The sequence below is a fragment of the Anguilla anguilla genome, chromosome 12, assembly GCF_013347855.1.
Source record: "Anguilla anguilla isolate fAngAng1 chromosome 12, fAngAng1.pri, whole genome shotgun sequence".
Taxonomy (NCBI): domain Eukaryota; kingdom Metazoa; phylum Chordata; class Actinopteri; order Anguilliformes; family Anguillidae; genus Anguilla; species Anguilla anguilla.
In genome coordinates, this window is record NC_049212.1 from 38,749,435 (window position 1) to 38,893,613 (window position 144,179).

The 144,179-nt window shown below is 42.1% G+C and overlaps 7 protein-coding genes across 7 annotated transcripts in view; 1 reads left to right on the forward strand and 6 right to left on the reverse strand.

Moving 5' to 3' along the window:
- Positions 1 to 10,484: 10,484 nt before the first annotated feature.
- Positions 10,485 to 16,846, forward strand: LOC118209825 (solute carrier family 25 member 36-A-like). Its single transcript, XM_035385510.1, has 7 exons — positions 10,485 to 10,934; positions 12,184 to 12,345; positions 13,213 to 13,290; positions 13,647 to 13,747; positions 14,220 to 14,286; positions 14,610 to 14,896; positions 15,046 to 16,846. Exons 1-7 carry the CDS (start codon positions 10,894 to 10,896, stop codon positions 15,237 to 15,239), a joined length of 930 nt encoding a protein of 309 aa, XP_035241401.1. The 5' UTR covers positions 10,485 to 10,893; the 3' UTR covers positions 15,240 to 16,846.
- Positions 16,847 to 18,143: 1,297 nt separating this feature from the next.
- On the reverse strand, positions 18,144 to 40,052 carry LOC118209823. The gene is made up of 26 exons (XM_035385504.1): positions 39,906 to 40,052; positions 37,481 to 37,569; positions 36,209 to 36,413; positions 35,895 to 36,008; positions 35,635 to 35,682; positions 34,847 to 34,935; positions 32,869 to 33,073; positions 32,133 to 32,243; positions 31,884 to 31,928; positions 31,204 to 31,295; positions 30,131 to 30,323; positions 29,657 to 29,770; positions 28,714 to 28,746; positions 27,512 to 27,556; positions 27,322 to 27,410; positions 26,151 to 26,343; positions 25,239 to 25,352; positions 24,629 to 24,673; positions 22,746 to 22,837; positions 22,048 to 22,237; positions 21,687 to 21,800; positions 21,061 to 21,117; positions 20,907 to 20,936; positions 20,608 to 20,696; positions 19,203 to 19,368; positions 18,144 to 18,570 (listed from the first exon to the last, which is right to left on the reverse strand). The coding sequence occupies exons 1-26, from the start codon at positions 39,948 to 39,950 to the stop codon at positions 18,424 to 18,426; spliced, it is 2,754 nt and encodes a 917-aa protein (XP_035241395.1). The 5' UTR covers positions 39,951 to 40,052; the 3' UTR covers positions 18,144 to 18,423.
- Positions 40,053 to 48,477: 8,425 nt separating this feature from the next.
- Positions 48,478 to 76,724, reverse strand: LOC118209822. The gene is made up of 31 exons (XM_035385503.1): positions 76,669 to 76,724; positions 71,447 to 71,500; positions 70,621 to 70,709; positions 68,498 to 68,699; positions 68,137 to 68,250; positions 67,871 to 67,918; positions 65,672 to 65,760; positions 64,377 to 64,581; positions 63,780 to 63,893; positions 63,539 to 63,586; positions 63,107 to 63,198; positions 62,031 to 62,223; positions 61,709 to 61,822; positions 61,315 to 61,350; positions 60,895 to 60,983; positions 59,821 to 60,013; positions 57,616 to 57,729; positions 56,448 to 56,486; positions 55,951 to 55,995; positions 55,557 to 55,645; positions 54,945 to 55,137; positions 54,354 to 54,467; positions 53,870 to 53,914; positions 53,186 to 53,274; positions 52,740 to 52,932; positions 52,406 to 52,519; positions 51,896 to 51,952; positions 51,747 to 51,776; positions 51,427 to 51,515; positions 49,340 to 49,505; positions 48,478 to 48,922 (listed from the first exon to the last, which is right to left on the reverse strand). Exons 2-31 carry the CDS (start codon positions 71,489 to 71,491, stop codon positions 48,776 to 48,778), a joined length of 3,195 nt encoding a protein of 1,064 aa, XP_035241394.1. The 5' UTR covers positions 71,492 to 71,500; positions 76,669 to 76,724; the 3' UTR covers positions 48,478 to 48,775.
- A 5,696-nt stretch (positions 76,725 to 82,420) lies between these two features.
- On the reverse strand, positions 82,421 to 99,417 carry LOC118208954. Its single transcript, XM_035383965.1, has 25 exons — positions 99,288 to 99,417; positions 98,163 to 98,367; positions 97,564 to 97,677; positions 97,310 to 97,357; positions 96,826 to 96,917; positions 95,752 to 95,944; positions 95,388 to 95,501; positions 94,988 to 95,023; positions 94,568 to 94,656; positions 93,487 to 93,679; positions 91,415 to 91,528; positions 90,236 to 90,274; positions 89,739 to 89,783; positions 89,358 to 89,446; positions 88,746 to 88,938; positions 88,150 to 88,263; positions 87,600 to 87,644; positions 86,910 to 86,998; positions 86,465 to 86,657; positions 86,131 to 86,244; positions 85,613 to 85,669; positions 85,464 to 85,493; positions 85,145 to 85,233; positions 83,312 to 83,477; positions 82,421 to 82,906 (listed from the first exon to the last, which is right to left on the reverse strand). Exons 1-25 carry the CDS (start codon positions 99,329 to 99,331, stop codon positions 82,760 to 82,762), a joined length of 2,652 nt encoding a protein of 883 aa, XP_035239856.1. The 5' UTR covers positions 99,332 to 99,417; the 3' UTR covers positions 82,421 to 82,759.
- A 15,162-nt stretch (positions 99,418 to 114,579) lies between these two features.
- Positions 114,580 to 129,283, reverse strand: LOC118208956. Its single transcript, XM_035383968.1, has 21 exons — positions 129,217 to 129,283; positions 127,388 to 127,592; positions 125,963 to 126,076; positions 125,712 to 125,759; positions 125,217 to 125,308; positions 124,134 to 124,326; positions 123,802 to 123,915; positions 123,395 to 123,433; positions 122,895 to 122,939; positions 122,519 to 122,607; positions 121,907 to 122,099; positions 121,332 to 121,445; positions 120,796 to 120,840; positions 120,422 to 120,510; positions 119,213 to 119,405; positions 118,588 to 118,701; positions 118,093 to 118,149; positions 117,949 to 117,978; positions 117,632 to 117,720; positions 115,421 to 115,586; positions 114,580 to 115,015 (listed from the first exon to the last, which is right to left on the reverse strand). Exons 1-21 carry the CDS (start codon positions 129,258 to 129,260, stop codon positions 114,869 to 114,871), a joined length of 2,220 nt encoding a protein of 739 aa, XP_035239859.1. The 5' UTR covers positions 129,261 to 129,283; the 3' UTR covers positions 114,580 to 114,868.
- A 617-nt stretch (positions 129,284 to 129,900) lies between these two features.
- Positions 129,901 to 133,902, reverse strand: LOC118209176 (galectin-4-like). The gene is made up of 5 exons (XM_035384336.1): positions 133,693 to 133,902; positions 132,582 to 132,670; positions 130,512 to 130,716; positions 130,212 to 130,268; positions 129,901 to 129,906 (listed from the first exon to the last, which is right to left on the reverse strand). Exons 1-5 carry the CDS (start codon positions 133,735 to 133,737, stop codon positions 129,901 to 129,903), a joined length of 402 nt encoding a protein of 133 aa, XP_035240227.1. The 5' UTR covers positions 133,738 to 133,902.
- Positions 133,903 to 140,432: 6,530 nt separating this feature from the next.
- The window catches only part of LOC118208955, a 16,772-nt gene continuing 13,025 nt past the window's right edge, over positions 140,433 to 144,179 (reverse strand). The window contains exons 18-22 of the mRNA XM_035383966.1: positions 143,993 to 144,049; positions 143,843 to 143,872; positions 143,524 to 143,612; positions 141,283 to 141,448; positions 140,433 to 140,865 (exon numbers count right to left, since the gene is read on the reverse strand). Coding sequence (XP_035239857.1) covers positions 140,719 to 140,865; positions 141,283 to 141,448; positions 143,524 to 143,612; positions 143,843 to 143,872; positions 143,993 to 144,049 — 489 coding nt within the window. The 3' untranslated portion in view covers positions 140,433 to 140,718. The remainder of the gene's footprint in view (positions 140,866 to 141,282; positions 141,449 to 143,523; positions 143,613 to 143,842; positions 143,873 to 143,992; positions 144,050 to 144,179) is intronic.

The window sequence follows — 144,179 nt, forward strand, 5'->3', positions numbered from 1 at the left end:
TTAATATGCTGAGTAGAAGAAAGGGAGGGGCAGGAAGTGACATCATAATTCTGTTAATTATGTGGACTAGGAGGTGTGTCATTTCCTACACACTCTTGTCTTTGGTGGTGCAAATCAGTTTAAGGAATTCTTGTCGGAACATTTCAAGTGGGTTTAGGCATGTTAAAACTTTTTTTTTTTTGGTTCCATACTCTCATGTTCATAAAATTACCTCTGAATTTTTATAGAAATTTTGATATAACAATGTTTATCTCTAGATCTGTCATAACAGGATTTTGAGCAAATTGTTAAAATAATTTGTGGTTTGGAAAAAAATGCAGCGATTATCTTGATCATGTGCTGACGATGACCCCAATATTACTGTACAGTGAGCAATACAAACCATCCCAGAGACAAGAAAGAAATTTGAATGGCTTAACTTGCTATTTTTTGTTTGAACCACTAATATTAAATACAAATACATAAAATGTTTTTTTTTTTGGTAACTGGCATCCTATATCGCTGTAATATTAGCATTTTCAAAAACTGTAATTACAATGGGAAAAAATGAAACTCTTACCATGTATGATTCAACCTGATGAGGATTAGATCCATATGCAATTAGTGTTGTTGGTGTTTTGGTGTGAGCCATAGATTACACTGAAAGTGTTGCGTTTTGATATATGTGTACCAGGGTGAGTTGCATAGGTTCCGTGCATGGCTGATCTGAGCTCACTATAACGTCTCAGTCACTGTTGTGCTTCTAATGAAATGATCACAATGAGGTTAGTGCAGTTTGGGGGGAAAAAAACATGCTCTGCTTTTCCCAACAACAACAACAACAACAAAAAATAAAAAACAGCAGATGGTGTTTTCCTCGTTTACGCGTCTCATCTTCACAAGCATCTGGCCACTGTTTCTTCTGAAGTGACACCCATCAAAAAAAAAGAAATAATGAAATCTTTCCATCTCAGTTTCCAGACCATTTCATCAGTCCTTCATTAGTATGCAGAGGTGCCTCTGACACAATGCTAATGCTAAACACTGTACTAGGGCGCATTACATTATGTGTTTGTTCATATGTGTGCCTGTGTTGTGTACTGTACCATCTTGATCAGAGGAGATGCAATGCAATATTCTTTTGGCCCCATCTGTGCACTGTGGGAAGTGTGCAACTTGGTCTTCAACCAAAATTCAGTTATATGTTTAGCATACAGGAAAGAAAACTGTAGGCTGGAAGTGATGTCGTGTGTCTCTGATATTTAGCTGGAATGAGCTAAATTGCATGTGATGGTTAGCTTTTCTCTGTTCCCATTTTACACCTAAGTACAGTAGCTTGGTTAGACACGGTGGGTTAATTCGACACTGTCATCTTTGCCCATGTTCAAGCCACTGCTGGAACTTGCTTTGAGTTCTAGTATGGATTCAAGATTCTCAAATTGGTAATGAAAATAATTCGCCACTACCCTGTTACACCACATAATGTGTCATCAAGACTTATTTCGAAGGGGAGAAATGCTACTGTGTGTATCGGAGGTGCAATATCACGTCTGTCCATCTTTGTGTTTTTCTTTTTTACACCTTAATGTGACCATTGTTTTCCCAGTCTTACCCGTTTTCTCACTTGTAGTGTACGCTATGCATGATGTGGACAGGCTGTTATGTGTCGGGATATTGGATCTTATTGTTTATACTCGGTAGTTTCATGCATTTGTCGATATCCCAGCCAGCTTCCCTGGTGTGTAAAGTGATTCAGTTTTCCTTATGAAGTTCTTCTAATGCATAACGTATACAGTAAACACTCATAAAAAGCAATTTCTGAATACAGTGTGGAAGCAGGATGAGAGGGTGCTTTATTTTATAACGCTTATTTATAATCGTACCTTTAGCCCGAATGGGAAAAAAAGGTTCAACTGCAAAATATACCATACTGAGCAAAAACATTGATGACTAGGAGTAAAGATATACAAAGCAGGTGACAAATAAACTTGATCATTTTAGTATTGCTGTTATTAATCAAGCTTTTATTTAACAGTGCGACTTGTGAATGTATAAGATTTTTTAAATTTTTTTTTAAAATGTTGGCCAGTTGTAAAGCAGTACCCTGGACGCTCTTATAAGTTGTCTTCACTTTGCATGATGCATCTGTTCTCCAAATGCAGCTGTTTCCGTGTAAATAAGTACTAACACACATACTATTTTTGCATGTTTTTATACTGTATATACTTCGAGGCAATAAACGTCAGCGTCCACAGAGAAATCCCACTGGCCTCTTTGTTTGGTATTGTAGAGGAAGCCACAGGACATTGCCAGGTGGTCTCTGCAGCTGTGGTTCCTGAGCTGTGGTTCACAGAGGAGATGTGCTGGATGGTGAGATGTCAAATAGAAGAAAAATAATAATACCCTGTTCTGCTGTATACAATAACCCTTTACCACTTCCGCTTTTGCATTCACATCAATCCAATTAACTATTGAGCCTGTTACTTGAATATACTAGCGTGGGTGAAAAATTCCATATTTGAGCCTATATCCGGCTACATTATTATAAGGGGTGGGGTCACAGAAAATGTTTTTGGGTGTTTTACGTGAGTCCTGGTCCTGGCCTCCTCAAGACCACAGCATTTCTGAGGTGAGGGACGGCTCCCTCCGTTTGAAAAGGTGCACGCAGGTTTGACGGAACCCACGGACTGAACAAAGTAAAGTAGAGATTAATAAAAAAAAAACGAACCAGCGCTGTCATCACAAATTCTACATCACCATGGCAACCGGAGGAGGTTCAAACCGTCGGTGCCGAATCCCAGTGGCCTTACTCTTTATATGGACTGACGGGAGTGTTGCGGGGGGGTGTCCACCCACACTGAGGATGTAGCTGCGTGTGTAACCATGCGCACAAAGTTGTGTTGTCATTATAGATTTCTATAGTTAGAAATCATGAAAAACAGACTTGGGTTGCCTTGAACTTGACAGTTGGCAAAGCTATTGTGAAGGCTGGGGTGCAGTAAAAGAGGAGCTAGTCGTTCTGCTCCTCCTCACCCATCTGTGTCTGAAACACTTATTCATGTTGACAGTATGCAACCATTTATTCATATTGTAGAAATAGCAATAGGAAAATGCATTACATGGCCAGTATGTGGACACCTGACATCAAACATCTCATCCAAAATTATAGGCATTAATATGCAGTTGGTTCACCCCTTGCTACTATAACAACCTCCACTACTAAGGCTTTATACTAGATGTTGGAGCGTTTCTTCATGGATTTGTTTTCATTCAGCCAGAAGAGCATTAGTGAGGTCGGGCACTGGTTGGGCGATTAGGCCTGGCTTGCAGTTAGCTTTCCAATTCATCCAAAAAGGTGTTGGATGGGGTTGAGGTCAGGACTCTGTGTGCCCGGGGGCATTGTTATGCTGAAACAGGAAAGGGCCTTCTCCAAACTGTTGGGGAAGTACAGAATCGTCTAAAATGTGATTGTATGCTGTAGCATTAAGATTTGCTTACACTGGAACTAAGGGGCCTAACCCAGATCACGAAGAACAGCCCCAGACTATGGTGTGTCCAGATACTTTTGGTCATATAGTGTGGGTATAATCTGTTGCACAATTCAGATTTTGTTTCCTCCTACAACTGAATTTACTTAGACAATGCTTATCTAGAAATGAATGCTTCACTATAAATTATGTAACAAAATTTTACATAATATACTGTATGTATTCATATATGTAATACAAATTTATGGTGACCTTCTATATGCTATTATGACTGTAGCTTCAACAGAAAACATGCGGAGTACATAGGGAATTTCTTACTCAACATGATTGGTTTCTATTTATTTTAATTTCATCTAAATAAATAAGATAATTTAGGATTCAGAAAGTGGGGTTTAAACTGTTAAATGCTATACAGCATGCCTCGGAAGTGCATTAAAACTTTAATTAATCAGTATCTGGGTTTCATTGCATTCTGTATCACTGCATCAATGTATCTCTCTGTCTTCATATCTGCACTGTAAATTACAGTCAAAGGGATTTTCCTGGGTGACTGATGCCCTCTTCTGTTTGGAGAAGAGCAGTGCATGTGAGTTTACATAAGCCTGAGAAAATAAATTCTGTACAATATCATGGAATACGATACACGTATATTAATATGTGACAGACACAACGTAATATGTTGCGAGTAAATTTCATTATGTATAATGTTATCATGGCTATCAATAGCCTAGTTATAATTTGATGTTAATACAATTATGATACAATTTGATGGATTCATATTTTCCCTTTTTAAAAAAAAATAAAGATTAATGAGGGGTTCACATCTACATACATCGATATTAAGGCGTCTGTACCGCGTTTTTGGACTTACTGCTGTTGCCTTTCCAGCATTATTGCTGTCAGAGGAATAAGGAAAAGAAATATGCAACAGCACCTCCCAGTGGGCAGAGGGTGGTGTTCGACATTGGGCATAGCAATTAATGTTATTGACACCATAGACATGCATTATTTTTTTTCGCCGTTGGTGTGTGAGTGTGTGTGCGAATGGGTGAATGGAGAGGCATCAATTGTAAAGCGCTTTGGATATATAAATATATAGATAAAAGCACTATATAAATGCAGTCCATTTACCATTTACCATATTTATCTAGACTGTCTAGTTTTTTCACTCTGTTCTCAGTGAAGTTCCCTTAAGTTCTCGCTGAGTCTCCCCCTTTTGTCTTTGACTCTGAGAGACCCTTAAATAGAATCTGCCTCAGAAAGCAGTCAACGTGAAATGCCGCCATTTTGTACTTGTTTATTTGCTGCCAGTGATATGCAGACTAATTTTCCGAAGCGCTTCTTTCTGTGGTTTGGTGTGGATGCTTTTAAGCCCAGAAAACCACATCACCGCCATGTTACACTTTGAAACCTCTGAGCTGGTTTATGTGTGATGGTGTTCTATTTGCACTTGTTGAAGGAGTTCGTAAAGAAGGTGTTAGGATAAGGAGCTGCAGAGGAGAGGCAAGGGGGTGAGGTTAAGTCCTTCCAGCCATCCCCAAATCACTCCTCTATTCATCTGATAGGTTACTAATACTGAAGAACACGGATCTAACATGGTCCATGTCCCCTTGAAATGGGACCATTTGTCCATGAAGTCCAGTAAGAAATTGATGTTTGTATAGTTGTACACTGTGAGCCACTTTCCTGGTTTTTACCTTTATAGATTTATTCCTCTGCTTGTACGTGTCTTTTTTGAGGTGGTAATAATCTTCCTAGTATTTCTGACATTCAGCAAACCAAACGTGAACCTCCCAGCTTTTTGTTTCATTAGGTACAATTATTAATTTTACAGAGCGCATTGAGAGTCTCGTCTGATCTACTTAGCAGAATTAGCTTAATTATTTATCTTCGCTCTTGACATTCGCTACAATTAACTGCATATTAAGGTGCCTTATCAAGGCTATGATTTACCTTGGTGTTGAAGCAGACATTTTCACCGCTTTGCAAATGCATAACTAATTACTTGGCCTCTTTGTCTGTGGAACACACAGTTCCCAGCTAAACACTCAGTTTTTAAATAGGTTTAGAATTTACAAGTGCTTGCCACAAAAGCATTGTAACATGGTGATCCTACACATTAGACAAAGCCAATCCTGGATTTTGCATAACCACTCCTACTTAATATGGCTGACGAAGGAGGTGCACTGAGAACTTGAAGGAACAGTGTGAATTGGGTTTACAGGGGGCCATTTCTGAATTTCCCTCCTTGGGTATTTACAGCTGAACCTGGGAGGAGTGGAGGTAGGTGAAACCATACAGTTCCTGTTGAGCAGGACATAAAACATGAACTGGTGGCCTAGGCAGATAGGGAGGTAACCCTGATCCTGGAGTGCCAGAGCCAGCTCTGGTCTTTGTTCCATCCAAACCCCTAGCTACATATTCAAATTAATTAGGATTATTGAACTGACTTGACTATTTAGGATTACCTTCCTGTCTGTGCTACCTCACCTTTGTGTATAGCTTCACCCTTGAGACAGCAGTGTCTTTGCCTAACCTTGGGAATGACTGCGACCCTCCACTGAGGAGCTGAATTAGTTTCAGTGTGATGCTAAAACTAGGTGTGCTGACCCAGCCAGAGACTTGTACATATTTTAATCTGTTTTCATTTTTCTTTGTTTTTGTAAAAAAAAAAAAAAACATTTTAATTAAATTTAAAAAAAACCCCTCTGATGCTATTGCTTGTGTGGTCCTGGCCTTCAAGTTGGTTATTACAGGTAGTTATACTGTCTGAAAAGTAGGCCCTAGTGATCACATTTGCACCTCTCAGGAGAGTTTTTTAAATGGGATATTTAAAGTGCATGGACTGGAACAGCCTCACTTAGAGTAGCAGTGCGGTGAGGGGGATAAAGAAGGTCCCATCTCGTGCCACTTCCTTTTACATTCCTGCTTCATGTTCATTTTGTAAGCTAGAAAAACAGGATGAAACAAATTGTGATGTTTTAACAAAAATAGCATTGGCAAGACTATGTAGCACAATTCGTAGAACACCCAATCTGTCTGAATAAAACAAAAATTATGGAAGGAGGACAGGACTGTCCTGATTAAAAAAATAAATGACTGGTTTCCTCAGACCAAGCTGACATGCCAAAAGCATGGTTTCATTCCTGCGAGTTCTTTCTCCAACATTGAAGGTGTTAATGAAAGCCATCTCTGGAAGAATTGCCCTCAGCTGTGGGAACCTCAGTCAAAATGGGAGGTGTGAGCAGCCTGTGATGTTCAGAATACAGCTGTAGAAGTGCAATCATTCATCGTAAGGCAGGTGAAACATTAGTAAAGAAAAGTATGATTTTCTAATGCTCCCTAAAAACCCACCAGTTCCTCCATCATATCATATATGCAGTCCATTGGTTCCACCAGGGGACAGTTTTCCCAGGGTTTTAACTGCAGTCACATTACATTATTTAATATGGTGTCTTCCACACTCTTCTACGTTATCTCCCAGAATGCAATCTGGCGAATTTGCTTTTTAAAAAAAAACATCTTCAGGAACATGAGCTACGGCACATGCATATGCAATCGATATGTGTAATGTTTGCAGCTCCAAAAGGAGGTCCACAAAGGAGTCAGACTGAAAGTCAGGTGCTGCAATGCCAAATATAGAAGTTCACCATCTGTACCACAAGACCTTCACCCTGGGAGCCAATTAACAGACTCCCAGGCAATTAGAGGAATACACTCATTACCTGCCGGAGGTCAGGCTGCCCCCTGACTACAAGTTTCCTTCTATAGATCCTGGTCTATAGGGAGACTCTTCGCAGGTGCTATTGATCAATGCCATGGGCCAGTTTCAGAAGGATGGTGGTGAAGGCCAAACCTTTGACCACACTGTTGGAAAGCAGCCAGGAATCATTACTGTGGGGACTGCATAAGAATGCCTGGAGATATGGACTGCCTGCAACCTGCTTATTGATATTTTACTGGATTGGCTGTTTATGTATTATAATTTATCTGTTTTCATGTAAGCCATTTCCTTAAAAAACCGGTGCCTGCCCGCGGAAGATGTGTTCCCCCTCTGAGTCCGGTTCTGCTCAGGGTTTCTCCCTGTTATCAGTCAGGGAGTTTTTCCTTGCCACTGTTGCCCTAGGCTTACTCTTTGGGGGGCCGGTTCTCTGTAAAGCTGCTGTTTAAAAGCACTATACAAATAATAATTGATTGAATTATTGATTTTACATCAAAAATGTGCCTCTCAGCATAACAATGGTACTACTCCAAGCTGTAGGTCATGTGACTCCAAGCCCCTCTTGATCTTCAGTAAATAACACTATAAACTAACTCTGCTAATTGGCAAAGTGACGTTATCTTGTGTCAAATTAAACGCTGGCGATTCCATTGGGAAATGGCTCGCTAACGCATTAAAACTAACAGGGTCTGTCAGTTATTTTTATGAAACTACCGTATTTCCTGACTGCAGAGTTTGCCATTGTTTTTTGCAATTAGCTAAGCAAAGGATGCAGAGCTGCTCGATATATTCTGCTGATTGGCCTTTAAAACAGTGACCTCACAATGCAAAGATTCATTAGCAGCTTAAGCAGCCAAGATGCACTTGTCCTCTGAAGAGCAGAAATCTGTTGCATCTTTAATTGTGCACATTACTGAATGAGTGCACTACTGGCTCATTAATTGTAAAATGATGAATGGGTGCATGATTACAGACTGCATGCTGGAAAGCTGAATCCTTAACAGCTAATAATATCTCAGTAGCAATTATCTCTAAAATTTTGAAAAACATTTCTAAAAATGAGTTTTTTTTTCTCGTTTTAGTCAAAGCTGTCTATAGAATGTTTAATTTCCGCAGTTCCCTCCCCCAGGATTGCAACCAGCTGGCTCTTGAGAGTTCATTCAGAATTAAAAAAAAAAAAAAAAAAGCAATTTCTTTTTTTATGTTTGATGACTGCATGTTGTCAGGTCAGTTCAAACATGACAATACATTCAAATGACAACCAGTATACAACTGTGTTGAATCATTAGGCCAATTAATACTAGCACATGAAATGTGTGATAAATCATACATAGATAATAAACCAGACAACATACTGTATTTAGCAAAAAATATTGTCCTTAATGTTTGAGTTATTTAATAATTGTTAATAAACCGTTAAATTCAATGATCAATGTCATGTTTATACAAATTTAGCCAAGCGGGTAATTGAGGTGGAGTGTTGGAGATGGTTTATGTCTGTGTCTATCCATGGGTAATTACAACCATGCTTATTCTGTGTGTCTCAGTGCTAACTGCCTGCACACTTCCTCCGCATTTTGCTGGCCTCTGGCTAGTACAGACTGTACTCTCGGTGACACTAATAAAAGCAATAAGGGTAAATACACAGCACCCATCTGCGAATGCAGTTATGCAAGCTTCCCAGTCATTTACCTAAATTACCTGTGCTATTTTATATTGCTCTCTGACTGAAGGGACAAACTCAAAGCTTCTGGAGTCCTTCCAGACATATGCAAACACATTTCTGTCATTTTCAAATCTGAATTAGGCTGTGGTTAGAGAAATACTTTTCTTCGGCCTCTTTTTTTAAATGCATCCATTATTTGGCTTTACCTCCTGAATGTCCTCTTTGATGTCCTCTTTGACTTCTCCTTAACCCTGACATAAATGAAGCATGGAGGCTTTGGTGCACCGCTCACAGTTCCAAGATTTCATAGCTGGTGCAATTGAAAACTAGCTGCTCTTTACCACTGTTATAAATCCTGAAGAGCTGCTGCTTAATATGACATAAACCAGTTGACAAAAGTGTTACGTCCATTGCCGTGCACCTGGTTATTGTAACGCAGGTGGATTTTGGGATGTAATATTACCGTTGGATTATGCTAATATAGGCAATTAGCTGTCTCAAGTTGTTCAAATACGTCATTTAAAATATACATGCATAAACGTGATTGTGGGTCCAGACAGCGGTTCCCTTGAGCAAGGTACCTTTCTCGATATCTTCTGAAGTTGATGTTACCTAGCTACAGGATGTCACCCTGGCAAGTCTGTGGAAGCAGGTACATGTCGCAGCAGATACCTTGTAAATGGGTTTGACCTTTAGTGCTGTTGCGTCGGCTATTAACACTGTGCCCCACTCTCGGGTTTTCCGTGAACAAGCCTTGTGCCAATACTGTATATGCATAAAAATAATGAGAAATTGTGATGGAACTGCCCTCAATGAAAAAGCTAACCTGTTTTGCAGGTATAGCTTTCTCGGAATGTCAGTTATTCACAGAATAAATTATGATCTTGTACTGCAGACAGGTTGATTGATTATAGGCTACCCATGGCTAGCCTATCTTGTAATCGCCTCAGTCGCAGCCTACCTTAAATGCAATTTTGACTGACACATGTTTTGCTGGTATAGCCTAACCCACACATTGCGACAATTTCGATTGAAATTGAAAAACTTATTTCACGAGGGAATGGTTTTGGCTTACCTATGTACATTTCCAATGATTGTTAACCACTCAAACCAGTTTATTATTAAATCACAGAAAGGAGAGCGGCCAACAATGATGCACTCTATTATAGCAGCCTTTATTGAAAATGCCGTTGAAAAACTGGAGAAATCAGCAGTGAATAGTAACTAAAATAACTATTTTAGTTAACAAGCTTAACAAAGCAGGCAGACTCCTTTTAAATGTTAACATTGTAAATGCACAAAACTGTCTAGGTCAGATTTGAATCGTATATCATTTACTTTTTTACACAAATTATGCAATGATTAATCGGTGGACTAGAGACTCCTAGAATAAGTGGCTTTATACTGGCTTTGCTCTTCCTTGTAGCTCAACGTTATTTTACCTGTTGCTGTTAAAGGGGACGAATTCATATGAACATTTTCTTAACATAGTATTTCTGAGCCAATGGTACCTTGTCTATGTTTACGTCGACTTGGATTTGCATCGGGACAACAGTATTCCCTACCTGTGCTGCAGGTATTTTAAATGTACAGAAGAGAGTAACTGGGCGGAGTCAAAATGACGTTTTTCCCTGTAGTGACCAATCGCTGCTAGAGTTTTCCGGCGTGTGATTTGACAGTAAACTCGCGGAGTCCCGTTCAGTTCAGCCAAGACCAGCATCTTTGGTTTGGAGGGTGAACAAATGTAGGATTGCAATCAAGTAATGATAACACATGGAGTAGGGTCAGAAATCAGAACAATAATTCAAAATTACACACAGAACTACAGACTGATACACAGGGATTCGATCGACGTGGAGCAAGCCGCAGTAAAATATAGCCCGAAGGCTACTGTCGTTACTAAGTTGGGTAGCAACACTAGCAACACTAACCGCATCGATCTACGTTAGCCTAGTAGTAAATTACGACAGGTGTAGCTCGCTATAGCAACACAACATTTCGTTTCATCCCCTGTTTACTGGTCCTGAGAATGATGAAGGATGCTTGAGAGAGATACCCTGGTTCATCTGTTTGCTGGAGGGTGAGTATGGAGTTTTAATATGTCACCGGCATAAGAACATATCCCGACAATCACTGATTCAGTGTTTATCGCTAATTTGTTGTAGTTTGTTTTAGTTGGAGTCCCTAACCAAACATAGGCTGCTGCTATGTGCTGCTAAGGTTCAGAAAGCCAGTCAGTAGCTCCGTAGTGCTGCATGGACTGCGAATTACAAGACATAAGAGTCATAAGAGTAGCTGTTAGCTGTCAACGCCTCTTGTGTGGCATAACTGTTGCGAGCTTTCAGTTTACGTTGGACAGAGATAGATGTAGCAGGTCATTTTACGTAGTGTTGCCAAGAAGTTAGATATAGCTATATGCAGTCAAGACACCTGCGCTAGGTTGTGACACTGAATCTGCAGTTGTTGGCGCAAGTTAACGAGTGCAACTAAAGGCGAACCTCGTGATCTGCTAGCTAGCTTTAACCATGCTCAATTGGCCGTTGAGCGTTTGTATGTATTACTAATTAGTCGCTGATGTTATATACATATTTAGCACTTGATACCAGATATTGAATAGATCATTAGCTGATTTAAAGTAGTGTAAATTATTTTATATAGGTTGCCAACAACAATGCAACAATTATCTAGCTGTTTACTAGTTGCAGTAGCCTAGCTATAATTAGTCAGTTTGCAGAGTTGTAATTCATTGTCCCACACAACTCTACACATTCAGCTGCTTTTTAGGTCAACAGTGACTGACAAGGTCTGAATTGTCATTCTTAACAGTTATGAATATTAATAATAATAACATATATATTTGATGATAATTGTTTAGTGCTGTTTCATGTGTTTATGAGCATTCACACTAGGTTATATTATAAGCACTGACACCTTTCTCCATCTCAGTGGCATCTGCTCCGTTTTTGGAGGATATCTTTGGAGATGACATTTTACTTGACAGGAATTAGGTGGATTGAATGAAAGACAAAATATAAATGGCTAAATTTAAACCAGAATAATTGGTTTGGCATAATAGGCGATAATTGAGGTCTTTTGCAGGCAACTGACAGAAAAAAATGACAGCTTTTCTTTGACTAGAAGAGACAGTGTGGCCAGTGTAGCCACTCTATATATCAATGTGGGCCCTGTATCAGACTCATTGCTCTGTTCAGCACTGTTACAGGCCTGTAAAGCGTGTGTGTGTGTGTGTGTGTGTTTGTGCGTGCGTGCACGCGCATGTGTGTGTTCTGATACAGACTGACCCGTTGTCTATTATTGATTTTTCCTAGGTGTGGGGGCACGATCGGGGCCACTCTGACCTGCCCGCTGGAGGTGGTGAAGACCAGACTGCAGTCTTCCTCGGCGTCTCTCTTCATCTCTGAAGTGCAGCAGGACCCTGCTCGTGGGACCAAAGTGAAATATGTGACCCCTGGACCCCTACGCTGCCTGAAGTGAGTGCCCGCTTGCCTTCATCACCGTCACTGTCTCAGCTTCATCATCCTCACATTCGGACCACTGGCACAGCACACAGTCCCGCGGCCCCCGTGGTGAGGGGGGCCCCTCCTGCACTGAGGGTCCTGTCCTAGACTTTTTTTTTTTTTAATTAATAAGATCTTTTTTTTTTTATATATGACTGAACAAGTGAGATTCGACTGTAGTTTTGTTAGATAAGCAGGGGCTGCTATCAGCTACAAGACTTGAAAACCTCCTTTTTTGCTTTAGTAGTAATGTTTGAGATTATTTGTCTTGCTGTAGGATGAAGCTTTCAGTGTGTTTGGAGATATTTGCTTGAACGTTAGCAGATAAGATGCCTCTGTACACTTGGGAATTAAATTCTGCTGCTGCTAGCAGCAGTTACATCATCAGTAAAAACAAGCGAGCTAGTACCTGAAGAATTTGTCTAAAAAGTACTGTCATTTCTACATGGTGAAACCAAAATGTGTTTTTAAAAAAACCCTGTATTAAAAGATGAGGATCTGCACTTTAACCTCACATGAATTGCTTGATTACAAATCTAAACATGTGGAGTACAGAGCCAATTCAAGAAAAAATATGTTCGTCCCAAACATAATGGATGGCACTGTATAGAAGGGTGAAAGTATTTATGAAAAACTGAAAAGTAAATTGAACAAATACATGTATTATTGTCTTTTTTTAATTTAACCTCTATTTTTACCAGGGTAGTCACATTGAGAATGACATCACTTTCTCAAGTGAGCACCTGGAGCCTATCTTTCTCTCCCTACCCGCTAGAACTAATATATGTCCTGTCTCTCTTTCTCTCTCTCTCTCTCCCCCCCCCCCCCCCCCCCATGCAGGTTAATCCTGGAAAAGGAAGGGCCACGTTCTTTGTTCAAGGGGTTAGGACCAAACCTGGTGGGCGTGGCTCCGTCCAGGTACGAAGTGGAGAAATTCAGTTACTGAGTAAATTGCTTCTTAATTTTACGAACATGTTTTTGTAAAACATTTGGCAGAATTCCTGCGGAGTACATAGAATATTATTTACAGTAGAATGTGGAATCCACGCTTTCGAGCCATGGAGTCTGGATGGGCCCTGTGGTCTGGTATCTGTTAAGGGACTGTTCCACTGTGTGGATCCACCCAATGATTTGGCATCTGTTAAGGGACTGTTAGCAAGATAAGAATAATCAGTTTCATTATATTTACTTATGTTCTGACATATATTTTGGTTGTGGATTTTTTTATTTCAGTTGATTGTCAGTTTTCCTTTCCTCTCTCCCCTCATTCCCAGAGCGATATACTTCGCTGCTTACTCCTACTCTAAAGAGAAGCTGAATATTGTGTTGGAACCTGACTCCTCACCGGTGCACATGGTCTCTGCAGCGCTGGCAGGTAAGGGTCATTCTGCACACAGGTAACATCCTTCTGCACACAGGTAAGGGTCATTCTGCACACAGGTAACATCCTTCTGCACACAGGTAAGGGTCATTCTGCACACAGGTAAGGGTCATTCTGCACACAGGTAAGGGTCATTCTGCACATAGGTAAGGGTCATTCTGCACACAGGTAAGGGTCATTCTGCACACAGGTAACATCCTTCTGCACACAGGTAAGGGGCATTCTGCACACAGGTAAGGCCCTTCTGCACACAGGTAAGGGTTATTCTGCACACACGTAAGGGCATTTGCAAAATGGTAAGGATTTTTTTTTTTCCAAAACCTACCACACATGCACTTGTGTGGTGTGCGCACACACACACACACACACACACACACACAGAGCCTGCTTACGTATTTTTGTTTTGGCAGATTTAATCTGTCTTTTCTGTTAGAATTGTCCACCTCTCTATGCTTTGCATTCCCAGGTTTCATCGCCATCACTGCGACCAATCCCATCTGGCTGCTAAAGACTCGCCTACAGCTGGATGCCAGGTAAACGAGAGGAGAGGCGTGTGTGTGTGTGTGTGTGTGTGCGCGTAGGTGCGTGCGTGCGTGTGTGTGTGTGTGCATGCGTGTGTGTGTGTGTGCGTAGGTGCGTGCGTGCGTGTGTGTGTGTGTGTGTGTGTGTGTGTGTGTGCGTGTGTGCGTGCGTGCGTGCGCGTGTGTGTGTGCGTGTGTGTGCGTGTGTGTGTGTGTGTGCATAGTCTCTCTTATGGATAATGTCTCATCACTCTGCTAATCCTGTGGCTTTCGGCCATGCTGTAAGTGGCTCGGGTGTAAATGTGCGCTGCGGTGGCTGTTCTATGTGACCGGAGCCGAGGGGAACAGCGGATGAGCGTCGCCGAGTGCGTCAGGCGAGTGTACCGGTGCGACGGCCCCCGCGGCTTCTACCGGGGCATGTCCGCCTCGTACGCCGGAGTATCGGAGACGGTCATGCACTTCGTCGTTTACGAGAACCTCAAGCACAGGCTGATGGAGGCCAAGGCCAGCGCCAGCACGGACAGCGACGACCAGGCGGTTAAGGACGCTTCGGACTTCGCCAGACTCATGCTGGCTGCTGCCACGTCCAAGACTTTCGCCACCACTGTGGCCTACCCCCACGGTGAGCCTTTTCGGGTGAGGGTGAGGGGGCCAGGATTGGCTCGGAGGACTGCTCTGTACATCCACGTGGATGCCTTGCGCAAAAAAAACGCGAAATTATTAATCTGTAAATGCTTTAAAGGGTGATTCTCCTCTTCGGTTCCCTTGCAGAAGTAATCCGCACAAGGCTCAGAGAGGAAGGAAGCAGATACCGCGCATTCTTCCAGACATTCTCCATGGTGACCAAGGAGGAGGGCTACCAAGCTCTGTACCGCGGCCTGACCACTCACCTCCTACGGCAGATCCCTAACACCGCCATTGTGATGTGCGCCTATGAGGTGGTGGTCTACCTGCTCAACGGCTAAATTTTCCCCTCAAGCCGATGATCTACCTGCTCAATGGCTGACACGCAGCTGCAAACGGGTGGTCACTCTGTGCACCTGTAAACAGGTGGTGTGCCAGCTCGAAGGTTAGCACGTGCAGTTCGCCCCTGCTTGCCCAGAGCGAGACAAGGATCATCTGCTGGAGAACAAAGGAGACAGAGCAGGACCAGGAGAAGATGACTACCCTGACTTTCTGAGAAAGAGGCCAGGAGTTTTTGGTCTGAATGACAGGGCACTGAGTGGGAGGAGAGGGCCAAGATTGGAACCATCTTATACCCAAAAACAAAGTTCAAAAAAGGAAGGACGATCTCTCCAGTCCTCTCAGGGGGTCTGTCTCTTCATCTCTCAGTGAGAAGGTGCTCCTAATGATAATTGGGGTAGAAGGATGAAAGCATGATTGGTCGTTGGATTTACGTTGGTGAGACCGATCACGTTTATCACCATGTGTATTCTTAATATGCCTGAATAGTCCGAGTTCTCTCTCACTGATGGAAAACGTATGTTTTGGGTCAGCTTTAAAGAGAACCTCCACTGGAAAGACATGAACTCAAAATGCACTGAAAGCAAAATTAAGAATACAAAGCTAGGTAATTAATATTTTATCCAAAAGGCAATCCCAAAGTGCATTGCCCTGTTTGTACTCTTTTTCAACATGAACAGTGAGAAAGGTAAGCAGGCTCCAAACTAATGATATTCTTAACTTGCCATTCTCTGCATTTTGACAAAAGTTCAGGTTCCTTTTCCGTCTGTCACTCTGTACAGCAATCTGCCATCCCTTCCACCCCGATTTTAGGCTATCAAATGTTCTTGTCTTGAATGCCACAAGTGTGGGGATAGGCCAAGCCAAAATCTCCCAGGACTAATAATGTGTCATGTGTTTTTAGTGCTGAATGGCCTGCAGTGGGATAATGGTTGTGGAAAGCTGTGTTGACGTTAAAAGTAGAAGTGGAGGGTTGTGACGGCACAAGGCTAGCCTATACCTATAGACAGGGTTAGCATATGGCTAACCTATACCTATAGACAGGGTTAGCGCGTGGCTAGCATATACAGTAGCTACAGAAAAGGCTAGTGCATGGCTGGCATATAGCTAGAGACAGGACTAGCATGTAGTAAGCACAGGGCTAGCACATGGTTAGCACGCACAGGACTGGCAACTACAGACAGGGCTAGTATATTGCTACAGTATACATCCAGACAGGGTTAGCACAAGGCTAGCGTTATAGGTACAGACAGCTAGTGCATGGCTGGCATATTGCTAGAGACAGGGCTAGCATATAGTAAGTACATGGCTAATACATGGTTAGCACATGGCTAACGCATGGTTCCCAGTTCCAAGTTATTCTGTTTTTTTAATATCTATTTTTATTTTATTTTTTGGTAGAGAAAAGAAAAAACTTCCCTTTGATAGGAAACAGCGTCTCTTTTGACCTCATGGTGCATCTGCACTGGGCATTTAACTCCATTCATTTTCTACTTGGCCTTTTTCTCATTTTCAAGGTAATTTTGTGATTGTACTGGTTTCCTATTCTTTGCATTTTGTTCTCATTTTTGTAACTTTTGTAAAAATTTAGTCAATAAAAGTTGAAGAATGCAACGGGCTGCTTGCACTGATTGTGGTTACCCAACAACTGCACTGCGTGCTGCATGGGCCTTCTTGGTGGGGGCGTTGGGTGAACAGCCTAGCACGCACCGTCATGCCCCCTGGTCATGTGGATCTTATATAGGCCTGGATACAATGGCAAAAAAAAACAAAACACGGTCTCTAATGGCAACATAGACCGATTGCACGCCTGCACTGTAGGCTATCTTGGTCAGCTGTTACAAACCTGATTCGCATATTTTCCACTCAGTTCAAAAATAAATAAATTAATAAATATGGAGGACTAAACGTGCCAAAATGAAAGAAATAATTTAATTAATATGGAATTATATAAATAAATTTATAGGTAAATAATTTAATACTTAATTTTATATTGAAATAATTGCCACCTCATAATTGTCATTTTCACAATAACATGATTATATTTAATTTCATAATAACGTAGTATTTCTGATTTGCTTTTTTTCATTTCATAATGACACTTTTTCCGAAGGACATATTTCCGAATGGTGTTTTTATTTCCGATTTCCCGTTCTCATTTCAAATTGATCCTTTTCAAAATGGTAAGACTTCCTGTCAATCAAAATCAGTGGGGCTGGACCTATGCACTGATTGGGTAATCTTTTGTGATCGATTACTTGGTCTAGTTCAGAGCAGTGCTTGGTGGAATCTGTGGCCTGATGTCAGTGAACTAACATTATAATATTCAGATGAGGAGGGGCAAGGTAATGTGTATACTGATTGTATGATTGTATGACATTTTCTGTACACAGGACAAGAACATTTTTTTCCACGGTTATTTTTTTAATCAGTGGGATGTTCCATTTTGCGCTACGTGGGTGAAAACAACAAAAGTAGTAATAAAAAAGTTTATCAAAAGCTTGCATGCTGGACCAAAGTAACAATGCTTCCAATTCCTAGTCACTAAACTACCTTTCTAGCTTTGTCAGTGTTCCGTGAGATAACCGTGAAGACCAAGTGCTAACCAGGAATTGCACGTGAGCGGGATGAAATCAGCCTGTCCTGGAACACGCAGACACAGGGCACATGCACCACTGAGCTGATTCTACGTGTGTTCTGTGGCACGCACACAAGCTACCAGCTCACTCTAAAACACACAACTGTGAGCCACATCTTTTGGACATTTCCCTGTTATGAACGTAATTGATGGTGTACTGAAAGAAAAAAAAAAATCAACATCATGAACCCAGTGTCTTTTTGATGGTTACTGCCATGGATACTATGAAACACTCTGAAATACTATGAAAAATGAGGCAGTCTTTAGAATGCGTGATAGTGTTTATTAACTGACTTTGTGAAACGCAGCTCCTAGCACCAGTAAACAAACAGCCTTAATGAGAGGAAGGCAGAGGAATGAGGATGGGAGCTGAAGACTCTGGAGCAGGCGTGCAGCACTTAAAAGCTGGGATAAGAGGGGGCTTCAAAGCAAGGGATCACAGCAGTGACATCATAACAGTGACATCAGAGCAGTGCCATCAGGTCAGGGGATCAGGGCAGTGACATCAGAGCAGGGTATCAGGAGCAGTGACATCAGAACAGCAAGCCTCACATAAGCATGTGGAACAGCTGCACGTCCCCACTGATGTGCAGGGTGTCGATCTTAGTGAACGGCTGGAACCGGTGGTAATAGTTGAACATGTGCTTCCCGTTCACAAAGACCATAAACTGCTGCTTCCCACAGCGAATCAAGATCTGGGGGGGGGGGGGGGGGGGGGGGGGGGGAGAGTGAAACAAAGAGAAAAAACAAGAGAAAATGAGAGAAATAGAGAGAGAGTTCAGTAAAACAGACATATGTGCTGAACCTGGGTACACGCTGCAGTACTGTGGCCACAGGTGATGGACAGATACAGAGGGGTAATAAGCACATACGTTTCAGTACATTACATGGAATGTTTCATACATTCGACAAAAAGTGCTCTTAACCCTCCTGTTCTGTTCATTTTTTAGGTACAGCAAAAATGTTCCCGGGTCAATCCCCATACAGGGGGGGTTTGCAAATACATGAAATGAACCATTTTCATTTAAAATGTTGATTACACTAATTAAGGCCAGTAGAAGAAGTTTCATACTGAAAAAATAATTTTAAGTATTTTTCCTAGATTTTCAAACTTTAAAAAGGGTCAATTTGACCCGCAACATAACAGGAGGGTTAAAATGCTGGGGATATACCCCATTTAATGGAATAGTAAGTGTTTGGGGGGTGTGATTAGGAAAATACTGTATATATAATGGCACACTTTGCTTTGGGCTACCACAGACACGCTTAGGACCGAGACATATAGACTCCTGTTTGAGTGAGAATGGCCTTAGTTCTGTCCACTCACCTGAAAGTACCGCCCCCTCTGGAAGGGGTTGAATTTGACATCTCTTTCCTCACTCCCCCAGTTTCCATGCAGGTAGCTGTTCCGCACCACTGACCCATCGTTCATCCGCGGGTTAAAATGGAAGGCGAGGTCCCCACTGCTGCTCACATTGAAGTTAATTGCAAACCTGTAGAAAACACACATTCACACACACATACACAATGTGTTATTTATTACACACTGTAATGTATAAAGAAAAGGTGTAGCACAGCTTAGGTTTATTGATTTAAAAAAAAAAAATTCAGCACTATGTCCATGGACATGTCCACCAATTCCCAGACAAATTAGGAACATGCAGCTCGTTCAGAAGAGTGAAGACATCTGCGATTCTCTGTCACCAACCAGCTTCCCGCTTCAGACTACAGTTAAGCTTGCATAGCGTAGAGTTGGAGGAAGACCTTTCATATGCAGCTTTAGAATGTCTCCACAGGCAAGTGATTGACCACACAGCAATGATATGCGGACCCCTCACAGACCCCTCACCGACTCAAACCCTCCTGTAATTTGGGCAACAATAAATAAATCTAGAAATTCAAGAGTGTTTTCCTATTAGAAGCTTAATGGTTTTTTTAAAAATCATTGTTGGATACTGCCGAGATATATGTATCGGTGCCATTTTGCTGCTAATATATTAAGGAGAACAATAGAAATAAATCTGTGACTTAATTGTGCTGTCCTGGACATTTAAGCTAAGACGTAATCTTGTGATTGCCTTTTGCTGTCAAATAAACTAAACTAAGCTAAACCGACCACAATCGGTGCTGGAATGGTCTGGAATCTAATTTTGAAATGATGCAGTTTGTGCACTGCTTTCATAACCAAATACTTTAGGCATCATCAGGGGCGTTGTAGTGGGGGGGGGGGGGGGGGGGGGAAGTGGGACTGACAACCCAGGGTCCGAATGGGGGGGGGGGGCCCTCGAAAAGCCTGGAATGATGCGTGAGAGACATGGATCAAGAGAGGAAGGGGGCCCACAGAGACTGCTTATGTACAGGGCCCAGAATTTTGTGCTACACCCCTGGGCATCATTGCAATTAAACCAAACCCCTGTAAGATCCCAGGTGTGTGTGTGTGTGTGTGTGTGTGTGCGTAGGAAAGATTAAACACGTAACATTTTCAAGGCACCTTAGACAAGGGCAAATACTGATTTAAAACACAATGTACTGGAATGGTGAATGAACTCTGTTGTGAACAACAGCAGCCTAAGTGGGGGAGAGAAAAAATCTTTTTTTAACCACAGGTTGTGAGATGGCGTGATGTGAGAGATGCAGTTACTGTACAGAGAGGGAGAGTGGTAGAGATGAGAGGAAGAAAGGAATGGCGAGATAAAAATGAAAGAGAAAGTTAGGAGAGGTACACAGGTTACCTGTCGGCATCAGGTAGCACTCTGCCACTTAAAGCAATGGTCTTCTTTGGAGTCAGTCCTCCTGGGATCATCCTGGTGTAGGGAATGGGCTGAACACAAAATATACACCGTGTCACACTCACACTCCTTCGTTACCTCATTCTCTTTACCTCATTTCATTTTCTCTTTCTCAAACACAAACATAGATGAATGTTGTTATGTAGAATTACTGTAAATAGAACAGGATAAATCACTGCTCTGTCATCATACACAGAGTTGCACATTCATTACATTACATTCATTTAGTACTGAGTACTCACTGGGTTGTAGATTGGTTGTGTGCCCATCATCTGAAATGTAGAAAAAAAAAACAGGATAGTTCTCATGAGATGGTGCGAAAATAAATAAAAAAGCAGTCATTTCATCATTCAGTCACTGTCCCGCTCCTTCACTCAGCCACACTCAGTGACTCACCGGCAGGAATCTCCAATTGTACCCCGATCCTCCACTTCCCTCACTGACCCCACTGCCCTGGAAGGGGGAGCAGAGTGGAGTGGGGAGAGAGAGAGAGAGAGAGAGAGAGAGAGAAGGTATTAGATATGTACAGGGCTCTTCCTCAAGTGATGGGAGCACACTCTGCACAGGCTAGCACAGTTAGAGTACAGCACCCACTCTGCTGCGCACACAGGCAAGGCAGCTAGCGCACATTCACGAAGGTAAACCAAGGTCAGAAAACGACGGACAGATTCAAAGTCAAATTCAGATTCAAATTTTAAATTTGAGTGAAAGAAATGACAGCATTGTATCCCCCGAAATTTCATCCATCCCTCCAGAAGGGTAGCTAGTCCTGCACGGGGGTTGAGAAGAAGCGAGAAGTTGAGAACGTGAGAGGGGGAGAGAAGACAGCTCTATGAACCCTGGGATCTGATTATAAAGGCATTATTGTGTTTATATGGGTTAAATATGCTTTACAGATACCAATAGAAAAGGTTGAATCGAAATTATGCTTACAACGCATTCCACAGTACGTGTGTGTGTGAGAGAGAGTGAGAGAGAGAGAGAGAGAGAGGGTGGTAGACGTGCACGGGGCTCCTCCTCACCCTGATTATGACGAGGGACTCAACAGAGACGTCTCCACCAATCGCCAGGGCGGTCACACGGTCGACCGGGATGCGGTGCTTGTACATGTGAAGCACGCAACCGTTAACGATCACCTGCAGGAACCGGAGGGGAAGGCAAGGAGTCAAAGAGGCCGCTACTCATTAAAACTTTTTGTTTAAGCCATTTTATCCCCCCATAGCATTTCAATCTGTCAATTCAATATCATGCCATACTTTAGCAAATAAAATCATATTCATCTGCAGTAAAGAGGCAGTAGATGTATGCACACAATACACACACACACACACACACACACACACACACACACACACACACAGACACAGTTCTTGTGTTTCTAACCTGGTAGCCCTTTAAGGTCACGTTGAAGATCAGGTCAAAGGCCCCCCCCACACTGAAGGGCATCTCAGAGGGCCTCTCTTCTGACTGCCATCCATTCTTGTAGGTGTTGAACACCACCATTTGCCAGCCACGGAATCGAGGGTTGAAGTGAAGGGGAAGGTCATCCCCAGCCACCAGGTTTATATGGAACCTGTGGAGGGCGAGAGAGAGAGCAAGAACACTCTATCACAGATTTTTTTCATTGGCTCAGACAGGGAGTGTTAATTAAATAAACACTCACACCAATCCCACAGTGCACACGCCTTTCCTGCAGAGCTCCATTCATTTAATGCAAGTCGAGGTTTGATTTAGATCTTCATAGCTGAGTCTCTTTCCCACCAGGACACTCCACTCCGCTGCACTTCCTGCTTCACATCGCAAGCACACGCACACATCCGTCACAACTACTCGAAGCCCAGAGGCTCCCCATTGGCCTGTGATCCAGCATTTGTTTAAAGATGTTTTCAACCGTCTGCCAATGCCCCCTCAGTGCAGAGTTAATTCCCTACACCGGGGATGGAGCAGGGAGCAGTGAGGTTTTTCACAAATTGCATAATCGGTGGAGCAACAGTGAACTGAAAATCGCGAACTAGTTCCCAAACCGCCAATCGCGTCTTGATACCGTTCCCTGCAGTACCGCGTCGCGACCAGCCCCTCACCTGTTGGGATTGTCGGCGGAAACGGTTCCCCGCATGTACAGCAACATCCCCGGCTTCAAACCACCTTCGATGGGCTTCTCATATGTGTCACTCTGCACAACACAGACACTGGGATTCATACAGAGCCCTGGCACTGGAGGGCCTGCAGGGCCTTCTGGGTTTCACTGTCAGTCCGGGCTGAACAGATTTAATTAATCAATTAAAGCAGCTGATTGCACAGTTAAATACATAACGCATAACGAGGTGGACAACCTTAAGACAAATACAAAAACCAGCACACCTTCCTGTTCACAAGAATCACTATTTGCACATAAAGTTGCAAGAAAAAGTTTGTACACACCTTTGGAATTACCAGGATTTCTACATTAATTGCTCATTAAATGTAGCCTGAACTTCATATAAGTCATAATAACAAACTAACACAATCTGCTTAAACTAATTGTATGTTGGTGAATAGTGTGTGTGTGCGTGCGTGTGTGTGTGTGTCAGACCTGGGTCAAATACAAATACGTATTTGTATTTGAAAATGTATTTAAATACATATTAGAAGTATTTTCAAATACATTTACACATGAAAAACTTTGTATTTGATTTACTTAAATTATTTTAATGGAAAACCAAATACTTGGTTACTAGGGGTTGAATTTGGATTATGGGCAAGGGCAGCTTTCGGTGGACCTGGAGAAACAGCTGAAGTTTCCATGGCACATTGCCACAACCACCCTAAGGCCGGACATCCTGCTGGTGTCAGAAGCGACCAAAAACATCATCCTTTTGGAGCTAACAGTGCCGTGGGAGGACCGCCTGGAGGAGGCCCGTGAGAGGGAAAGGACCAAGTATGGAGACCTTGTCATTGACTGCCGTAAGCAGGGCTGGAGGGCTAAGTGTATGCCTATCGAGGTTGGCTTTAGAGGTTTTGTGGGGCAATCGCTCTGCAAAGCCTTGAGTGCACTGGGCATCACTGGAATGGGGAGGAGAAGAGCCATCAGGAACATCACAGAGGCAGCAAAGAAGGCCTCGAGATGGCTCTGCATCAGGAGAGGAGGTCCATGGGGAGGAGCAAATTCCACCTGAACACAGGTCGTGGTCTGATCAACCATGGCTGGGTCGCCTGGAAGAGGGCGTCTGATGTTGAAAGACCCAGAACACCCAATGATTTTAAACAACCCATACGCTGCCTCTAACTCTAACTCAGACTTCTTGGTAAGCTACTTGCCAGTTTATTCGTACCCATGCAATCTTTTTAAAGTTAGTGGCCTTTTACTGTATTTCCTCTTTTTTCTGTTTTCAACGGCCATATGTACACTTCCATATTTTACATTTTGTAAGGTTTAGACACTGATAAAATATCATTCAGCCGTGCATATTCACTACCAATTAACAATGAAATCGGTACAACTGGACTGGGGCCGTCAGCAGCCACTTGATGCGTTTCCATCAAAATACAGTCCTCTAATTGGACAAAATACACAACTTTCAGAGCTGATAGGGTCCTGCATATCCAGTGCTTTCCAAGTCTTTCAAAAGCTTGTTGCTATTGCACATGTTGCACCAATGGCCTTATGTTGTGGAAGTATTTTCAAATAATTCCATTAAATCAAACCCTTTGTAATAGAAAATTAATTATTTTGAAAGTTTTTGCAAAACATATTAATAATAACGTAATTGCAAAATCATGCAAATGCTCCTTAAATTTTCAAATACATTTCATAATTGAAACACCTAGTATTAGTACATGCTGAATTTCAAATAATTTCTAAATAAGTATTTAAATGTAATTAAAATACTTTAAATATCTATTTGACCCGGGTCTGGTTTGTGTGTGTTTGTTTGTATTGGGGAGGGGGGGTCAGGGGGTAAGAGGCCACAGTGTTCACACTCACGCTCACATCTCCTGGAGCTGGAAACTCCTGTATGAGTCCTTGTTCCTGAAACACAAACCCAGTTAGGGGTGGGGAACACAAAACAATGCACCTCCTCACCCAATCATATCTACAAACGACTGAATGAAAAGTACAAAGCATTATTGCGCTTGCATCTGGCTAATATTTATTTACGCATACCGATACAGAGAACCGCAGTACTCTTATTTGACTCCTGTTTGAATGTTGAAAGAAATCATGCTTCCAGCACATTCCATAGTACAGGCATGCATGTGTGCCCTCCTACATGTGTTTGTGTGTATGTGAGAACAACAGGGGGAGAGAGAAGGTGTGTGCATCTGCAAAAAGAACACACACACACACACACACACACACACACACACAAACACTGATGGCCTAATATTTTTGACCGGTACTATATATATCCATCCATCCATTATCTATACCCACTTATCCTGAGCAGGATCGTGGGGGGTGCAGGAGCCTATCCCAGCGTGCATTGGGCTGGAGGCAGGAATGCACAATACACCCTGGACAGGCCGCCAATCTATCACAGTATATATTATATACGAATAAATTTAAATGTAGGATGTATGTGGCTCCTCCTCACCTTCTTGATGATGATGGAGTGCACAGAGACGCACCCAGCAACCACCACGGAGGTCACACGGTCCACTGGTACGCGGTGCTTGAACACGTGCAACACTGACCCGTTAACAATCACCTGCGGGAACCGGAGGAGTGCATCAGGAAGAGGAAGAGGAAGAGGAAGAGGAAGAGGTCGCTACAAATTCAAAACTTCCGCTTGTTACTTTCATCTTACAATTCAATCTGTCACTAACAAATATCAGGACATATTTTAGTCATTACATTACATTACATTACATTACAGGCATTTGGCAGACCCTCTTATCCAGAGCGACGTACAAGAAAGTGTATAACTTTGTTGTACGTCGCTCTGGATAAGAGCGTCTGCCAAATGCCTGTAGTCAATGATATTATATCCCTCAGCCGACAGGAGGTATTCCGTGTGTACACACAGCATACACCTCTACTTACAGACCCGCACATAAGTGTGGGAATATGCGAAAACTTTTGATCGCTCAGGGGCCCTGACACTGAACAGGGATATATTAAGTTAAGATTTTATTTCATGTGAAATTCTTTGTTATCAGGGATTTACTGTGTTATGAATTTGGCTAGTGATACCAAGGTACCAACGCTGGTATTGTTACTGAAGTCAAAATTTTGGTATGGGAACAACACACACACACACATATTACATTTAAATTACATTACATTTATTTAGCAGACGCTTTTATCCAAAGCGACATAAAAAAAGTGCATATCATGGTCATTGGACAACTACAAAACACAGGTTTAATAAGGTACAATACTCATTTTGTACAGCTATTTATAGCCAAAAACACAGTTCAGTTCACACAGTGAGCATTATTCTGAACTTATTCCAAGGCAAACTACACACACACACACACACACACACACTTCTTGTCCTTCTGACCTGGTAGCCCTCTGTGGTCACATTGAAGACCAGCTGAAAGTCCTCCCCTTCACGGAAGGGCATCCCAGAGGGCTTCTCTTCTGATTGCCATCCGCCATTCTCAAGGCTGTTGAACACCACCACATTCCAGTTCTTGAATCGAGGGTTGAAGTGAAGGAGTATGTCACCCCCACCCTCCAGGTTTATGTGGAACCTGTGGAGGGCGACAGAGAGCAAGAACACCTTAGCACACCACGTAAGATACTCAGCTCTTATAATAGTCCTATATTCTTCAACCACTGTCAAAGCCCGTCAGTACAGAGTTAATTCTCTACACTAAGGATGGGGCAGTGAGGTGTCATGAATTGCATAATAGACTAACCACCACCACGCCCTAGACTAACCACCACCACGCTGTATATTTCACTCTAAATCCCACCCCCCCCCCCCTTTTTCATGACACTTGTTACATGTTGCCCCATCCCAGCACTTTTTGGTAATTTGTATTTGTCCTAATACTGTAGCTTATTCTTCTGCCTAGTTGGCTTTGCAGAGGTTAGGTCTGAATAGTGTTCACTGTGTGAACTTAACTGTGTTCTTGGCTCAAAATAGCTGTACAAAATAAGTATTGTACCTTACTGAACCTGTGTTTAGCAGTTGTCTATGACCATGAAATGCACTTTTTGTACGTTGCTTTGGATAAAAGAGTCTGCCAAATACATGTAATGTAAATGTAATGTAATAAATTGATCTATAGTGAGCTGTCAATCACTAAACAAAATGATTGGAGGGGAATCAGGGAATCACTAAAATGGGGGGAATCAGGGAATCACTAAAAAGAATACAACCGATGCACCCTGTTTTAGTTCAATAAATGGAATAAGGACGGAGTGTAACACAGTGGGTAAGGAACTGGGCTTGTAACCGAAAGGTCGCAGGTTCGATTCCCGGGTAGGACACTGCCGTTGTACCCTTGAGCAAGGTACTTAACCGAAATTGCTTAAGTATATATCCAGCTGTATAAATGGATACAATGTAAAATGCTATGTAAAAGTTGTGTAAGTTGCTCTGGATAAGAGCGTCTGCTTAAATGCCTGTAATGTAATGTAATGTAATGTAATTTGTCCACCACTAAATAGAGGCTCATCCCCATGTCCTGCAGTACCCTCCATGGCCAGCAGGGGCTCCTCACCTATCGGAGTCACTGTGAACCGTTCCTTCAAAGTACAGTGACATTCCCGGCCCCAAACCACCTTCGATGGCCTGGGAATATGCGGAGCTCTGTGCAGAAGGAACACGGGGAATCATACAGAGCAGTTTGTCTGTTGCAGTGGTCCCATAACTCTGTGTGTACATTGAGAGACCAGAAAATTCACACTCACGCTCACATCTCCTGGAGCTGGGTACTCCTGTATGAGTCCTTGGTCCTGAAATACAAACCCAGTTAGGGGTGGGGAACACAAAACAATGCACCTCCTCACCAAATGTCTGAATGCAAATGCAAAGACTAAAATGTAAAAAATACATGCCGTGTAAGACATTAAAAGACCACCATTATTGTTTGTGTGGGCTAAATGTGATTTACGTGCTTAAATTCAAAAGTATTGCGCTGTAATTCCTGCACAGATCGCCTGATGTGGATGTAAACAGGCTCAAATTAAAGCTGGCAGTCTGCACTTCCTGTTGTCCAATGTCCTGGAGGACGGAGCCAAAACAACAGAAAATGTGTCACTGTCCAATTTCTTTTGCATTTACCTGTATTCCCAAAACCGTAATATTCCTATTTCACGTATAAATTATTATTATTATTTTTTTTTTAAACAAAAAAAACAAGGCAAGCCTAGTTCAGCTGGAATCTCGGTATGACCAGGGGGAACAATCTCTCCCAGAACCTGAAGCATGCATTCTGGCCATAAATGGTACTGCACTCTTGTTTTCCCAGAGGTTACAAAAGACACTTCCTCTCCATTCAGTCAATGAGACCTAGACATAAATTTAGCGATTGATTCTCTGACAAATTTAATGTTCCAAAAAATTAGAAGACAATGCCTCAGTGGTAGCTTCTATTAAGCCGAATGTCTTTGCTGATTTAAGCAAAACGATGATTTAAGAATTGCACCCAAAAAGTCGAAATCACTGCTATCCCATGTGGGATTACAAGGCAGCCACCTGCTTCCAAAGTGGATACCACTGTGCCACCTGTAGGTTTGTGACTTCTGGGTAGGTCTACACATCAATTTTTTTGCCTTGTCAACAGGTAAAAAATATCTGTGATGAGACACTTTTTTTTTTTTTAAGCGCGCAGTAACAGAAGGCTTCTTGCATTTGATGGCGGTCTGCAAAGAAGCATAGGTGCATTACGCCACCTGCTGGACTGGAGTGTGCTAGACACACATCAGCCGGTCAGTCACGCGGTAACAGACAATCACTGTTCCAGACCAGATAAGAATGGGCAGCCCTGGTGTAGAATGTGTGTGTGTGTGTGTGTGTGTGTGTGTGTGTGTGTGTGTGTGTGTGTGTGTGTGCGTGCGTGCGCGTGCGCCTGTGTTTTGTGAGAGGCCGGGGTGTTCACAATAACACTCACATATTCTGGAATCTCCAGTTTGTCTTCTTCATCCTGAAATGTTAGGGGTGCGTGGGGAACACAAAAAAAAATTGCACCTGTTAATTCAAACATATCTAAAACTGTCTGATTGCAAGTAAAAAGAATGTAATGTAAAAACGTGTGCTGTGCAAGACACAGGAAATGACCAGCGTTATTAGTATCGGGCTGAATGTTATTTACATATACCATTCATGAAACTCAAATATTCCTATTTTACTCTAAAAACATTGAAAAAGCATAATACAACACATTCCATAGTGCAGATGTGCATGTGTGCCTTTCTGCATGTGTTTGCGTGTATGGGAAAATGACAGGGAGAGAGAGAGAATGTGTGTGCATCTGCAAAAAGAACACACACACACACCGGTGACCTAATACTTTTAGCCGATATATATATATATATATATGTATTGTAAGTACAAAAACGGCAAGTTACTCACGCATACGATGCACTGCCTATGAGCCATTCATTTAAATTATTGGCTGTCTTACCTCATACAAATTAAACAAGGTCTATTACAAAGAAATGCCACCCAATGTTTCCTAAATTATTTCATTTAAATTCGATCAATACTTTTAACAGCAAGCCTATATCTAGCTAGTTTTAATAAAATGGCTTATAGACAGAGCTAATAACGTCCATGGCGTATCACCAGTGCAACAACATCTAATTCAACTGTGTTGAAAATGTGCTTCCATTGAGATAACAAATGGGCAGACAAGCAAGGACTGGGTAGAGAGTGCACAGAAACAGATTGCCAGAGTAATATTGACTGAGCATGGTTGTTTAATAATATTTTCAAAGTGAAAATCCTGAATGATATGCCTTTAAGGAGAGGAGATAACAAATAACAATAACAATAATACTAACAACAACAATAATAATAATAATAATAATAATAATAATAATAATAATAATCACCGGGATGATGCTGATGCTCTGCACAGAGACTTCCCCACCAATGACCAGGTCAGTCACCTGCTCCAGTGGTACACGGTGCTTGTACATGTGGAGCTCACGACCATCAACGTTCACCTGCAGGAACCAGAGGTCAACAAAGCCTGAAATTCTACATTTCTGTCAAAAAAATGTTTTTCATGCAATACATTCAAACTGTCAACTGAATATCATGCTCTACTTTAGTAAATAAGGTTATATTCCTGTGCAGGAAGTAGGTATTACATGCATGCACACAATATGTCACACAAAAAACACAAACATAAACATTTGTGCGTGCATACACACACACGCCCACACACATGCACACACACGCACACACACACGCTCGTGCGCACACACGCACAAACATGTGTGCACGTGCACGCAAACACACGTATGCACGCACACACACACACACATGCACACACACGCACACACACACCCTATTCTTCTGACCTGGTAGCCCTCTGAGGTGACATTGAAGACCAGCTCAAAGCTCTCCCCCTTACGGAAGGGCATCGCATTGACCTTCTCCTCCGCTTGCCATTCGCCATTGTCGCGGGTCTTGAACACCACACCTCTCCAGCCGCTGAATTGGGGGTTGACTTGAATGGCAACATCACCCCCACCCTCTAGGTTTATTTGAAAACTGTGGAGGGCAACAGAGAGCAAGCACAGATTCTTTAGAGTCACCAGATAAGATACTCAGCTCTGACAATACTCCTCAGTCCTTCACAGCCTTCTCTGTTTCTGGACTACAGGAGGTTCTGGTTGGTAACAGGAGTTTTTGAGTTTGACTGAAATCTTCATGGCAGAGTATCTTTCCCACCATGAAACGTACTGTTGCTACCATGCTACAATAAGACCAGCCACTACACTGCACTGCCTTCCAGGGGAAACTTGCTTAGCATTAGTTATTTATGGACAACAAACACATACACACATCAGTCACAAACAATCTTAGCCCAGAGGCTCCCCATTAGCCTATGAATCAGCATACTTTTAGAGATATTTCATCCATCCATCCATCCATCCATTATCTATACCCGCTTATTCTGAGCAGGGTCGCGGGGGGTGCTGGAGCCTATCCCAGCGTGCATTGGGCGAGCGGCAGGATTACACCCTGGACAGGCCGCCACACACCATTCAGTCACACACTATGGGCAATTTAGAGTACCTGCATGTCTTTGGACTGTGGGAGGAAACCGGAATACCCAGAGGAAACCCACATGGACATGGGGAGGACATGCAGACTCCACACAGAAAGGCCCCAAGCCAAGTTTCCCACAACCTTCTTGCTGTGAGGCGACAGTGCTACCCACTGCACCACCGTGCCGCCCAGATCAACCTCTGCCAATTCCTCTCAGTGCAGAGTTAATTCCCTGATTCGCAATGAAGGAGTGAGCTTTCATGAATTGCATAATTGGTGGAGCTATTGTGAACTGTCAATCACTAACTAGTTTCAACGATTGCCACCAACTGCGTCTCGATACCATTTCCTGCAGTACCCACCACAGCCAGTTCCTCACCTGTTGATGTCTTCAGAGGGAATGGTTCCCCGCAAGTACAGAGACATTCCCGCCTTCAAACCACCAGGGATGGACTGCGTATATGAGCCAGCCTGCACAACACAAACACTGGGATTCACACAGAGCAGTTTGTGAGTCGTAGTGATTCATAACCCTGGTGCTGGAGAGCTATAGGGTCTGCTGGATTTCACTGTCAATCAGCATGCAAGAGACAAATTAAATAAGGCTGTTATAGCTAACTTAACTCACCTGGTTTATTTGGTCTAAAAGGGTGCATAATATTTAGGCAAGAACAAAAACCAGCACAACTTGCAGTTCAGGGATCAGGTCTGCAAATCTTTTTGTCTAGAACAGGGGTGTCCAGTTTTACCTGAAAGGGACTGATGTGTGTTGCCAGGTTTTTGTTTTCACCCAGTGCAACAACACCTAACTCAACTAACTAACTAACCATGGTCTTCAATCAACCTTGATAAGCAGAATTGGGTGTCTTTGTGCTGGGATAAAACCAAAAACATGCATCCACTTTGGCCCTTTTTCGATACAACTGGACAGCCCTGGTGAAGCGTGAGCGTGCGTGTGGGTGTGTGTGTGTGTGTGTGTGTGTGTGTGGGTGTGTGTGTGTGTGTGTGTGTGTGTGTGGGTGTGTGTGTGTGGTAAGATGCCAGAGTGTTCGCACTAACCCCAACATATCCTGGACCTGGCCGTATCATTGCTCCTTGTTCTCCCTAAAATAAAATAAAAACTAATGTTAGGGGTGAGTTGTGGATAACAATACAATGCTCCTCCAGATCCAATCATATCTACCGACTAACTACCCAAATGCAAATCAACATGCTTAAATGTAAAAATGCATGCTGTTTTAAACACTTCATAAGAGGATCTGCTAAAGGCACAAATTTAAAGACAGAATGCACGTGGCTCCTCCTCACCCCCATGATGTTGACGGACTCCACAAACACGTCCCCACCGATCCCCAGGGCCAGCACGCTCGTCAACGGGATGCGATGATTGAACGTGTAGGCGTGATCGTTTATGTGCACCTGCAGGAGCCGGAAACAGCCAAAAAAAAAAAAAGTTCAAAATTTCTGTTAACACCTTTTTTTCCTTTGAAGATATTCAAGTCCGTCAAGTGGATATCAACGGCCAGCGGCCATGAGATTATCCAAGTGGGGAGAAAAATTCCATAGAAATGTTTTCACACAGGAACCACCAGAAGCTCAGCTGGCAGTCCGACCCATGAGGCAACAATAGAGGATGAAAGACCAAATCAACTGGGGAAAAAAAAAAATAATAAAATGATGTGCCGAGGTGGGCTGAATGGTCTGGTTTCATCATCACTTCCCCTGTGACACACTCAGAAGACCAGGGATCGACAGCCTTTCAGTTGCCAGGTGACTGCTCTAGCTTCTGAGCTAATGTCACCCCCAATGATGACACCGGGTTTCGGTACACCAGTCAACCCGCATATATGCAAAACTGTAAATTAACATTCAGGTTACAGGTTTGCGCAGATAAACCTGTTTTGCTTCATGTGACAAAATTCAAAACCTTAAATTTTCCTTCGCAATAAGCAGGCATAACATATATGTACAGGAAACACACACACACAAACACAAACACACACACACACACACAAATGCACACACAATTTCTTGTCCTTCTGACCTGGTAGCACTCTTTGGTGACAACGATGACCAGCTGAAATCCCCCCCCCAGAGTGAAGGGCTTATCAGTGACCTTCTCCTGACCCTCGAATATGCCATTCTTGAAGGTGCTGAAAACCACAAGCTCAGCCGGTCTGAACCGGGGGTTGATGTACAAGGCTTTGTCACCGCATTTCGCCTCCGAAGTCTGCAGGCTGACGTGGAACCTGCAGGGGGCGATAGAGACAATGTTTTATTGCTGGTTTCTCAGGGTTACCAAGGGCTCATTCGAATCGCTCATTTTACCTCCTTGCATCATTTCCTTGCTTCCTTAGCTCCACCCAACAGAGGACGCAAGGTAAGGTTGCGAGGGAAGGACGCGAGGGCAGAATGTCCATAAAGATGGCGGACCTCAATTGCTTTCTGGGTCAGGCGAGGACCAAAGAGACAAGGGGCCAAATTTACCAAGCACCAAATTTACTAAGTGCCGCATCGTCGCATGAAGAAAAAAAAGCAATTACACCTCCGCGAGTGCTTCTACATCACCGCATAATGTTACGGGTTTATTGCGCAATACTGTGACGCAGCAACAGTTCAAGCTGTTGGGAGGCTCTCATTTCTCTGAATAAAGTTAAAATCAGGCATGTGATACACGGTTGGAAAACTTGTACTGCTCTCTACTGTATAAAAAGAGTTATTAATCAAACCAGAAGGAAAAAAACAAGTGGGGTTTTGTGCGTGGCTGCTGTAAATGCCTAGCCTGCTTTCTTTCTGCGTGTTTATTTCCCAAATGGATTGTTCAAGACTATAAATGACCACTGAAACATGAAAGGGAGTTTTTACATGTAAAAAAATGTATCCAATGGTAAGATTGGATATCTATTCCATTTTTAATTGCAGATATTAGTTTAGCAGAATGGCATTGTATAATTACACAAGAGTTCCTCTTTTATTTTGCTATTCACTGAGCAGCATTTTTTCACTGCTGTATTGGCATACCTTCAGGCTGTTGTTGGCTTTATCTTACTGCCATGACGCGATACAAATCTTTGGTGGTGAAATAATATTTTCATGAACATCCAGACAGATGCTATTGTCCATCGTGTCATGCTTGTTGATATTCGAGTTTGTTGTTTTCATTGATAATTTGGTTGCAGGAGCACTCAATGTCTGAGCTGAGTAATCTCAGCATACCGACACCCTGGCCACTAGGGGGCCTTGCATGAAGGGGTTAAAGAGGGTTAAAAACAATAACATTAACCTGGTCTGGCATGGCCCATAGGTGACCTAATTAATGTTTTTCTTCATGAAGTAGCTCCAATGTAGTTAACTAGGCCTAGTTTTTTAAAAGTAGCTTTAGCTTAGCTAACAGAGTCGTTTTGCTGTAGCTCATCTATTTCCAATGTCGAGTTATTGGTAGCTTAGCAAACTACATTTTCACTACATCAGCTTCCCGAAACACCGGCTACGAAAACCCTGGCAGTAGAAACATCCATTAATTGATAATTGCTTGCCTCTGCAATCAGGACTTTCCTGAACATAATGAGCAGCTAACCCTGTGCTAGTACGGTACTATGGAAACCCATCGTAATACACAGCTGTGCACTAAAAACAGAAGGCTTCCAGGGTCAATTCTCAGGCTGGACACTGCCGCTGTACCCTTGAGCAAGGTACTTAATCTGAATTGCTTCAGTATGTATCCATCTGAATAAAAAAAAAATTACTGCATGAGAGCATTTGATAAATGCCTGTAATTATAATTATGCATCTATAGTGAGCTGTCAATCATGTTTCTAGCAGTGAAAGGATTTTGTTCCCCACAGCGGGACAAAATGATTTGGGAAAATCAGAGAGTCACTCAGAGCATACAGAAGTTCTGTCCATTTTTTTAGGTTCCACAAAGCCTCATTCATTCTTCCACCAATAAACAGTACATCAGTCCCATTCCCTTCAGTACCCTCCATGACCTCACCTGTTGATAGAACATAAGAGTTCCTCACCTGGTGACGTCACAGGGAATCACTCCCGAAATGTGCACAGACATCCCTGGCCTCAAACCACCATATATGGGTGCCACGTAAGGGATGGCCTGCACAACACAGACACTGGGATTAATAAAATAAGATAAGATGAGATAAAAGATAAGATATACTTTTATTGAACCCTGTGGGCTAATTTTTCCTCTGCATTTGACCCATCCAAGTTACTTAGGAGCAGTGGGCAGCCACAGTGCGGTGCCCGGGGACCAGCTCCAGCTCTGAGGCCAGTGCCTTGGTCAAGGGCAACTGCAGGAGTGCACCTAACCTAATACAGAGCAGTTTGTCTGTAGCAGTGGTTCATAAGGCTGGTACGGGAGAGCTGTAGGGTCTAATGGGTTTCACTGTTCATCAGGATTTCACTGACCAATCAATGAAAGCAGCTAGATCATGTAGTTAATCTGCCAAGAATGGTGGTTTATTGGGTCTAAAAGACTGTATATCAAAAACATAAACCAGTACAACTTGTGGCTCACAAGGTCCAGGCTTGTGCATCCATTGGTCTATTGCAACAGAATGCAGACGGAGGGTGTGAGTAATATAGTAACATAGTCAGTGTGTCTGTGCATGTAAGATGGCTTGTCTTGGCGTGTGTGTGTGCGAGCATGTGTGTGTGAGAGAGAGAGAGAGAGAGAGAGAGAGAATGTGTGAAGTCATATTGGTCAAATTGGTTTGCGTAGGCGTGTGTGTTTGTGTGTGTCTGCATTTGTGCTTTTCTGTGTGTTGTGAGAGAAAATTGTATTCACACTTACCACCGCCTGTCCTAGACCTGGATATCCCAGGATGTGCCCAATTCCTCCCTGAAACACAAACTCAATTAGTGTTGGCTGGGGGAACACAAAACAATGCACCTACAAATCCATTAATATCGACAAGTGTCTTAATCCAAATGCAATATGCACAAACACATGCATAAATGTAAAAATGTGCACTGTTCAAGACACTCGATTAGAGGACCTTTTCATTGTCTTAAACGCCAGAATTTAAATGTTGAACTTTTGCTGCTCCTCACCCCGATGATGTTGATCATGTGCACAGAGACTTCTCCACCAATGGATAGGGCACTCACTCGCTCCACAGGCAGACGGTGCTTGAACAGGTAAAAGTCACTACCGTTTACTTTGATCTGCAAGAAACAGAGAGGAAGGCAGGGTTGAAAACATTCAATCTGTGATTTGAATATCACACCCAAATCTGGAAAATAAAATTATATTCCTCAGCAGTAAGTAGGCATGACATGTATGCACATAGTACACACACACAAGCAAATACAAACACGCACACACACAAAGCAAACATATCCAAGCGCACAGTTCCAGTCCTGACCTGGTAGCCCTCTGAGACGACGGTAATGAGCAGCTGAAAGCTCTCCCCCTCACGGAAGGGCATCTCACTGGGCCTCTCCTCGGATTGCCAAGAGCCATCCTTCGTGGTGTTCATCACCACCACGTTTCCGTGCCTCAACCGGGGGTTGAAGTGTAAGACGTAGTCAGTCGTTCCTGGTGGCCCAGTCAGCAGGTTGATGTCGAAACTGTGGAGGTGGGTTGTCAGAGCAAAAAAATAAATAAATAAAATATGTTTAAAAGTATCACAGGTAAAAGTGTATGAAAAATTGGTTAATTGTGTGACACTATCACCCTCCAGGACACTGATCAGAGGCCCATCCTTTACACTAATGCACCCTGTTATACTCTTTTGTCCCTAAAAAAAATAGTCAGATGGGTGGAAGGAAGCATACAGCACATACAGGAACTGAACACTGTCAACAAAGTGTTTTTTTGTGTTGCCATAGTTCCTCCAATGCACCATAGAGGATCCTCTAAAGCCCTGTCCTCCCATTGGCTTGGATTAATGAGAGAGAAAAAACACGATAATCCCACTGCACAGCCATTTTCAGAAGAGCTCCATTCACTTTCCACGAGTCACGGTTTCATAAATCTTTACAGCAGTATGTTGTATTTCTGTCGCGATGGATAATGTTGCCACATGGCTTCAACAGAACTGCCTGAACTAGAGCATTGTTTTATATGGTAACATGCATCGCTTGTTTTGTACTACAGTTATCGCACACACACCAGTCACACAAAATCCAAGTGAGGGGCTCCCCATTAGCCTATGACATAGCATTCTTTTAGAGATGTTTCCGTCTCCCAATACCTCGCCATGTAATTCCTAACCCCAGAAAGACCACTCCACAGAGCAAATATGACTGATGAGCAAACATTGATTGGAGACAATTACTGCACAACATCTGTGAGCTTTTTTACGACCATCAGTTTAATTGTATGCTAATGTTAATGTCCTCAGATGCTGTTAAATCCTAACCACATAGTCACTAAGCAGGAAAACTGTACTAGCGAGATGGGAGAGTGAAGTTTTGTGAATTGTGTAGGACAGAGCTATAGTGTGCGGTCAATCACTAGTTGTAGCCAATAAAAGGATATTACTCCCCATGGGAGAACAAAATGAATGGCTGAAATCAGGGAGTCACTGAGAGCATACAATAGCTCCATGAAGCCTCGTTCATTCTTGCACCATTAAATAGTGTCTGTGGCCCATTCACTGCAGTACCCTCCATAGCCAGCAGTGGCTCCTTACCGATTGGCGATATTGCCAACTGTTCCCTGGATGTACAGAGACATCCCCAGCTTCAAACCACCGTAGATGGGCCCTGAATATGGGACAAGCTGCACAACACAAATATTGGGATTAATGAAAACCACCTTACCTGTTGCAGTGGTTCATAACCCTGGTGCTGGAGAGCTCTGGAGTCTGCTGGGTTTTAACTATCAACCAGCAATTAATTAATCAATTAAAGTGATTGAACACATGTTTATCTTCTTCTCCTGGTTAATTTTGTCTAATAGGTTGACTGTTTTAAGTCAAAAACAAAAACTAGCAGAACTTGCAGATCACATGCACCAAGGTTGTGTCTATTGCAACAGAATACAGATGGAAGGACTGAGATGCTAGTGGTCATCTTATGTGCTCAGATCCAACAGAATGCCTAAAAAATTGCAGCTGCTTTCAGAAGCACAGTTATAACCCCTAGACAGGTTAGCATATCAGTCATATGTTGAAATATGGAAATTAAAATATTCTTAACGTGTTTCTAAACAAATGCATGTACAGTACAAAGTAAGCAGAGCACAGCTAACACCTCAAGCAGTGTTTAATTTGACTGGTGTTCATTTAGGTGGATAGTGTGTTATATTCAGCAAGTCATTTTTTTATGTGTCTGTGCCTCAACCCTGCTCAGTCTCAAAATTATGCTCACTGCTGTTAGAGAGAGAGAGAGAGAGAGAGAGAGAGAGAGAGAGAGAGGCATAGAGCAAAAGTACAGGGCGCATATGAATAATGCTTAATTTGAGTCTGGTCTTTTGTTGATATACATTTTCAGTCAAACTAAAGGGTTAAGATTGGTGCATGGTCTTGTATGCAAAATCTTGTCCACTGCTAGTGCTGGAACTGATGCTAAACAGAGAGCAGCTGTTATTAATCACACTTACTGGGTCAATTATGTACAGCATTTATATAATAGCCAACTTTTTAGATGCTATTTAAGTCTGAAAACTAATCTGCAAATCCCTGATAACTCTCAACGAATATTTTGGATTATTAAATTTCTGTAATCTGCAGATTTACTGGTGTTTCAAATACACTACATTTCCAAAAGTATGTAGATGCCCCTTCTAATTAGTGGTTTTTCGGCTATTTCAGCCACACCCATTACCTACAGGAGCATAAAATTGAATTTAAATTGACTAACATCGGTAGTAGAATGAGTAGAACTGAGGAGCTCAGTGACTTTCAATGTGGCACTGTCATAGGATGCCATCTTTCAAACAAGTCAGTTTGTCAAATTTAAGCCCTGCTAGAGCTTGCCGTTATTGTAAAGTGAAAAGTGAACATATAGGAGCAACAACAGCACAGCCGTGAAGCGGTAGGCCACACAAGCTCACAGAATGAGACCGCCAAGTGCTGAAGTGTGTGGCGTGTAAAAATCGTCTGTCCTCCGGTTTCAACACTCACTGCAGAGTTCCCAACCTACATCTGGAAACAATTTCAGCGCAAGAGCTTTGTGAAATGGGTTTCCATGGCCAAGTAGTCATACACAAGCCTGAGGTCACAATGCATACTGCCAAGCGTCAGCTGAAGTGATGTAAAGCACAGCACCATTGGACTCTGGAGCAGTGGAAACACGTTCTCTGGACTGAGGAATCACACTTCACCGTCTGGCAGACTGAGGGATGAATTCTGTGTTCGGCCGAATGCATAGTGACAACTGTACTAGCCTGAATAGTGACAACTGTACTAGCCTGAATAGTGACAACTGTACTAGCCTGAATAGTGACAACTGTATTGAGACAGTTTGGTGGAGGAGGAATAATGGTCTAGGGCTGTTTTTCATTGTTTGGGCTAGGTCCCTTAGTTCCAGTGAAGGGAACTCTTTATACTAAAGCATACAATGACATTCTAGAGAATTGTGCGCTTCCAACTTTGTGACAAGAGTTTGGGGAAGGCCTTTTTCTGTGTCAGCATGACAATACTCTCATGCATAAAGTCCATAAATGGTTTGCTGATTTTGGTAGGGAAGACCTTGGCTGCCCTGCACAGAGCTCTGACCTCCACCCAATTAAAAACCTTTAGGATGAAATGGAATGCTGACTGTGAACCAGGCCTTGCACCCAACATCAGTGCCCAACCTCACTAATGCTCTTGTGGCTGAATGTAAACAAATCCCTGCAGCCATGTTCCAAAATCTACTGGAAAGCTTTCCCAAAAGAGCGGAGGATGTTACAGCAGTAAAGTGGGGTCCAACAACTGTATTAATGCCCATGGTTTTGGAATGAGATGTTCAACAAGCACATAAGGGTGTGATGTTCAGGTGTCCACATACTTTTGGAAATGCTGTGTATGTATATGGCCCAGGACTGTAAATATGCCTAACAGGAAGAGACACATGAAAGAAGGCAGAGAGAGACAGAACAGGTAGAAAAGCAGAGGTAGTAAATCTACTCACGGGGTTGTAGATGGGCTGGTAGCCTGGAGGAGGTTGGAAACGCATGATGATGGCTTGAACAGTGGGAGACCGTCAATGAAAATCAGGTACCAGACTTGCTGGTAGATTGGGAGAGTATACCTGGACACCTCATCTTATATAGCCTTCTGCTCCCGGTGGGTGGACCTGGGGAATGTTCTAGGGGTAGGGTGGTTTTTCTCTGGGCTGTTAGCAAGCAAGGGATTTGCATTTGTCCCATGAGCATACAGAGGAAGTGAACAGGCAAAAACATGTGAAGTCAGAGGCGTCACTAGGGGGGTACGGGGGGTGTGAAGCGCACGGGGTGACACCATCAGCGGGGAGGTGACACTGAAAAGACCTGCAAAACATTTTGAGTTGGAAGGGGAACCAGACAACATTTTCCTCCTGGATATGTAAATATTACTATTTGCAATATTTCAATACTTCTGGCACGATTGTTTTTGTATGATTAGGTGTGATTCCAGTGCTAGTTTGTACTTGGTAGGATTCTTGCTTGCTGAACAAGCTTACTCTACAGGGTTGGAGTCCTGATCGATGTGGTCACTTCTGGCACTACGATCCTTACTTCACTCTAGTGTTTCTTTTGCGCCTCTACATCATGAAACCTATGCACTTGTTGTACGTCGCTCTGGATAAGAGCGTCTGCTAAATGCCTATAATGTAATATAATGTAAAATGTAATATTTGTTTTTTTTCATTTCCACCCCAACTTTGCCTTTGGCATATTTTTGATCTTGTTATATTCACATTGGTCATAATCGACAACTGATAGCCTTTGCTAATAATGTCGAGCATATTTTTATTGGGGTTCTAGCTAATGGCTGTTATAGTGGCATAGTTAGCATAGCAGAATGCCTCAAAACTTGCAGCTGCTTTCAGAAGCGCAGTTATAACCCCTAGACAGGTGAGCATATCAGTCATATGTTGAAATATGGAAATTAAAATATTCTGAACGTGTTTCTAAACAAATGCATGTACAGTACAAAGTAAGCAGAGCACAGCTAACAACTCAAGCAGTGTTTAATGTGACTGGTGTTCATTTCAGTGGATAGTGCATTATATTCAGCAAGTTATTTTTTTATGTCTCTGTGCCTCAACCCTGCTTAGTCTCAAAATTATGCTCACTGCTGTTAGATTTACCTATAGACAATTACAATACAGAACAGTTCATGCAAATATGACAGATTTTGCCTGTCAAATAGCAGCTGTCTACAGAATCATTTATATCTGCGCAGTCAGTTTGTCCTGAAGGATTTTCACGACCTGCATGTTTAATGGGCTTAAACAAATATGTGTGCTTTATCACCAGTTACCAGATACTGCAGTTTTTAAAATAACATTTGGGTAACACTTTTTGGGTAAGCACCGTCAAATAGTGTTACATTTGGGTAACACTTAATTTGACAGTGTTCCTCATAACATGGAAATGAGAGAGTCATTACCACGACACAATATCTGTCACAAAGTGCCATGTCCATTCCGAATAATGACATCCCTTTGTTATGAATGAATGAATGAATCATTGCATTTACATAGCACTTTTCTGAAAAGTGCTCACAGTGATGAGTGGGAACTCACATCACCCACCACCAATGTGTAGCACCCACCTGGGATACGACACAACCTGCAATTGTGTTATGACACAACTGACATTACAGCCTGCAAAGGAAGGAACATATCCAATGAGTAATTTATCAATCCATTACTCTCACCAATCCACATTATCAAGTAATCCCGTGATCGGCACAGTGACGTGCCACTGTCTTGATGATGGCAGAATATTCACCTGTGTGTAGAAAAGTGTTCTTTGCGAGGTCTGAAAGACAACGCAACGCTTTTCATCAGGGTTTCCGCTGGTCATAGCCAGCTGTGGTTCTGCACCACTGCACAATTCAGAGTGCCACGGCACCATAAACACCGTGAAATCGAATACGTCTTAATGCGATTCCCGACAACATTCAATGCAAATTTTTCTGAAAATTAATCTGACCACCACAATGTACGAAACCCTCAAAACGGGCATCTTTGATAACGTATGCGCAGTGCATATCATTACATTACATTAATCTGGCAGACGCTTTAATCCAAATACAAAAATGCAGTAAGTGCTGAAGGTCATTGGTACAACTGCACAACTAAAAAACACAGGTCCAATAAGGTACAATACTCATTATGTAACAGTTTTCCAAAGCCATCATTTTTGCTATGTTTGTAAGGTGATAGTAAGTTGATTAAGCAATTGTCTTCACGTGGCTATTAACATTTAGGTCCGAGTCCATAACTAAACTTAGATTTGACTTGATTTGTAGTCGTCAGAGAAAAGGATTCAAGGTGATTTTTAGTCTTTCCTGTTTGGCGCCAAAAACAATAATTTCAGTTTTGTCTTCATATAGCTGGAAGACATTCTGGCACATCCAATTATTGATTAGTCCAATTCAGTTGTTCAGAAAGTCTATGGATCCGAGTATCATCAGTATAATTATGGTAGGTGATTCTGTTGTTTTTTATAATTTGTGCTAGAGAGACCATGTAAATTTTAAAAAGGAGTGGCCCATGAATCGTCACAGGAACCCCACATATCATCATTGTTCGCTCAGATATGTAGTTACCAATAGACACAAAGTAGTTTATATCTTGCAAGCACAATTTAAACCAATTTAGGACTGTGCTGGAAAGCCCAACCCATTTTTCCAGTAGGCTATCAATATGTTATGGTTGACCATATCAAACGCGGCACTGAGATCCAATAAAACTTGAGATTTTTACACGGTCAGTATTTAGGCAAATGTAAACCTTAATGAGAGAAATCTCAGTGTTATGGTGGGATCGAATATTTGAGGTCAAAAAAGTGTTGAGTTGCATGAAAACAGCTTTCTCAATTATTTTATTTAACAGGAGGTTTGATATTGGCCTGTAACTGTAAAAAAAATAACTGTGGTTTCAAATGCTTCTGGGAAATTGCCTGATATAAGAGAACTGCTAACTATATGCAATAAGTCTGATGCAATGTAATCAATAATATTCTTAAAGAAGCTTGCCGGTAAAGTATCGAGGCAACAGGTAGAAGATTTTGTATGCACAACAATTTCCTCCAGGGTTTCATAGTCAACGGGATTAAAGTCTCTCATGGTAAATACATTAATTTTATGCAGGGTCATATTTAAGGGTAACATTTATTTTTTGTTATGGAGGTGCGGACAGCCTGTCTAATTTTCTGAATCTTGTCAGTGAAGGAGGAGTCATTGTACGCCTCAGTGGAAAGAAGTTCAAGGGCAACTGACATTGGTGGGTTTCTTAACCTATCAACATTGGTAAACAAAGCATGCACATTTTTTATGTTTTTGTTGATGGGGTCAGGAAAAATTGATTGTCTTGCATGCCTCAATTTTAAATTGTAGATATGAAGTCTCTCTTTGTACATGAAGAAAGTGAAAGTTTCAGAAGTGATCTGAAAGAGCAACATCAGTTACAGCAGTCTTAGAAATATCAAAACCTTTACAAATAATTAATCCAGCATATAGCAGCATACTGTGGTGGGCTCACAAAGTAAAAAGTTATCCAGAATACAACAGTTTGTTGGCACTAATGTCATTGTGGTTATCAACACGAATGTTAACATTGACAGCAATGACTACAGAGTCAAAGTCTATGAAAATAACAGACAGTAGTTCTGTGAAGTCATAAACAAAGTAGGAAGAATATTTAGGTGCTTGCGCTGGTTCTCATTACTAAACAAAGTCACCTCCTTCCTTACCTACTTTCATAAACTTGACATTATTAGGGGCTGATTCAACAAGAATTACTGCACTATTATTTTGGTCTAACCAAGTTTCAGTTTGAAACATAAAATCAAGTTTGTGCTCTGTGATAAAATTATGAATTAGAAGTGACTTGCCGGCTAAATAGTTGACATTTAATAAAGTTAACTTCAAAATACTAAAAACATTCTCCAGCAACGATTGTGGTTCATGAGGGATAGATAACAGACCATGTAAGTTTGCAGTGCAAGTTGAAGGTACTTTTTTTCAGTGGTGGACAGTAACGAAGTACATGTACTTCATTACTGTACTTAAGTACCTTTTTCAAGTATCTGTACTTTACTCAAGTGTTTCCATTTTGGGAGACTTTTTACTTTCACTCCACTACATTTCAAACGAAATATCTTACTTTTTACTCCACTACTTTTGTGCGATATCTGTCTGTTACTCGTTACTTTGATGTGGAGAAAATGGATTATCTAAAAGATCCTGTAAACACCTCACAGCTAGACCAATGAGGGTTTGTAGCTGGAGGGGAAGGCACCGCGTGTTTTCCCTTGGCTGGTGTGATTCAAAACCGGAGATGTTAGTTATTTTTCCTCTGTTCATAAGAACAGGGCACAATTATACCTAAGAATGCACTGGTTCCGTCGCCGCGGGTCAGATATGAAGGCGCTGCTTCATATCCCGCTTAAGACTGGCCTGAAACGGACCAGTAGCATTCTGGTTACTCTCCGTTCGCAAACGGGGCTATGCTGTCATCAGAGATTTATCTGATCTGTCGCCGGACTGTCAATATTCCAATGGGAGCATCAGAATATTCACAAATGCGTGGAACAACACATCAAATATATCCATGACCACAGCAAGAAAGCGTAACAGTTACTAGGTTTTACCCTCGTGATAATCTGACTCCATATTAAATGATAATTTAAAATTTGGGTTTAACTATACGTGGAACTTGGGAGTGGTTACACTCGACTCTATCTTGTGCCATCATTCCTCAATATATGTTCCCGGGTTTAGCACTATTGTTAAATCTCAGTTCGGTGAAGAATCCAGAGGGTAGGAGGCTGACCACCATAATACATGCCTTCCTTGCATGGATAGTGCATAGATAGTTATGAGCCCAGGACGGTGCGTATCTATCGGGCTCCTTCAGGCGAATTTGACAAGAACCGGCGTATAACGCCCATGGGTCCTCTTAAGCCAAAACACCAGAACCAATACCACCAATCCCGTTAGCGGGCAGATCGTGGTCGCCTATCTAACTTGAAGACCTCACTAAAGACGTTCGCTGTACTAGACCCCTGATCAGTAGGTCCTAGTCATAATTGTCCCCCTGAGTATTTAATCGGAATTTCGGCTGAAAAGAAGATAAAATGGATTAGAGTCATGAAGACCACTCAAGTTAAAATAAGAAGAATTTATTTAACAGGCAGGTAGGTCATTAGCTTCAAATTCAAAATCAATTATAAGGTTTAAAAACATAAATACAGAGTAAAAAGTTCTTACCCAGCCTGTTTAGCTACACACGAAATCACAGAGTCTGCGCAGTGTGGGAAGTCGATTGCGATCTTCCTTGACTAGCTACACACAGAACACAGAGTATGTGCAATGTGGGAAGTCGATTACGATCTTCCTTGTCTATCTACACACAGAACACAGAGTATGTGCAACGTGGGGAAGTCGTTTACGATCTTCCTCGATTGCTTTGTCTCCCTTCCTTTTAAGCCAAATCCCGCGTTTGGTCTAGGCGGCATTGCCATAAATTAACCTGGCCAAGTCAAATCTGGAATTCCGGCCCCCACCATCTGGAGGCGGTTGTTAAAACAATTAGTGGGGAAATTGGGAAAAGGAGATGATTACCGGAGAGGACATTCCATTGTGGTAGTTTTTCCCCGAGTTTCTAAAACTATGTTTTTTCAAATTCTATTTGGTATGAAACAATTAGTAGGGAAATTGGGAAAAGGAGATGATTACCAGAGAGGACATTCCATTGTGGTAGTTTTTCCCCAAGTTTCTAAAACTATGTTTTTTCAAATTCTATTTGGTATGAAACATTCAATTGCTTGGAATTATCTTGAATACGTCCATACCAAACATGTCAAGTGGATGTAATATTATGGTGCAGTTGTCATGAAAATACCCTTTTGTTTAACCATTTTACATGCAATCCATGTTATTATTACATAAGGCATAAAATAATAATACAATGAAAACATGTGCATGGTTTGTACGGTTTTCCGGGGTTTGTAAATAGGATAAACAGATGGTTTAAAGTCCAGATCCAGAAAAGAAATAAAAAGTGTAATGGCAGAGGGGCCCACATAAGGGCACTGTGGTACTGTCCCGCGCAGTTGCCCCACCATTTGGCCAGAGGCCTGATGATCCTTAATGACCCCCACAACCATAAAAAACAACCAGTCCAGTTCCACTTATTCCAGTCTTGTCCAGAGGGTAACAGTCCAGAGAGCCAAATGGCCTGCTCATCCAGAGGAAGTCCGAGTAACTTATTGTTTTACCACAAGGCTCTCGGGTCCTTTGAAGTACAGGTACAGTTTGACTTCCCTCTTACAATCCTATAGAATAATAATACGACATCACTTTCATACTGAAGCCTACCAATCAGGGCGCAGCGTGCGTTTCAATCGGCTCATGACACTTTGAACCAAAGACGTTAGCTAGGGGGGAGGGCGAGTAGAGACAGGCGATTTGGAACACAGAGAGACAGTTTAACAGTCCAAGTATATGCTCGGTCTATCAGAAAACATATGCCTCAGTCACGCTCAGATTTTCTCAAGAATAATAGTATTTTCCAAGAAATGACGAAATTCATCGATAAAATTTCGCCAGGTGCAGTGCCTTTTACCTACGAGTTGGGGTGATAAAGCATTGTTTTCACTGCTACCACAGACTGAATGCGTAATGCAGCTATAATGAGACAAAACTTTCGAATACGCTGGGATATAAAACGGTATTACAAAAGTAAAATTAGACATATTATACATTGTTAGAAAGCTTATTCTGTCACCTATTGGATCCATTAACTGTAGATCAAGCCAGATTGTACTACAAAGGACGAGAACACCGAAAGCAACATGTGTGGTATTAGAAGCTGATGCCGTTTTCTGGAGTAAGACCGGACCAGAAGCTGCTGCACACGTGTTGTTGACGGCGTTGTTGCCCTTTTTAATACAGTCTGGCTTGATTGAGAATTCATTTATTCAGTAGGTGAGAGTATAAGCTTTCTAACCATGTATAACATGTCTAATTTCGGTTTTGGAATATCGTTTTATAGGTCAACCGAAAGTTTTCTCATCATCGCATTCACTCTAGCAGTCAAAGACACTGCAACTGACGCAACGTTGTCAACGATTTTTCGTAATTTATTGGGAAATACTATTATTATTGAGGACTTCTGGGTATGCCTAAGCCATATGTATGTTGATATACCTAGCTGACATTGTTTTCATTTGTAATTTTGCATTTGGAACAGCGTTTTTATCGCATTCACTTCCGCATTAAGCTATGACCTGTTGCCTGTGCTATATCCTTTCTGGTGGCTAAGTTGCCAGGAAATCTCAATGTATTTTGATATTTGATAGTGAAATATTGAAATTGATGGTGCCTTTGTTCCATTTTTTTTTTTATTAAACTGTGAATATGCATTTATACCATAGTTTTCACTCTTACATACAGTATGCTAGGAGGTGAACAATTTAGTTTGCCTACTGTATTTTAAAATGGTTTGTTATGTCAGCAACCCCTGACAAACATAACAATACTAAATAATAGTACTCTTTACTTTTGATACTTAAGTATTTTTAAAAGCAGGTATTTTTGTACTTTGACTCAAGTAGAAATTTAAATTGAAGACTTCTACTTTTAGTGGAGTAATATTTAGCAAGGGTATCTGTACTTTCACTCAAGTACAGGGCTGCATGTTTCAAAAGGAACAGTGGGTCCCTGACTGGTGCAGAAACAAGTTGTGTCACCAGTCTGGCAGGGGCCCTGAAGCAATCAGTTGTTTTCATGGCCTTGGACGGATGAGGTACTATGTGTCTTGGTGGTGCCAGCTGTTATGAATGACATCAAGATCCCAGAGCTTGTCCCCCAGGGCAAGTGGATCGGGGGGTGGGTGGCTGATGACAGTAGCAGAGCAGTCCATATTTATTTAATTACTTATTCAATTTTGGCACGTTTTGTCCTCCATACCCCACTAATGGAAACAAAAATTGTGCAAATAAATAAAAGCAATTCTGCAGTGAGTTTTTCCTAAGGGTAAGAAAACCTCCTCAGCTTGCACGTTTTGGATAACAATTGTAAACGCATTATCTGCACCACAAACAAGTTTTCTTAATTCAGTGACTTTCGATGAAACATTCTGTGTTTGGCTTACTAAAAGATACAAGTAAGCTAATAAGATCAATGTTATCCAATGGATTAATAGTATTAACTGTATGAACATAACAGTGGCTTTGTTATAAGTTAGCTAATCGTTAAGCTTGTCTCGGGAATGACACGACTCAAGACCCTCCATGAATTACAGTAGATACATAAAGCCGGTCCTGGTCGGAACACACAGACACAGTCCCTACGTGTGTTCTGTGGCACACCAGCTACTAGCTCACTCTGAAACACACTGTGAGCCACATCTTTTGGACATTTCCCTCTTATGAACTTAATTGATGGTGTACTGAAAAATAAAAATACATTTAAAAAAAAGTTTATTTTATGGTGGTTACTGCCATGGATATTATGAAACACTCTCTTGGAAAAATGAGGCAATCTTTAGAATGCGTGATAGTGTTTATTAACTGACTTTGTGAAACGCAGCTCCTAACACCAGTAAACAAACAGCCTTAAAGAGAGGAAGGCAGAGAAATGAGAATGGGAGCTGAAGACTCTGGAGTGGGCGTGTAGCACTAAAAGCTGGGATGTGAGGGGGCTTCAAAGCAGGGGATCACAGCAGTGACATCAGAGCAGAGTATCAGAACAGCGACATCAGAGCAGTGACATCAGGTCAGGGCATCAGAGCAGTGGCATCATAACAGTGAGATCAGAGCAGTGACATCAGAACAGCAAGCCTCACATAAGTATGTGGGACAGCTGCACGCCCCCACTGATGTGCAGGGCGTCAATCTTAGTGAATGGCTGGAACCGGTGGTAAAAGTCGAACATGTGCTTCCCGTTTCCAAAAAACATAAGCTTCTGCGTCTCACAGCGAATCAAGATCTGCGGGATGGGGGACCAAAGACAGAAAACAAGTAAGAGAAACGATGAGTTCAGGAAAACAGACAAATGAGAGAAAAATAGAAGGGAAGTAATGAACCATGAAGTTAATGCAGTAAACCTGGTTACACACTAACACTGCACTACTGTGGCCAAAGGAGATGGACAGAGACAGAGTGGTAATGAGCACATACGTTTCAGTACATTACATACAATGTTACATTCATACTGTAACATAAGTGCAACTACAATGCTGACGAAATTCCCCATTTAATGAAATAGTAAGTGCTTGGTGGGTGGGGTTAGGAACATACTGTTTAAAAAATGGCACACTTCGCTTTAGGCTACCACAGACACACTTAGGACCGAGACATATAGACTCCTGTTTGAGTGAGAATGGCCTTAGTTCTGTCGACTCACCTCAAAGTACCGCCCCTGCCGGAAGGGGTTGAACTTGACATCTCTCTCCTCGGCCCCCCATGTCCCACGCAGGTAGCTGTTCCGCACCACTGACCCCTCGTTCAGCCGCGGGTTAAAATGCAAGACGATGTCCCCACTGCTGCTCACTTTGAAGTTAAAAACAATCCTGTAGAAAACACACATTCACACACACACACAGCATGTGTTACTTATTACACACTGTAATGTATGAAGAAAAGGTGTAGTACAGCTTAGTTTTATTGATTTAAAAATTCAGCACCATGTCTATTGACATGTCCACCAATTCCCAGCCAAATTTGGAATATGCAGTTCATTCAGGAGAGTGAAGACATTCGTGGTTCTCTGAAACACGTGTTGTCACCAACCTGCTTCCTTTCAAACTGCAGACTACAGTTAAGCTTGCATAGAGTAGAGTCGGAGGAAGACCTTTCATATGTGGCTTTAGCACGCTCTCCACAGGCAAGTGATTGACCACACAGCAATGAAATGCGGACCCCTCACCGACTCGAACCCTCCTGTAACTTGAACGACGCAACTGTCAACCGTGCTTTGTCTTCTGAGGCCACTGCCAATCACTTTAATGCCCATTTTAAGTCAGTTGCACACAAGCTTGTTGGTAGTCTGCCTCCCAGCCCAGCCAAGCATCTATGGTCTGGATTATATTCAAGGTTTTTACTCAAACCTAGGTGTTATAGCAAATAATTCCTCTTTTAATCCTTTTCAGAGGATAAAATTGGAAGTTTGTTGAAGGGCCTTAACTGTGTGAAAGCTATAGGCCTTGATAATACCCTTTCTAGGAATCCGAAGAATGCAGCTGATCTTAGAGCACCCTGTGCTGCACGCATTATTAATTTGTCTTTAGAACAAGATATCGTACCAAATAACACAAGACATTCTAAGGTTATCCCACTATATACGAAGGTCAAACAAGGGGAATTATAGACCTATCTCTCTTTTGAGCATTACTTTTAAATTGTTGTAAAAAGTAGCACATTAACAGTTATATCACTATATCAGTGATTCAAAACTGACAATTGAAGTCAAGCTTCAGTAAGTCTTACTGAAACGACTCCTGTTGGTTGTATTTAACTGACTTTATTAGATGCAAAATGGATGCCGTAAATTATGTGATATGATTTTAACTGATTTGCAAAAGCCATTCAACAACATGGACCACAACTTGCTGTTTAATAATCTGTCATCATTAAGTTTGAGCCCATTAGCCTTGAATTGGTTTGTCTCCCATTTGACCTACAGAAATTAGAGGGTAGAAGTTCAGAGTTGTCTACCCAAGGAACAACCTATAACGTGCAGCAGCCTACAAGGTAGCCTCTTGGGTCCACTATTATACTCTATATTCAACAAAATTGAAGTCAGCTAGTGCAGAGACTTTGTTTTTATATACTGATGATTCAGCAATTATAAATTTACAAATAGCATCAGGTCAAAACCTGGTTTATAGTAAATCTAGAAATACAGGAGTGTTTTCCACTTAGAAGCTTAATGTTTTTTTTTTTTTTTATCATTGTTGGATACTGCCTAGCTATATGGTTCGGTGCCATCTTTGCTGTTAATATATTAAGCACAATGGAAATACGTCTGTGACTTAATTGTGCTGTCCTGGACATTTAAGCGAAGATGTAATCTTGTGATTGCCTTACTTTTACTGTCAAATAAACTAAACTAAGCTAAATTGGCCACAATCGGTGCTGGTATGGTCTGGAATGCATCCAAGACTGTGGGACTCAAACATGGTGCCTTAACCCAATGAGCCACCCAGCAGCCCCTGCTCTTAATTTTGAAATGATGCAGTTTGCACACTGCTTTCATAACCAAATATTTTAGGCATCATTCCAGTTAAACCAAACCCCTGTAAGACCCCAGGTGTGTTGTGAACAGCTGTTCTCTAAGTGGAATAAACCACTGCAGTGAGGTTAATTTCCAAGAGAGTTCATATGATGGTGGGACATGCAGTTCAGGAGAGGGAGAGTGGTGTGGTGGAGAGGAAGAAAGGAATTGGCAGATTAAGATAAGAAAGAGAAAGTTAGGAGAGGTACACAGGTTACCTGTCGGCATCAGGTAGCACTCTGCCACTGAAAGCAATGGTCTTATTTGGAGTCAATCCTCCTGGGATCATCCTGGTGTAGGGAATGGGCTAAACACAAAATATACACCGTGTCACACTCATCTCTGAATTTCTCTCTGTTTCTGTCCCTTATTCTTTCTCTCACTCTCCCTTATCATTACCTTATTCTCTCTCTCAAACACACAAACACAGATGAATGTTGTTATGTGGAATTACTGTAAATAGAACAGGATAAATCACTACTCTGTCATCATACACACCCTTTTCACACCCTTCATTCAGACTGTACTCAGTACTCACTGGTTTGTAGATTGGTTGTTTACCCATCATCTGAAATGAGAAAAAAGGATTGTGCTCATGAGATGGTGTGAAAATAGGAAAATATATTCACTCATTTCTTAATTCAGTCACTGTCCCACTCCTTCACTCAGCCACACTCAATGACTCACCGGCAGGAATCTCCAATTGTACCATGATCCTCCTCCTACCTCATCGCCTGTACTGCCCTGGAGGAGAGAGACAGGTGATGAGTGCACACTCTGCACAGGCTAGCACAGTTAGAGTACAGCACCCACTCTACTGTGCACACAGGCAAGGCAGCTAGCGCACATTTACAGAGGTAAAGTTCAGTTCAGAAAAGGATGGACAGATTCAAAGTCAAATTCAGATAAAAAAGTTTTATTTTACCCCAACACCCCCCCCATCCCCCCCAATTTTGCTGGGTCCCCCCTTCCCTGCCCAAACAGGGTTGAGAAAAGGGGAGAAGTGAGATCTGACTATACAGGCATTATTGTGTTTCTATGGGTTAAATATGATTTACAGATACCAATTTTTTTTAAATGTTGAATAAAAATTATGCTTACAACGTATTCCACAGTACTGTACGTGTGTGTGTGTGTGAGAGAGAGAGAGAGAGAGCAAGAGAGAGGGAGTTAGACATGCATGGGGCTCCTCCTCACCTTAATGATGGCGATGGACTTCACGGAGACATCTCCACCGACTAACAGGGAGGTCACACGATCCAGCGGTATGCGGTGCTTGTACATGTGGATCATACAACCGTTAACGATCACCTGCAGGAACCGGAGGGGAAGGCAAGGAGTCAATGAGGCCGCTACTCATTAAAACTTCTGTTTAAGCCATTTTATCCCCTCATGGCATTTCAACCTGTCAATTCAGTGTCATGCCATACTTTAGTAAATAAGATCATATTCATCTGCAGCAAAGAGGCAGTAGATGTATGCACACAATACCAAAACACACACACGCTCAAAAGGTTCTTGCCCTTCTGACCTGGTAGCCCTTTAAGGTGGCACTGATGAGTAGGTCAAAGTCCTGGCCCTTACGAAAGGGCATCTGGTCGAGCTTCTCCTCGATTTGCCATCCACGATTCAGGAGGGTGTTGAATGCCAAAAGCTCAGTATATATGAAATTGACTTTGAAGTGCATGGCAATATCACTCCCAGCCTCCAGGTTTATGTGGAACCTGTGGAGAGTGCCAGACAGCAAAAAAACACATTATCACAGGTTCTTTTGAGATACTCGGCTCTTATAATCGTCCTCTGTTCTTCAATCCTGTCTGCATTTTATTTGCATACGCTGATGTTTTCTATTTGTGTCCTGGTGTTGAAAATAAAGTACTAGCACAAGCTACAGTTCATAAAGCAGTGTTCATTGAATGTATGTGAATGTTGAAATATACAATCTAGATGCCATTAACATCTACTGAGTCTCCTTACCTGTTGATCTCACTGTGAACCTTTCCTTGGAAGTAAAGAGACGTTCCCGGCTTCAAACCACCATCGATGGCCTTGGAAAATGGGGTGCTCTGCGCAACACAAAGACAGGGATTCACACGCAGCAGTTTGTCTGTTGTGGTTCATAACCCTGGTGCTGGAGAGCTGTAGAGTCTGCTGGGTTTCACTGCCAATCAGTACTTTACAAATCAATCAATTAAAACAGCTTATCACAGAGTTAACTCAGCTCATCAGGTTTATTTGGTATAAAGGGTCTGCTCTCGAGTGTGTGTGTGTGTGTATGCCTGTGTGTGCGTGCATGTGTGCATGTGTGTGTGCGTGTGTGCGTGTGCGTGCGTGTGCATGTGTGTGTGCGTGCATGTGTGTATGCGTGTGTGCGTGTGTGTGTGTGTGTGTGCGTGCGTGCATGCGTGTGTGTGCATGTGTGTGTGCGTGCATGGGTGTATGCGTGTGTGTGCGTGTGCGTGCGTGCGTGTGCATGCATGGGTGTATGCGTGCGTGTGCTTGTGTGTGTGCGTGCATGGGTGTATGCGCGCGCGCGTGTGTGTGTGTGTGCGTGCATGGGTGTATGCGTGTGTGCGTGTGTGCATGTGTGTGTGCGTGCATGGGTGTGTGTATTCATGTGTGGGCGTGTGTGTGGTGAGAGGCCAGGATGTTCACACTAACCTTCACGTCTCCTGGACCTGGGTACTCCTGTATGATTCTTTGTGCCTGAAACACAAACCCAGTTAGGGGTGGGGAATACAAAACAATGCACCTCCTTACCCAATCATATCTACAAATGTCTGAATGCAAATAAAAAGACTTAAATGTAAAAATGCATGCTGTGTAAGACAATGAGAAAGACCAACATGATTGTCGTTTGTATCCTAAACCATACAGAAAACAACACTATTCCTATTTCACTTAAAAAAAACAATGCTTCCAACACATTACATATACATGCATGCTTCCTGCATAAGTATCTTTTTGTGTGTGTGTATATATATATATATATTGGGATGGCATGCCCCATACCTATATATATATATACAAATACTATATTTATAATATACACATACTGTGTAAAACACTGGATAAGAGAATCTGCTAAACGCCTGAAAGTAAACAGCAAGATTTAAATTGTACGATGTACTAGGCTCCTTCTCACCTTGATAATGCTGATGGTCTTCACGGAGACTTTCCCACTAATCAACAGGGAGATCACACGATCTACCGGTATGCGGTGCTTATACACGTAGAACGCACAACTGTTAACAATCACCTGCAAGAACCGGAGGAGAAGGCAAGGAGTCAAACAGGCTGCTACTAATTAAAACATCTGTTCGTGCCATTTTTTCCCCCAAAGCATTCAAACTCTCAATTCAATATAATGACATATTTTAGTAAATGTGGCTATATTCCTTTGCAGGCAGGAGGCATCCCACGTGCACACACATTATACACGTTTACTTACAGGCCCGCATACAAGTGTGGGAATATGGGAAAACTTTCAATCTCTCAGAGGCCCTGACACTCAACAGGGCCAAAGAGAAGACAGGAAGATTGGCAAGGCGTGCACCCACCCCCACCCCAGTCCACAATGTTTAGGGCCTCTGGGATGATTGCCACGGAAAAAAAAGGTGAAGGGGCCCAAATAAAATTATGCTAGGGGACCCCAAACATTCAGGAGCAGCCCTGTATACACTCACAAGCACGCACACGCACACACACACACACACACGTTTTCTGTCGTTCTGACCTGATAGCCGTCTGAGGTGACATTGAAGAGCAGCTGAAAGTTCTCTCCCTTCCGGAAGGGCATCTCAGTGACCCTCTCCTCCTTACCCCAGTTGCCCTTCTCAAGGTTGTTGAATACCACCAGCTCAGGTTGTTGGAAATACACTCTGAAGTGCATGGCTATATCACTCCCCGCCTCCAGGTTTATGTGGAACCTGTGGAGGACGACAGAACAGTACCAGTCTCATGAGTACCATGTTTATCTGCAGGACATGTGGTTTTCTCTTCTTAAGCAAAACATATCAACAAGAAGTCGCTTATCGACTGATTCTTACTTCACTTTTTCTCAGCTGAAGTCCGAGTGTGACAGTAATTAAAAATTAAGCATCACATGGAGTGCCTCCCTTGCATAATAAGTTCAGCTACAGTGAGCTATCAATCGCTGACTTGTTTCAGCTAATGAAAGTATTTTTCCCCTCTTAGCAGAACAAAAATAATCACTGGGAATGACAGAACGAATACAACAGTTCCACCCTTTTTTGGTTCCATAAATCCTCATTAATTTGTCCACCACAAAATAGTGGTGCGCCCCCATTCCTTGCAGTACTCTCCATGGCCAGCAGAGGCTCCTCACCCGTTGACCTCACTGTGTACCATTCCTTCGAAATACAGAGACATTCCTGGCTTCAAACCTCCATCGATAGCCTTGGGAAATGGGGTGGTCTGTGCAACACAAACACAGGTTCATAATGAGCAGTTTGTCTGTTGCAGAGGTTCATAACCCTGGGGCTGGAGAGCTGTAGAGTCTGCTGGGTTTCACTGTCAATCAGTACTTTATAAATCAATCAATTAACGCATCTTATCACAGAGTTAACTTATCACAGAGTTAACTCAGCTCATCAGGCTTATTTGGTATAAAGGGTCTGCTCTAGAGAGTGTGAGAGTGTGTGTGTGTGTGTGTGTGTGTGTGTGCGTGCGTATTCATGCGTGGATGTGTGTGCATTATCGCCATCGTTATTCACACTCACGCTCACATCTCCTGGACCTGGGTACTCCTGTATGAGTCCTTGTTCCTGAAACACAAACCCAGTTAGGGGTGGGGAACACAAAACAATGCACCTCCTCACCCAATCATACTGAAACTACAAATGTCTGAATACAAGTACAAGGCATAAAATGTAACAAAAGAAAACATGCTGTGTAAGACACTAAAAGACTTAGAACATGGCAATTAAATCAGTTAACTGTAATTAATCAATTAGAAGCCAGGGTTTAATCGTTTAATGGGATAAACTGACAAACAAACCAATTTGAATTTGAGAAGCCGCTAACTGATTTTGTCGTAGTCCTACTTGAATTAAATTGCTCCCTTGTTATTTCTGCAGACTGTATTTGGAGCTGCCGCCAGGCAAACACAAATGTATTGTATCTATCAGTTTAAGAATAAAAAGGTTTCATAGCGGTTTAAATAGAAATTTAAATCGGCTTTTACGGGAGGCTGTTTATACTTTTTGTTCACACTCACAGATTCTGGACGTGGATACCCTGGTATGACCTCTTGATCCTGAAATGTAAACTCAGTTAGGGGTTCGTGGAGAACACAAAACAATGCATCTCTTAATACAGTCATATCCACTGGCGGACTCGGGGGGGGGGGGGGTTTACCCCCATGGTTGAAAAAGCGTCACTAAAGTGCCCTCTAGAGTGGCGAAAACGAGAGGAAGTGCCCTATTGCCTGCCCTTCACATGGGAAAAAAATGATGAAATTATGATGATGTGCCCTCTAGAGCAAGAAGATTTGATAATGTGTCTTAATGAGTGCCCTTCTAGTGGAGAAAACATGATGCAGTGCCCTATATGGTGCCCTTACAATGGTCTAAACTTGACGTTCCCTATGGGTGCCCTTCCAATGGAAAAGGGTGCCATTATGAAGTGCCCTCTATGCCGCCCCTACATGACAGTGTCCGAAAGGGTGCCCTTTCCAGTAGAGAAAATGGGATGCAGTGCTGTATAGGGTACTCCCACAGGTGAGAAAACATCATGAAGTGCCCAATTAGGTGCTCCTCTAATCGAGAAGTGCCCCTCCAGTGGAGAAAATGTGATGTGGTTAAAAGGTATGTCCACTAGGGGGCAGATCATCGCTTCCCTTCAAATGATCCCGCCATCCATCCTGGCTTCCTGGCATCAGTCACGTCACTAGGCATAAAATGAATACTGCCCCTGTGGTTCACGCAGGTATTGCACCTTGTAGACACATAGTGCCTATTTTTGAGAAGGCTCACAAAGAGCGCTCTAAATGACCCCCAGATTACCATGACAGCCATTTCGCGTACGCGTATTTTAAATCAAGCATGTTTCCAGCCTAAGACACAGAAACACACCAGCAATGTTGTTTGTATTGGGCTAAATATTATTTAAATTAACCATACAGAAAACTGCAATATTCCCATTTTACTTTATAAATGTTTAAAAGTCATGCGTCCGACACATTCTGAAAAAAGTATGTGTGCCTTCCTGCTTAAGCGTGAGTGAGTGTGTGTGAGAGAGTGAGAAAATATGTAATATATATGTAAATACATATAGGATACGCTGTAAAAAAACAAAAAAAAAAACACACTAGATTAGAGGGTCTCCTAAAAGCCTAAAACCAAACAGATAGATTTAAATGTTGGATGTACGTGGCTCCTCCTCACCCTATTGATGGTGATGGATTGCACAGAGACGTTCCCACCGACCGACAGGGAGGTCACACGGTCCACCGGCACGCGGTGCTTGAAAGTGCAGAACTTACAACCGTTAACGATCACCTGCAGGAACCAGAGGAGAAGGCAAGGAGTCAAAGGAGCTGCATCTAATTAAAACCTCTGTTTATGCTATTCAATCTTCCAAAGCATTCTAACTGTCAATTCAATATCATGGCATATTTTAGTCAGTGTGATTTAATTATTTTACAGACAGCATACATTACACACGTACACACAGTATACACGTGTACATACAGGCCCACACATACGTATGGGAATATGGGAAAACTTTCAGTCTCTCAGAGGCACTGACAATGGACAGGGCCAAAAGCCCCTTTTCCACTGCAGGGCCGAACGGTTCTGAGCAGGGAGGGGAACGGTTCCAATGGTGTTTCCACCTGGAAATGGTTTGACGCGGAACGATTACAAACCGTGCCCAGCACGATATTTTTGGCACGGTTAGACAACCGTGCTCAGTGCAGCAGAACCGTTCGGGTGGGCAGGTTTAATGACGTATTCACTGATTGGTTTCACATTACGTCAGTTTTGTGACTCCGCAAACGGTCTCTTCACATCCTCTTCCGTAAGCTAGGTCAGTGGACAAGCTAATATAAATAAAAATGCCAATCAAAAATCGTATTCCGTCATAGCAACAAGATAAACCCGACAATAGCCATAAGATATACAGCAGTGAACGCTGCTCACTGAATAACGAAATAAACGGGACAAAGTTTTAAAAAATGATACCATGTCATTCTACAGTCAATATCTGGGACTAAATATTGAATAAATAGGCTACATAACCTTACCATTGGTTTTACGCGTAGAGAAGTCCCTTTTGAGACCGAGTGGTCATATAGCTAGTCCTGGACAATCCGTTTATGAAATGTATTTCGCGCATTTTTGATGCCTGGGTACATTCAAAATAGCTGTGCATAATACCACACGTATCGTTTACGGCATTGTTGCCGTTTTTAGTACAGTCTGGCTTGATTGACAGTTCATTTATTCAGTAGGTGAGAGTATAAGCTTTCTAACGATGAATAACATGTCTAATTTTGCTTTGGAATAGCATTTTATAGGTCAGCGTAACCGAAACATTTTCTTATCATCGCCTTCACTTACACATTAAGACGCTGCACCTAACGAAACGTTGTTAATGATTTTTCGTAATTTCTTGGAAAATACTATTATTATTGAGGACTTCTGGGCATAGCTAAGCCATATATTTGGTGAGAGACCTATCTGACATCATTGAACTCGTTGCTTTACTGTCTCTATTTGAGCACAGATGAAATTTCACCATTGCTATGTAAGTTTTACTGCTCAAAATATTTCAGTTATACACGTTATTTTTGGATTGAGAGTCTTTAAATAGGTTAGTGGTATTATATAATGTGGATATTTCACGCTGTAATGTAAGCGTTAGTTAGTGTTTTTAATGCATGCAACAGTAATGGTCAGTGGAGGATACGTTAAAAAGAAAAACCAAAAACAGACCAAAATGCACAGAATCCTCGTCCGTTTCGTCAGCCAACGAAACATAACATAAAAACAAAACAGTACGGGGAGCGACGACGACAACAACAACTGGCGCATATTACATCCACAACGGGACGCCGTCGCTGATCCACCGCATCACTCGCTATCCTCACTAGATACTTCCTAGTCCTGGTTCTGGCAGCCCGACGGTGGAAACAGAAACCGTAACCGTTCCCACGAGTACTGAGCAGCGCGGAAGGGCACGGAGTGGCCCTGGTAACGGTTCAGCCCTACAGTGGAAAAGCGGCTAAAGAGAGGACAGCAGCATTGGCAAGGTCTGTTTTTTTATTCCAATTAAAAAACCCCACCACCACCTCCAGTCCACAACGTTTAGGGCCTCTGGGATGCTAGCCATTGAATGAAAGAAAAAAGGGGGGGGGGCCCTGTGTACACACATACATGCGCACACACACACACACACACACACACACACACACACACAAGGGTCGCCTGCAAAGGGCGCACACGAACGCACATGCACACACACACACACATACACACACACAAGGGCGCCTGCAAAGGGCGCACACGAACGCACATGCACACACACACACACACACACACACACACACACGCGCACACACACGCACACACGGTTCCTGTCGCTCTGACCTGGTAGCCTTCTGAGGTGACACTGAAGAACAGCAGAAAGTCCTCTCCCTTCCGGAAGGGCATCTCAGTGACCCTCTCCTCCGTACCCCAAGTGCCCTTCTCAAGATTGTTGAATATCACCATCTCAGCTTGTTGGAAATTGACTTTGAAGTGCATGGCTACATCTTTGCCCGCCTCCAGGTTTATGTGGAACCTGTGGAGGGTGACAGAACAGTACCAGGCTCATGAGTACCATGTTCATCTACAGGACATGTGGTTTTCTCCTCTGAAACAAACAAGTGAACAGCATGTCAGCAAGAGGTCGCTTATCGACCGATTCTAACTGTACTTTTTAACAACTGAAGTCAGTAATCAGTTGTGCCAGTGATCACACAAGGGGGCGTGTAACTTTGGTCCCAGGGCTGCTGCATGCCTGCCACCCACCAACCACAGCCCTTACACAGCGGTACAGCATTTTATTTCCCCAATAAAACCGTAAAGAGCCACAAACTGTGTAAGATGTGTGGGGGCGACATAGCTCAGGAGGTAAGACCGATTGTCTGGCAGTCGGAGGGTTGCCGGTTCAAACCCCGCCCTGGGCGTGGCGAAGTGTCCTTGAGCAAGACACCTAACCCCTAACCCCTAACCGCTCTGGCGAATGAGAGGCATCAATTGTAAAGCGCTTTGGATAAAAGCGCTATATAAACACAGTCCATTTACCATGTGTTAACTGTGTGGTGCAGTCGTGCCTCGCATTGACCATCAGAGGTCTCTTGTGTAAGGTTGTAAGCTTGTAAGCTTAGTGTCAGCGAATTCGCCCTGGTACATAATGTTGGTTCTCAAGTAGATGGGTGTGAGGAGGACAAACAGGCACTGAACACCATCAGCAAAGTAGTCTTTTGTGTTGCCATGGCTCCTCCAACGAGCTGAGCAAGATCCCACAAAGCCCTGCCCTCCCATTGGCTGTACATACATTTCCACAGAGCCCCAGGAAAAATTATTTTTGATTAATTTTCACAGCAGCATCTTGTTGTCCAGCCCCAAATGGATACTGTTGTCACTGTGTACCTTCCATGACCAGCAGAGGGTCTTTACCTGTTGATGTTACTGTGAACCGTTCCTTGGAAGTTCAGAGATGTTCCCGGCTTCAAACCGCCATCGATGGCCTGGGAAAGTGGGGTGCTCTGCGCAACACAAACACAGGGATTCACACACAGCAGTTTGTCTGTTTCAGAGGTTCATAACCCTGGTGCTGGAGAGTTATATGGTCTGCTGGATTTTACTGTCAATCAGCACCTAATAGATCGATCAATCAATAGAGCTAATCACACAGCTAACTCACATCATCTGGTTGATTTGGTCTGAAGGGGTTGGCAACTTTAAGACAAAAAACGACAAGCAGCAGACCTTGCAGTTCACAACGATCAGGGTTTGGTTTGCAAATCTGTTTGTTTGGTGCGTGTGCTTGTGTGTGTGCATTAGCACATGTGGTGAGAGGCCAATGATCGCACTTACGCTCACATCTCCTGGACCGGGATAGATCCGTTCACCCTGAAACACAAACTCTGTTAGGGGTGGGGAACACAAAGCAAGTCACTTCCAAATCCAATCATATATACAAATACAATATATTAAATGTAAAAATGTGCACTGTGTAAGACACTGAAAAAGTGTCGTTTTTTCGTTTGTATGGGATAATTGTTATTTACATAAGCCATACAGTAAGGCTTACAAATCTGTTGGTCTAGAACAGGGGTTTTCAATCATATCCGAAAAACAGCCAATGTGGGTTTCCAGGTTTTTGTTTTAGCCCAGCACTATGACACCTTATTCAGCTAATTAACAGATCACGGCTTTCAATCAAGACCTTGATAAATAATATAAGTATAATAATAATAATAATAATCACCCTGATGATGTTGATGGTCTGCACAAGGACATCCCCACCAATGACCAGGTCAGTCACCTGCTCCAGTGGTACGCGGTGCTTGTACATGTGGAGCTCACGACCATCAACGTTCACCTGCAGGAACCAGGTCAACAAAGCCTGAAATTCTACATTTCGGTTAAAATGTGTTTTTCATCCGGTGCGTTCAAACTGTCAACTGAATATCATGCTCTACTTTAGTAAATAAGGTTCTACTTCTGTGCAAGAAGGAGACATTACAAGCATGCACACAATACATCACACACACACACACATGCACACACACACACCCTATTCTTCTGACCTGGTAGCCCTCTGAGGTGACATTGAAGACCAGCTCAAAGCTCTCCCCCTTACGGAAGGACATCGCATTGACCTTCTCCTCCGCTTGCCATTGGCCATTGTCGCAGGTGTTGAACACCACACCTCTCCAGCCGCTGAATCGGGGGTTGAAGTGAACGGCAAGATCACCCCCACCCTCCAGGTTTATGTGAAAACTGTGGAGGGCAACAGAGAGCAAGAACAGATTCTTTAGAGTCACCAGATAAGATACTCAGCTCTAACAATCCTCCTCAGTCCTTCACAGCCTTCTCTGTTTCTGGACTACAGGAGGTTCTGGTTGGTAACAGGAGTTTTTGAGTTTGACTGAAATCTTCATGGCAGAGTATCCTTCCCACCATGAAACGTACTGTTGCTACCATGCTACAATAAGACCAGCCACTACACTGCACTGCCTTCCAGGGGAAACTTGCTTAGCATTAGTTATTTATGGACAACAAACACATACACACATCAGTCACAAACAATCTTAGCCCAGAGGCTCCCCATTAGCCTATGAATCAGCATACTTTTAGAGATGTTTCATCCATCCATCCATCCATTATCTATACCAGCTTATTCTGAGCAGGGTTGCAGGGAGAGCCTATCCCAGCGTGCATTGGGCAAGAGGCAGGAATACACCCTGGATAGGCCACCAATCTATCGCAGGGCACACACACCATTCAGTCACACACTATGGGCAATTTAGAGTCTCCAATCGGCCTACCTGCATGTCTTTGGACTGTGGGAGGAAACCGGAATGCCCGGAGGAAACCCACGTGGACACGGGGAGGACATGCAGACTCCACACAGAAAGGCCCCAAGCCGAGTTTCGAACCCATGACCTTCTTGCTGTGAGGCGGCAGTGCTACCCACTGCACTTCAACCTCTGCCAATTCCTCTCAGTGCAGAGTTAATTCCCTGATTCGCAATGAAGGAGTGAACTTTCATGAATTGCATAATTGGTGGAGCTATTGTGAACTGTCAATCACTAACTAGTTTCAACCACCAACTGCGTCTCGATACCATTTCCTGCAGTACCCGTCACAGCCAGTTCCTCACCTGTTGATGTCTTCAGAGGGAATGGTTCCCCGCACGTACAGAGACATTCCCGCCTTCAAACCACCAGGGATGGGCTGCGTATATGAGCCAGCCTGCACAACACAAACACTGGGATTCACACAGAGCAGTTTGTGTGTCGTAGTGATTCATAACCCTGGTGCTGGAGAGCTATAGGGTCTGCTGGGTTTTACTGTCAATCAGCACATGATAGGCTAATCAAATAAAGCAGTTATAGTTAACTCATCTCACTTTCTTCATTTGGTCAAAAAACGTTAAGGCAAAAACAAAAATCAGGACACCTTGCAGTTTTCAAGGACCAGGTTTGCAAATGTTTTTATCTTTTTGTCTAGAACAGGGATGGCCAGTCCCACCTGAAAAGGGCTGATGTGTGTGTGTGCATGCATAGTGAGATGCCAGAGTGGTCACACCAACCCCGATGTATCCTGGACCTGGCCATGCCTGTATAGCTCCGGGTCCTCCCTGAAATAAAAACTAAAGTTAGGGTGAGTGGGGGAGAACAATGCAATGCACCTCCAAATCCTACCATACCTACAAATACCTAATCACATATATAGATGCTTAAATGAAAAAACGTATGGTGTTTTAAGCAGTTTATAAGAGGACCTGCTAAAGGCACAAATTTAAAGACAGAATGCACATGGCTCCTCCTCACCCCCATGATGTTGACGGACTCCACAAACACGTCCCCACCGATCCCCAGGGCCAGCACTCTCGTTGACGGCATGCGATGCTTGAACATGTAGAACTTACGACTGTTTACGTTCACCTGCATGGAGCCGGAGATCGAGAGAAGGAGGCTGTTTTTAAAAAAATATCTGGTAATAGCTTTTTTTCTTTCTTTGTACATATTCTGCCAAGTGGATATCATGGCAAACTCCTACAGTGTTATCTGTGTATGGAGAAAAAATCCTGAGAAACGATTGCACGCCCAAACCACCAGAGGCACACTGCTGGTGATGTAAGCACTAGAAGGACACAGAGCTCAGATGGCATTCCAACCAATGAGGCAACAATAGAGGATGAAAGACCAAACCAACTGGAAAAAATAAATAAATAAATTGATGTGCTAAGTTGGGTTGAATGGTCAGGTCTCATCATCACTTTCCTAATGTTCTTATGAAAGAACTAATCAACTGGAGGTCCCCTGGAAACTGCTGCTAAAGCATGCCAGCAGCATCACATTAAATAGGCATTACATATATTTATACAAAACACACACACAAACACAAAAAATTATTGTCTTTCTGACCTGGTAGCCCTGCCCGGTGACAATGATGACCAGCTCAAAGCTCTCCCCCAGAATGAAGGGCATATCAGTGACCCTCTCCTGCTCCTGGAATTTCCTATTCTTAAAGGTGTTGAAAACCACAAACTCCTTTGGGTTGAACCGGGGGTTGATGTATAAGGCCTTGTCACTGCATTTTGCCTCCGCAGACTGCAGGCTGACGTGGAACCTGCAGGGGGCAACAGAGAGGATTTTTCATCACTAATTCCTAGCCTATGATCCAGAATTCTTTTAGAGATGTTCTCAACATCTGCCAATGTTAATTCTAAATATCAGAAAGCTCACTGCAGGAAAAAGTTCACTTCCTAACAAAAATTTGTAAACATGAATTGGAGGCAATTAATGTGAGAGATCTCATATGCTAGAGAACAGTGATTTCACTTGCTTTGTAGTACACCACTGTTATTCCAAATTGTAGGGGTATGTAGAACAATGGTTAGAGAACTGGGTTGATACCTGAAGGGGCATCTACAGCATGCCCATAGGCCTCATTTGGGTATGGAAGGCTATGGCAGCTACCTTGGGTATGCAAGGCAATGGCAGCTACCTTGGGTATGCTAAGCTATGGCAGCTACCTTGGGTATGCTAAGCTATGGCAGGTACCTTGGGTATGGTAAGCTATGGCAGCTCCCTTGCGTATGCTAAGCTAGGGTAGCTACCCTGGGGTATGCTAAGCTATGACTCATGTTATCAACTCTATGACTTGCAGTGGTATCTGTAGCTAAGCAAACTAATAGCTTTGCTAACACTGGATATGAAAACCCTGGCAGTGCAAGTACCCCTTAATTGATAGTTCAAGCAATTAAGAATTTTCTGACCATAATGAGCAGCTAACCCTGTGTTAGTACAGTACTATGGAAACCCATCTTAATACACAGCTGTGCACTAAAAACAGAAGGCATGTTGCAATCGATCAACCCAAACATTCTAGGTTCGATTCCTAAGGAGGACACTGCAATTGTATCTTTGAGCAACGTACTTAACTTGAATTTCTTCAACATATGTCCAACAGTATAAATTGTGCTTTGTAGATATGATAGGATATTGTTCACCACAGTGCAACAAAAAGACGAAAGAATTTTGTTCCCCACGGTACAACAAAAATATTGCGTAAAATAGGGGAGTCACTCAGAGCATATAACAGTTCTGCACATGCTTAGATCCACAAAGACTCATTAGTTCTTCCACCAATAAACAGGCCCATTCCCTGCAGTACCCTCCATGTCCTCAATTACTGATAGGACACAGGAGTTCCTCACCTGGTGACGTCACAGGGAATCGCTCCCTGAATGTGGACAGACATCCCCGTCCTCAAACCACCGTAGATGGGCACCGCGTAAGGGATGCTCTGCACAACACAGACAGTGGGATTAATACAGAGCACTTTGTCTGTTGCAGTGGTCCATAAGCCTGGTGCTGGAGAGCTGTAGGGTCTGCTGGGTCTTGCTGTTAATTAGTATTTTATTGATCAACTAATGAAAATACCTTATTGGGTCAAAAGGGGTTTACCAGGAAGCATCTTAGTACTTGAACAGCTCTTGCACAAGTATTGAATGATCTGTTTCTCTGCCTTGATTGTGGCTGTATCTGTGTTCCTGCCTGAGCTTTGCATTTGATATCATAGACTGTCATATCCTCCTCCATAGGTTAGAAAAATCAGTTGGTATCACTGGGCAAGCCCTTATGTGGTTTAAATCCTATCTCGCTGACAGATCTCAGGTTGTTAGGGTAAATAATAAATCCTCTGAGTATTCCAGGGTAAACTTTGGAGTACGTCAAGGATCTGTGTTGGGTCCTTTGTTTTCTTCCTTGTACATGCTCCCTCTTGGGGACATAATAAGCAGCCATGGTGTTAAAATCTTGTTGCTAACGTATAAAGCTTGGAACTGTTTAGCCCCTGACTTAGTGAGTTACTTATTCCTCACTCTCCTCCATGGTTACTTTGTTGACAAGATGCTGGTTATGAGACAATTCCATGTATATCTAAAATTATAATGGGTGGTAGAGCCTTCTCTTGTAGAGCTCCTGTCTTATGGAACAATCTTCCTGTGTATGTGCAGGCTTCAGCCATACTCGCTGTCTTAATTGCAGGCTTAAAATGAACTCTTCAGCCAATCCTATTGTTAGCCATTGATATAGACCTATGTGCTGTTAAATGGTCAACTAAATTATAATAACGGAGTTTATGAAATTAAATGCACATAACTGGACAGGGTAGGGAGCTTAGTGTTTAGTGTCAAGCTGGCTGACACATCAGGTAGCTTAGCTTCAAGTGTCAAGCTCACTTTTACAACGCGGGCAGGCTAAGTAGCTTAACCCGGAGTGTCATGCTCACCTTTATGGAGTTGACACATGAGGTAGTTTAGCATCAAGTGTCAAGCTGGCCTTTACAGAGCTTGGTATCTTAGTTTAGCATAATGGTGGCATTACGTACACATACATTTACTCTGTGTGTTGACTATCTTTATAGTGCCTAGTATCTTTCTCTTTCCATGGGGCTCCTGCCCCTTACCTCCAGTTCGCAGACCGCTCCAGCTTGCATCCTCGCCCTGAATCCACAGGATTGCCCCAGCCCTGCCTCTCGCTCCATGGTCATGGACTGCTTCAGCCCTGTTCCTCCCCTGCCCACGCCTTGACACAGCCTAGAGCCTAGAGCCTATACTGAACTATAATGAACTATACCATTTGGTCTTCTATTATTCCTGTTAGCTATCACCTCAGCTGTAACCTGCCTAACCCATTTTATTCCCTATGATAGATCCCTTATAGCATTTCTGCTACATTCCATTCTACTGCTACTTTACAGCAGGCAGGCCAGTGGAGGATGGTTTCCCCCTCTATAGTCAGGTTCCTCTCAAGATTTCTTCCCATAAGGCAGTTTTTTCTCGCCACCGTTTGAGAGTCTTCTTCCCACTGGGAGTTTCTTACCTCAAGTACTTGCTATTTGGGGGTTCAGGCCTGGTGTTGGCTCTGTTTGCTCTTTTTGCTCTGTTTCTTGCCTTGCTACTCTGTAAAGCATCTTTGTGACAGTTCTCTGTAAAAAGCGCTATACAAATAACATAGAATTGAATTGAATTTAACCATTTTAAAACAAAAACCGAAACCAGTTCACCTTGTGGCCTACAAGGACCAGGATTTTAAATATTAGTCCATTGAGACAGCATGTTGGAGGGTGTGAGTGATGTAGCACAGTCAAATTGTATATACACAGAGGAGGTGATGTGTGTGTGTGTGTGTGTGTGTGTGTGTGTGTGTGTGTGTGTACATGTGCATGTGAGAGAGACAATGTATGTGCATGTGTATTGGTTTGTATAAGCATGTATGTGTGCGTACACACGTGTGCGAGAGATAGAGAGAAAGAAAATGTGTGTGCACGCAAATTGGTTGTGTAGGTGTGTGTGTGTGTCTGCTTTTGTCCTTTTCTGTGTGTTGTGAGAGAAAATTGTATTCACACTTACCACCGCCTGTCCTAGACCTGGATATCCCAGGATGTGTCCAATCCCTCCCTAAAACACAAACACGGTTAGCGGTGGCTGGGGGAACACAAAACAATGCACCTGCAGATCCAATAATATCGACATGTGTCTTAATGCAAATGCTTTTATGCAAACACAAATGCTTGAATTTAAAAATGCGCACTGTGCAAGACACTGGATAAGAGGACCTGTTCATTGCCTTAAATCAAATTCCTGAATCTAAATGTTGAACTTTTGATGCTGCTCACCCCGATGATGTTGATCACGTGCACAGAGACATCTGCAGTAATGGAGAGGGCACTCACTCGCTCCACAGGCATACGGTGCTTGAACAGGTAATAGTCACTACCGTTAACTTTGATCTGCAAGAAACAGAGGGAAAGGCAGGGTCAAAAGTAGCCGCTTTACAAAATCTGTGTTAATATTTTTTCCTCCAAAACATTCATTCTGTGATCTGAATATCACAGCCAAATCTGGAAAATGAAATTATATTCCTCGGCAGTAAGCATGCATTTACATGTATGCATATAGTACACACATACACACACGCAAATAAAACACACACATACACAAAGCAAACGTATCCAAGCGCACAGTTCCTGTCCTGACCTGGTAGCCCTCTGAGATGACGATAAAGAGCAGCTGAAAGCTCTCCCCCTCACGGAAGGGCGTCCCAGAAGGTGTCTCGGGAGTTTGCCAATTGCCACCCTTTTTGATGTTCATCACAGTTTCACTGGGCGTGAATCGGGGGTTGAAGTGCAAAGCAATGTCAGGGACTCCTACTAGCCCAGTCTGCAGGTTGATGGCGAACCTGGGGGGGGGGGAAATTATGGGCATTAATATGGAGTTGGTCCACCCTTTGCTGCTATACCTACCTACATTCTTCTGTGAAGGCTTTCTACTAGATGTTGGAGCATTGCTGGATGCATTTGCTTCCATTCAGCCTGAAGAGCATTACTGAGGTCAGGCATTGATTGGGCAATTAGGCCTGGCTCGCATTAAGATTTGCCTTCATTGGAACCTAGGGGCCTAGTCCAAACCATGAAAAACAGCCTCAGAATAAGGGGTGTCCATATAAATATGTCATATAGTGTACACGAGTATGAAAAATTGGTTAACTGTGTGGCACTATCGCCCTCCAGAGTGACAATCAGAGGCTCGCCCTTAATACTAATGCATACTTTTGTACTCTGTTGTCCCTAAGAAAATAGTCAGATGGGTGGAAGGAAGCTTACAGGAACTGAACACTGTCAACAAGGTGATTTTTTGTGTTGCCATGGCTCCTCCAATGCAGCATTGAGCGTTCTCTTATGGAGCTCCTGTCTTACGGAACAGTCTCCCTGTGTATGTACGGGCTTCAGACACACTCTCTGTCTTAAGTGCAGGCTTAAAGCTTAGCCACTGATGTAGACCTATATTCTCTTAAATGGTCAAATACGATCACAGAGTTCATGAAATTAAATGCTGGGTAGGGAGCTTAGCGTCAAGTGTCAAGCTTGCTTTTACGGAGCTGACACGCTAGGTTGCTTAGCCTCAAGTGTCAAGCTCACTTTTATGGAGCTGACACATTAGGCAGTTTAGAGTCAAGTGCCAAGCTGGACTTTACGGAGCTAGGTAGCTTAGTTTAGCATAATGGTGGCATTACATACGCAAACATTTACTCTGCGTGTTGACTATCTTTATAGTGCCTAACATTATCTTCTTTGTTTCTCTTTCCATGGGTCTCCTGCCCTGTACCTCACACTGAGTTCCAAGACTGCTCTAGCCTGCTTCCTCGCCCTGGCTCCACAGGATTGCCCCAGCCCTGTCCCTCGCTCCATGATGTACTAGTGCATTGTTTAATAGGGTAACGTACTTCACTTGTTTTGTACTATAGTTAGTTTGTACTACAGCGCACACACACCAGTCCCACAAAATCCAAATGAGGGGCTTCCCATTAGCCTATGACATAGCATGTTTCCAACCTCTCCCAATGTAATTCCCAACCTCAGAAAGACCACTCCACTGAATGGTAAATGGACTGCATATATATATAGCACTTTTAGCCAAAGCGCTTTACAATTGATGCCTCTCATTCACCCATTGACATTGACTGACACACACACACACACACACACACACACACACACACACACACACACAGTGAAAGGCTTCTATGCAAGGTATCAATCAGCTCGTTGGGAGCAATTAGGGGTTAGGTGTCTTGCTCAGGGACACTTCGACACGCCTAGGGCGGGGGATCGAACCGGCAACCCTCCGACTGCTAGACAGCTGCTCTTACCTCCTGAGCTATGTCGCCCTGAATAAAGGTGACTGATCCAAAAAATAAAAATAAAGTGCAAAAATTGATTGGAGATTACTACTGTGCAACATTTGTGAGCTTTTTTTATGTCCATCAGCGTAATTGTATGCTAATGTTAATATCCCCAGGTTCTGTAAAACCCTAAGCAGGAAAACTACACTAGCGATGGGGGAGTGAGGTTTCATGAATTGAATAATATAGGTGGAGCTATAGTGCACTGTCAATTTCTTGTTTCAGCCAATAAAAGAATATTACTCCCCATCGGAGAACAAAATGGATGGTTGCAATCAGGGAGTCACTGACAGCAGATATATATATATATATATATATATATAATAGTTCTATGAAGCCTTGTTCATTCTTGCACCATTATATAGCATCTGCAACCCATTCCCTGCAGTACCCTCCATAGCCAACAGGGGCTCCTCACCCAGTGGCACCATTGAGAACTGTTCCCTGGATGCACAGAGACATCCCCAGCTTCAAACCACCGTAGATGGGTCCCGTATATGGGGCAATCTGCACAACAGAAACATTGGGATTAATGCAGAGTAGTTTATCTGTTGCAATGGTTCATAACTATGGTCCTGGACAGTTGTAGGGTCTGCTAGGTTCCAATGTCAGTCAGCAATTAATTGATCAATCAAAGTGACTGAACACATGTTTATCTTTCTTTCCTTGTTAATTGGGTGTAATGGGTTGACTATTTTAAGGAAAAACAACCAGCACTACTTCTAGCTCACATGGCACAAGGTTGTGTCTATTACAACAGAATGCAGATGGACGGACTGAGATGTTAATGGTCAAACAGAAAGAGAGAGAACGGCATATATATCAACAATGCTTAATTTGAGTTCATACTTTTGTTGGTATCATTTACTTAAAAGGTTACAATTGCTGCATGGTCTTGTAAACTTGCACATAGGCCTAGCTAATGCTGGAACTGAAGCAAACCAGAGAGCATCTGTTATTAACCACAATTACTGGACCAATTATGTACAGCATTTATTTATATAATAACCTACTTTTTAGATACTCCTAAGGTCTGAAAACTCCTGTAAATCCCTGATAAATCCCAACAAAATGTGAGATTGTGGATTATGAGTGAACATAAATTTCCATAATCTGGAGATTTACTGGTATTTCAAATAGGTATTTGGCCTAGGACTGTAAATATGCCTGACAGGAAGAGACACATGAATGAAGGCAGAGAGAGACAGAACAGGTAGAAAAGTAGAGGTAGTACATCTACTTACAGGGTTGTAGATGGGCTGGTAACCTGGAGGAGGTTGGAAATACATGATGATGGCCTGAACAGTGGGAGAACGTCAGAGAGAAGCAGGTACCAGTGACTTGCTGGTAGATTTGGTTAGAACACCTGGTCACCATATCTTATATAGCCTTCTGATCCCGGTGGGTGGAACTTGGGTATCTCCCAGGTACACAGCGTGCTATAAATTTTCTCTTGGATGTTAGCGGGCAAAGGATTTGCATTTTTCACCGCTCGACCGATTGGCACAAGTTTTGTTACGCATTTCAATTCCTGATTTCAGACTCACACTGAACCAATGCAAAGCAGCAGTACAGCATAATGGTAACTGTTTTGTAAATTTTTTTATGGCGACGTATCAACGGCAAAAGCCGCAAGAGAAAAACAACATCGACGGGGACGGAAATAGAGGAGTCGTGTGTGTGTGACCTGAAACTTGTGCATGTAAATATTTTTGGCAGGTGCTTTTACAGCACTCACGCATGAGCAAAAAGCCCATTTTTGAGTGCATCATTGCAGCATTTGAGAATAAACACACAGTCTGAAGGAGCGTGCAAAGCTATTCCGAGCCCCGCCCCCTTTGCCCTCGCAGACTGATTCTGCTCACGCAACTTTTTTTCGTTTTGACAGTGGTGGGCAGGGCCAAAATTGACTACTGAGTCCGTGCATGAATACGCCACACGTGTGGGAAAACAATCCTTTGCACTCTACAGAGTACAGAGTTAGCATAGTGGTGAAAAACGCTACTTACTGAATTGCAAAATAAAGAAGAGAAATTCTTTTGTAATTATATAACATCATTCTACTATCAATATCTGTGAGTAAATATCGTCGCTTTGGATAAAAGCGTCTGCCAAATGAATGTAATGTAATGTAATGTAAAGTAAGTACGAAATAAATACACAATGCTCATTACATTACATTACAGGCATTTAGCAGAGGCTCTTATCCAGAGCGACTTACACAACTTTTACATAGCACTTTACATTGTATCCATTTATACAGCTGAATATGTACTGAAGCAATTCAAGTTAAGTACCTTGCTCAGGGGTACAGCGGCAGTGTCCTACCCAGGAATCGAACCTACGACCTTTCGGATACAAGCGCAGTGCAACACTGCTGCCCCATTAGTTTTAAGCGTAGAGATATCCCTTTCAAGATAGAGTTTACACCTACTGTAGTGTAACCGTTCATAGGTGGTTCAGTCATGTGTTATGTTGGATGCACCAGTTTAGCTTTAGCTGTGAAGCTAGAACACCGCCAACATTTTTCTGATGGTGGAATATTATTTTATTGTAATCTTATTGTACATAATGTGGGGTATTAGTATCTCCAGGGGCAATTTTTGTCACTTGGAAATGGAATGGAAAATGCAACAGAGGATTACATACTGAGTTCAGAAAAACATTGAACAATTGAAGTGAACAATTACATATTTACAGTGCTGTGAAAAGACTATGAAAAAGTATTATAAGTATTACTTTTCACATTGATTATTGCATATGTATCACATTAAATTGTTTCAGATCTTTAGACGAAATGTAATATTGTAATATTAGACACACCCAAGGTGGATTAAAATAAACGCCATTTGTCACCAGTCACACATAGCAACTACTTTCATGAACTGCATGTCTCAATGTCAAGTTCAGCATACATTTTTAAAGCTTTTAAACACAAAATGACAAGGCAGCACTGGGGTTTTTCTTCGTTCGAAGGATAGCCAGCTTGGCACCTACTGTCAGCAGTCACATTACGTTAGTTGCTTTCACGGCTACAAGCTAACGTACTGGGCTTCATCTGCTTTTACTCAAAAATGTCTTGCTTTCAATTAATTAATTCATTCATTCATTATTAATTAATTCATTCATTCATTCATTCATTCATTCATTTTGCCATAGGGACAATGTATAAAAAAGGTTGTAATTCCTATATGGACCACTGGATGGGTTGGTAAATACCCTTGCATTGAAGTTGACAGTCTGCACGTTAAACATATTCATTGTTTTTTTTTTTTCAAATCCAAAGTGCTGGAGCTCAGCACAAAACTAACATAAAAATGTGTCACCATCCAAATACTTATGGACTGCACTGTATGCTGAAATATGGAAATTACAACATTAAACAAATATTAATTTCAGTCGAAAACTTATCTACAGCAAGATAGTTTCTTACAAGCCACACCTCACCCTGCTTTTTTCTGTAATTAAATTTAAGTAATTTAAATTTTGCATACAGAGGCCTTTTTACAGAACCACTTCATATTGCTAGGAGTGAAAAATAATGTGTCAATGCAAATATGGCAGATTTTGCCAGTCAAACAGCAGCTGTGAAGAATCCTTTAGATATGAGTGTTCTGCAGCAGTTTGTTATGAAGGATCATCCTGACACTATTGCTTAATGGGCTTATTCACTTCAGTAAGCTTTATTACCAATTAAGACACTGTAGGAAAAAAAGGCAGGAAAATGGCACTAATCCTGTGTGGCTATTAACTTCAAGTTCACACCTAATCAGCATCCCACTATTCTTCCCTCCTGACAGCTTAGAATCTGTGTAGATGAGAAGGTGAAGTTGCCGCAGTCTATAATTCCTCTTCACTCCACCCCAAAACCGAAGTATGAATTTGAAATACTAGTTATGAACCTCTCGGTCAGATATTGGTTAAGACCGCTCGTTTACCACTTAGCCTATTTCCCTCACAATTCTCAGGCCCTCTGGTCCGAGATGAATGGTTTTGGCTTTATTCATGAATTTGATTCATTTCTTTCTCTCTTGGACTTAAGTTATCGCAGATTTGTCATATCAGATGCCTTTAAACTTCTAAAATGCAAATGACTCTTTTACATTTTCATTTATGACTTTCGGAATCAAATGGTTTTATACAAAACATTATTGGCTCCACACATTGTATCTTTACATCTGATCTTAACTTTTGGCATCAACGTTGGCAGTGTTGAAATTCACCATCACAATCCTATTCTTTCTGACCACCTCCAAATTAAACTACAAGTACAACGAACCCACACTGGAAGAATCACTCTTGACAGCACATATTACTTGTACCTTTCCAAGTTTGATGATACGCTGCCAAAATACTTTGAGATGCCTCAACTAGCTCCACGTCAACACATGAATTGGCAGATAGATTAGCAACTGTTCTGCAAATGTCAGGAGGTGCATACTATTTATTATTTATAAGACAATAATACCCCCATAGGCCTCCTTTCCTAGTAAGGGATGAGGGAGATCCCTTTGGGTTTGTCTATAAAAAGTAAAAAAAATTTGCACTAGCTAGATAGATTTTTCTGGTCTGCTACGTTGCATCCATCGCCTGGCGCATTACTACTTCTGACCAGGCCCCTTGAAGTGTTTACGTGTGCAAGCCAACTGTGTGCTGATTAACTACTTGTTACTAGCATGATTTATAACAACCAGTTGTTGAGTCTAGTTCCTGCAACACATGCACTTTACTGCTCATTGACATTCAAAGAACAGGTGAACAGATACCTGCTTTTAGCAGGGCTAATTATTTTTATTGTTGCTGCCTTTTGTAATCTTTATGTAATCTAATAAATAATAGCTTATTTATCTTATATTTACCTTTAATGTCTTCATAAAATGATCACTGCTGAATGAATTCATATGATGGCAAGAAAAGTGTTTTGAAATTTACTTTACCATGTAAAAAACGACATGAATCCAAATACTCTCTTCTGTGTTTATTCACATATTCAAAGCAGATCATGACACACTGCATTGCTCCAGTGTTAATTTATTTTTACATGCGTACTTCTTTACAGATTGACAGCACCCATACAGCAAGACTGCACTTCCTTGTTTTATTTTAGCCTGGTCTTTTCGAGAGAAAAAAAAAGCACATAATTTACAAATGTTACATGTATTATTTTAAGAATTCACCAAATGTAAATAAATACTTCTGGAAAATTAATATACAGATGTTGTCATTTGTGTTTATTTTTAATTTGTTTATTTTTAGAAAAATTATAATATTCTATTCGAGAAGTGTTTGCATTCTAACATTTTAAGTCTATGGGGAAAAAATAAAAGTTCAATCGATTATAAATCCAAAATTGGTTGTGGTTTTTGGTGACCTTATTACAAAATGAGTAAAAGAGGAAGTGTTGCATATTGGTTGGTTAAACTGTTGATAGAGTTAACAGAGTGCAAGCCAAGGTGTACTGTGTTATAGTAAAATAATTTTGGAATTCAGGAATCAGCAGAGGACAAATTGTAGACCATCAGTGATGAACTAAACCAGTAGGCCTACATCTTAAATATGTGTGTAATAACCAGTGGTGACCATCAAAACCAACAGAAGCCATTACAATGGAGTGGTGTTGTTTTGTTTTTAGCTTGTGATATTTGAGTATCTGCCTCCTTTCGTGTAAACTTTGTATTGTTGAATGCAGACCGAAATAAAAATTTCATTTTAAAAAAGTTCATTTCAAAACAATGGTAAGCGGTTGAGGGAACAAACCAATATAAACTATTACAATGGTAAAATGGTATAATCAGGAGAAATGTTTTAACTGGTCATATTAAAGACTGAATCATTAGGCTCCTAACTGATGAAAGTGTGGACACGTGGCCTCTAAAACTAAAATTTGGTACTTAATGAAGAATTCAGACAAAGAAAATCAAGCAATAAGGAAGAAAATGTAGGCATTTTGAGGCAGCCAAATCAAGCTATGTGGGTATCGCTACGACCGCCATGTTTTTGCAAAACAAAACTAAACAAACAAACTGATTTTATGTAACGATGTATATAAGACTATGTTTACACCGCCTGGTTAAATTGACACAATTACGATTTTTTCCTCACACGTGGCACAGATCGGATTTCTAGCCTACTATATGTATATGCCTACTATGATTGTATTTTCGTATTGGTAACCAAACCCTTATGTATGCATGCGGGTTGTTTCAAGTATAAATCGTGCGGACACAGGCATCGGATAAGGGTCACTTTTAATAGGGGAAATATAAACAAGCAGTCTAAAAGATAGAATATAGCCAAAAAAAATCGGAACTGGGCATCAAGACCTGCGGTGTAAAAGTAGCTTAACAGTTGTTATATTTCTGCATAAATTGGTGAACATAAAATGATGAAGTTGTTTGAAAGACAGGAGATTGTATCAAGGTTCATCATGATATAACAGGTCACGAATTTCACAAAATAGACCTACTTCTTTTGCTTGTTTCTTCTGGGTAATCTTCACCTGGTATTTGTTTTGCGGTTTGTTCTAGCAGCAGACATCTTTGCGCGTGCGCACTCAGTCTCGGTGAGAGCAACGGATGTTGACTGAGGTAAGTACGGGAGGTCTCGCTTCGTATGATGTAAGTACACAAAAGTTGGAGAAAATTAATCTGTAATGTATGAAAATGTGCGATTTTGCTCTGTCTCACCCCTGTCCGTACATACCATGCCATTCACGTTGTTAACACATGCAAATATTCACAGTATTACTCAATTTATGTCTGAGGTAATAATATAGCTAATAGCTGGCCTAGCTAACGTTGCCAGCAAGTCAGTGCATGATCTTAACGTTCACTATCGGTTATTTTTATACTTATTTGTCATTTTTACCTGATTATCGGAGGAGACCCTCGTTTATGTGCCACTGCTATTTTCTATACCCAGGTAGGGAGATATTTTCACGTGTAAAAGTTTGTCAATGGAGCCTATTGTTAAAGCAGTTGAAGTCGGTATAAAGTGTATGACCCGCAGTACAACGATTTCGTCAGTCCGTTGCAGGCTAGCTACAGCAGGGGCTCTGAACCTTTTTCCACCAGCACCCCCTAGGCTTATGTTTGGCTGTACATGCCCCATCCACCCCCCCCCCCCCCCCCCCCCCCCACCTCCTTAGCAGTTCCAATGGCATCAAAAACATTTGTCATTTTAGAGTTTAAATAATCTATAAGATCATTGACAGAGGCTGAAATGAATAGGTCTGAATAAATAATGTGCTGGTATTCTCATTTATATACTGTTTTTTGATCATATGTGTCCTAATATGGATGTCAGCAGAGATAGTCATCTCAAAGAAAACAAAGAAGTGATCTGAAAGCAACATCAGTTTTAGAAATATTAAGATCTTTAGAAATGATTAAATCCAGTTTATGGCCCTTACAGTGATCGGCTGTGTCACGTTATCCAGAATAGAGGAGAGTTCTTTGGCACAACTGTCATTGTTATCAACATGAATGTTAACATCAAAAGCAATGACTAGACAAAGTCTATGCAAATAACAAATAATAGTTCTGTAAAGTCATCAACAAAGTGAGCAGAATATTTAGGTGGCTTTTAGATAAAATAATAGTTGACAGGGTTTCCCCCAGAAACATTGTTAGGCCCGGTGGCAAGTATCTTTTAACAGGGGCCGGCGGCCTGGCGTGGCCCGGCGGCCAAGTGTCTTTTTTTGATGGGGGCCGGTGCGGGCCAGCGACAGACTGATGGCAGCATTAAGGTAGGGCCCTATAGTTTCTGTGATAACAGAATCACGGACGGAATCGCGGAATTTAAAAAAACTATAACACAGATTCCATAGGGCCCTACATTAAGTCAGTGCTAAAAGCTGACTGAAGATTTGAAAATATAACTACATAATGTGAATGCTGTTATAACTAAGACATTTATTTAACACACATTTAAAAAAATCAACTATTTAACGCATAGCATAGTCTTACAAAGAATCTGGCAACAATGTACAGACTTGGAATGCTGTGTCAACAACAACAAAAGAAATTAAATTAAATTAAAATAAATAATATCAAAGTTTTTGCACTCTACAAAAAACTTGAAAAAAGTCCTGATTGGCTACTGATTCTTACAGCCTTGGAATGCTGGGCACATTTCAACAACAACAAAAGAAATTAAAATAAAGTTTTTGCACTCCACAAAAAACTTGTATTCAAGTCCTGATATGCTGGGCACATTTAAATAGGGATGGGAAATGCGAACCGGTTCCAAGTTGTCCTATTCATTGGAATCGTATGGCTCCGAGCTTATCGATTCTGCTTATCGAAGCCAGCATGTTTTTACGACAGCTGCGAGTTGCAAAAAAAATGACGTAATGCCTTGGGGGAGGCAAGCAGGCAGGCGGCCTCTCTCAGGTGTTTGTTTTGGACGGCAGCTGTCACAACAAATTTGATCCGGGCTGCCAGCCTTGACACATTCTGTTGAGATAAAGATTCTAAGATGACTCACAATTTCTCTGGATTAACGGGTTATTTTCTAGCCTGAAATGCGATTGTATTACGAAATGGATACACATGTGATGTAACGTGCAAGCAGTTGGCTATCTCCCTGGATACGAAGTAAATGTTTTTACCAATAAATAATAATAATAAATGCGATTTTATCCATGGAAATAGCTATACAAAAAGGCAAAATAAATGTTGTGTTTGCGATTGCCGTCGTAGATGTCAGAAGGAAATGTCACTTACAAAAAAAAAGTTTGCTCTCTTTGTAGTGGTTTGGGCTGGAAATGAGCTGGAAGAGCGGGATATGCACAACACTGCCTACTTATTGGCTACTAAATCTTACAACAATGTACAGCCTTGGAATGCTGGGCACATTTCAACAACAATATATCTATGTATCTGTGTTACTGACTGTTTGGCTGGCTAGCTAAGTTAGCGAAATGACCACATTGTCATGCACATCAATGTCACCAAGCTAACGTTATTAATAAACAAGTGAAGTCATTATTTAGATGGCGATTAACACATCACGTAATGTTACAATGTATCGAACGTTAAATTCATGCTACTAGTTTAACATTACCTACACACTGCTTAAGTTAATATTTAAAAAATGTACTTACCGACGAGATGAAGTGATAACACAGTTTGTAACGAGGTTAGTTAGCCTACTAAAGAAATGGTGCCTTGCTAGGTACCGTTAGCTTATGATAGTTGGAAGCATCAAGTGTTGAACGTCACTCTATGCACAATGAGGGTAAAGAACAGACCTGCTGTTTTCCTATAGTGCGTTCACGTTTTAACCAACAGATGTCGCTGGTGAGCTTTCCAACCAAGCCGCCCCACTGTAACTGTAGTTTAAAAAACATCTTAAAAATACGTATAAAAAAATAAATAATAATCCCCGATGCTTAGGCCCGGCGGGGGGTCAATTTAGGCCCGGGGGCCCGCCGGGCTTGCAATACACTGGTGGAAACCCTGCTTGACAGGAAAATTTCAATATAAGAGCAAGATATTCAAAGGATGCAAACTTCCCAAGTGACATTTGCTTGTGCTGGTTCTCATTACTAAACAAAGCCACCCCCTTTCTTACCTGCTCTGACCTCATTCACAAACTTGGCATTATTAGGGGCTGATTCAACAAGAATTACTGCACTATTATTTTGGTCTAACCAAGTTTCAGTTGGAAACATAAAATCAAATTTGTGCTCTGTGATAAAATTATGAATTAGAAGTGACGTGCCTGCTGAAGAGCTGACATTTAATGAAGCTAACTTCAAAGTACTAAAAACATTCTCCAGCAAAGATTGTGGTTCATGAGGGATGGATAACAGACTATGTAATTTTGCAGTGCAAGTTGAAGTTCCTTTTTTTTTTTTTTTTTTTTTTTTGTGATTGAAACAGGAATTAGCACTAGATTCCATCCCAATATTATAGTGCTGAGAGATTGTTGTTCTAACTGGAATATACGTCAGCCCAAGGTTGCATGTTTCAAAAGGAACAGTGGGCCCCTGACTGGTGCAGAAACAAGTTGTGTCACCAGTCCGGCATGGGCCCTGACGCAATCAGTTGTTTTCATGTCCTTGGACGGATGAGGTACTATGTTTCTTGGTGGTGCCAGCTAATATGACTGACATCAAGTTCTCAGAGCTTGTCCCCCAGGGGAAGTGGATTGGGGGGTGGGTGGGTGATGACTGTAGTAGAGCAGTCCGTATTTATTTAATTAATTATTCAATTTTGGCACGTTTTGTCCTCCACATCCCACTAATGGAAACAAAAATTGTGCAAATAAATAAAAGCAGTGCAATTCTGCAGTGAGTTTTTCCTAAAGGTAAGAAAACCTCCTCAGCTTGCACGTTTTGGATAACAATTGTAAACACGTTTTTAAACGAATTATCTGCACCACAAACAAGTTTTCTTAATTCAGTGACTTTCGATGAAACATTCTGTTTGGCTTACTAAAAGATACAAGTAAGCTAATAAGATCAATGTTATCCAATGGATTAATAGTATTAACTGTATGAACATAACAGTGGCTTTGTTATAAGTTAGCTAATCGTTAAGCTTGTCTCGGGAATGACACGACTCAAGACCCTCCATGAATTACAGTAGATGCATAAAGCTGGTCCTGGTCGGAACACGCAGACACAGTCCCTACGTGTGTTCTGTGGCACACCAGCTACTAGCTCACTCTGAAACACACATCTTTTGGACATTTCCCTCTTATGAACTTAATTGATGGTGTACTGAAAAATAAAAATAATAAAATAAAAAAGTTTCTTTTATGGTGGTTACTGCCATGGATATTATGAAACACTCTCTTGGAAAAATGAGGCAATCTTTAGAATGCGTGATACAGGGTTCGTACGGTCATGAAAAACCTGGAAAAGTCATTGAAATTTAAAATGCAATTTCCAGGCCCTGGAAAAGTTATGGAAAATAATATTTTTTGAAAAGTTTTGGAAAAGTAATGGAAACACAGCTAAAGTTGCATCAAATATAACTACTAATTAATCCAATCATAAAAATAGTATGTATAGTAGTAAAACGTAAATTGTCACGTAACCTTCGCGGTATTTTGGTGGTGTGAGAAGTTAATTCAGTCTGGCTCAGTCTGTTTACTGGCACGCCCAACAGGCACGCTTCTGCTAATGTAGCAGTTAGTAAACGTAGGCCCTACTGTGCCGACAATATGCCAGGGAAGTGCAGCTTCAATAATATATCAGGGCTCGAAATTAACTTTTTTACTTCGTAGCACTGTACCAAAATGTAAGGAGCACCAACAATATATGCAATAGATTTTTTATTGATAAAAAACGACAATATAACAGTACGGTTTACAAGTAACAATTAAACTGTCAAGCATGAATTGTGTCGACTCTTCAAGGAATTGCGTGTTATGCATTCAAACGACAAAGAGCTTCTCCTCACATTAATACCGCTAATTAAATCAACCGCCAGTAAACTGCATCGGAGAAATGAGCTGTTTCAAACGGGTCGCTACACAAAACACTAAGTTACCGTTTAAAAAAAATGCCGTAATCGTGCGCTTCAACTTTCCAGCTTTCTATAACGCTAATAAATTGAACATAAACTTTTGTCGTTAGGTAACATTAGTTAACGCGTTAGCTCTTTGTGTCGCGTGACAGTGGAGTGCAGCGAAAGGGAGTGATTGAAGGCTAATATTAACCAATTTAAAATCAGCATTAAAGGTAAGAATGTCAAGCTCACGATTGGTTAGAAGGGTTACCGTCAGCTCCCAAGGCACATACTGAGTGTATTAACTAGCGAATGTACAGAGAAAGACGTTCGACTGGAAAAACTGACAAAAATGTTAAACTATTCGAATTAAAATATGAGAGAATGTATCTAAGTGTGTCTGTCTGGTGTTTATTTGTTTTAGAGAGGCACCATATGTTTCAGATGCAGACCTAATTTTACTTAGTGTTACAATAAATAATTTTAAATTGTCCCGCTGAGATAAAGTCATTTGTTTTGGTCATGGATATTCAGTTAAAGGTTGTGGAAAAGTCATTGAAAATCATTGGTGAAAAAGTGTATGAACCCTGGTGATAGTGTTTATTAACTGACTTTGTGAAACGCAGCTCCTAACAGGAGCTGAATAGCGTTCACTGTGTGAACTAAACTGTGTTCTTGGCTAGAAATAGCTGTACAAAATAAGTATTGTACCTTACTGAACCTGTGTTTAGCAGTTGTCTATGACCATGAAATGCACTTTTTGTACGTCGCTTTGGATAAAAGCATCTGCCAAATAAATGTAATGTAATGTAATGTAACACCAATAAACAAACAGCCATAATGAGAGGAAGGCAGAGAAATGAGGATGGGAGCTGAAGACTCTGGAGTGGGCGTGCAGCACTAAAAGCTGGGATGTGAGGGGGCTTCAAAGCAGGGGATCACAGAAGTGACATCCTAACAGAGCAGGGTATCAGAACAGTGACATCAGAGCAGAGTATCAGAACAGTGACATCAGAGCAATGCCATCAGGTCAGGGCATCAGAGCAGTGGCATCATAACAGTGACATCAGAGCAGTTACATCAGAACAGGAAGCCTCACATAAGTATGTGGGACAGCTGCACGCCCCCACTGATATGCAGGGCGTCAATCTTAGTGAATGGCTGGAACCGGTGGTAAAAGTCGAACATGTGCTTCCCGTTTCCAAAAAACATAAGCTTCTGCGTCTCACAGCGAATCAAGATCTGCGGGATGGGGGACCAAAGACAGAAAACAAGTAAGAGAAACGATGAGTTCAGGAAAACAGACAAATGAGAGAAAAATAGAAGGGAAGTAATGAACCATGAAGTTAATGCAGTAAACCTGGTTACACACTAACACTGCACTACTGTGGCCAAAGGAGATGGACGTAGACAGAGGGGTAATGAGCACATACGTTTCAGTACATTACATACATACTGTAACATAAGTGTAACTACAATGCTAACGAAATCCCCCAATTAATGAAATAGTAAGTGCTTAGGGGGTGGGGTTAGGAACATACTGTTTAAAAAATGGCACACTTTGCTTTAGGCTACCACAGACAAACTTAGGACCGAGACATATAGACTCCTGTTTAAGTGAGAATGGCCTTAGTTCTGTCGACTCACCTCAAAGTACTGCCCCTGCCGGAAGGGGTTGAACTTGACATCTCTCTCCTCGGCCCCCCATGTCCCACGCAGGTAGCTGTTCCGCACCACTGACCCCTCGTTCAGCCGCGGGTTAAAATGCAAGACGATGTCCCCACTGCTGCTCACTTTGAAGTTAAAAACAATCCTGTAGAAAACACACATACACACACACAGTATGTGTTACTTATTACACACTGTAATGTATGAAGAAAAGGTGTAGTACAGCTTAGTTTTATTGATTTAAAAATTCCGACTCGAACCCTCCTGTAACTTGAACGACGCAACTGTCAACCGTGCTTTGTCTTCTGAGGCCACTGCCAATCACTTTAATGCCCATTTTAAGTCAGTTGCACACAAGCTTGTTGGTAGTCTGCCTCCCAGCCCAGCCAAGCATCTATGGTCTGGATTATATTCAAGGTTTTTACTCAAACCTAGGTGTTATAGCAAATAATTCCTCTTTTAATCCTTTTCAGAGGATAAAATTGGAAGTTTGTTGAAGGGCCTTAACTGTGTGAAAGCTATAGGCCTTGATAATACCCTTTCTAGGAATCCGAAGGATGCAGCTGATCTTAGAGCACCCTGTGCTGCACGCATTATTAATTTGTCTTTAGAACAAGATATCGTACCAAATAACACAAGACATTCTAAGGTTATCCCACTATATACGAAGGTCAAACAAGGGGAATTATAGACCTATCTCTCTTTTGAGCATTACTTTTAAATTGTTGTAAAAAGTAGCACATTAACAGTTATATCACTATATCAGTGATTCAAAACTGACAATTGAAGTCAAGCTTCAGTAAGTCTTACTGAAACGACTCCTGTTGGTTGTATTTAACCGACTTTATTAGATGCAAAATGGATGCCGTAAATTATGTAATATGATTTTAACTGATTTGCAAAAGCCATTCAACAACATGGACCACAACTTGCTGTTTAATAATCTGTCATCATTAAGTTTGAGCCCATTAGCCTTGAATTGGTTTGTCTCCCATTTGACCTACAGAAATTAGAGGGTAGAAGTTCAGAGTTGTCTACCCAAGGAACAACCTATAACGTGCAGCAGCCTACAAGGTAACCTCTTGGGTCCACTATTATACTCTATATTCAACAAAATTGAAGTCAGCTAGTGCAGAGACTTTGTTTTTATATACTGATGATTCAGCAATTATAAATTTACAAATAGCATCAGGTCAAAACCTGGTTTATAGTAAATCTAGAAATACAGGAGTGTTTTCCACTTAGAAGCTTGTTTTTGTTTTTTTTTATCATTGTTGGATACTGCCTAGCTATATGGTTCGGTGCCATCTTTGCTGTTAATATATTAAGCACAATGGAAATACGTCTGTGACTTAATTGTTCTGTCCTGGACATTTAAGCGAAGATGTAATCTTGTGATTGCCTTACTTTTACTGTCAAATAAACTAAACTAAGCTAAATTGGCCACAATCGGTGCTGGTATGGTCTGGAATGCATCCAAGACTGTGGGACTCAAACATGGTGCCTTAACCCAATGAGCCACCCAGCAGCCCCTGCTCTTAATTTTGAAATGATGCAGTTTGCACACTGCTTTCATAACCAAATATTTTAGGCATCATTCCAGTTAAACCAAACCCCTGTAAGACCCCAGGTGTGTTGTGAACAGCTGTTCTCTAAGTGGAATAAACCACTGCAGTGAGGTTAATTTCCAAGAGAGTTTATATGATGGTGGGACATGCAGTTCAGGAGAGGGAGAGTGGTGTGGTGGAGAGGAAGAAAGGAATGGGCAGATTAAGATAAGAAAGAGAAAGTTAGGAGAGGTACACAGGTTACCTGTCGGCGTCAGGTAGCACTCTGCCACTGAAAGCAATGGTCTTATTTGGAGTCAATCCTCCTGGGATCATCCTGGTGTAGGGAATGGGCTGAACACAAAATATATACCGTGTCACACTCATCTCTGAATTTCTCTCTGTTTCTGTCCCTTATTCTTTCTCTCACTCTCCCTTATCATTACCTTATTCTCTCTCTCAAACACACAAACACAGATTAATGTTGTTATTTGGAATTACTGTAAATAGAACAGGATAAATCACTACTCTGTCATCATACACAGAGTTTCACACCCTTCATTCAGACTGTACTCAGTACTCACTGGTTTGTAGATTGGTTGTTTACCCATCATCTGAAATGAGAAAAAAGGATTGTGCTCATGAGATGGTGTGAAAATAGGAAAATATATTCACTCATTTCTTAATTCAGTCACTGTCCCACTCCTTCACTCAGCCACGCTCAATGACTCACCGGCAGGAATCTCCAATTGTACCATGATCCTCCTCCTACCTCACCGCCTGTACTGCCCTGGAGGAGAGAGACAGGTGATGAGTGCACACTCTGCACAGGCTAGCACAGTTAGAGTACAGCACCCACTCTACTGTGCACACAGGCAAGGCAGCTAGCGCACATTTACAGAGGTGAAGTTCAGTTCAGAAAAAGATGGACAGATTCAAAGTCAAATTCAGATAAAAAAGTTTTATTTTACCCCAACACCCCCCCCATCCCCCCCAATTTTGCTGGGTCCCCCCCTCCCTGCCCAAACAGGGTTGAGAAAAGGGGAGAAGTGAGATCTGACTATACATGCATTATTGTGTTTCTATGGGTTAAATATGATTTACAGATACCAATTTTTTAAAAATGTTGAATAAAAATTATGCTTACAACGTATTCCACAGTACTGTACGTGTGTGTGTGTGTGAGAATGAGAGAGAGAGAGAGAGCAGGAGAGAGGGAGTTAGACATGCATGGGGCTCCTCCTCCTCCACCTTGATGATGGCGATGGACTTCACAGAGACATCTCCACCGACTGTCAGGGAGGTCACACGATCCAGCGGTATGCGGTGCTTGTACATGTGGATCATACAACCGTTAACGATCACCTGCAGGAACCGGAGGGGAAGGCAAGGAGTCAAAGAGGCCGCTGCTCATTAAAACTTCTGTTTAAGCCATTTTATCCCCCCATAGCATTTCAATCTGTCAATTCAGTGTCATGCCATACTTTAGTAAATAAGATCATATTCATCTGCAGCAAAGAGGCAGTAGATGTATGCACACAATACCAAAACACACACACGCTCAAAAAGTTCTTGCCCTTCTGACCTGGTAGCCCTTTAAGGTGGCACTGATGAGTAGGTCAAAGTCCTGGCCCTTACGAAAGGGCATCTGGTCGAGCTTCTCCTCGATTTGCCATCCACGATTCAGGAGGGTGTTGAATGCCAAAAGCTCAGTATATATGAAATTGACTTTGAAGTGCATGGCAATATCACTCCCAGCCTCCAGGTTTATGTGGAACCTGTGGAGAGTGCCAGACAGCAAAAAACACATTATCACAGGTTCTTTTGAGATACTCGGTTCTTATAATCGTCCTCTGTTCTTCAATCCTGTCTGCATTTTATTTGCATACGCTGATGTTTTCTATTTGTGTCCTGGTGTTGAAAATAAAGGACTAGCAAAAACTACAGTTCATAAAGCAGTGTTCATTGAATGTATGTGAATGTTGAAATATACAATCTAGATGCCATTAACATCTACAGAGTCTCCTTACCTATTGATCTCACTGTGAACCTTTCCTTGGAAGTAAAGAGACGTTCCCGGCTTCAAACCACCATCGATGGCCTTGGAAAGTGGGGTGCTCTGCGCAACACAAAGACAGGGATTCACACACAGCAGTTTGTCTGTTGTGGTTCATAACCCTGGTGCTGGAGAGCTGTAGAGTCTGCTGGGTTTCACTGCCAATCAGTACTTTACAAATCAATCAATTAAAACAGCTTATCACAGAGTTAACTCAGCTCATCAGGTTTATTTGGTATAAAGGGTCTGCTCTCGAGTGTGTGTGTGTGTATGCCTGTGTGTGCGTGCATGTGTGTGTGCGTGTGTGCGTGTGCGTGCGTGTGCATGTGTGTGTGCGTGCATGTGTGTATGCGTGTGTGCGTGTGTGTGTGTGTGTGTGCGTGCGTGCATGCGTGTGTGTGCATGTGTGTGTGCGTGCATGGGTGTATGCGTGTGTGTGCGTGTGCGTGCGTGCGTGTGCATGCATGGGTGTATGTGTGTGTGTGCGTGTGCGTGCGTGTGCTTGTGTGTGTGCGCGCATGGGTGTATGCGCGCGCGCGTGTGTGTGTGTGTGCGTGCATGGGTGTATGCGTGTGTGCGTGTGTGCATGTGTGTGTGCGTGCATGGGTGTGTGTATTCATGTGTGGGCGTGTGTGTGGTGAGAGGCCAGGATGTTCACACTAACCTTCACGTCTCCTGGACCTGGGTACTCCTGTATGATTCTTTGTGCCTGAAACACAAACCCAGTTAGGGGTGGGGAATACAAAACAATGCACCTTCTCACCCAGTCATATCTACAAATGTCTGAATGCAAATAAAAAGAGTAAAATGTAAAAATGCATGCTGTGTAAGACAATGAGAAAGACCAACATGATTGTCATTTGTATCCTAAACCATACAGAAAACAACACTATTCCTATTTCAATTTAAAAAAACAATGCTTCCAACACATTACATATTACATGCATGCATGCTTCCTGCATAAGTATCTTTTGTGTGTGTGTGTGTATATATATATATATATATATATATATATATATATATATAGGGATGGCAGGTATGCCATCCCGCCAAGTTACGCCTTGGCGGGGACATGCCCCATATCTATATATATATACAAATACTATATTTATAATATACACATACTGTGTAAAACACTGGATAAATGAATCTGCTAAATGCCTGAAAGTAAACAGCAAGATTTAAATTGTACGATGTACTAGGCTCCTTCTCACCTTGATAATGCTGATGGTCTTCACGGAGACTTTTCCACTAATCAACAGGGAGATCACACGATCTACCGGTATGCGGTGCTTATACACGTAGAACGCACAACTGTTAACAATCACCTGCAAGAACCGGAGGAGAAGGCAAGGAGTCAAACAGGCTGCTACTAATTAAAACATCTGTTCATGCCATTTTTTCCCCCAAAGCATTCAAACTCTCAATTCAATATAATGACATATTTTAGTAAATGTGGCTATATTCCTTTGCAGGCAGGAGGCATCCCACGTGTACACACATTATACACGTTTACTTACAGGCCCGCATATAAGTGTGGGAATATGGGAAAACTTTCAATCTCTCAGAGGCCCTGACACTCAACAGGGCCAAAGAGAAGACAGGAAGATTGGCAAGGCGTGCACCCACCCCCACCCCAGTCCACAATGTTTAGGGCCTCTGGGATGATTGCCACGGAAAAAAAAAGGTGAAGGGGCCCAAATAAAATTATGCTAGGGGACCCCAAACATTCAGGAGCAGCCCTGTATACACTCACAAGCACGCACACGCACACGCACACACACACACACACGTTTTCTGTCGTTCTGACCTGATAGCCGTCTGAGGTGACATTGAAGAGCAGCTGAAAGTTCTCTCCCTTCCGGAAGGGCATCTCAGTGACCCTCTCCTCCTTACCCCAGCTGCCCTTCTCAAGGGAGTTGAATACCACCAACTCAGGTTGTTGGAAATACACTCTGAAGTGCATGGCTACATCTTTGCCCGCCTCCAGGTTTATGTGGAACCTGTGGAGGGCGACAGAACAGTACCAGTCTCATGAGTACCATGTTTACCTGCAGGACATGTGGTTTTCTCTTCTTAAGCAAAACATATCAACAAGAAGCCGCTTATCGACCGATTCTTACTTCACTTTTTCTCAGCTGAAGTCCGAGTGTGACAGTAATTAAAAATTAAGCATCACATGGAGTGCCTCCCTTGCATAATAAGTTCAGCTACAGTGAGCTATCAATCGCTGACTTGTTTCAGCTAATGAAAGTATTTTTCCCCTCTTAGCAGAACAAAAATAATCACTGGGAATGACAGAACGAATACAACAGTTCCACCCTTTTTTGGTTCCATAAATCCTCATTAATTTGTCCACCACAAAATAGCGGTGCGCCCCCATTCCTTGCAGTACTCTCCATGGCCAGCAGAGGCTCCTCACCCGTTGACCTCACTGTGTACCATTCCTTCGAAATACAGAGACATTCCTGGCTTCAAACCTCCATCGATGGCCTTGGGAAATGGGGTGCTCTGTGCAACACAAACACGGGTTCATAAAGAGCAGTTTGTCTGTTGCAGAGGTTCATAACCCTGGGGCTGGAGAGCTGTAGAGTCTGCTGGGTTTCACTGTCAATCAGTACTTTATAAATCAATCAATTAACGCATCTTATCACAGAGTTAACTCAGCTCATCAGGCTTATTTGGTATAAAGGGTCTGCTCTAGAGAGTGTGAGAGTGTGTGTGTGTGTGTGTGTGTGTGTGTGTGCGTGCGCATTCATGCGTGGATGTGTGTGCATTGAGAGACCAGAATATTCACACTCACGCTCACATCTCCTGGACCGGGGTACTCCTGTATGAGTCCTTGTTCCTGAAACACAAACCCAGTTAGGGGTGGGGAACACAAAACAATGCACCTCCTCACCCAATCATACTGAAACTACAAATGTCTGAATACAAGTACAAGGCATAAAATGTAACAAAAAAAAACATGCTGTGTAAGACACTAAAAGACTTAGAACATGGCAATTAAATCAGTTAACTGTAATTAATCAATCAGAAGCCAGGGTTTAATCGTTTAATGGGATAAACTGACAAACAAACCAATTTGAATTTGAGAAGCCGCTAACTGATTTTGTCGTAGTCCTACTTGAATTAAATTGCTCCCTTGTGGTTTCTGCAGACTGTATTTGGAGCTGCCGCCAGGCAAACATAAATGTATTGTATCTATCAGTTTAAGAATAAAAAGGTTTCATAGCGGTTTAAATAGAAATTTAAATCAGCTTTTACGGGAGGCTGTTTATACTTTTTGTTCACACTCACAGATTCTGGACGTGGATACCCTGGTATGACCTCTTGATCCTGAAATGTAAACTCAGTTAGGGGTTCGTGGAGAACACAAAACAATGCATCTCTTAATACAGTCATATCCACTGGTGGACTCGGGGGGGGGGGGGGGGGGGGGGGTTTGCCCCCATGGTTGAAAAAGCGTCACTAAAGTGCCCTCTAGAGGGGCCAAAAAATGAGAGGAAGTGCCCTATTGCCTGCCCTTCACATGGGAAAAAAATGATGAAATTATGATGATGTGCCCTCTAGAGCAAGAAAATTTGATAATGTGTCTTAATGAGTGCCCTTCTAGTGGAGAAAACATGATGCAGTGCCCTATAAGGTGCCCTTACAATGGTCTAAACTTGACGTTCCCTATGGGTGCCCTTCCAATGGAAAAGGGTGCCATTATGAAGTGCCCTCTATGCCGCCCCTACATGACAGTGTCCGAAAGGGTGCCCTTTCCAGTAGAGAAAATGGGATGCAGTGCTGTATAGGGTACTCCCACAGGTGAGAAAACATCATGAAGTGCCCAATTAGGTGCTCCTCTAATGGAGAAGTGCCCCTCCAGTGGAGAAAATGTGATGTGGTTAAAAGGTATGTCCACTAGGGGGCAGATCATGGCTTCCCTTCAAATGATCCCGCCATCCATCCTGGCTTCCTGGCATCAGTCACGTCACTAGGCATAAAATGAATACTGCCCCTGTGGTTCACGCAGGTATTGCACCTTGTAGACACATAGTGCCTATTTTTGAGAAGGCTCACAAAGAGCGCTCTAAATGACCCCCAGATTACCATGACAGCCATTTCGCGTACGCGTATTTTAAATCAAGCATGTTTCCAGCCTAAGACACAGAAACACACCAGCAATGTTGTTTGTATTGGGCTAAATATTATTTAAATTAACCATACAGAAAACTGCAATATTCCCATTTTACTTTATAAATGTTTAAAAGTCATGCGTCCGACACATTCTGAAAAAAGTATGTGTGCCTTCCTGCTTAAGCGTGAGTGAGTGTGTGTGAGAGAGTGAGAAAATATGTAATATATATGTAAATACATATAGCATACGCTGTAAAAAAACAAAAAAAAAAACACACTAGATTAGAGGGTCTCCTAAAAGCCTAAAACCAAACAGATAGATTTAAATGTTGGATGTACGTGGCTCCTCCTCACCCTATTGATGGTGATGGATTGCACAGAGACGTTCCCACCGACCGACAGGGAGGTCACACGGTCCACCGGCACGCGGTGCTTGAAAGTGCAGAACTTACAACCGTTAACGATCACCTGCAGGAACCAGAGGAGAAGGCAAGGAGTCAAAGGAGCTGCATCTAATTAAAACCTCTGTTTATGCTATTCAATCTTCCAAAGCATTCTAACTGTCAATTCAATATCATGGCATATTTTAGTCAGTGTGATTTAATTATTTTACAGACAACATACATTACACACGTACACACAGTATACACGTGTATATACAGGCCCACACATACGTATGGGAATATGGGAAAACTTTCAGTCTCTCAGAGGCACTGACAATGGACAGGGCCAAAAGCCCCTTTTCCACCTCAGGGCCGAACGGTTCCGAGCAGGGAGGGGAACGGTTCCAATGGTGTTTCCACCTGGAAACGGTTTGGCGCGGAACGATTACAAACCGTGCCCAGCACGATATTTTCGGCACGGTTAGACAACCGTGCTCAGTGCAGCAGAACCATTCGGGTGGGCAGGCTTAATGACGTATTCACTGACTGGTTTCACATTACGTCAGTTTTGTGACTCCGCATACGGTCTCTTCATGTCCTCTTCCGTAAGCTAGGTCAGTGGAGAAGCTAATATAAATAAAAATGCCAATCAAAAATCGTATTCCGTCATAGCAACAAGATAAACCCGACAATAGCCATAAGATATACAGCAGTGAACGCTGCTCACTGAATAACAAAATAAACGGGACAAAGTTTTAAAAAATGATACCATGTCATTCTACAGTCAATATCTGGGACTAAATATTGAATAAATAGGCTACATAACCTTACCATTGGTTTTACGATTAGAGATGTCCCTTTTGAGACCGAGTGGTCATATAGCTAGTCTTGGACAATCCTTTTATGAAATATATTTCGCACATTTTTGATGCCTGGGTACATTCAAAATAGCTGTGCTATTTTCTTATCATCGCCTTCACTTACACATTAAGACGCTGCACCTAACGAAACGTTGTTAACGATTTTTCGTAATTTCTTGGAAAATACTATTATTATTGAGGACTTCTGGGCATAGCTAAGCCGTATATTTGCTGATAGACCTATCTGACATCGTTTTCTGCAGCAAAACAGAAGTGGATTGAACTCGTTGCTTTACTGTCTCTATTTGAACACAGATGAAATTTCATCATTGCTATGTAAGTTTTACTGCTCAAAATATTTCAGTTATACACGTTATTTTTGGATTGAGAGTCTTTAAATAGGTTAGTGGTATTATATAATGTGGATATTTCACGCTGTAATGTAAGCGTTAGTTAGTGTTTTTAATGCATGCAACAGTAATGGTCAGTGGAGGATACGTTAAAAAGAAAAACCGAAAACAGACCAAAATACACAGAATCCTCGTCCGTTTCGTCAGCCAACAAAACATAACATAAAAACAAAACAGTACGGGGAGCGACGACGACAACAACAACTGGCGCATATTACATTCACAATGGGACGCCGTCGCTGATCCACCGCATCACTCGCTATCCTCACTAGATACTTCCTAGTCCTGGTTCTGGCAGCCCGACGGTGTAAACAGAAACCGTAACCGTTCCCACGAGTACTGAGCAGCGCGGAAGGGCACGGAGTGGCCCTGGTAACGGTTCGGCCCTACAGCGGAAAACCGGCTAAAGAGAGGACAGCAGCATTGGCAAGGTCTGTTTTTTTATTCCAATTAAAAAACCCCACCACCACCTCCAGTCCACAATGTTTAGGGCCTCTGGGATGCTAGCCATTGAATGAAAGAAAAAAAGGGGGGGGGGGGGGGGCCCTGTGTACACACATACATGCGCACACACACACACACACACACACACACATACACACACACAAGGGTCGCCTGCAAAGGGCGCACACGAACGCACATGCACACACACACACACATACACACACACAAGGGCGCCTGCAAAGGGCGCACACGAACGCACATGCGCACACACACACACACACACACACACGCGCGCACACACACGCACACACGGTTCCTGTCGCTCTGACCTGGTAGCCTTCTGAGGTGACACTGAAGAACAGCAGAAAGTCCTCTCCCTTCCGGAAGGGCATCTCAGTGACCCTCTCCTCCGTACCCCAGCTGCCCTTCTCAAGATTGTTGAATATCACCATCTCAGCTTGTTGGAAATTGACCTTGAAGTGCATGGCTACATCTTTGCCCGCCTCCAGGTTTATGTGGAACCTGTGGAGGGTGACGGAACAGTACCAGGCTCATGAGTACCATGTTCATCTACAGGACATGTGGTTTTCTCCTCTGAAACAAACAAGTGAACAGCATGTCAGCAAGAGGTCGCTTATCAACCGATTCTAACTGTACTTTTTAACAACTGAAGTCAGTAATCAGTTGTGCCAGTGATCACACAAGGGGGCGTGTAACTTTGGTCCCAGGGCTGCTGCATGCCTGCCACCCACCAACCACAGCCCTTACACAGCGGTACAGCATTTTATTTCCCCAATAAAACCGTAAAGAGCCACAAACTGTGTAAGATGTGTGGGGGCGACATAGCTCAGGAGGTAAGACCGATTGTCTGGCAGTCGGAGGGTTGGCGGTTCAAACCCCGCCCTGGGCGTGGCGAAGTGTCCTTGAGCAAGACACCTAACCCCTAACCCCTAACCGCTCTGGCGAATGAGAGGCATCAATTGTAAAGCGCTTTGGATAAAAGCGCTATATAAATGCAGTCCATTTACCATTTACCATGTGTTAACTGTGTGGTGCAGTCGTGCCTCGCATTGACCATCAGAGGTCTCTTGTGTAAGGTTGTAAGCTTGTAAGCTTAGTGTCAGCGAATTCGCCCTGGTACATAATGTTGGCTCTCAAGTAGATGGGTGTGAGGAGGACAAACAGGCACTGAACACCATCAGCAAAGTAGTCTTTTGTGTTGCCATGGCTCCTCCAACGAGCTGAGCAAGATCCCACAAAGCCCTGCCCTCCCATTGGCTGTACATACATTTCCACAGAGCCCCAGGAAAAATTATTTTTGATAAATTTTCACAGCAACATCTTGTTGTCCAGCCCCAAATGGATACTGTTGTCACTGTGTACCTTCCATGACCAGCAGAGGGTCTTTACCTGTTGATGTTACTGTGAACCGTTCCTTGGAAGTTCAGAGATGTTCCCGGCTTCAAACCGCCATCGATGGCCTGGGAAAGTGGGGTGCTCTGCGCAACACAAACACAGGGATTCACACACAGCAGTTTGTCTGTTTCAGAGGTTCATAACCCTGGTGCTGGAGAGTTATATGGTCTGCTGGATTTCACTGTCAATCAGCACCTAATAGATCGATCAATCAATAGAGCTAATCACACAGCTAACTCACATCATCTGGTTGATTTGGTCTGAAGGGGTTGGCAACTTTAAGACAAAAAACGACAAGCAGCAGACCTTGCAGTTCACAACGATCAGGGTTTGGTTTGCAAATCTGTTTGTTTGGTGCGTGTGCTTGTGTGTGTGCATTAGCACGTGTGGTGAGAGGCCAATGATCGCACTTACGCTCACATCTCCTGGACCGGGATAGATCCGTTCACCCTGAAACACAAACTCTGTTAGGGGTGGGGAACACAAAGCAAGTCACTTCCAAATCCAATCATATATACAAATACAATACATTAAATGTAAAAATGTGCACTGTGTAAGACACTGAAAAAGTGTCGTTTTTTCGTTTGTATGGGATAATTGTTATTTACATAAACCATACAGTAAGGCTTACAAATCTGTTGGTCTAGAACAGGGGTTTTCAATCATATCCGAAAAACAGCCAATGTGGGTTTCCAGGTTTTTGTTTTAGCCCAGCACTATGACACCTTATTCAACTAATTAACAGATCACGGCCTTCAATCAAGACCTTGTTAAATAATATAAGTATAATAATAATAATAATAATAATAATCACCCTGATGATGTTGATGGTCTGCACAAGGACATCCCCACCAATGACCAGGTCAGTCACCTGCTCCAGTGGTACGCGGTGCTTGTACATGTGGAGCTCACGACCATCAACGTTCACCTGCAGGAACCACAGGTCAACAAAGCCTGAAATTCTACATTTCTGTCAAAAAAATTTTTTCATGCAATACATTCAAACTGTCAACTGAATATCATGCTCTACTTTAGTAAATAAGGTTCTACTCCTGTGCAAGAAGGAGGCATTACATGCATGCACACAATACATCACACACACCCACACACACACACACACACACACACACACACACACACACACACACACACGCACACACACACCCTATTCTTCTGACCTGGTAGCCCTCTGAGGTGACATTGAAGACCAGCTCAAAGCTCTCCCCCTTACGGAAGGGCATCGCATTGACCTTCTCCTCCGCCTGCCATTGGCCATTGTCGCAGGTGTTGAACACCACACCTCTCCAGCCGCTGAATCGGGGGTTGAAGTGAACGGCAACATCACCCCCACCCTCCAGGTTTATGTGAAAACTGTGGAGGGCAACAGAGAGCAAGAACAGATTCTTTAGAGTCACCAGATAAGATACTCAGCTCTAACAATCCTCCTCAGTCCTTCACAGCCTTCTCTGTTTCTGGACTACAGGAGGTTCTGGTTGGTAACAGGAGTTTTTGAGTTTGACTGAAATCTTCATAGCAGAGTATCATGAAACCATGAAACGTACTGTTGCTACCATGCTACAATAAGACGGCCACTCCAGTGCACTGCCTAATGCTTCACATTAGTTATTTTTGGACTGCAACAAACACAAGCACACATCAGTCACAAAAAATGGCTCCCCATTAGCCTACGATGCAGCATTATTTTAGAGATGTTTCATCCATCCATCCATCCATTATCAATACCAGCTTATTCTGAGCAGGGTCGCAGGGAAAGCCTATTCCAGCCTGCATTGGGAAAGAGGCAGGAATACACCCTGGACAGGCCAGCAATCTATCGCAAGGCACACACCATTCAGTCACACACTATGGGCAATTTAGAGTCTCCAATCGGCCTACCTGCATGTCTTTGGACTGTGGGAGGAAACCGGAATACCCGGAGGAAACCCACGTGGACACGGGGAGGACATGCAGACTCCACACAGAAAGGCCCCAAGCCGAGTTTCGAACCCATGACCTTCTTGCTGTGAGGCGGCAGTGCTACCCACTGCACCACCGTGCTGCCCAGAGATGTTTCAACCTCTGCCAATTCCTCTCAGTGCAGAGTTAATTCCCTGATTCGCAATGAAGGAGCGAGCTTTCATGAATTGCATAATTGGTGGAGCTATTGTGAACTGTCAATCACTAACTAGTTTCAACCACCAGCTGCGTCTCGATACCATTTCCTGCAGTACCCGTCACAGCCAGTTCCTCACCTGTTGATATCTTCAGAGGGAATGGTTCCCCGCAAGTACAGAGACATTCCCGCCTTCAAACCACCAGGGATGGGCTGCGTATATGAGCCAGCCTGCACAACACAAACACTGGGATTCACACAGAGCAGTTTGTGTGTCGTAGTGATTCATAACCCTGGTGCTGGAGAGCTATAGGGTCTGCTGGGTTTCACTGTCAATCAGCACATAATAGGCTAATCAAATAAAGCAGTTATAGTTAACTCATCTCACTTTCTTCATTTGGTCAAAAAACGTTAAGGCAAAAACAAAAATCAGGACACCTTGCAGTTTTCAAGGACCAGGTTTGCAAATGTTTTTATCTTTTTGTCTAGAACAGGGATGTCCAGTCACACCTGAAAAGCGCTGATGTGTGTGTGTATGTTTTTGTTTTTGCCCAGCACAACAAATGTGAGTGTGTGCGTGTGTGTGTGCATGCATAGTGAGATGCCAGAGTGGTCACACCAACCCCGATGTATCCTGGACCTGGCCATGCCTGTATAGCTCCGGGTCCTCCCTGAAATAAAAACTAAAGTCAGGGTGAGTGGGGGAGAACAATGCAATGCACCTCCAAATCCAATCATCTCTACAAATACATAAACGCAAACATAAATGCTTAAATGTAAAAACGTATGGTGTTTTAAGCAGTTTATAAGAGGATCTGCTAAAGGCACTAATGATAATATATGACATAAAGACAGAATGCACATGGCTCCTCCTCACCCCCATGATGTTCACGGACTCCACAAACACGTCTCCACCGATCCCCAGGGCCAGCACTCTCGTTGACGGCATGCGATGCTTGAACATGTAGAACTTACGACTGTTTACGTTCACCTGCATGGAGCCGGAGATCGAGAGAAGGAGGCTGTTTTTAAAAAAATATCTGGTAATAGCTTTTTTTCTTTCTTTGTACATATTCTGCCAAGTGGATATCATGGCAAACTCCTACAGTGTTATCTGTGTATGGAGAAAAAATCCTGAGAAACGATTGCACGCCCAAACCACCAGAGGCACACTGCTGGTGATGTAAGCACTAGAAGGACACAGAGCTCAGATGGCATTCCAACCAATGAGGCAACAATAGAGGATGAAAGACCAAACCAACTGGAAAAAAAAAAAAAATAAATTGATGTGCTAAGTTGGGTTGAATGGTCAGGTCTCATCATCACTTTCCTAATGTTCTTATGAAAGAACTAATCAACCGGAGGTCCCCTGGAAACTGCTGCTAAAGCATGCCAGCAGCATCATATTAAATAGGCATTACATATATTTATACAAAACACACACACACACACACAAAAAATTATTATCTTTCTGACCTGGTAGCCCTGCCCGGTGACAATGATGACCAGCTCAAAGCTCTCCCCCAGAATGAAGGGCATATCAGTGACCCTCTCCTGCTCCTGGAATTTCCTATTCTTAAAGGTGTTGAAAACCACAAACTCCTTTGGGTTGAACCGGGGGTTGATGTATAAGGCCTTGTCACTGCATTTTGCCTCCGCAGACTGCAGGCTGACGTGGAACCTGCAGGGGGCAACAGAGAGGATTTTTCATCACTAATTCCTAAACATCAGAAAGCTCACTGCAGGAAAAAGTTTACTTCCTAACAAAACGTTGTAAACATGAATTGGAGGTAATTAATGTGAGAGATCTCATATGCTAGAGAACAGTGATTTCACTTGCTTTGTAGTACACCACTGTTATTCCAAATTGTAGGGGTTTGTAGAATAATGGTTAGAGAACTGGGTTGATACCTGAAGGGGCATCTGCAGCATGCCCATGGGCCTCATTTGGGTATGCTAAGCTATTGCAGCTCCCTTGCGTATGCTAAGCTAGGGTAGCTACCTTGGGTATGCTAAGCTATGACTCATGTTATCAACTCTATGACTTGCAGTGGTATCTGTAGCTAAGCAAAGTAATAGCTTTGCTAACACTGGATATAAAAACCCTGGCAGTGCAAGTACCCCTTAATTGATAGTTCAAGCAATTAAGACTTTTCTGACCATAATGTGCAGCTAACCCTGTGTTAGTACAGTACTATGGAAACCCATCTTAATACACAGCTGTGCACTAAAAACAGAAGGCATGTTGCAATCGATCAACCCAAACATTCTAGGTTCGATTCCTAAGGCGGACACTGCAATTGTATCTTTGAGCAACGTACTTAACTTGAATTTCTTCAGCATATGTCCAACAGTATAAATTGTGCTTTGTAGATATGATAGGATATTGTTCACCACAGCGCAACAAAAAGACAAAAGAATTTTGTTCCCCACGGTAGGACAAAAATATTGCGTAAAATAGGGGAGTCACTCAGAGCATATAACAGTTCTGCACATGCTTAGATCCACAAAGACTCATTAGTTCTTCCACCAATAAACAGGCCCATTCCCTGCAGTACCCTCCATGTCCTCAATTACTGATAGGACACAGGAGTTCCTCACCTGGTGACGTCACAGGGAATCGCTCCCTGAATGTGGACAGACATCCCTGTCCTCAAACCACCGTAGATGGGCACCGCGTAAGGGATGCTCTGCACAACACAAACACTAGGATTAATACAGAGCACTTTGTCTGTTGCAGTGGTCCATAAGCCTGGTGCTGGAGAGCTGTAGGGTCTGCTGGGCCTTGCTGTTAATTAGTATTTTATTGGTCAACTAATGAAAATACCTTATTGGGTCAAAAGGGGTTAACCAGGAAGCATCTTAGTACTTGAACAGCTCTTGCACAAGTATTGAATGATCTGTTTCTCTGCCTTGATTGTGGCTGTATCTGTGTTCCTGCCTGAGCTTTGCATTTGATACCATAGACTGTCATATCCTCCTCCATAGGTTAGAAAAATCAGTTGGTATCACTGGGCAAGCCCTTATGTGGTTTAAATCCTATCTCGCTGACAGATCTCAGGTTGTTAGGGTAAATAATAAATCCTCTGAGTATTCCAGGGTAAACTTTGGAGTACGTCAAGGATCTGTGTTGGGTCCTTTGTTTTTTTTCCTTGTACATGCTCCCTCTTGGGGACATAATAAGCAGCCATGGTGTTAAAATCTTGTTGCTAACGTATAAAGCTTGGAACTGTTTAGCCCCTGACTTAGTGAGTTACTTATTCCTCACTCTCCTCCATGGTTACTTTGTTGACAAGATGCTGGTTATGAGACAATTCCATGTATATCTAAAATGATAATGGGTGGTAGAGCCTTCTCTTGTAGAGCTCCTGTCTTATGGAACAATCTTCCTGTGTATGTGCAGGCTTCAGCCATACTCGCTGTCTTAATTGCAGGCTTAAAATGAACTCTTCAGCCAATCCTATTGTTAGCCATTGATATAGACCTATGTCCTGTGAAATGGTCAACTAAATTACAATAACAGAGTTTATGAAATTAAATGCACAACTGGACAGGGTAGGGAGCTCAGTGTCTAGTGTCAAGTGGCTGACACATCAGGTAGCTTAGCTTCAAGTGTCAGGCTCACTTTTACAACGCGGGAAGGCTAAGTAGCTTAACCCGGCGTGTCATGCTCACCTTTATGGAGTTGACACATGAGGTAGTTTAGCATCAAGTGTCAAGCTGGCCTTTACAGAGCTTGGTATCTTAGTTTAGCATAATGGTGGCATTGCATACACATACATTTACTCTGTGTGTTGACTATCTATATAGTGCCTAGTATCTTTCTCTTTCCATGGGGCTCCTGCCCCTTACCTCCAGTTCGCAGACCGCTACAGCTTGCATCCTCGCCCTGAATCCACAGGATTGCCCCAGCCCTGCCTCTCGCTCCATGGTCATGGACTGCTTCAGCCCTGTTCCTCCCCTGCCCACGCCTTGACACAGCCTAGAGCCTAGAGCCTATACTGAACTATAATGAACTATACCATTTGGTCTTCTATTATTCCTGTTAGCTATCACCTCAGCTGTAACCTGCTTAACCCATTTTATTCCCTATGATAGATCCCTTATAGCATTTCTGCTACATTCCATTCTACTGCTACTTTACACCAGGCAGGCCAGTGGAGGATGGGCTCCCCCCTCTATAGTCAGGTTCCTCTCAAGATTTCTTCGCATAAGGCTTTTTTTCGCCACTGTTTGAGAGTCTTCTTCCCACTGGGAGTTTCTTACCTCAAGTACTTGCTATTTGGGGGTTCAGGCCTGGTGTTTGCTCTGTTTGCTCTTTTTGCTCTGTTTCTTGCCTTGCTACTCTGTAAAGCATCTTTGTGACAGTTCTCTGTAAAAAGCGCTATACAAATAACATAGAATTGAATTGAATTTAACCATTTTAAAACAAAAACCGAAACCAGTTCACCTTTTGGCCTACAAGGACCAGGATTTTAAATATTAGTCCATTGAGACAGCATGTTGGAGGGTGTGAGTGATGTAGCACAGTCAAATTGTATATACACAGAGGAGGTGATGTGTGTGTGTGTGTGTGTGTGTGTGTGTGTGTGTGTACATGTGCATGTGAGAGAGACAATGTATGTGCATGTGTATTGGTTTGTATAAGCATGTATGTGTGCGTACACACGTGTGCGAGAGATAGAGAGAAAGAAAATGTGTGTGCACGCAAATTGGTTGTGTAGGTGTGTGTGTGTGTCTGCTTTTGTCCTTTTCTGTGTGTTGTGAGAGAAAATTGTATTCACACTTACCACCGCCTGTCCTAGACCTGGATATCCCAGGATGTGTCCAATCCCTCCCTAAAACACAAACACGGTTAGCGGTGGCTGGGGGAACACAAAACAATGCACCTGCAGATCCAATAATATCGACATGTGTCTTAATGCAAATGCTTTTATGCAAACACAAATGCTTGAATTTAAAAATGCGCACTGTGCAAGACACTGGATAAGAGGACCTGTTCATTGCCTTAAATCAAATTCCTGAATCTAAATGTTGAACTTTTGATGCTGCTCACCCCGATGATGTTGATCACGTGCACAGAGACATCTGCAGTAATGGAGAGGGCACTCACTCGCTCCACAGGCATACGGTGCTTGAACAGGTAATAGTCACTACCGTTAACTTTGATCTGCAAGAAACAGAGGGAAAGGCAGGGTCAAAAGTAGCCGCTTTACAAAATCTGTGTTAATATTTTTTCCTCCAAAACATTCATTCTGTGATCTGAATATCACAGCCAAATCTGGAAAATGAAATTATATTCCTCGGCAGTAAGCATGCATTTACATGTATGCATATAGTACACACATACACACACGCAAATAAAACACACACATACACAAAGCAAACGTATCCAAGCGCACAGTTCCTGTCCTGACCTGGTAGCCCTCTGAGATGACGATAAAGAGCAGCTGAAAGCTCTCCCCCTCACGGAAGGGCGTCCCAGAAGGTGTCTCGGGAGTTTGCCAATTGCCACCCTTTTTGATGTTCATCACAGTTTCACTGGGCGTGAATCGGGGGTTGAAGTGCAAAGCAATGTCAGGGACTCCTACTAGCCCAGTCTGCAGGTTGATGGCGAACCTGGGGGGGGGGGAAATTATGGGCATTAATATGGAGTTGGTCCACCCTTTGCTGCTATACCTACCTACATTCTTCTGTGAAGGCTTTCTACTAGATGTTGGAGCATTGCTGGATGCATTTGCTTCCATTCAGCCTGAAGAGCATTACTGAGGTCAGGCATTGATTGGGCAATTAGGCCTGGCTCGCATTAAGATTTGCCTTCATTGGAACCTAGGGGCCTAGTCCAAACCATGAAAAACAGCCTCAGAATAAGGGGTGTCCATATAAATATGTCATATAGTGTACACGAGTATGAAAAATTGGTTAACTGTGTGGCACTATCGCCCTCCAGAGTGACAATCAGAGGCTCGCCCTTCATACTAATGCATACTTTTGTACTCTGTTGTCCCTAAGAAAATAGTCAGATGGGTGGAAGGAAGCTTACAGGAACTGAACAATGCAGCATTGAGCGTTCTCTTATGGAGCTCCTGTCTTATGGAACAGTCTCCCTGTGTATGTACGGGCTTCAGACACACTCTCTGTCTTAAGTGCAGGCTTAAAGCTTAGCCACTGATGTAGACCTATATTCTCTTAAATGGTCAAATACGATCACAGAGTTCATGAAATTAAATGCTGGGTAGGGAGCTTAGCGTCAAGTGTCAAGCTTGCTTTTACGGAGCTGACACGCTAGGTTGCTTAGCCTCAAGTGTCAAGCTCACTTTTATGGAGCTGACACATTAGGCAGTTTAGAGTCAAGTGCCAAGCTGGACTTTACGGAGCTAGGTAGCTTAGTTTAGCATAATGGTGGCATTACATACGCAAACATTTACTCTGCGTGTTGACTATCTTTATAGTGCCTAACATTATCTTCTTTGTTTCTCTTTCCATGGGTCTCCTGCCCTGTACCTCACACTGAGTTCCAAGACTGCTCTAGCCTGCTTCCTCGCCCTGGCTCCACAGGATTGCCCCAGCCCTGTCCCTCGCTCCATGATGTACTAGTGCATTGTTTAATAGGGTAACGTACTTCACTTGTTTTGTACTATAGTTAGTTTGTACTACAGCGCACACACACCAGTCCCACAAAATCCAAATGAGGGGCTTCCCATTAGCCTACGACATAGCATGTTTCCAACCTCTCCCAATGTAATTCCCAACCTCAGAAAGACCACTCCACTGAATGGTAAATGGACTGCATATATATATAGCACTTTTAGCCAAAGCGCTTTACAATTGATGCCTCTCATTCACCCATTGACATTGACACACACACACACACACACACACACACACACACACACACACACACACACACAGTGAAAGGCTTCTATGCAAGGTATCAATCAGCTCGTTGGGAGCAATTAGGGGTTAGGTGTCTTGCTCAGGGACACTTCGACACGCCTAGGGCGGGGGATCGAACCGGCAACCCTCCGACTGCTAGACAACTGCTCTTACCTCCTGAGCTATGTCGCCCTGAATAAAGATGACTGATCCAAAAAATAAAAATAAAGTGCAAAAATTGATTGGAGATAATTACTGTGCAACATTTGTGAGCTTTTTTTATGACCATCAGCGTAATTGTATGCTAATGTTAATATCCCCAGGTTCTGTAAAACCCTAAGCAGGAAAACTACACTAGCGATGGGGGAGTGAGGTTTCATGAATTGAATAATATAGATGGAGCTATAGTGCACTGTCAATTTCTTGTTTCAGCCAATAAAAGAATATTACTCCCCATCGGAGAACAAAATGGATAGTTGCAATCAGGGAGTCACTGACAGCAGATATATATATATATATATATATATATAATAGTTCTATGAAGCCTTGTTCATTCTTGCACCATTATATAGCGTCTGCAACCCATTCCCTGCAGTACCCTCCATAGCCAACAGGGGCTCCTCACCCAGTGGCACCATTGAGAACTGTTCCCTGGATGCACAGAGACATCCCCAGCTTCAAACCACCGTAGATGGGTCCCGTATATGGGGCAATCTGCACAACAGAAACATTGGGATTAATGCAGAGTAGTTTATCTGTTGCAATGGTTCATAACTATGGTCCTGGACAGTTGTAGGGTCTGCTAGGTTCCAATGTCAGTCAGCAATTAATTGATCAATCAAAGTGACTGAACACATGTTTATCTTTCTTTCCTTGTTAATTGGGTGTAATGGGTTGACTATTTTAAGGAAAAACAACCAGCACTACTTCTAGCTCACATGGCACAAGGTTGTGTCTATTACAACAGAATGCAGATGGACGGACTGAGATGTTAATGGTCAAACAGAAAGAGAGAGAACGGCATATATATCAACAATGCTTAATTTGAGTTCATACTTTTGTTGGTATCATTTACTTAAAAGGTTACAATTGCTGCATGGTCTTGTAAACTTGCACATAGGCCTAGCTAATGCTGGAACTGAAGCAAACCAGAGAGCATCTGTTATTAACCACAATTACTGGACCAATTATGTACAGCATTTATTTATATAATAACCTACTTTTTAGATACTCCTAAGGTCTGAAAACTCCTGTAAATCCCTGATAAATCCCAACAAAATGTGAGATTGTGGATTATGAGTGAACATAAATTTCCATAATCTGGAGATTTACTGGTATTTCAAATAGGTATTTGGCCTAGGACTGTAAATATGCCTGACAGGAAGAGACACATGAATGAAGGCAGAGAGAGACAGAACAGGTAGAAAAGTAGAGGTAGTACATCTACTTACAGGGTTGTAGATGGGCTGGTAACCTGGAGGAGGTTGGAAATACATGATGATGGCCTGAACAGTGGGAGAACGTCAGAGAGAAGCAGGTACCAGTGACTTGCTGGTAGATTTGGTTAGAACACCTGGTCACCATATCTTATATAGCCTTCTGATCCCGGTGGGTGGAACTTGGGTATCTCCCAGGTACACAGCGTGCTATAAATTTTCTCTTGGATGTTAGCGGGCAAAGGATTCGCATTTTTCACCGCTCGACCGATTGGCACAAGTTTTGTTACGCATTTCAATTCCTGATTTCAGACTCACACTGAACCAATGCAAAGCAGCAGTACAGCATAATGGTAACTGTTTTTTAAATTTTTTTATGGCGACGTATCAACGGCAAAAGCCGCAAGAGAAAAACAACATCGACGGGGACGGAAATAGAGGAGTCGTGTGTGTGTGACCTGAAACTTGTGCATGTAAATATTTTTGGCAGGTGCTTTTACAGCACTCACGCATGAGCAAAAAGCCCATTTTTGAGTGCATCATTGCAGCATTTGAGAATAAACACACGGTCTGAAGGAGCGTGCAAAGCTATTCCGAGCCCCGACCCCTTTGCCCTCGCAGACTGATTCTGCTCACGCAACTTTTTTTCGTTTTGACAGTGGTGGCCAGGGCCAAAATTGACTACTGAGTCCGTGCATGAATACGCCACACGTGTGGGAAAACAATCCTTTGCACTCTACAGAGTACAGAGTTAGCATAGTGGTGAAAAACGCTACTTACTGAATTGCAAAATAAAGAAGAGAAATACTTTTGTAATTATATAACATCATTCTACTATCAATATCTGTGAGTAAATATCGTCGCTTTGGATAAAAGCGTCTGCCAAATGAATGTAATGTAATGTAATGTAAAGTAAGTACGAAATAAATACACAATGCTCATTACATTACATTACAGGCATTTAGCAGAGGCTCTTATCCAGAGCGACTTACACAACTTTTACATAGCATTTTACATTGTATCCATTTATACAGCTGGATATATACTGAAGCAATTCAAGTTAAGTACCTTGCTCAGGGGTACAGCGGCAGTGTCCTACCCAGGAATCGAACCTACGACCTTTCGGATACAAGCGCAGTGCAACACTGCTGCCCCATTAGTTTTAAGCGTAGAGATATCCCTTTCAAGATAGAGTTTACACCTACTGTAGTGTAACCGTTCATAGGTGGTTCAGTCATGTGTTATGTTGGATGCACCAGTTTAGCTTTAGCTGTGAAGCTAGAACACCGCCAACATTTTTCTGATGGTGGAATATTATTTTATTGTAATCTTATTGTACATAATGTGGGGTATTAGTATCTCCAGGGGCAATTTTTGTCACTTGGAAATGGAATGGAAAATGCAACAGAGGATTACATACTGAGTTCAGAAAAACATTGAACAATTGAAGTGAACAATTACATATTTACAGTGCTGTGAAAAGACTATGAAAAAGTATTATAAGTATTACTTTTCACACTGATTATTGCATATGTATCACATTAAATTGTTTCAGATCTTTAGACGAAATGTAATATTGTAATATTAGACACACCCAAGGTGGATTAAAATAAACGCCATTTGTCACCAGTCACACATAGCAACTACTTTCATGAACTGCATGTCTCAATGTCAAGTTCAGCATACATTTTTAAAGCTTTTAAACACAAAATGACAAGGCAGCACTGGGGTTTTTCTTCGTTCGAAGGATAGCCAGCTTGGCACCTACTGTCAGCAGTCACATTACGTTAGTTGCTTTCACGGCTACAAGCTAACGTACTGGGCTTCATCTGCTTTTACTCAAAAATGTCTTGCTTTCAATTAATTAATTAATTAATTAATTAATTAATAATTAATTAATTAATTAATTATTAATTAATTAATTCATTCATTCATTCATTCATTTTGCCATAGGGACAATGTATAAAAAAGGTTGTAATTCCTATATGGACCACTGGATGGGTTGGTAAATACCCTTGCATTGAAGTTGACAGTCTGCACGTTAAACATGTTCATTGTTTTTTTTTTTCAAATCCAAAGTGCTGGAGCTCAGCACAAAACTAACATAAAAATGTGTCACCATCCAAATACTTATGGACTGCACTGTATGCTGAAATATGGGAATTACAACATTAAACAAATATTAATTTCAGTCGAAAACTTGTTATCTACAGCCACACCTCACCCTGCTTTTTTCTGTAATTAAATTTAAGTAATTTAAATTTTGCATACAGAGGCCTTTTTACAGAACCACTTCATATTGCTAGGAGTGAAAAATAATGTGTCAATGCAAATATGGCAGATTTTGCCAGTCAAACAGCAGCTGTGAAGAATCCTTTAGATATGAGTGTTCTGCAGCAGTTTGTTATGAAGGATCATCCTGACACTATTGCTTAATGGGCTTATTCACTTCAGTAAGCTTTATTACCAATTAAGACACTGTAGGAAAAAAAGGCAGGAAAATGGCACTAATCCTGTGTGGCTATTAACTTCAAGTTCACACCTAATCAGCATCCCACTATTCTTCCCTCCTGACAGCTTAGAATCTGTGTAGATGAGAAGGTGAAGTTGCCGCAGTCTATAATTCCTCTTCACTCCACCCCAAAACCGAAGTATGAATTTGAAATACTAGTTATGAACCTCTCGGTCAGATATTGGTTAAGACCGCTCGTTTACCACTTAGCCTATTTCCCTCACAATTCTCAGGCCCTCTGGTCCGTACTCTGGCTTTATTCATGAATTTGATTCATTTCTTTCTCTCTTGGACTTAAGTTATCGCAAATTTGTCATATCAGATGCCTTTAAACTTCTAAAATGCAAATGACTCTTTTACATTTGCATTTATGACTTTCGGAATCAAATGGTTTTATACAAAACATTATTGGCTCCACACATTGTATCTTTACATCTGATCTTAACTTTTGGCATCAACGACAGCAGTGTTGAAATTCACCATCACAATCCTATTGTTTCTGACCACCTCCAAATTAAACTACAAGTACAACGAACCCACACTGGAAGAATCACTCTTGACAGCACATATTACTTGTACCTTTCCAAGTTTGATGATACGCTGCCAAAATACTTTGAGATGCCTCAACTAGCTCCACGTCAACACATGAATTGGCAGATAGATTAGCAACTGTTCTGCAAATGTCAGGAGGTGCATACTATTTATTATTTATAAGACAATAATACCCCCATAGGCCTTCTTTCCTGGTAAGGGATGAGGGAGATCCCTTTGGGTTTGTCTATAAAAAGTTAAAAAAAATTTGCACTAGCTAGATACATTTTTCTGGTCTGCTACGTTGCATCCATCGCCTGGCGCGTTACTACTTCTGACCAGGCCCCTTGAAGTGTTTACGTGTGCAAGCCAACTGTGTGCTGATTAACTACTTGTTACTAGCATGATTTATAACAACCAGTTGCTGAGTCTAGTTCCTGCAACACATGCACTTTACTGCTCATTGACATTCAAAGAACAGGTGAACAGATACCTGCTTTTAGCAGGGCTAATTATTTTTATTGTTGCTGCCTTTTGTAATCTTTATGTAATCTAATAAATAATAGCTTATTTATCTTATATTTACCTTTAATGTCTTCATAAAATGATCACTGCTGAATGAATTCATATGATGGCAAGAAAAGTGTTTTGAAATTTACTTTACCATGTAAAAAACGACATGAACCCAAATACTCTCTTCTGTGTTTATTCACATATTCAAAGCAGATCATGACACACTGCATTGCTCCAGTGTTAATTTATTTTTACATGCGTACTTCTTTACAGATTGACAGCACCCATACAGCAAGACTGCACTTCCTTGTTTTATTTTAGCCTGGTCTTTTTGAGATTAAAAAAAGCACATAATTTACAAATGTTACATGTATTATTTTAAGAATTCACCAAATGTAAATAAATACTTCTGGAAAATTAATATACAGATGTTGTCATTTGTGTTTATTTTTAATTTGTTTATTTTTAGAAAAATTATAATATTCTATTCGAGAAGTGTTTGCATTCTAACATTTTAAGTCTATGGGGAAAAAATAAAAGTTCAATCGATTATAAATCCAAAATTGGTTGTGGTTTTTGGTGACCTTATTACAAAATGAGTAAAAGAGGAAGTGTTGCATATTGGTTGGTTAAACTGTTTATAGAGTTAACAGAGTGCAAGCCAAGGTGTACTGTGTTATAGTAAAATAATTTTGGAATTCAGGAATCAGCAGAGGACAAATTGTAGACCATCAGTGATGAACTAAACCAGTAGGCCTACATCTTAAATATGTGTGTAATAACCAGTGGTGACCATCAAAACCAACAGAAGCCATTACAATGGAGTGGTGTTGTTTTGTTTTTAGCTTGTGATATTTGAGTATCTGCCTCCTTTCGTGTAAACTTCCTATTGTTGAATGCAGACCGAAATAAAAATTTCATTTTAAAAAAGTTCATTTCAAAACAATGGTAAGCGGTTGAGGGAACAAACCAATATAAACTATTACAATGGTAAAATGGTATAATCAGGAGAAATGTTTTAACTGGTCATATTAAAGACTGAATCATTAGGCTCCTAACTGATGAAAGTGTGGACACGTGGCCTCTAAAACTAAAATTTGGTACTTAATGAAGAATTCAGACAAAGAAAATCAAGCAATAAGGAAGAAAATGTAGGCATTTTGAGGCAGCCAAATCAAGCTATGTGGCTATCGCTACGACCGCCATGTTTTTGCAAAACAAAACTAAACAAACAAACTGATTTTATGTAACGATGTATATAAGACTATGTTTACACCGCCTGGTTAAATTGACACAATTACGATTTTTTCCTCACACGTGGCACAGATCGGATTTCTAGCCTACTATATGTATATGCCTACTATGATTGTATTTTCGTATTGGTAACCAAACCCTTATGTATGCATGCGGGTTGTTTCAAGTATAAATCGTGCGGACACAGGCATCGGATAAGAGTCACTTTTAATAGGGGAAATATAAACAAGCAGTCTAAAAGATAGAATATAGCCAAAAAAAAATCGGAACTGGGCATCAAGACCTGCGGTGTAAAAGTAGCTTAACAGTTGTTATATTTCTGCATAAATTGGTGAACATAAAATGATGAAGTTGTTTGAAAGACAGGAGATTGTATCAAGGTTCATCATGATATAACAGGTCACGAATTTCACAAAATAGACCTACTTCTTTTGCTTGTTTCTTCTGGGTAATCTTCACCTGGTATTTGTTTTGCGGTTTGTTCTAGCAGCAGACATCTTTGCGCGTGCGCACTCAGTCTCGGTGAGAGCAACGGATGCTGACTGAGGTAAGTACGGGAGGTCTCGCTTCGTATGATGTAAGTACACAAAAGTTGGAGAAAATTAATCTGTAATGTATGAAAATGTGCGATTTTGCTCTGTCTCACCCCTGTCCGTACATACCATGCCATTCACGTTGTTAACACATGCAAATATTCACAGTATTACTCAATTTATGTCTGAGGTAATAATATAGCTAATAGCTGGCCTAGCTAACGTTGCCAGCAAGTCAGTGCACTATCGGTTATTTTTATACTTATTTGTCATTTTTACCTGATTATCGGAGGAGACCCTCGTTTATGTGCCACTGCTATTTTCTATACCCAGGTAGGGAGATATTTTCACGTGTAAAAGTTTGTCAATGGAGCCTATTGTTAAAGCAGTTGAAGTCGGTATAAAGTGTATGACCCGCAGTACAACGATTTCGTCAGTCCGTTGCAGGCTAGCTACAGCAGGGGCTCTGAACCTTTTTCCACCAGCACCCCCTAGGCTTATGTTTGGCTGTACATGCCCCATCCACCCCCCCCCCCCCCCCCCCCCCCCCACCACCTCCTTAGCAGTTCCAATGGCATCAAAAACATTTGTAATTTTAGAGTTTAAATAATCTATAAGATCATTGACAGAGGCTGAAATGAATAGGTCTGAATAAATAATGTGCTGGTATTCTCATTTATATACTGTTTTTTGATCATATGTGTCCTAATATGGATGTCAGCAGAGATAGTCATCTCAAAGAAAACAAAGAAGTGATCTGAAAGCAACATCAGTTTTAGAAATATTAAGATCTTTAGAAATGATTAAATCCAGTTTATGGCCCTTACAGTGATCGGCTGTGTCACGTTATCCAGAATAGAGGAGAGTTCTTTGGCACAACTGTCATTGTTATCAACATGAATGTTAACATCAAAAGCAATGACTAGACAAAGTCTATGCAAATAACAAATAATAGTTCTGTAAAGTCATCAACAAAGTGAGCAGAATATTTAGGTGGCTTTTAGATAAAATAATAGTTGACAGGGTTTCCCCCAGAAACATTGTTAGGCCCGGTGGCAAGTATCTTTTAACAGGGGCCGGCGGCCTGGCGTGGCCCGGCGGCCAAGTGTCTTTTTTTGATGGGGGCCGGCGCGGGCCAGCGACAGACTGATGGCAGCATTAAGGTAGGGCCCTATAGTTTCTGTGATAACAGAATCACGGACGGAATCGCGGAATTTAAAAAAACTATAACACAGATTCCATAGGGCCCTACATTAAGTCAGTGCTAAAAGCTGACTGAAGATTTGAAAATATAACTACATAATGTGAATGTTGTTATAAATAAGTCATTTATTTAACACACATTTTAAAAAATCAACTATTTAACGCATAGCATAGTCTTACAAAGAATCTGGCAACAATGTACAGACTTGGAATGCTGTGTCAACAACAACAAAAGAAATTAAATTAAATTAAAATAAATAATATCAAAGTTTTTGCACTCTACAAAAAACTTGAAAAAAGTCCTGATTGGCTACTGATTCTTACAGCCTTGGAATGCTGGGCACATTTCAACAACAACAAAAGAAATTAAAATAAAGTTTTTGCACTCCACAAAAAACTTGTATTCAAGTCCTGATATGCTGGGCACATTTAAATAGGGATGGGAAATGCGAACCGGTTCCAAGTTGTCCTATTCATTGGAATCGTATGGCTCCGAGCTTATTGATTCTGCTTATCGAAGCCAGCATGTTTTTACGACAGCTGCGAGTTGCAAAAAAAATGACGTAACGCCTTGGGGGAGGCAAGCAGGCAGGCAGCCTCTCTCAGGTGTTTGTTTTGGACGGCAGCTGTCACAACAAATTTGATCCGGGCTGCCAGCCTTGACACATTCTGTTGAGATAAAGATTCTAAGATGACTCAGCAATTTTTCTGGATTAACGGGTTATTTTCTAGCCTGAAATGCGATTGTATTACGAAATGGATACACATGTGATGTAACGTGCAAGCAGTTGGCTATCTCCCTGGATACGAAGTAAATGTTTTTACCAATAAATAATAATAATAAATGCGATTTTATCCATGGAAATAGCTATACAAAAAGGCAAAATAAATGTTGTGTTTGCGATTGCCGTCGTAGATGTCAGAAGGAAATGTCACTTACAAAAAAAAAGTTTGCTCTCTTTGTAGTGGTTTGGGCTGGAAATGAGCTAGAAGAGCGGGATATGCACAACACTGCCTACTTATTGGCTACTAAATCTTACAACAATGTACAGCCTTGGAATGCTGGGCACATTTCAACAACAATATATCTATGTATCTGTGTTACTGACTGTTTGGCTGGCTAGCTAAGTTAGCGAAATGACCACATTGTCATGCACATCAATGTCACCAAGCTAACGTTATTAATAAACAAGTGAAGTCATTATTTAGATGGCGATTAACACATCACGTAATGTTACAATGTATCGAACGTTACATTCATGCTACTAGTTTAACATTACCTACACACTGCTTAAGTTAATATAAAAAAAATGTACTTACCGACGAGATGAAGTGATAACACAGTTTGTAACGAGGTTAGTTAGCCTACTAAAGAAATGGTGCCTTGCTAGGTACCGTTAGCTTATGATAGTTGGAAGCATCAAGTGTTGAACGTCACTCTATGCACAATGAGGGTAAAGAACAGACCTGCTGTTTTCCTATAGTGCGTTCACGTTTTAACCAACAGATGTCGCTGGTGAGCTTTCCAACCAAGCCGCCCCACTGTAACTGTAGTTTAAAAAACATCTTAAAAATACGTATAAAAAAATAAATAATAATCCCCGATGCTTAGGCCCGGCGGGGGGTCAATTTAGGCCCGGGGGCCCGCCGGGCTTGCAATACACTGGTGGAAACCCTGCTTGACAGGAAAATTTCAATATAAGAGCAAGATATTCAAAGGATGCAAACTTCCCAAGTGACATTTGCTTGTGCTGGTTCTCATTACTAAACAAAGCCACCCCCTTTCTTACCTGCTCTGACCTCATTCACAAACTTGGCATTATTAGGGGCTGATTCAACAAGAATTACTGCACTATTATTTTGGTCTAACCAAGTTTCAGTTGGAAACATAAAATCAAATTTGTGCTCTGTGATAAAATTATGAATTAGAAGTGACGTGCCTGCTGAAGAGCTGACATTTAATGAAGCTAACTTCAAAGTACTAAAAACATTCTCCAGCAAAGATTGTGGTTCATGAGGGATGGATAACAGACTATGTAATTTTGCAGTGCAAGTTGAAGTTCCTTTTTTTTTTTTCTTTTTGTGATTGAAACAGGAATTAGCACTAGATTCCATCCCAATATTATAGTGCTGAGAGATGGTTGTTCTAACTGGAATATACGTCAGCCCAAGGTTGCATGTTTCAAAAGGAACAGTGGGCCCCTGACTGGTGCAGAAACAAGTTGTGTCACCAGTCTGGCATGGGCCCTGACGCAATCAGTTGTTTTCATGTCCTTGGACGGATGAGGTACTATGTTTCTTGGTGGTGCCAGCTAATATGACTGACATCAAGTTCTCAGAGCTTGTCCCCCAGGGGAAGTGGATTGGGGGGTGGGTGGGTGATGACTGTAGTAGAGCAGTCCGTATTTATTTAATTAATTATTCAATTTTGGCACGTTTTGTCCTCCACACCCCACTAATGGAAACAAAAATTGTGCAAATAAATAAAAGCAGTGCAATTCTGCAGTGAGTTTTTCCTAAAGGTAAGAAAACCTCCTCAGCTTGCACGTTTTGGATAACAATTGTAAACACGTTTTTAAACGAATTATCTGCACCACAAACAAGTTTTCTTAATTCAGTGACTTTCGATGAAACATTCTGTTTGGCTTACTAAAAGATACAAGTAAGCTAATAAGATCAATGTTATCCAATGGATTAATAGTATTAACTGTATGAACATAATAGTGGCTTTGTTATAAGTTGGCTAATCGTTAAGCTTGTCTGGGGAATGACAACTCAAGACCCTCCATGAATTACAGTAGATACATAAAGCCGGTCCTGGTCGGAACACACAGACACAGTCCCTACGTGTGTTCTGTGGCACACCAGCTACTAGCTCACTCTGAAACACACTGTGAGCCACATCTTTTGGACATTTCCCTCTTATGAACTTAATTGATGGTGTACTGAAAAATAAAAATAAATCTAAAAAACATTTTCTTTTATGATGGTTACTGCCATGGATATTATTAAACATTCTCTTGGAAAAATGAGGCAGTCAATAGAATGCGTGATAGTGTTTATTAACTGACTTTGTGAAACGCAGCTCCTAACACCAGTAAACAAACAGCCTTAAAGAGAGGAAGGCAGAGAAATGAGAATGGGAGCTGAAGACTCTGGAGTGGGTGTGTAGCACTAAAAGCTGGGATGTGAGGGGGCTTCAAAGCAGGGGATCACAGCAGTGACATCATAACAGTGACATCAGAGCAGTGCCATCAGGTCAGGGCATCAGAGCAGTGGCATCATAACAGTGACATCAGAGCAGTTACATCAGAACAGGAAGCCTCACAGAAGTATGTGGGACAGCTGCACGCCCCCACTGATGTGCAGGGCGTCAATCTTAGTGAATGGCTGGAACCGGTGGTAGAAGTCGAACATGTGCTTCCCGTTTCCAAAAAACATAAGCTTCTGCGTCTCACAGCGAATCAAGATCTGCGGGATGGGGGACCAAAGACAGAAAACAAGTAAAAGAGACGATGAGTTCAGGAAAACAGACAAATGAGAGAAAAATAGAAGGGAAGTAATGAACCATGAAGTTAATGCAGTAAACCTGGTTACACACTAACACTGCACTACTGTGGCCAAAGGAGATGGACGGAGACAGAGGGGTAATGAGCACATACATTTCAGTACATTACATACATACTGTAACATAAGTGTAACTACAATGCTAACGAAATCCCCCAATTAATGAAATAGTAAGTGCTTAGGGGGTGGGGTTAGGAACATACTGTTTAAAAAATGGCACACTTTGCTTTAGGCTACCACAGACAAACTTAGGACCGAGACATATAGACTCCTGTTTAAGTGAGAATGGCCTTAGTTCTGTCGACTCACCTCAAAGTACTGCCCCTGCCGGAAGGGGTTGAACTTGACATCTTTCTCCTCGGCCCCCCATGTCCCACGCAGGCGGGCATTCCGCACCACTGACCCCTGATTCATCCGCGGGTTAAAATGCAAGGCGAGGTCTCCACTACTGCTCACATTGAAGTTAAAAACAATCCTGTAGAAAACACACATACATACACACACACACAGTATGTGTTACTTATTACACACTGTAATGTATGAAGAAAAGGTGTAGGACAGCTTAGTTTTATTGATTTAAAAATTCAGCACCATGTCTATTGACATGTCCACCAATTCCCAGCCAAATCTGGAATATGCAGTTCATTCAGGAGAGTGAAGACATTTGTGGTTCTCTGAAACATGTGTTGTCACCAACCTGCTTCCTTTCAAACTGCAGACTACAGTTAAGCTTGCATAGAGTAGAGTCGGAGGAAGACCTTTCATATGTGGCTTTAGCACGCTCTCCACAGGCAAGTGATTGACCACACAGCAATGAAATGCGGACCCCTTACCGACTCGAACCCTCCTGTAACTTGAACGACGCAACTGTCAACCGTGCTTTTTCTTCTGAAGCCACTGCCAATCACTTTAATGCCCATTTTAAGTCAGTTGCACACAAGCTTGTTGGTAGTCTTCCTCCCAGCCCAGCCAAGCATCTATGGTCTGGATTATATTCAAGGTTTTTACTCAAATCTAGGTGTTATAGCAAATCATTCCTCTTTTAATCCTTTTCAGAGGATAAAATTGGAAGTTTGTTGAGGGGCCTTAACTGTGTGAAAGCTACAGCCTTGATAATACCCTTCCTAGGAATCCATAGAATGCAGCTGATCTTAGAGCACCCAAGGTTTTCCCTAGGTTTTCAAAGGGCTTAGGCGCTCTCAACTATATTTTGGAACAGCGTTTTTTATTTTTTAATATATGAAAAAAAGCTTTGACCAGCGGTTTTTATCAGAAAAAGACGTTACGTGTGAACACAGCCTAACTTTGTTTAGCTACCAAGCCACGTTAGATACCAACGTTAGTTCAATCGAGGTATCTTTATGTCAACTAACTAGCATCGCTGGCTAACGTTGTCATAAAAGTTTTCCCAACCGTGAAAACTGGATTACTTGTTTACATTTTTGACAGATGTGGCTAGTGGGTAAATCGTTTCCGTCGCAGCACTTTCAACACAAGCAAAATCGGAAACACTATCCTAAAATTTCTTCTTACCTTGAAGAGTGCCTGACCCGCAACCATAGTAATATGTTAACATGGAGGCACAATTATATCGAGAAATACCATCTTTGGGAAAAGACGGTGTATTCTGTAAATGCATTTAACCCACCATGCATAAAAACATAATAACGCTCGTCAATCACTCACTTCTATATATAATGCCATCCTAGCGTGGAGTGTTTAAAACCATAAAGCTACCTCTTCGTTTTTTTTTGTTTTTTGTCTGCGCATCACCGTTGTTTTTACATTCATTCTGATATGTTGCCTAAATGCCAGCTAGTGCAGAGGCTTTGTTTTTATGTACTGATGATTCAGCTATTTTAAATTTACAAATAGCATCAGGTCAAAACCTGGTTTATAGTAAATCTAGAAATACAGGAGTGTTTGCCACTTAGAAGTTAAAGTTTTTTGTTTTTTTTTAAATCATTGTTGGATACTGCCTAGCTATATGGTTCGGTGCCACAATGGAAGCACAATGGAAATAACTCTGTGACTTAATTGTTCTGTCCTGGACATCTAAGCTAAGATGTAATTTTGTGATTGCCTTACTTTTACTGTCAAATAAACTAAACTAAGCTAAATTGGCCACAATTGGTGTTGGAATGGTCTGGAATGCATCCAAGACCGTGGGACTCATCCACGGTGTCTTACACACACTGCATGGTGCCTTAACCGAATGAGCCACCAAGCAGCTCCTGCTCTTAATTTTGAAATGATGCAGTTTGCACACTGCTTTCATAACCAAATATTTATGCATCATTCCAATTAAACCAAACCCCTGTAAGATCCCAGGAATGTTGTGAACAGTTGTGCTCTAAGTGGAATAAACCACTGCAGTGAGGTTAATTTCCAAGAGAGTTTATATGATGGTGTGATGTGGGACATGCAGTTCAGGAGAGGGAGAGTGGTGTGGTGGAGAGGAAGAAAGGAATGGGCAGATTAAGATATAAAAGAGATGGTTAGGAGAGGTACACAGGTTACCTGTCGGCATCAGGTAGCACTCTGCCACTGAAAGCAATGGTCTTCATTGGAGTCAATCCTCCTGGGATCATCCTGGTGTAGGGAATGGGCTAAACACAAAATATACACCGTGTCACACTCATCTCTGAATTTCTCTCTGTTTCTGTCCCTTATTCTTTCTCTCACTCTCCCTTATCATTACCTTATTCTCTCTCTCAAACACACAAACACAGATGAAAGTTGTTATGTGGAATTACTGTAAATTAAACAGGATAAATCACTGCTCTGTCATCATACACAGTTTCACACCCTTCATTCAGACTGTACTCAGTACTCACTGGGTTGTATATTGGTTGTTTACCCATCATCTGAAATGAGAAAAAAGGATTGTGCTCATGAGATGAAAATAGGAAAATATATTCACTCATTTCTTAATTCAGTCACTGTCCCACTCCTTCACTCAGCCACGCTCAATGACTCACCGGCAGGAATCTCCAATTGTACCATGATCCTCCGCCTACCTCACCGCCTGTACTTCCCTGGAGGAGAGAGACAGGTGATGAGTGCACACTCTGCACAGGCTAGCACAGTTAGAGTACAGCACCCACTCTACTGTGCACACAGGCAAGGCAGCTAGCGCACATTTACAGAGGTGAAGTTCAGTTCAGAAAAAGATGGACAGATTCAAATTCAGATAAAAAAGTTTTATTTTACCCCAACATCCCCCCCAATTTTGCTGGGTCCCCCCCTCCCTCCCCGAACAGGGTTGAGAAAAGGGGAGAAGTGAGAAGTGACTATACAGGCATTATTGTGTTTCTATGGGTTAAATACGATTTACAGATACCAATTTTTTTTAAATGTTGAATAAAAATTATGCTTACAACGTATTCCACAGTACTGTACGTGTGTGTGTGTGCGTGTGAGAGAGAGAGAGAGCAAGAGAGAGGGAGTTAGACATGCATGGGGCTCCTCCTCACCTTAATGATGGCGATGGACTTCACAGAGACATCTCCACCAACTGTCAGGGAGGTCACACGATCCAGTGGTATGCGGTGCTTGTACATGTGGATCATACAACCGTTAACGATCACCTGCAGGAACCGGAGGGGAAGGCAAGGAGTCAAAGAGGCCGCTACTCATTAAAACTTCTGTTTAAGCCATTTTATCCCCCCATAGCATTTCAATCTGTCAATTCAGTGTCATGCCATACTTTAGTATATAAGATCATATTCATCTGCAGCAAAGAGGCAGTAGATGTATGCACACAATACAAAAACATACACACACACACACACACGTTCGTATTGCTATACTTGTGAGGACTTCCCATTGACTTACATTCATTCCGTAACCTCTAACCCTAACCTTAACCCTAACTCTAACCACTATATGCCTAACCTTAACCCTAACCTTAACCTAATTCTAACCCTAACCCTAAGTCCTAACCCTAAAACAGCCTCTTGAACTTGTGGGGACCAGCAAAATGTCCCCACCTTTGTAATTTTCCTCATCTTTCCATCCTTGTGGGGACATTTGGTTCTCACAAAGATAGTAATACATGCCCACGCACACACACGCTCAAAAGGTTCTTGCCCTTCTGACCTGGTAGCCCTTTAAGGTGGCACTGATGAGTAGGTCAAAGTCCTGGCCCTTACGAAAGGGCATCTGGCCGAGCTTCTCCTCGATTTGCCATCCACGATTCAGGAGAGTGTTGAATGCCAAAAGCTCAGTATATTTGAAATTGACTTTGAAGTGCATGGCAATATCACTCCCAGCCTCCAGGTTTATGTGGAACCTGCAGAGGGCGCCAGAGGGCAAAAAACACATTATCACAGGTTCTTTTGAGATACTCGGCTCTTATAATCGTCCTCTGTTCTTCAGTCCTGTCTGCATTTTAGCTACAGGAGGATCCGGTTGGCAACAGGAGTGTGCGGACCTTATTACATTACAGAACGTCCGCGGCAATGGTACTGTTCTTCATCATGCCCCTTAATGAACTTTGAGATAATGCATGAAATTGGAATGTTTTGGCTTCACTGTTAGGGAAACAGGACTTGTAATATTAAGAATACACAGATACATATCAGGTTTATCAACAGGAATTGTCTCATTGTTTAGCTGTTGCTGTTGACCAAAATTAGATCAGATCATGTTACCCATCACCGTATCCTGATTCCTGAAGGTGAATTCCAGGAATTAGCCTAGCCTATCCAACATCTGTCTGTAATGTAGGCTACAGTATAGTACAGTATATATAATAGTTACTGAAGTCTTACGTAGCTAAGCCATTTAATTTTTATCATTCTTTTATTATAACCACTACTACTGCTGACATTACAATGTGCATTTATCCAAAGCGCTTTACAATTGATGCCTCTCATTTACCCATTCACACACACTCACACACCAACGGTGAAAGGCCGCCATGCAAGGTACCAATGAACTCGTTGGGAGCAATTAGGGGTTAGGTGTCTTTCTCAGGGACACTTCGACACGCCCTGGACGGGGGATCAAACCAGCGACCCTCCGATTGCCAGACAACCGCTCTTACCTCCTGAGCTATGTCGCTGATTTCAATAAATCAACATTTGATACTGATTTATTGATAAGATGAACAGGAAAACATATTGAGGAATCATCTGCTTACTATGCATCAACAATGAAAAAGGTCGGGTGGATGGATGTACTGATGTGTCCTATTTGTGTCCTGGTGTTGAAAATAAAGGACTAGCACAAACTACAGTTCATAAATGTATGTGAATGTTGAAATATACAATCTAGATGCCATTAACATTTACAGAGGCTCCTTACCTGTTGATCTCACTGTGAACCTTTCCTTGGAAGTAAAGAGACGTTCCCGGCTTCAAACCACCATCGATGGCCTTGGAAAGTGGGGTGCTCTGCGCAACACAAAGACAGGGATTCACACATAGCAGTTTGTCTGTTGTGGTTCATAACCCTGGTGCTGGAGAGCTGTAGAGTCTGCTGGGTTTCACTGTCAAGCAGCATTTCATAAATCAATCAATTAAAACAGCTTATCACAGAGTTAACTCAGCTCATCAGGTTTATTTGGTATAAAGGGTCTGCTCTAGAGAGTGTGTGTGCATGTGTGTGTGTGCGTGCGTGTGCGTGCGTATTCATGTGTGGGCGTGTGTGTGGTGAGAGGCCAGGATGTTCACTCTAACCTTCACATCTCCAGGACCTGGGTACTCCTGTATGATTCTTTGTGCCTGAAACACAAACCCAGTTAGGGGTGAGGAATACAAAACAATGCACCTCCTCACCCAATAATATCTACAAATGTCTGAATGCAAATTGATAGACTAAAATGTAAAAATGCATGCTGTGTAAGACAATGAGAAAGACCAACATGATTGTCGTTTGTATCCTAAACCATAAAGAAAACAACACTATTCCTATTTCAATTTAAAAAAACAATGCTTCCAACACATTACATATGCATGCATGCATGCTTCCTGCATAAGTATCTTTTTGTGTGTGTGTATAAATATATATATATTGGGATGGCACGTATGCCATCCCGCCAAGTTGGGGCATGGGGCATGCCCCATACCTATATATACCTATATATATACAAATATACAAATACTATATTTATAATATACACATACTGTGTAAAACACTGGATAAGAGAATCTGCTAAACGCCTGAAAGTAAACAGCAAAATTTAAATTGTACGATGTACTAGGCTCCTTCTCACCTTGATAATGCTGATGGTCTTCACAGAGACATTTCCACCAATCGACAGGGAGCTCACACGATCTACCGGTATGCGGTGCTTATACACGTGGAACGCACAACTGTTAACAATCACCTGCAAGAACCGGAGGAGAAGGCAAGGAGTCAAACAGGCTGCTACTAATTAAAACATCTGTTCGTGCCATTTTTTCCCCCAAAGCATTCAAACTCTCAATTCAATATAATGACATATTTTAGTAAATGTGGCTATATTCCTTTGCAGGCAGGAGGCATCCCACGTGTACACACATTATACATGTTTACTTACAGGCCCGCATATAAGTGTGGGAATATGGGAAAACTTTCAATCTCTCAGAGGCCCTGACACTCAACAGGGCCAAAGAGAAGACAGAAAGATTGGCAAGGCGTGCACCCACCCCCACCCCAGTCCACAATGTTTAGGGCCACTGGGATGATTGCCACGGAAAAAAAGGTGAAGGGGCCCAAATAAAATTATGCTAGGGGACCCCAAACATTCAGGAGCAGCCCTGTATACACTCACAAGCATGCACACGCACACACGTTTTCTGTTCTGACCTGGTAGCCGTCTGAGGTGACATTGAAGAGCAGCTGAAAGTTCTCTCCCTTACGGAAGGGCATCTCAGTGACCCTCTCCTCCTTATCCCAGCTGCCCTTCTCAAGGTTGTTGAATACCACCATCTCAGCTTGTTGGAAATTCACTTTGAAGTGCATGGCTACATCACTCCCCGCCTCCAGGTTTATGTGGAACCTGTGGAGGGCGACAGAACAGTACCAGTCTCATGAGTACCATGTTTATCTGCAAGACATGTGGTTTTCTCTTCTTAAGCAAACCATATCAACAAGAAGCCACTTATCGACCGATTCTTACTTCACTTTTTCTCAGCTGAAGTCCGAGTGTGACAGTAATTAAAAATTAAGCATCACATGGAGTGCCTCCCTTGCATAATAAGTTCAGCTACAGTGAGCTGTCAATCGCTGACTTGTTTCAGCTAATGAATGTATTTTTCCCCTCTTAGCAGAACAAAAATAATCACTGGGAATGACAGAACGAATACAACGGTTCCATCCTTTTTTGGTTCCATAAATCCTCATTAATTTGTCCACCACAAAATAGCGGTGCGCCCCCATTCCTTGCAGTACTCTCCATGGCCAGCATAGGCTCCCCACCTGTTGATCTCACTGTGTACCATTCCTTCGAAATACAGAGACATTCCCGGCTTCAAACCTCCATCGATGGCCTTGGAAAGTGGGGTGGTCTGTGCAACACAAACACAGGTTCATAAAGAGCAGTTTGTCTGTTGTGATTCATAACCCTGGGGCTGGAGAGCTGTAGAGTCTGCTGGGTTTCACTGTCAATCAGTACTTTATAAATCAATCAATTAACACATCTTATCACAGAGTTAACTCAGCTCATCAGGTTTATTTGGTATAAAGGGTCTGCTCTAGAGAGAGAGAGAGAGAGTGTGTGTGTGTGTGTGTGTGTGTGCGTGCATATTCATGCGTGGATGTGTGTGCATTGAGAGACCAGAATATTCACACTCACGCTCACATCTCCTGGACCTGGGTACTCCTGTATGAGTCCTTGTTCCTGAAACACAAACCCAGTTAGGGGTGGGGAACACAAAACAATGCACTTCCTCACCCAATCATATCTACAAATGTCTGAATACAAATACAAAGCCTAAAATGTAAAAAAAATATTTTAAAAAACATGCTGCGTAAGACACTAAAAGACTTACAACATGGCAATGGAATCAGTTCATTGTAATTAATCAATTAGAAGCCATGGTTTAATCGTTTAATGGGATAAACTGACAAACAAACCAATTTGAATTTGAGAAGCCGCTAGCTGATTTTGTCATAGTCCTACTTGAAATAAATTGCTCCCTTGTTATTTCTGCAGACTGTATTTGGAGCTGCCGCCAGGCAAACATAAATGTATTGTATCTATCAGTTTAAGAATAAAAAGGTTTCATAGCGGTTTAAATAGAGATTTAAATCGGCTTTTACGGGCGGCTGTTTATACTTTTTGTTCACACTCACATCTTCTGGACCTGGATACCCTGGTATGACCTCTTGATCCTGAAATGTAAACTCAGTTAGGGGTTCATGGAGAACACAAAACAATACATCTCTTAATACAATCATATCTACAACTGTCTGATTGCAAATGAAAAAAATATAATATAAAAATGTGTGCAGCTGGAAACATATTTGAATTTTTTTGCGCTACGTGCATGTGAAGTGCTTGCTTCCCGGGCAACATTGTTCACATATTTGCCTGCTTACTTTCTGTCTGACTGAAGGTTTAAAAATTATGTCCACTAGGGGGCAGATCATGGCTTCCCTTCCAATGATCCTGCCATCCATCCTAGCTTCCTGGCATCAGTCACGTCACTAGGCACACAGCCTTCAATCAAGACCTGGATAATAATAATAATAATAATCACCATGATGATGTTGATGGTCTGCACAAGGACATCCCCACCAATGACCAGGTCAGTCACCTGCTCCAGTGGTACGCGGTGCTTGTACATGTGGAGCTCACGACCATCAACGTTCACCTGCAGGAACCACAGGTCAACAAAGCCTGAAATTCTACATTTCTGTCAAAAATTTTTTTTCATGCAATACATTCAAACTGTCAACTGAATATCATGCTCTACTTTAATAAATAAGGTTCTACTCCTGTGCAAGAAGGAGGCATTACATGCATGCACACAATACATCACACACACCCACACACACACACACACGCACACACACACCCTATTCTTCTGACCTGGTAGCCCTCTGAGGTGACATTGAAGACCAGCTCAAAGCTCTCCCCCTTACGGAAGGACATCTCTTTGACCTTCTCCTCCGCTTGCCATTGGCCATTGTCGCGAGTGTTGAACACCACACCTCTCCAGCCGCTGAATCGGGGGTTGAAGTGAACGGCAACATCACCCCCACCCTCCAGGTTTATGTGAAATCTGTGGAGGGCAACAGAGAGCAAGAACAGATTCTTTAGAGTCACCAGATAAGATACTCAGCTCTAACAATCCTCCTCAGTCCTTCACAGCCTTCTCTGTTTCTGGACTACAGGAGGTTCTGGTTGGTAACAGGAGTTTTTGAGTTTGACTGAAATCTTCATAGCAGAGTATCCTTCCCACCATGAAACATACTGCTGCCACCATGCTACAATGAGACGGCCACTCCAGTGCACTGCCTAATGCTTCACATTAGTTATTTTTGGACTGCAACAAACACAAGCACACATCAGTCACAAAAAATGGCTCCCCATTAGCCTACGATGCAGCATTATTTTAGAGATGTTTCATCCATCCATCCATCCATCCATCCATTATCTATACCAGCTTATTCTGAGCAGGGTCGCAGGGAGAGCCTATCCCAGCGTGCATTAGGCAAGAGGCAGGAATACACCCTGGACAGGCCACCAATCTATCGCAGGGCACACACAATTCAGTCACACACTATGGGCAATTTAGAGTCTCCAATCGGCCTACCTGCATGTCTTTGGACTGTGGGAGGAAACCGGAATACCCGGAGGAAACCCACGTGGACACGGGGAGGACATGCAGACTCCACACAGAAAGGCCCCAAGCCGAGTTTCGAACCCATGACCTTCTTGCTGTGAGGTGGCAGTGCTACCCACTGCACCACCGTGCCGCCCAGAGATGTTTCAACCTCTGCCAATTCCTCTCAGTGCAGAGTTAATTCCCTGATTCGCAATGAAGGAGTGAGCTTTCATGAATCGCATAATTGATGGAGCTATTGTGAACTGTCAATCACTAACTAGTTTCAACCACCAACTGCGTCTCGATACCATTTCCTGCAGTATCCGTCACGGCCAGTTCCTCACCTGTTGATATCTTCAGAGGGAATGGTTCCCCGCAAGTACAGAGACATTCCCGCCTTCAAACCACCAGGGATGGGCTGCGTATATGAGCCAGCCTGCACAACACAAACACTGGGATTCACACAGAGCAGTTTGTGTGTAGTGATTCATAACCCTGGTGCTGGAGAGCTATAGGGTCTGCTGGGTCTCACTGTCAATCAGCACATAATAGGCTAATCAAATAAAGCAGTTATAGTTAACTCATCTCACTGTCTTCATTTGGTCAAAAAACGTTAAGGCAAAAACAAAAATCAGGACACCTTGCAGTTTTCAAGGACCAGGTTTGCAAATGTTTTTATCTTTTTGTCTAGAACAGGGATGTCCAGTCACACCTGAAAAGCGCTGATGTGTGTGTGTATGTTTTTGTTTTTGCCCAGCACAACAAATGTGAGTGTGTGCGTGTGTGTGTATGTGTGTGTGTGTGCATGCATAGTGAGATGCCAGAGTGGTCACACCAACCCCGATGTATCCTGGACCTGGCCATGCCTGTATAGCTCCGGGTCCTCCCTGAAATAAAAACTAAAGTTAGGGTGAGTGGGAGAGAACAATGGAACGCACCTCCAAATCCTACCATACCTACAAATACCTAATCACATAGATGCTTAAATGTAAAAAACGTATGGTGTTTTAAGCAGTTTATAAGAGGATCTGCTAAAGGCACTAATGATAATATATGTCATAAAGACAGAATGCACGTGGCTCCTCCTCACCCCCATGATGTTGACGGACTCCACAAACACGTCCCCACCGATCCCCAGGGCCAGCACTCTCGCCAACGGCATGCGGTGCTTGAACACGTAGAACTCACGACCGTTTACGCTCACCTGCAGGAGCCGGAGATCGAGAGCAGGAGGATGTTATTCAGAATGTCCGTTAGCAGCTTTTGTTTTTTTCTTTGAAAATAAATATTCCATCTGTCAAGTGAATATCATGGCCCACTCCATGAGGTTATCTGTGTATGGAGAAAAATTCCTGAGAAACGATTGCACGCAGGAACCACCAGAGGCACACTGCTGGAGATGTAAGCACTAGAGGCCACAAAGCTCAGATGGCATTCCAACCAATGAGGCAACAACATAGGATGAAAGACCAAACCATGATGAGCCAATTTGGGCTGAATGGTCTGTTCTCGTCATCATTTATCTTATGTTCTTATGAAAGAACCAGCCAAGGTCCCCTGGAAACTCCTGCTAAAGCATCCCAGCAGTGTGCTCCCTAAGCCTGGGAAAGGCTCAGACCCAATGGGGATTAAGATAACTTCCACCAACACCCACCTGTTTGGAAAGCCAGGACAGAGGATACACCTTCTGTCCTGAGGGGTCTACCATGCAGTGGGCAAAAGGTCAGCGCAAGGATGGCGGGCCTAAACTAAGCCACAGCACGATCACATGGCACCTCTGAGCTCTGGGTCAGGTCTTCCCTGGACAGGTGTGCTAATAACTCTCTCAAGGAAACCAAAGTATTATAATGTATATGTATGTAGGAAGAAAGAGATGTGTTGAAGATGGGTATCAGGCTATGTCTGGACTAATGATTGGGTATCAATATGTACACAAGCTCATACACATGCACAGATGTGTTTAAAGTTATAATAGAAGACAAAAGAAATAGAATTGAAATTACCTGTGCATAGGGCAAAAAACTGCAGTTCTTTATTGCAAAGGCACAGATATTGAACAACTGAACTGTTCTATTTAATAGTTTAAATTAGACTTTGTGCTTATAATTCATTTTGTTTCGCTTGTGACGTTTTGACCGAGATTAAGGTTTGCTAGTTTGCTGATGATACCTCCTGTCACTGATTGAGTTGACATAATGAATGTAATGTTAGTTTGTGAAGATTTGTGGCACCAAAATGAATCACAAAAAAACTGCACTTCGATTTTTTCTGCTAGGGACTGGTAGAATGGGTTTTCCATACCTAACCAGTGAGTGAACACAGTGCACAAAATGTGCATAAATGCTAAACCATACACATTCAGGTTACAGGTTTGTGCAGATAAACCTGTCCCCCTTCCATTGACAAAATTCAAACCCTTACATTTTTCTCTGCAATAAGTTGGCATTACATGAAACACATGTGCAAACACACACAAACACACACACACACCCACACAATTTCTTGTCTTTCTGACCTGGTAGCCCTGCCCGGTGACAATGATGACCAGCTCAAAGATCTCCCCCAGAATGAAGGGCATATCAGTGACCCTCTCCTGCTCCTCAAATTTCCCATTCTGAAAGGTGTTGAAAACCACAAACTCCTTTGGGTTGAACCGGGGGTTGATGTATAAGGCTTTGTCACTGCATTTCGCCTCTGCAGACTGCAGGCTAACGTGGAACCTGCAGGGGGCGATAAACAGGATGTGTTATCACAGATTCCTTAGAGCAGTGATTCTCAAACTGTGTCCTGGAGGCCCCTGTGTATGCTGGTTTTCGTTCCAACCACGAAAACAATCCAAGAATTTTAACAAGCTGTAAATTTTTCTTAATTGCATTTCATGCTTTAGATGGATTATTTACTCTATTACACCACATTGTGCCAGAAATAGCTATGCATGCCATGAAAAATAAAATCCCCATGTTCAGTAGGTGTAACTACAACAAAGGAAATTGTATAAGAAAACACTATTTAACTGAAACTGAAATAAGCTGATTTTGTGAGGAGCTTGAACAGTAGCTTTGGCCAACTGGTTTCCTCCACAATAGCCTATATGTATTGTGATTTCATGATTCTCAATCACAAAGAAGAGGAATTCAGGCCAGTGAATTGGCACAACCTCAGATCGTAACATTCACAGAGCTGTAAGAATACCTTCTGGGTATGTTGCTGCTATATTTTCTGAAATGTATGGTGTTATGCAAAATATAGTCTACTACTACAACTAACTTTAGCTAACAGCAATATAAGGAGCTGGATCAATTTTGAGATTTAATGACAACCCTTTTATAAACTATCATCGTTTAGCTAAAAGGTGACAGTGAAGTTTCTTTGGCTGCACGTCGAAAACATGATGAAATTTCATGCTACTGAGTAATGTTTGCTGACAAATATTATCTTTGAATGTAAATGGTTAAGGCCACTTAAGTCATGGATTTCTTTGGTTATGTTGGCTGAAACGTTAGCATTTGCAAACAGTCACACAAAGAACAAATCAAATAGTTAGCTGATTGATAAGAGAAGAATAAAACTAATATAGTGCATCAAAAGGTTGGGCCCTCCTCTTTAAATGTTTCTTTACACAGACCTGTAATTGGCGATAATCCTCATTCATATGGTAAACCATAGCTGATTTAGTTAACCATATTCATTTACTATCCAAAGCTCACGTAAATGAGCTTCTTCTGAATATGTTTGGCTCATAATCCATTAACCTCAGAAGAAAGACATCGTTCTTCTGTTGAGGATTATATGGCAGACTGTTCTGAAAGTTAGTGGAACAAATGAAAAATGTGCCTAACCAAAAAAAATTGCTCTAAACATGAAATAAATAAGATAAATTAACAGCTCGTTAAAAAAATTCCAAGACTGGAATTAAGAAAAAACCAGCATACACAGTGGTTCCCTGGGACTGCGGTTGAGAGCCACTGCCTTATACAACATCCATTAACTGTGTTCCCCTTCACTGCATAACAGCCATTGCATCCCATCAGATTTTAACAGCTTTTTAAATCACCTGCATGGTATTTATTTTATCCTATTTTAAGCTAACGATGATTTCATTCACACTTTTGACTTGACAAACATTTCAGAGCCTCATTCAATACTGTTGTACATCAAGCAAACTGTAGTCTATAGCATAGTCTCTCTTGACCTATAAAAACACCTGTCTAACCGATTCATGATAAAATAATTTAAGATGACATTAAAAATGACAGGGCTTGAACCACCTGTCTCGGGCCCATTCCCTGCAGTACCTTCCATGGCCAGCATGAGTCACCTTGACTATTGACAGGAGTTCCTCACCTGGTGACGTCACAGGGAATCGCTCCCTGAATGTGGACAGACATCCCCGTCCTCAAACCACCATAGATGGGCACCGCGTAAGGGATGCTCTGCACAACACAGACACTGGCATTAATACAGAGCACTTTGTCTGTTGCAGTGGTTCATAAGCCTGGCGCTGGAGAGCTGTAGGGTCTGCTGGGTCTTGCTGGGCCTTGCTGTCAATCAGCATTTCATTGATCAATCAATTAACGCAGCTGATCACACAGCTTAACGCACCTCACCTGGCCTACTCAGTCTAATGGGGTTGATGATTTTAAAGCAAAAACAAAAACCAGTTCATCTTGTGGCTCACAAGGACCAGGATTGTGAATTAATTTGTCTATTGAGACAGAATGTGGCTGGAGAGACGGAGGGTGTGAGTAATGTAGTAAAACACAGAGGAGGTGGTATGTGTGTGTACATGTGTTTGTGTGTGTGAGAGAGACAATGTGTGTGTATGTGTGCCTGCACATGTGTTTGTGAGAAACAGTGTGCATGTAAGTGTATTGGTTTGTGTAGGTGCATGTATGTGCGTGCATGTGTTTGTGTGTGAGAGACAATGTGTGTGCATGTATATTGGTTGTGTAGGCGTGTGTATGTCTGCTTTTGCGCTTTTCTGTGTGTTGTGAGAGAAAATTGTATTCACACTTACCACCGCCTGTCCTAGACCTGGATATCCCAGGATGTGCCCAATTCCTCCCTGAAACACAAACTCATTAAGTGGTGGCTGGGGGAACACAAAACAATGCACCTACAAATCCATTAATATCGACAAGTGTCTTAATCCAAATGCAATATGCACAAACACACACGTGAAGGTAAAAATGTGCACTGTGCAAGACATTCGATTAGAGGACCTGTTCATTGCCTTAAATCAAATGCCTGAATCTAAATGTTGAACTTTTGCTGCTCCTCACCCCGATGATGTTGATCATGTGCACAGAGACTTCTCCACTAATGGATAGGGCACTCACTTGCTCCACAGGCATACCGTGCTTGAACAGGTAATAGTCACTACCGTTAACTTTGATCTGCAAGAAACAGAGAGGAAGGCAGGGTCAAAAATAGCCACTTTGCAAAATCTGTGTTAATATTTTCCCTCCAAAACATTCATTCTGTGATCTGAATATCACAGCCAAATCTGGAATATCACAGCCAAATCAGCAGTAAGTATGCATTTACATGTATGCATATAGTACACGCAGACACACAAGCAAATATAACACACACATACACAAAGCAAACATATCCAAGCACACAGTTCCTGTCCTGACCTGGTAGCCCTCTGAGATGACGATAAAAAGCAGCTGAAAGCTCTCCCCATCATGGAAGGGCGTCCCAGAAGGTATCTCCTGAGTTTGCCAATTTCCACCCTTTTTGATGTTCGTCACCACACATTCTCTGGGCTTGAATCGGGGGTTGAAGTGCAAAGCAATGTCAGGGAGTCCTACTAGCCCAGTCTGCAGGTTGATGGCAAACCTGGGGGGGGGGGGCAAAAACAATTATGGGCATTAATATGGAGTTGGTCCACCCTTTGCTGCTATACCAACCTACATTCTTCTGTGAAGGCTTTCTACTAGATGTTGGAGCATTGCTGGATGCATTTGCTTCCATTCAGCCTGAAGAGCATTACTGAGGTCAGGCATTGATTGGGCAATTAGGCCTGGCTCGCATTAAGATTTGCCTTCATTGGAACCTAGGGGCCTAGTCCAAACCATGAAAAACAGCCTCAGAATAAGGGGTGTCCATATAAATATGTCATATAGTGTACACGAGTATGAAAAATTGGTTAACTGTGTGGCACTATCGCCCTCCAGAGTGACAATCAGAGGCTTGCCCTTAATACTAATGCATACTTTTGTACTCTGTTGTCCCTAAGAAAATAGTCAGATGGGTGGAAGGAAGCTTACAGGAACTGAACACTGTCAACAAGGTGATTTTTTGTGTTGCCATGGCTCCTCCAATGCAGAATTGAGCGTTCTATTATGGAGCGCCTCTCTTATGGAACAGTCTCCCTGTGTATGTACGGGCTTCAGACACACTCTATGTCTTAAGTGCAGGCTTAAAGCTTAGCCACTGATGTAGACCTATATTCTCTTAAATGGTCAAATACGATCACAGAGTTCATGAAATTAAATGCTGGGTAGGGAGCTTAGCGTCAAGTGTCAAGCTTGCTTTTACGGAGCTGACACGCTAGGTTGCTTAGCCTCAAGTGTCAAGCTGGACTTTACGGAGCTAGGTAGCTTAGTTTAGCATAATGGTGGCATTACATACGCAAACATTTACTCTGCGTGTTGACTATCTTTATAGTGCCTAACATTATCTTCTTTGTTTCTCTTTCCATGGGTCTCCTGCCCTGTACCTCACACTGAGTTCCAAGACTGCTCTAGCCTGCTTCCTCGCCCTGGCTCCACAGGATTGCCCCAGCCCTGTCCCTCGCTCCATGATGTACTAGTGCATTGTTTAATAGGGTAACGTGCTTCACTTGTTTTGTACTATAGTTAGTTTGTACTACAGTTAGCACACACATACCAGTCCCACAAAATCCAAATGAGGGGCTTCCCATTAGCCTACGACATAGCATGTTTCCAACCTCTCCCAATGTAATTCCCAACCTCAGAAAGACCACTCCACTGAATGGTAAATGGACTGCATTTATATAGCACTTTTAGCCAAAGCGCTTTACAATTGATGCCTCTCATTCACCCATTGACATTGACACACACACACACACACACACACACACACACACACAGTGAAAGGCTTCTATGCAAGGTATCAATCAGCTCGTTGGGAGCAATTAGGGGTTAGGTGTCTTGCTCAGGGACACTTCGACACGCCCAGGGCAGGGGATCGAACCGGCAACCCTCCGACTGCTAGACAACCGCTCTTACCTCCTGAGCTATGTCGCCCTGAATAAAGGTGACTGATCCAAAAAATAAAAATAAAGTGCAAAAATTGATTGGAGATAATTACTGTGCAACATTTGTGAACTTTTTTTATGACCGTAATTGGTCATAATGTTAATATCCCCAGGTTCTGTAAAACCCTAAGCAGGAAAACTTCACTAGCGATGGGGGAGTGAGGTTTCATGAATTGAATAATATAGGTGGAACTATAGTGCACTGTCAAATTCTTGTTTCAGCCAATAAAAGAATATTACTCCCCATCAGAGAACAAAATGGATGGTTGCAATTAGGGAGTCACTGACAGCATATATATATATATATATATATATATATATATATAATAGTTCCATGAAGCCTTGTTCATACTTGCACCATTATATAGCGTCTGCAACCCATTCCCTGCAGTACCCTCCATAGCCAACAGGGGCTCCTCACCTAGTGGCACCATTGAGAACTGTTCCCTGGATGAACAGAGACATCCCCAGCTTCAAACCACCGTAGATGGGTCCCGTATATGGGACAATCTGCACAACAGAAACATTGGGATTAATGCAGAGTAGTTTATCTGTTGCAATGGTTCATAACCATGGTCCTGAAGAGCTGTAGGGTCTGCTAGGTTCCAATGTCAATCAGCAATTAATTGATCAATTAAAATGTTTGAACACATGTTTATCTTCCTTCTCTGGTTAATTGGATGTAATGGGTTTACTATTTTAAGTCAAAAACAAAAACTAGCAGAACTTGCAACTCACATGCACCAAGGTTGTGTCTACTACAATAGAATGCAGATGGAAGGACTGAGATATTAGTGGTCAATCAGAGTGAGAGAAAAAGGCAAAGAGTTGAAGGACACATAAGATATCAATAATTTGAGTCCATACTTTTGTTGATATTCATTTTCAGTCTAATTAAACGGTTAATTTTGCAGAGAGCAGACACCTGTTATTTAGTTCACTGGGTAAATTATGCACAGCATTCACAGTGCAGGTCAAAAATATCAGGCCACCTCTGCTTTTAAAACTTTAGTTTTCTTTCTGGTAATAACCTGTTTGCCACAATGTGTTTCCTTGGCCCCACACATCTAAGCCTAACTACTTATTTGCCATACTGTATCTCTTGCAACTCCAGTGTCTATTTCACTCTCATTACAGGCCAAAGGTTTTTAGGCTACCTGTGGTTTCAAAGAAAACCTAAGGTGGATAAGATTTCAGTCAATTGAGTTTTAACTCTCCATTGGGGGTACGCTATTCAGACTTCTGGTTTCAGACTACAGATTGTCGGAAGCTCAGTGTTCAAAGCTGATCCATGCCCAGTACCCTTCAAAGACTAGCCAAGCTTTCAGTTAGATTTGGATAGGCAGATAGGGGCTGGAGTTACTGGTCGGGTTTGCAGTATTTCCCTTACCATTCATCCTGTTACGGTCTGACCCTAGATCAGGTCGTAACAATGACCCAGGACTGTAAATGTGCCTGGCAGGAAGAGACACATGAAAGAAGGCAGAGAGAGACAGAACAGGTAGAAAAGTAGAGGTAGTAAATCTACTCACGGGGTTGTAGATGGGCTGGTAGCCTGGAGGAGGTTGGAAACGCATGATGATGGCTTGAACAGTGGGAGACCGTCAATGAAAATCAGGTACCAGACTTGATGGTAGATTGGGAGAGTATACCTGGACACCTCATCTTATATAGCCTTCTGCTCCCGGTGGGTGGACCTGGGGTATGTTCTAGGGGTAGGGTGGTGCACAGCCTGCTATCAATTTTCTCTGGGCTGTTAGCAAGCAAGGGATTTGCATTTGTCCCATGAGCATACAGACGAAGTGAACAGGCAAAAACATTTGAAGTCAGAGGCGTCACTAGGGGTTACGGGGGGTACGAGGGGCGCACGGGGTGACACCATCAGCGGGGAGGTGACACTGAAAAGACCTGTAATACATATTTTTGACATTATTACATTCACATTGGTCATAATCGACAACTGATAGCCTTTGCTAATAATGTCGAGCATATTTTTATTGGGGTTCTAGCTAATGGCTGTTATAGTGGCATAGTTAGCATAGCAGAATGCCTCAAAACTTGCAGCTGCTTTCAGAAGCGCAGTTATAACCCCTAGACAGGTGAGCATATCAGTCATATGTTGAAATATGGAAATTAAAATATTCTGAACGTGTTTCTAAACAAATGCATGTACAGTACAAAGTAAGCAGAGCACAGCTAACAACGCAAGCAGTGTTTAATGTGACTGGTGTTCATTTCAGTGGATAGTGTGTTATATTCAGCAAGTTATTTTTTTATGTGTCTGTGCCTCAACCCTGCTTAGTCTCAAAATTATGCTCACTGCTGTTAGATTTACCTATAGACAATTACAATACAGAACAGTTCATGCAAATATGACAGATTTTCCCTGTCAAATAGCAGCTGTCTACAGAATCATTTAGATCTGCGCAGTCAGTTTGTCCTGAAGGATTTTCATGACCTGCATGTTTAATGGGCTTAAACAAATATGTGTGCTTTATCACCAGTTACCAGATACTGCAGTTTTTAAAATAACATTTGGGTAAGCACCGTCAAATAGTGTTACATTTGGGTAACACTTAATTTGACAGTGTTCCTCATAACATGGAAATGAGAGAGTCATTACCACGACACAATATCTGTCACAAAGTGCCATGTCCATTCCTAATAATGACATCCCTTTGTTATGAATGAATGAATGAATCATTGCATTTACATAGCACTTTTCTGAACACTCAAAGTGCTTACGGTGATGAGTGGGAACTCACATCACCCACCACCAATGTGTAGCACCCACCTGGGATACGACACAACCTGTAATTGTGTTATGACACAACTGACATTCCAGCCTGCAAAGGAAGGCACATATCCAATGACTAATTGATCAATCCATTACTCTTACCGATCCACATTATCAAGTAATCCCGTGATCAGCACAGTGACGTGCCACTGTCTTGATGGCAGAATATTCACCTGTGCGTAGAAAAGTGTTCTTTGCGAGGTCTGAAAGACAACGCAACACTTTTCATCAGGGTTTCCGCTGGTCATAGCCAGCTGTGGTTCTGCACCACTGCACAATTCAGAGTGCCACGGCACCATAAACACCGTGAAATCGAATACGTCTTAATGCAATTCCCGACAACATTCAATGCGACAGGTGCGACATAGCTCAGGAGGTAGGACCGATTGTCTGGCAGTCGGAGGGTTGCCGGTTCAAACCCCGCCCTGGGCGTGTCGAAGTGTCCTTGAGCAAGACACCTAACCCCTAACTGCTCTGGCGAATGAGAGGCATCAATTGTAAAGCGCTTTGGATAAAAGTGCTATATAAATGCAGTCCATTTACCAATGCAAATTTTTCTGAAAATTAATCTGACCGCCACAATGTACGAAACCCTCAAAACGGGCATCTTTGATAACGTATGCGCAGTGCATATCATTACATTACATTAATCTGGCAGACGCTTTAATCCAAATACAAAAATGCAGTAAGTGCTGAAGATCATTGGAACAACTGCACAACTAAAAAACACAGGTCCAATAAGGTACAATACTCATTATGTAACAGTTTTCCAAAGCCATCATTTTTGCTATGTTTGTAAGATGATAGTAAGTTGATTAAGCAATTGTCTTCACGTGGCTATTAACATTTAGGTCCGAGTCCATAACTAAACTTAGATTTGACTTGATTTGTAGTCGTCAGAGAAAGGGATTCAAGGTGATTTTTAGTCTTTCCTGTTTGGCGCCAAAAACAATCATTTCAGTTTTGTCTTCATATAGCTGGAAGACATTCTGGCACATCCAATTATTGATTAGTCAATTCAGTTGTTCAGAAAGTCTATGGATCTGAGTATCATCAGTATAATTATGGTAGGTGATTCTGTTGTTTTTTTATAATTTGTGCTAGAGAGACCATGTAAATTTTAAAAAGGAGTGGCCCATGAATCGTCACAGGAACCCCACATATCATCATTGTTCGCTCAGATATGTAGTTACCAATAGACACAACGTAGTTTATATCTTGCAAGCACAATTTAAACCAATTTAGGACTGTGCAGGAAAGCCCAACCCATTTTTCCAGTAGGCTATCAATATGTTATGGTTGGCGCTGCTTCATATCCCGCTTAAGACTGCCCTGAAACGGACCAGTAGCATTCTGGTTACTCTCCGTTCGCAAACGGGGCTATGCTGTCATCAGAGATATATCTGATCTGTCGCCGGACTGTCAATATTCCAATGGGAGCATCAGAATATTCACAAATGCGCGGAACAACACATCAAATATATCCATGACCACAGCAAGAAAGCGTAACAGTTACTAGGTTTTACCCTCGTGATAATCTGACTCCATGTTACATGATAATTTAAAATTTGGGTTTAACTATACGTGGAACTTGGGAGTGGTTACACTCGACTCTATCTTGTGCCATCATTCCTCAATATATGCTCCCGGGTTTAGCACTATTGTTAAATCTCAGTTCGGTGAAGAATCCAGAGGGTAGGAGGCTGACCACCATAATACATGCCTTCCTTGCATGGATAGTGCATAGATAGTTATGAGCCCAGGACGGTGCGTATCTATCGGGCTCCTTCAGGCGAATTTGACAAGAACCGGCGTATAACGCCCATGGGTCCTCTTAAGCCAAAACACCAGAACCAATACCACCAATCCCGTTAGCGGGCAGATCGTGGTCGCCTATCTAACTTGAAGACCTCACTAAAGACGTTCGCTGTACTAGACCCCTGATCAGTAGGTCCTAGTCATAATTGTCCCCCTGAGTATTTAATCGGAATTTCGGCTGAAAAGAAGATAAAATGGATTAGAGTCATGAAGACCACTCAAGTTAAAATAAGAAGAATTTATTTAACAGGCAGGTAGGTCATTAGCTTCAAATTCAAAATCAATTATAAGGTTTAAAAACATAAATACAGGGTAAAAAGTTCTTACCCAGCCTGTTTAGCTACACACGAAATTACAGAGTCTGCGCAGTGTGGGAAGTCGATTGCGATCTTCCTTGACTAGCTACACACAGAGCACAGAGTATGTGCAATGTGGGAAGTCGATTACGATCTTCCTTGTCTATCTACACACAGAACACAGAGTATGTGCAACGTGGGGAAGTCGTTTACGATCTTCCTCGATTGCTTTGTCTCCCTTCCTTTTAAGCCAAATCCTGCGTTTGGTCTAGGCGGCATTGCCATAAATTAACCTGGCCGAGTCAAATCTGGAATTTCAGCCCCCACCATTTGGAGGCGGTTGTTAAAACAATTAGTGGGGAAATTGGGAAAAGGAGATGATTACCAGAGAGGACATTCCATTGTGGTAGTTTTTCCCCAAGTTTCTAAAACTATGTTTTTTCAAATTCTATTTGGTATGAAACATATTTCATTCAATTGTTTGAATTATCTTGAATACGTCCATACCAAACATGTCAAGTGGATGTAATATTATGGTGCAGTTGTCATGAAAATACCCTTTTGTTTAACCATTTTACATGCAATCCATGTTATTATTACATAAAACATATTAAGGCATAAAACAATAATACAATGAAAACATGTGCATGGTTTGTACGGTTTTCCGGGGTTTGTAAATAGGATAAACAGATGGTTTAAAGTCCAGATCCAGAAAAGAAATAAAAAGTGTAATGGCAGAGGGGCCCACATAAGGGCACTGTGGTACTGTCCCGCGCAGTTGCCCCACCATTTGGCCAGAGGCCTGATGACCCTTAATGACCCCCACAACCATAAACAACCAGTCCAGTTCCCCTTATTTCAATCTTGTCCAGAGGGTAACAGTCCAGAGAGCCAAATGGCCTGCTCATCCAGAGGAAGTCCGAGTAACTTATTGTTTTACCACAAGGCTCTCGGGTCCTTTGAAGTACAGGTACAGTTTGACTTCCCTCTTACAATCCTATAGAATAATAATACGACATCACTTTCATACTGAAGCCTACCAATCAGGGCGCAGCGTGCGTTTCAATCGGCTCATGACACTTTGAACCAAAGACGTTAGCTAGGGGGGAGGGCGAGTAGAGACAGGCGATTTGGAACACAGAGAGACAGTTTAACAGTCCAAGTATATGCTCGGTCTATCAGCAAACATATGCCTCAGTCACGCTCAGATTTTCTCAAGAATAATAGTATTTTCCAAGAAATGACGAAATTCATCGATTAAATTTCGCCAGGTGCAGTGCCTTTTACCTACGAGTTGGGGTGATAAAGCGTTGTTTTCACTGCTACCACAGACTGAATGCGTAATGCAGCTATAATGAGACAAAACTTTCGAATACGCTGGGATATAAAACGGTATTACAAAAGTAAAATTAGACATATTATACATTGTTAGAAAGCTTATTCTGTCACCTATTGGATCCATTAACTGTAGATCAAGCCAGATTGTACTACAAAGGACGAGAACACCGAAAGCAACATGTGTGGTATTAGAAGCTGATGCCATTTTCTGGAGTAAGACCGGACCAGAAGCTGCTGCACACGTCTTGTTGACGGCGTTGTTGCACTTTTTAATACAGTCTGGCTTGATTGAGAATTAATTTATTCAGTAGGTGAGAGTATAAGCTTTCTAACCATGTATAACATGTCTAATTTCGGTTTTGGAATATCGTTTTATAGGTCAACCGAAAGTTTTCTCATCATCGCATTCACTCTAGCAGTCAAAGACACTGCAACTGACGCAACGTTGTCAACGATTTTTCGTAATTTATTGGGAAATACTATTATTATTGAGGACTTCTGGGTATGCCTAAGCCATATGTATGTTGATATACCTAGCTGACATTGTTTTCATTTGTAATTTTGCATTTGGAACAGCGTTTTTATCGCATTCACTTCCGCATTAAGCTATGACCTGTTGCCTGTGCTATATCCTTTCTGGTGGCTAAGTTGCCAGGAAATCTCAATGTATTTTGATATTTGATAGTGAAATATTGAAATTGATGGTGCCTTTGTTCCATTTTTTTTTTTTTTTATTAAACTGTGAATTTGTATTTATACCATAGTTTTCACTCTTACATACAGTATGTTAGGAGGTGAACAATTTATTTTGCCTACTGTATTTTAAAATTGTTTGTCATGTCAGCAACCCCTGACAAACATAACAATACTAAATAATAGTACTTTTTACTTTTGATACTTAAGTATTTTTAAAAGCAGGTATTTTTGTACTTTTGTAGAAATTTAAATTGAAGACTTCTACTTTTAGTGGAGTAATATTTAGCAAGGGTATCTGTACTTTCACTCAAGTATAGGATTTGTGTACTTCGTCCACCACTGATTTTTTATTTTTTTTAAACTCTTTTTGTGATTGAAACAGGAATATGAGCACCAGATTCCATCCCAATATTATAGTGCTGAGAGATTGTTGTTCTAACTGGAATATATGCCAGCCCAAGGTTGCATGTTTCAAAAGGAACAGTGGGCCCCTGACTGGTGCAGAAACAAGTTGTGTCACCAGTCTGGCAGGGGCCCTGAAGCAATCAGTTGTTTTCATGGCCTTGGACGGATGAGGTACTATGTGTCTTGGTGGCGCCAGCTGATATGAATGACATCGAGATCCCAGAACTTGTCCCCCAGGGCAAGTGGATCGGGCGGTGGATGGGTGATGACAGTAGCAGACCAGTCCGTATTTATTTAATTACTTATTAAATTTTGGCACGTTTTGTCCTCCATACCCCACTAATGGAAACAAAAATTGTGCAAATAAATAAAAGCAATTCTGCAGTGAGTTTTTCCTAAGGGTAAGAAAACCTCCTCAGCTTGCACGTTTTGGATAACAACTGTAAACACATTTTTAAACACATTATCTGCACCACAAACATGTTTTCTTAATTCAGTGACTTTCGATGAACCACATTCTGTGTTTGGCTTACTAAAAGATACAAGTAAGCTAAATAAGATCAATGTTATCCAATGGATTAATAGTATTAACTGTATGAACATAATAGTGGCTTTGTTATAAGTTAGCTAATCGTTAAGCTTGTCTGGGGAATGACAACTCAAGACCCTCCATGAATTACAGTAGATACATAAAGCCGGTCCTGGTCGGAACACGCAGACACAGTCCCTACGTGTGTTCTGTGGCACACCAGCTACCAGCTCACTCTGAAACACACTGTGAGCCACATCTTTTGGACATTTCCCTCTTATGAACTTAATTGATGGTGTACTGAAAAATAAAAATAAATCTAAAAAACATTTTCTTTTATGATGGTTACTGCCATGGATATTATGAAACATTCTCTTGGAAAAATGAGGCAGTCAATAGAATGCGTGATAGTGTTTATTAACTGACTTTGTGAAACGCAGCTCCTAACACCAGTAAACAAACAGCCTTAAAGAGAGGAAGGCAGAGAAATGAGAATGGGAGCTGAAGACTCTGGAGTGGGTGTGTAGCACTAAAAGCTGGGATGTGAGGGGGCTTCAAAGCAGGGGATCACAGCAGTGACATCATAACAGTGACATCAGAGCAGTGCCATCAGGTCAGGGCATCAGAGCAGTGGCATCATAACAGTGAGATCAGAGCAGTGACATCAGAACAGCAAGCCTCACATAAATATGTGGGACAGCTGCACGCCCCCACTGATGTGCAGGGTGTCAATCTTAGTGAACGGCTGGAACCGGTGGTAAAAGTCGAACATGTGCTTCCCGTTTCCAAAAAACATAAGCTTCTGCGTCTCACAGCGAATCAAGATCTGCGGGATGGGGGACCAAATACAGAAAACAAGTAAAAGAGACGATGATTTCAGGAAAACAGACAAATGAGAGAAAAATAGAAGGGAAGTAATGAACCATGAAGTTAATGCAGTAAACCTGGTTACACACTAACACTGCACTACTGTGGCCAAAGGAGATGGACAGAGACAGAGGGGTAATGAGCACATACGTTTCAGTACATTACATACAATGTTACATACATACTGTAACATAAGTGCAACTACAATGCTGACGAAATTCCCCATTTAATGAAATAGTAAGTGCTTGGTGGGTGGGGTTAGGAACATACTGTTTAAAAAATGGCACACTTTGCTTTAGGCTACCACAGACACACTTAGGACCGAGACATATAGACTCCTGTTTAAGTGAGAATGGCCTTAGTTCTGTCGACTCACCTCAAAGTACCGCCCCTGCCAGAAGGGGTTGAACTTGACATCTCTCTCCTCGGCCCCCCATGTCCCACGCAGGTAGCTGTTCCGCACCACTGACCCCTCGTTCAGCCGCGGGTTAAAATGCAAGACGATGTCCCCACTGCTGCTCACTTTGAAGTTAAAAACAATCCTGTAGAAAACACACATTCACACACACACACAGCATGTGTTACTTATTACACACTGTAATGTATGAAGAAAAGGTGTAGTACAGCTTAGTTTTATTGATTTAAAAATTCAGCACCATGTCTATTGACATGTCCACCAATTCCCAGCCAAATTTGGAATATGCAGTTCATTCAGGAGAGTGAAGACATTCGTGGTTCTCTGAAACACGTGTTGTCACCAACCTGCTTCCTTTCAAACTGCAGACTACAGTTAAGCTTGCATAGAGTAGAGTCGGAGGAAGACCTTTCATATGTGGCTTTAGCACGCTCTCCACAGGCAAGTGACCACACAGCAATGAAATGCGGACCCCTTACCGACTCGAACCCTCCTGTAACTTGAACGACGCAACTGTCAACCATGCTTTGTCTTCTGAGGCCATTGCCAATCACTTTAATGCCCATTTTAAGTCAGTTGCACACAAGCTTGTTGGTAGTCTGCCTCCCAGCCCAGCCCAGCCCAGCCAAGCATCTATGGTCTGGATTATATTCAAGGTTTTTACTCAAACCTAGGTGTTATAGCAAATAATTCCTCTTTTAATCCTTTTCAGAGGATAAAATTGGAAGTTTGTTGAAGGGCCTTAACTGTGTGAAAGCTACAGGCCTTGATAATACCCTTTCTAGGAATCCGAAGGATGCAGCTGATCTTAGAGCACCCTGTGCTGCACGCATTATTAATTTGTCTTTAGAACAAGATATCGTACCAAATAACACAAGACATTCTAAGGTTATCCCACTATATACGAAGGTCAAACAAGGGGAATTATAGACCTATCTCTCTTTTGAGCATTACTTTTAAATTGTTGTAAAAAGTAGCACATTAACAGTTATATCACTATATCGGTGATTCAAAACTGACAACTGAAGTCAAGCTTCAGTAAGTCTTACTGAAACGACTCCTGTTGGTTGTATTTAACTGACTTTATTAGATGCAAAATGGATGCCGTAAATTATGTGATATGATTTTAATTGATTTGCAAAAGACACTGCCGTGGTACCCTTGAGCAAGGTACTTAACCTGCATTGCTTCAGTATATATCCAGCTGTATAAATGGATACAATGTAAAATGCTGCGTAAAAAGTTGTGTAAGTCGCTCTGGATAAGAGCGTCTGCTAAATGCCTGTAATGTAATGTAATGTAACAACATGGACCACAACTTGCTGTTTAATAATCTGTCATCATTAAGTTTGAGCCCATTAGCCTTGAATTGGTTTGTATCACATTTGATCTACATAAATTAGAGGGTAGAGGTTCAGAGTTGTCTACCCAAGGAACAACCTATAACGTGCAGCAGCCTACAAGGTAGCCTCTTGGGTCCACTATTATACTCTATATTCAACAAAATTGAAGTCAGCTAGTGCAGAGACTTTGTTTTTATATACTGATGCTTCAGCAATTATAAATTTACAAATAGCATCAGGTCAAAACCTGGTTTATAGTAAATCTAGAAATACAGGAGCTTCCACTTAGAAGCTTAATGTTTTTTTTTTATCATTGTTGGATACTGCCTAGCTATATGGTTCGGTGCCATCTTTGCTGTTAATATATTAAGCACAATGGAAATACGTCTGTGACTTAATTGTGCTGTCCTGGACATTTAAGCTAAGATGTAATCTTGTGATTGCTTTACTTTTATTGTCAAATAAACTAAACTAAGCTAAATTGGCCACAATCGGTGCTGGTATGGTCTGGAATGCATCCAAGACTGTGGGACTCAAACATGGTGCCTTAACCCAATGAGCCATCCAGCAGCTCCTGCTCTTAATTTTGAAATGATGCAGTTTGCACACTGCTTTCATAACCAAATATTTTAGGCATCATTCCAGTTAAACCAAACCCCTGTAAGACCCCAGGTGTGTTGTGAACAGCTGTTCTCTAAGTGGAATAAACCACTGCAGTGAGGTTAATTTCCAAGAGAGTTTATATGATGGTGTGATGTGGGACATGCAGTTCAGGAGAGGGAGAGTGGTGTGGTGGAGAGGAAGAAAGGAATGGGCAGATTAAGATAAGAAAGAGAAAGTTAGGAGAGGTACACGTTACCATTCGGCATCAGGTAGCACTCTGCCACTGAAAGCAATGGTCTTCATTGGAGTCAATCCTCCTGGGATCATCCTGGTGTAGGGAATGGGCTAAACACAAAATATACACCGTGTCACACTTATCTCTGAATTTCTCTCTGTTTCTGTCCCTTATTCTTTCTCTCACTCTCCCTAATCATTACCTTATTCTCTCTCTCAAACACACAAACACAGATGAATGTTGTTATGTGGAATTACTGTAAACTAAACAGGATAAATCACTACTCTGTCATCATACACAGAGTTTCACACCCTTCATTCAGACTGTACTCAGTACTCACTGGGTTGTAGATTGGTTGTTCATCCATCATCTGAAATGAGAAAAAAGGATTGTGCTCATGAGATGGTGTGAAAATAGGAAAATATATTCACTCATTTCTTAATTCAGTCACTGTCCCACTCCTTCACTCAGCCACAACTCAATGACTCACCGGCAGGAATCTCCAATTGTACCATGATCCTCCTCCTACCTCATCGCCTGTACTGCCCTGGAGGAGAGAGACAGGTGATGAGTGCACACTCTGCACAGGCTAGCACAGTTAGAGTACAGCACCCACTCTACTGCGCACACAGGCAAGGCAGCTAGCGCACATTTACAGAGGTGAAGTTCAGTTCAGA

Coding starts and splice junctions, on each gene's coding strand:
- LOC118208954 (XM_035383965.1), bottom strand. CDS start 99,331: ATGTCTGTCCACATTCAGGGAGCGATTCCCTGTGACGTCACCAG. Junction 97,678..98,162: donor TCACCGGGCAGGGCTACCAG/GTCAGAAAGATA, acceptor GGCTCCATGCAG/GTGAACGTAAACAGTCGTAA. Junction 95,024..95,387: donor AGACCATCAACATCATCAGG/GTGATTATTATT, acceptor TTTGTGTTTCAG/GGTGAACGGATCTATCCCGG.
- LOC118209822 (XM_035385503.1), bottom strand. CDS start 71,491: ATGTATTTCCAACCTCCTCCAGGTTACCAGCCCATCTACAACCCT. Junction 70,710..71,446: donor ACCAGCCCATCTACAACCCT/GTAAGTAGATGT, acceptor TCTGTTGTGCAG/ATTGCCCCATATACGGGACC. Junction 55,646..55,950: donor CAGGTCCAGGAGATGTGAGC/GTGAGTGTGAAT, acceptor TGTGTTGCACAG/ACCACCCCATTTCCCAAGGC.
- LOC118209825 (XM_035385510.1), top strand. CDS start 10,894: ATGCTTGAGAGAGATACCCTGGTTCATCTGTTTGCTGGAGG. Junction 10,935..12,183: donor GTTCATCTGTTTGCTGGAGG/GTGAGTATGGAG, acceptor GATTTTTCCTAG/GTGTGGGGGCACGATCGGGG. Junction 13,748..14,219: donor GGTCTCTGCAGCGCTGGCAG/GTAAGGGTCATT, acceptor TTGCATTCCCAG/GTTTCATCGCCATCACTGCG.
- LOC118209176 (XM_035384336.1), bottom strand. CDS start 133,737: ATGCGTTTCCAACCTCCTCCAGGCTACCAGCCCATCTACAACCCC. Junction 132,671..133,692: donor ACCAGCCCATCTACAACCCC/GTGAGTAGATTT, acceptor TCTGTTGTGCAG/ATTGTCCCATATACGGGACC. Junction 130,269..130,511: donor TCATCTCAGAGGGCTACCAG/GTCAGGACAGGA, acceptor TGTTTCTTGCAG/ATCAAAGTTAACGGTAGTGA.
- LOC118209823 (XM_035385504.1), bottom strand. CDS start 39,950: ATGCGTTTCCAACCTCCTCCAGGCTACCAGCCCATCTACAACCCC. Junction 27,557..28,713: donor AACTGGAGATTCCAGAATAT/GTGAGTGTTATT, acceptor TTTGTATTTCAG/GACCAAGGACTCATACAGGA. Junction 26,344..27,321: donor GTTCACAGTGACTCCGATAG/GTGAGGAGCCCC, acceptor CGCCCTCCACAG/GTTCCACATAAACCTGGAGG.
- LOC118208956 (XM_035383968.1), bottom strand. CDS start 129,260: ATGTCTGTCCACATTCAGGGAGCGATTCCCTGTGACGTCACCAG. Junction 125,309..125,711: donor CAGGTCCAGGATACATCGGG/GTTGGTGTGACC, acceptor TGTGTTGTGCAG/GCTGGCTCATATACGCAGCC. Junction 120,511..120,795: donor CAGGTCCTGGAGATGTGAAG/GTTAGAGTGAAC, acceptor TGTGTTGCGCAG/AGCACCCCACTTTCCAAGGC.